The sequence below is a fragment of the Leopardus geoffroyi genome, chromosome B1, assembly GCF_018350155.1.
Source record: "Leopardus geoffroyi isolate Oge1 chromosome B1, O.geoffroyi_Oge1_pat1.0, whole genome shotgun sequence".
NCBI lineage: Eukaryota > Metazoa > Chordata > Mammalia > Carnivora > Felidae > Leopardus > Leopardus geoffroyi.
This window is the reverse complement of record NC_059327.1, coordinates 59,857,036-59,970,431: the sequence shown is the minus strand read 5'-3', so window position 1 is coordinate 59,970,431 and position 113,396 is coordinate 59,857,036. Positions and strand designations below refer to the sequence as shown.

The 113,396-nt window shown below is 35.9% G+C and overlaps 1 protein-coding gene and 1 non-coding gene across 11 annotated transcripts; both read right to left on the bottom strand.

Moving 5' to 3' along the window:
• Positions 1-3,665: 3,665 nt before the first annotated feature.
• Positions 3,666-3,767, bottom strand: LOC123596604. Its single transcript, XR_006711766.1, has one exon. It is a non-coding gene; the product is annotated as a U6 spliceosomal RNA (small nuclear RNA).
• A 1,043-nt stretch (positions 3,768-4,810) lies between these two features.
• On the bottom strand, positions 4,811-112,662 carry DDX60 (DExD/H-box helicase 60). Of its 10 annotated transcripts, none has more exons than XM_045463609.1 (39): positions 112,341-112,504; positions 109,917-110,038; positions 108,991-109,100; positions 108,789-108,858; positions 107,690-107,879; positions 106,286-106,627; positions 104,166-104,282; positions 101,461-101,622; positions 98,815-98,976; positions 91,443-91,584; positions 90,327-90,482; positions 87,153-87,258; positions 86,091-86,206; positions 84,440-84,600; positions 80,067-80,319; positions 78,336-78,502; positions 77,628-77,786; positions 75,697-75,846; positions 73,063-73,182; positions 71,575-71,670; positions 69,851-69,966; positions 68,656-68,786; positions 68,460-68,569; positions 62,042-62,146; positions 61,350-61,478; positions 59,952-60,076; positions 55,495-55,653; positions 52,922-53,069; positions 50,599-50,751; positions 48,093-48,197; positions 42,810-43,010; positions 37,490-37,594; positions 37,045-37,186; positions 35,308-35,429; positions 27,894-28,041; positions 26,436-26,578; positions 21,873-22,024; positions 8,760-8,822; positions 4,811-5,546 (listed from the first exon to the last, which is right to left on the bottom strand). In XM_045463609.1, the coding sequence occupies exons 3-39, from the start codon at positions 108,992-108,994 to the stop codon at positions 5,447-5,449; spliced, it is 5,130 nt and encodes a 1,709-aa protein (XP_045319565.1). In that variant the 5' UTR covers positions 108,995-109,100; positions 109,917-110,038; positions 112,341-112,504; the 3' UTR covers positions 4,811-5,446. The 10 variants fall into 10 exon arrangements, 8 of the variants coding, with proteins under 8 accessions (XP_045319565.1, XP_045319557.1, XP_045319571.1 ...); XR_006708758.1 differs by lacking the exon at positions 109,917-110,038 and adding an exon at positions 18,795-18,934 and having other exon boundaries at positions 5,508-5,546; positions 112,341-112,662; XM_045463601.1 differs by lacking the exon at positions 109,917-110,038 and having other exon boundaries at positions 112,341-112,662.
• Positions 112,663-113,396: the final 734 nt, after the last annotated feature.

Genomic DNA, 113,396 nt, shown 5'->3' with positions numbered 1-113,396 from the left:
AAAAAATGAAATATGGCCTTTTGTAGCAACGTGGATGGAACTGGAGAGTGTGATGCTAAGTGAAATAAGCCATACAGAGAAAGACAGATACCAAATGGTTTCACTCTTATGTGGAGCCTGAGAAACTTAACAGGAACCCATGGGGGAGGGGGAGGAAAAAAGAAAAAAATAAAAAAATGAAAAAAAAATAAAAAAAAAAGAGGTTAGAGTGGGAGAGAGCCAAAGCATAAGAGACTCTTACAAACTGAGAATAAACTGAGGGCTGATGGGGGGTGGGAGGGAGGGGAGGGTGGGTGATGGGTATTGAGGAGGGCACCTTTTGGGATGAGCACTGGGTGTTGTATGGAAACCAATTTGACAATAAATTTCATATATTAAAAAAAAATAAAATTAAATTAAATTAAATTAAATATATTTGACAAATTTTCAAAAAAAAAAAAAAAAAAAAAACAAATTACACTGGGTTTCTCATCTGAAACCATGAAGGCCAGAAGTGGCACACTTTTCAAGAACTGACAATTTTAAAAACCTGCCAATCATAAATTCTACCTCTAGTGAAGATATTTTTTAGAAATGAGGAGAAAATAAAAACTGTCCACTGAAGCAAAATTAAGAAAATTTTCACTAGCAAATCTATCCTTCAAGAATAGGTAAAGGAAGAGGCACCTGGGTGGCTCAGTCGGTTAAGTGTCTGACTTTGGCTCAGGTCATGATCTCACAGTTCATGCGTTCAAATCCCACATCAGGCTCTGTGCTCTCCGCACAGAGCTTGAAGCCTCCTTTGAGTTCTGTGTCTCCCTCTCTCTCTGCCCCTCTGCATGCTCATGCATGTTCTCTCTCAAAAATAAATAAACATTAAAAAAATTAGAAAAAGAAAAGAATGGTAAAGAAAGTCCTTTAAACAGAAAGGAAAGGTTTATAAAAGAAAGCCTGCACCTTCAAAAAGGAAAAAAATAAAATCAGAATGGGTAAAAATAGAGTTAAATATAATTCTTCTCATGAGATTCTTACATCATATTTAATGATTAAAACAGAAATTTTAACGTTCTGATGTGGTGCTCGATGTATGTAGACAAACATCTAAGATAGCTATATTCAAAAAGGAGGAAGACTAAAGGGATCTAAGTAAAAGTAGCATAGTAAAACTTGATACCAGTAGACTGTGATAAGTCATCCACGTATATTGCAACCACTAAGAAAACTGTGCAAAGTGATATACTCAAAACCACTATAAGTAAATCAATATGGAATCCAAAGATTTTTAGGTAATTCACAGGAAGGCAAAAAAAAAAAAAAAAAAAAAAAAAAAAAGAGAGAGAGAGAGAAAAACAGAACAAGAAACAGAGGAAATATAAATATTAATAGCAGCTTTACTTCTAATAGCCAAAAGCTGGAAACAACCCAAATGTCCTTCAGTGGGTTAAATGGTTAAACAAACTGGTACAACCAACCATACTATGGAATACTATTCAGCAATAAAAAGGAACACACTCTCGACACATGTAACAACCTGGATTAATCTCAAGGTAATTATGCTGAGTGAAAAAAGCCAATCTCAAAAGGTTACGTATTGTAAGATTCCACTTCTACAGGTCTTGAAATGACAAAAATTACGGAATTAGAGAACAGCTGGAGGTTGGTGGAGGTTACAGTTGGGGGCAGGAGTGTGGAATTAGATGGGACTCAGGGAGAAGCAGGAGGGATTTGAGAGGGGAGTAGTTTTGATTATAAAAGAGCAGGAAGATTCCTTTTGGTAACGGAAGCATTCTGTATCTCGCTGTAATGCTGGTCACACAAAACTACACATGCAACAAAACTGCTTAGAACTAAATACACAGGAATGAGTGCGTGTAAAACTGATGGAATCTGAATAATGGGTTATATTTATATCAGTTTCCTCATTTTGATATTGTACTATAATTAGGCAAAATGTTACCATTTGGGAAACTAGGTAAAGGCTGCATAGGATCTCTCTGTATTATTTCTTTTTTTATTGAGATATAATTGACACAATATATTAGTATACCTAAATGTTTTGGTATTTGTATATTTTGTGTATATTTGTATATTTGTGAATTGATCACCATAAATCTAGTTAACATCCATCACCATACATAATTACAAATTTCTTTCTTGTGATGAGAACTTTTAAGATTTACTCTCTTGGCAACTTTCAAATATACAATACAGCATTATTAACTATAATCGCCATGCTTTACATTAGATCCTATGATTTATTTTTTTTATGTTTATTTATTTTTGGAGAGACAGAGCGTGAGCAGGGGAGGAGCAGAGAGAGGGAGGCAGACACAGAGTCTGAAGCAAGCTCCAGGCTCCAAGCTGTCAGCACAGAGCCTGACGCGAGGATCAAACTCACAAACTGCAAGATCATGACCTGAGCTGAAGTCAGATGCCTAACCAACTGAGCCACCCAGGCACCCCTATCCTATAACTTACTTATTCTACAAGTGAAAGTTTGTAACTTTTTACCCCCTTTACCCATTTTACCCACCCCACCTCCCACTTCTGGTAACAACCAATCTCTTCACTGCTATGAGTTCAATTTTTGTTTTATTTTATAGATTCAACATATAAGTGAGATCATATGGTCTTTGTCTTTCTCTGACTTATTTGACTTAGCATAATGACTGACCTGAAGTTCCATCCGTGTTGTGGCCAATGACAAAATCTCATTCATTTTTATAGCTGAATAATATTCATATATATATATATATCTCACATTTTTACTTATCCATCCATCCATCAATGGACACTTAGATTCCATCCATGTCTTGGTTATTGTAAATAATGCTTCAGTGAACATCAGAGTGCATATACCTTTTTCAGTTAGCATTTTCATTTCTTTCAGATAAATGTTCAGAAATGAGATTCCTGGGTCATATGGTAGTTCTGTTTTTTATTTTGTGAGGGACTCCCATAGTATTTTCCACAGTGGCTGCACCATTCCCAAAATAGTGCACAAGGGTTCCTTATTCTCCACATCTGCCAACACTTGAATAACCATTTTCCCAGACAAGAGATACCTCTTGTAGTTTTGATTTGCATTTCCCTGCTGATAAGTGATGTTTAGCATCTTCTCATGTGTCTGTTGACCATCTGTATGTGTTCTTTGGATAAATGTCTATTCAGGTCATCTGCCCATTTTAATTGGATTATTTGGAGGGTTTTGGGTGTTGAGTTGCATGAATTCCTTATACATTTTGGATATTAACCCCTTATCTGATTTATCCTTTGCAAATATTTTTTCTTCATTGGCATGTTGCCTTTTTATTTTGTTGATGGTCTACATTGCTGTGCAGAAGCTTTTTAACTTTATATAGTCCCACCTGTTTATTTTGCTTTTGTTGCCTTTGCTTTTGGTGTCAAATCCAAAATATCATTGTCAATATCAATATTGTCAAGGAACTCGCCTAGTTTTCTCCAAGGATTTTTATGGATTCATCTTATTTTTATGTCTTTACTCCATTTTGAATTAATTTTTGTGTATGGTGTAAGATATTGGTCCAGTTTCATTCTTTTGCACGTGGCTGTCCATTTTTCCCAGCAACATTTTTATTGTAGAGATGTTCCCTTCACCATTGTCTATTCTTGGCTCCTTTGTCATAAATGAATTAACCATATATGCACACGTATATACATATATTTTTAATATGGAATAGTTCACAAATTTGCATGTCATCCTGGAGCATGTGCTAATCTTTTCTGTATCCTTCCTGTTTCAGTGTATGTGCTGCTGAAATGAGCATGGTATATTATTTCCAGCATTTGCATCTATAATTTTCTCAACATAAAAATTTTTACAAGTGGCTCTTCCAGAAGACCCTTTATAGACCTAATGCCAATATGATGTTTTCCTCTCATGGGAAAAAAATGGGAATAAATTACGGTGGTAATAATGATTCTCCAGTAAATCTTACCAGGATGTCTATACACAATTCTCAGAAAGAAAAATTTCACATTATCACAAAAAATGGAACATAAAATGTTTTCAGAGTTCCTATATAAATTCTCTCTTCAAAAGTTGTCCCATGCTACTTTTTAGAGTTATTGCTAAAAGTCAAAAAGGAAGCAAAGGAAGCTGACCATTAGACCTACCTTAAAGAGGTTAGGTATAACTTCCTCTTTTACTAGAATGCCAGTTTGTAGGAAATAATCTTATTCTATCCCTAAAACTTAGGGAGCCAGTTTGGTTCAGTCATGGAAAAAAAATCTTCATGTATTCATCAGACTTATGAAACCACAAGTGAGAGGTGGAAACCAACGTGACAATTTATTAATATTGTGTATCAGTGTTTCTAGGAGAGATCAGTAGTAGTCTACTGACCATTGAGTGGTCAATAGAAACGGCTTTGGTTTCTATGTATTTTGGTGTCCAGAAATTGTTACATTGCAAGTTTTAAATAATGTGAATGGGTCTAAACCAAGGAAGCTAGAGACCCCTAACATGGCACATGCAATAATGGGACATGTCCAGGTAACAGAGTATTCTTTTATCTCCAGACAAAATGAAGCACAGGTGTTTTTCTAAACCAATGTAATATATGTATAAATAATTTCATACAAAAGATCATCTTCAGTAAGACATCTGGATAGAAGGAGAGAACAGACCTTTTGCTCTGAGGATAAAATACTCAAGTTTAGGGTCTAAAATAGTTTCTAAAACTGTGATCTGAGGCTTAAGGCTAGGGAGTGAAAGTGATTATATGTGAACTATTTATTATATACAAAATGTAAATGTGTGTGCAAATAGTTTGAAAGATGCATAGACTTAACACAAAGAGACCAATGGTAAGTTGACTACACCCATTTTATTTCTTTGTGGTTTTTCAGTCATTTATATACAATTAAAATCAAGCCAAATCACAAGCCATGTGTTGTTTTAAAACATCACAGGATTCATGCCAGAACTCTCACTTATATTTTTTAAAAAAGTAGTTCAAGTTTACTACAAGCCACCATTTTAAAGACCATATATATAAGTCATATGATTACATTTAAGTTAATTAAAGAAAATATAGTTCAACTTCAGCATACTGTAGTCGCTTATTCTAGCCTTAACAGACTTTTATAAATTATGACATTGAGGCAAAAAATGTTGAGAACGTAATATTTGTTTAGGCCTCACAGAGTAAAAATTGTTCTTCAGTCACAAACAAAATCTACACATTTTCTCAATCAATCCACAAACTAGCTGAAACATAGGCATTATTATTCAACTATATAAAGAAGCCAAGATTCAAAGACATTAAATAACTTTTCCAAGGGTACTCATGAAAGACATGCCGGGTTTGATTATAATTATGACTCCAAATTGTTACTTCCACTTCATTATATATGTATTTATGACCAAAAATATGAGGATCACAAAATATGACTTGAAAAATGCCCACGGAAATATTTTAAGTGATCTGGATAGTCTTTGTTTTTAAACTTGGTTAAGTTTTTCAGAAAAGGTTTCACTCAATTGTTCAAATGCTAAGACCACATTGTCATCTTCATTTTCACATAGTTCACGCAAGGAAACACTGTAAATGGAAATACACAGCATTTTAGCGAGAGTCAGTACTATAAGAAGGACTTTCTCCATGTGGGAAGAATTAAGAAAATCCCATTACATGATGAAATCGTAGAAAAATATGAAGAATGATGATAAGAAACATGTTTATCTTAAAAAAAACTTGAGTGGAAAAAATAACAAAATAAAGATAACAAAACAGTTCCCGTACAGTTCCTCTTCACGTCAATTACCAAGAGGATTTTAAAGGCCAACAAATTTCATGTAAACCTATCCCTCTTCCCTTCAAAAGCAACAACACAAATTCCCTTCCTTTCTCCATACACCTCTTTAGAGGCTATTTTGTGATTTTTTTTTTTTTTTTTTTTTTTTTTGCTACCGTGTCCAATATATACTGAAACCCACAAGTAACTACCACTAAGAAGGGCAAAATATTACTTCCTTTACCTAGGTATCTAAGAAAATTAAAAAGAAAAAAACAGGGTGTAATAAACAGAATAATGGTCTTCCAGAGATATTTATGTTCTAATCCTCAGAAATCTAGGGCCATGTTAGTTTACATGGCAATGGAGAATTAAGGTTGCAGATGGAATTGAAGTTGCTGATCAGGTGACTTTGAGATGGAAAAATTATTCTGGATTTTCTGGGTTAGCCCATTATAGTCTCAAAAGTTCTTGTAAGCGGGAGAGGGAGGCAGGAGAGAGCTCATCTCAATGTAAGACTTTCCCCACCATTGCTGGCTTTGAAGAGGGAAGGGGACCATGATAAAAATAATGCCAGCAGCCTCTGGAGCCTGGAAAAGACAATAGAGCAGATTGTCCTAAAGCCTCCAGAAAGAAATGAGCTTTGCCAACATCTTGATTTTAACCCAGTTAGACCCATTTTGGATTTCAGGCTTCCAGAACTGTAAGATAATAAATTTGTGTTGGTTTAAACCACTAAATTTGTGGTAATTTGTTATAGCAGCAATAAGAAATGAATATGCAGGTGAAAAGAAAGGAGAGAGGAAATCCACAAATGAACCATGCAGCTGCAGTGATAAAGTACTGAACACAATCAGGATCTGACATTTTATCAACCTATTGTAATTCCTATTACCTTGGTTTCACTAGAGTTCCAGAATTTTTCCTAGTGTCTTCATTGACCTAATACAAACAATGACCAGATCTGTATCTGTAACACTGAATTTCCTCCTAGTTACAGACCTATAATTATGACACCGACCATTTCCTCTTGAATGATTTCCCACAGATATTATGTGACATATATAAATTCTAACTCACTATTTTTGGTTCTTAGTCCTCCTCCAACCTCATCCTCACCTCTATGTTTCTTATGTATCATTAACTAAAATAGAAACCTTGTTATCTTCACCAACTACATGGCCTTTACAGTTTCTTTGAATACTATCTCATAAATACTTCTCTAATCATCATTAGTTCTATTTCCTTAATTCAGACCCACACCCACTTTCACCTGCATGGCTGTTATAGCCTTTGAGTTTCTGCCACATACATAAGCCATACACATCTCTGTCACACATATAAACCATATGTCTACACATTATTCAAAATATTAAGCCCAGACTCCATAATATGAGAATTAAGACCCTTCTCAATGTATCCAAATTGTCTTTAAAGCTCCTTTAAGCAACTCAGCATCTTCCCCCATCCCTATCACAACTCCCATATTCCCCATGCCACTACAGTGAGATCGAAGCCAATACCTGACATATCAGGCCCTTTCTCATTTCTGTACTTTGAAAACACTATTTCCTCTGCCCACTTAATATACCTTAAGACTTAGTGAAAAAAATTACTTCATTTGAAAATCTTTCTCTGAATCCAAGGTCAAGTTAGTTGCCCCCTTATCTGTCACCCTAGCACTTATTACCTTTTTAATATCTACAAGTAAGTTTCCTCACACTACACTGTAAGATTATGTTTAAAGAAGGGATAGATTTAATGATTATCTGTATCTGATGTGCTTAAACATATTCCTCAAATCAGTAATGTTTCAATAGTTTTTAAAGAAAAAAAATGAATGATATTTCTAGGATCAGATTTTGAGACAGCTCCAAAGTCTCTGGAGTTTCTTGAGATGTTCTTGAATAACTATGAGCTACTCAAGAAATACACTACATAGAGATACTCAAGAAACTAGAGCAGTTCCCTCTGCTCTAGCATCCTCATAGTTTCATTCTCTGTATAAAACATCCAAACAGGTCTAACTAATCTTGTATCAAAAAAATAAAAAACAATGACCTAATTAGCAACAACTTCATGAAGATGAAGAGATTCATGGCAAATTACATGTATTCATATATGTGAAGAAATATAATTTTTAAAGCAAGTGATAGAAAAGGGAAAACCCATAAAGTATTAAGGTACATGCAGAACAGAGGCTTTAGGAAGATGTATATTTAACCAGGAAATACATGATGGGCTTAAGGATGGATCTTCTAATAGAGCCTTAGGATGGGGGTATCCATATAAAGTTTGGAATTGTTTGGGTCCCCACAGAGCTCTGTTAAAGATGAAAACAGGAAGCCAATATGAGAGATTAGTGTCAGATGAAGCCTGGGCAAAACACTGTATAAAGCAAGAGAATCCAGAATATGTAAATTGATATATAACCAGGGACCAATGGAGCCCTAAGGGGCCCTGTGAAGTATCATGTATCTGACAAACACTGGTTATGAAAACAGAATACTAGCATCTAGGAATTCCTGAGGTTTTGGAATATTGTTCTATTATGCAGTGCCTGAGGCTAGGGTTCTGGTCTGAATTAAACCTTACGTCAAATGGGCTTTGGAATTAATTCTATTATAGAACCAGTGCAACAGGGTGTTGAAGAGAAGCTCTGCAAATTGTTTGGGGAGTTGAAAGGCATGACATCGAAGAAGCTCAGTGTCACTTCTAAGTATAAGGTCAACAGGGGTGCCTGGGTGGCTCAGTCAGTTAAGGATCTGACTCTTGATTTCAGCTCAGATGGCGATCTCATGGTTCATGAGCCTGAGCCCTGCATGGGCTCTGCACTGACAATGCAAAGCCTGCTTGGGATTCTCTCTCTCCTTCTCTCTCTGCTCCTCCCCTACTCATGCTCAAGCACTCTCTCACTCAAATTAAATAAACTTAAAAAAAGTATGAGGTCAACAAACTCAATTTAATTACCATTAAAATTTTGGAAAATACGAAATCAATACTTAAAGTATATAACATACCTGATAGATCGAATGGTGAGTGCAAAATCTTTCAACAAATCATAAGCAGTTCCTTCATTCATCCTAAACAAAATATCATTTTGAAAATTAATAGTATAAAACATTAAAGAACTTATTTGATACTGAAATTTTGGCTTTGTCAATAAGAGATTACTTTCATCTGTCAAGACATGTTTATTAGAATGCCACAATCCTAAAGGATAATTCAATCAACAGGAGTGATAATTATGAATTCAAATATCACAAGTACAATACGCATAGGAGACTGACCATTTCAGGAGAAAACCAAAGTAGGAAAGTTAAGCTCAGAAGAGTGAATGGGGGCTGGAGAATCAAAAGGGAAAAATAAGACTATTTACTAATGTCACAACTACTTTTATTCATGACAATGAGTCATATTATTAAAAATATCTAAATATTTAAAAATATTTTTAAAAATGATCAGAAATACATCCGAGGGGGAAGAAGGCAGCAGGGTAGGAAGACCCGAAGCCTGCTGCATCCCATGAATACAACTAGATAACTATCAAAACATCCTAAATACACCAGAATCAACCTGAAGACTGACAAAACAAATTCCACAACTAAAGGTAGACAAGAGGCCACATCAAAAAAGGTAAGAAGCACAGAGACATGGTTTGGGAGAGAAACATACTGTGGCTGCTGCAATGGGGAGGGAGCCACAGGCATGGAGAAGGGCAAGAGACAGACTAGCACATAGGGGATTGTACAAGGAGATGTTTCCCCATACCAACTGACTTGGAAAAAGAGATGGTCCAAATTTCATGAGTTCTTACAACCAGCAGGGCCTAAATAAAGCCGGAAGTTTTATTTTATTTTATTTTTTGTTTAATATATGAAATTTATTGTCAAATTGGTTTCCATACAACACCCAGTGCTCATCCCAAAAGGTGCCCTCCTCAATACCCATCACCCACCCTCCCCTCCCTCCCACCCCCCATCAACCCTCAGTTTCTTCTCAGTTTGTAAGAGTCTCTTATGCTTTGGCTCTCTCCCACTCTAACCTCTTTTTTTTTTTCCTTCCCCTCCCCCATGGGTTTCTGTTAAGTTTCTCAGGATCCACATAAGAGTGAAACCATATGGTATCTGTCTTTCTCTGTATGGCTTATTTCACTTAGCATCACACTCTCCAGTTCCATCCATGTTGCTACAAAAGGCCATATTTCATTTTTTCTCATTGCCACGTAGTATTCCATTGTGTATATAAACCACAATTTCTTTATCCATTCATCAGTTGATGGACATTTAGGCTTTTTCCATAATTTGGCTATTGTTGAGAGTGCTGCTATAAACATTGGGGTACAAGTGCCCCTATGCATCAGTACTCCTGTATCCCTTGGATAAATTCCTAGCAGTGCTATTGCTGGGTCATAGGGTAGGTCTAGTTTTAATTTTCTGAGGAACCTCCACACTGCTTTCCAGAGCGGCTGCACCAATTTGCATTCCCACCAACAGTGCAAGAGGGTTCCCGTTTCTCCACATCCTCTCCAGCATCTATAGTCTCCTGATAGTCTCACACCATACCTGAGTGTGGTTTTGATTTGTATTTCCCTGATGAGGAGCGACGCTGAACATCTTTTCATGTGCCTGTTGGCCATCCGGATGTCTTCCTTAGTGAAGTGTCTATTCATGTTTTCTGCCCATTTCTTCACTGGGTTATTTGTTTTTCGGGTGTGGAGTTTGGTGAGCTCATTATAGATTTTGGATACTAGCCCTTTGTCCGATATGTCATTTGCAAATATCTTTTCCCATTTCGTTGGTTGCCTTTTAGTTTTGTTGGTTGTTTCCTTTGCTGTGCAGAAGCTTTTTATCTTCATAAGGTCCCAGTAATTCACTTTTGCTTTTAATTCCCTTGCCTTTGGGGATGTGTCAAGTAAGAGACTGCTACGGCTGAGGTCAGAGAGGTCTTTTCCTGCTTTCTCCTCGAGGGTTTTGATGGTTTCCTGTCTCACATTCAGGTCCTTTATCCATTTTGAGTTTATTTTTGTGAATGGTGTGAGAAAGTGGTCTAGTTTCAACCTTCTGCATGTTGCTGTCCAGTTCTCCCAGCACCATTTGTTAAAGAGACTGTCTTTTTTCCATTGGATGTTCTTTCCTGCTTTGTCAAAGATGAGTTGGCCATACGTTTGTGGGTCTAGTTCTGGGGTTTCTATTCTATTCCATTGGTCTATGTGTCTGTTTTTGTGCCAATACCATGCTGTCTTGATGATGACAGCTTTGTAGTAGAGCCTAAGTCTGGGATTGTGATGCCTCCTGCTTTGGTTTTCTTCTTCAAATTTACTTTGGCTATTCGGGGCCTTTTGTGGCTCCATATGAATTTTAGGATTGCTTGTTCTAGTTTCGAGAAGAATGTTGGTGCAATTTTGATTGGGATTGCATTGAATGTGTAGATAGCTTTGGGTAGTATTGACATTTTGACAATATTTATTCTTCCAATCCATGAGCAGGGAATGTCTTTCCATTTCTTTAAATCTTCTTCAATTTCCTTCATAAGCTTTCTATAGTTTTCAGCATACAGATCCTTTACATCCTTGGTTAGATTTATTCCTAGGTATTTTATGCTTCTTGGTGCAATTGTGAATGGGATCAGTTTCTTTGTCTTTCTGTTGCTTCATTGTTAGTGTATAAGAATGCAACTGATTTCTGTACATTGATTTTGTATCCTGCAACTTTGCTGAATTCATGTATCAGTTCTAGCAGACTTTTGGTGGAGTCTATCGGATTTTCCATGTATAATATCATGTCATCTGCAAAAAGCGAAAGCTTGACTTCATCTTTGCCAATTTTGATGCCTTTGATTTCCTTTTGTTGTCTGATTGCTGATGCTAGAACTTCCAGCACTATGTTAAACAACAGCGGTGAGAGTGGGCATCCCTGTCGTGTTCCTGATCTCAGGGAAAAAGCTCTCAGTTTTTCCCCGTTGAGGATGATGTTAGCTGTGGGCTTTTCATAAATGGCGTTTATGATCTTTAAGTATGTTCCTTCTATCCTGACTTTCTCAAGGGTTTTTATTAAGAAAGGGTGCTGGATTTTGTCAAAGGTCTTTTCTGCATCGATTGACAGGATCATATGGTTCTTCTCTTTTTTTTTGTTAATGTGATGTATCACGTTGATTGATTGGCGAATGTTGAACCAGCCCTGCATCCCAGGAATGACTCCCACTTGATCATGGTGAATAATTCTTTTTATATGCCGTTGAATTCGATTTGCTAGTATCTTATTCAGAATTTTTGCATCCATATTCATCAGGGATATTGGCCTGTAGTTCTCTTTTCTTACTGGGTCTTTGTCTGGTTTAGGAATCAAAGTAATACTGGCTTCATAGAATGAGTCTGGAAGTTTTCCTTCCCTTTCTATTTCTTGGAATAGCTTGAGAAGGATAGGTATTATCTCTGCTTTAAATGCCTGGTAGAATTCCCCTGGGAAGCCATCTGGTCCTGGACTCTTATTTGTTGGGAGATTTTTGATAACCGATTCAATTTCTTCGCTGGTTATGGGTCTGTTCAAGCTTTCTATTTCCTCCTGGTTGAGTTTTGGAAGAGTGTGGGTGTTGAGGAATTTGTCCATTTCTTCCAGGTTGTCCAATTTGTTGGCATATAATTTTTCATAGTATTCCCTGATAATTGTTTGTATCTCTGAGGGATTGGTTGTAATAATTCCATTTTCATTCAAGATTTTATCTATTTGGGTCATCTCCCTTTTCTTTTTGAGAAGCCTGGCTAGAGGTTTGTCAATTTTGTTTATTTTTTCAAAAAACCAACTCTTGGTTTCGTTGATCTGCTCTACAGTTTTTTTAGATTCTATATTGTTTATTTCTGCTCTGATTTTTATTATTTCTCTTCTTCTGCTGGGTTTAGGCTGCCTTTGCTGTTCTGCTTCTATTTCCTTTAGGTGTGCTGTTAGATTTTGTATTTGGGATTTTTCTTGTTTCTGAGATAGGCCTGGATTGCAATGTATTTTCCTCTCAGGACTGCCTTCGCTGCGTCCCCAAGCGTTTGGATTGTTGTATTTTCATTTTCGTTTGTTTCCATATATTTTTTAATTTCTTCTCTAATTGCCTGGTTGACCCACTCATTCTTTAGTAGGGTATTCTTTAACCTCCATGCTTTTGGAGGTTTTCCAGACTTTTTCCTGTGGTTGATTTCAAGCTTCATAGCATTGTGGTCTGAAAGTATGCATGGTATAATTTCAATTCTGGTAAACTTATGAAGGGCTGTTTTGTGACCCAGTATATGATCTATCTTGGAGAATGTTCCATGTGCACTCGAGAAGAAAGTATATTCTGTTGCTTTGGGATGCAGAGTTCTAAATATATCTGTCAAGTCCATCTGATCCAATGTCTCATTCAGGGCCCTTGTTTCTTTATTGATCGTGTGTCTAGATGATCTATTCATTTCTGTAAGTGGGGTGTTAAAGTCCCCTGCAATTACCACAGTCTTATCAATAAGGTTGCTTATGTTTGTGAGTAATTGTTTTATATATTTGGGGGCTCCAGTATTCGGCGCATAGACATTTATAATTGTTAGCTCTTCCTGGTGGATAGACCCTGTAACTATTATATAATGTCCTTCTTCATCTCTTGTTACAGCCTTTAATTTAAAGTCTAGTTTGTCTGATATAAGTATGGCTACTCCAGCTTTCTTTTGGCTTCCAGTAGCATGATAAATAGTTCTCCATCCCCTCACTCTCAATCTAAAGGTGTCCTCAGGTCTAAAATGAGTCTCTTGTAAACAGCAAATAGATGGGTCTTGCTTTTTTATCCATTCTGATACCCTATGTCTTTTGGTTGGCACATTTAATCCATTTACATTCAGTGTTATTATAGAAAGATACGGGTTTAGAGTCATTGTGATGTCTGTATGTTTTATGCTTGTAGTGAGGTCTCTGGTACTTTGTCTCACAGGATCCCCCTTAGGATCTCTTGTAGGTCTGGTTTAGTGGTGACAAATTCCTTCAGTTTTTGTTTATTTGGGAAGACCTTTATCTCTCCTTCTATTCTAAATGACAGACTTGCTGGATAAAGGATTCTCGGCTGCATATTTTTTCTGTCTAGCACACTGAAAATCTCGTGCCAATCCTTTCTGGCCTGCCAAGTTTCAAAAGAGAGATCAGTCACGAGTCTTATAGGTCTCCCTTTATATGTGAGGGCATGTTTATCCCTTGCTGCTTTCAGAATTTTCTCTTTATCCTTGTATTTTGCCAGTTTCACTATGATATGTCGTGCAGAGGATCGATTCAAGTTACGTTGAAGGGAGTTCTCTGTGCCTCTTGGATTTCAATGCCTTTTTCCTTCCCCAGTTCAGGGAAGTTCTCAGCTATTATTTCTTCAAGTACCCCTTCAGCACCTTTCTCTCTCTCTTCCTCCTCTGGGATACCAATTATGTGTATATTATTTCTTTTTAGTGTATCGCTTAGTTCTCTAATTTTCCCCTCATACTCCTGGATTTTTTTATCTCCTTTTTTTTCAGCTTCCTCTTTTTCCATAACTTTATCTTCTAGTTCACCTATTCTCTCCTCTGCCTCTTCAATCCGAGCTGTGGTGGTTTCCATTTTGTTTTGCATTTCATTTAAAACGTTTTTCAGCTCCTCGTGACTGTTCCTTAGTCCCTTGATCTCTGTAGCAAGAGATTCTCTGCTGTCCTCTATACTGTTTTCAAGCCCAGCGATTAATTTTATGACTATTATTCTAAATTCACTTTCTGTTATATTGTTTAAATCCTTTTTGATCAGCTCATTAGCTGTTGTTATTTCCTAGATATTCTTCTGAGGGGAATTCTTCCGCTTGGTCATTTTGGATAGTCCCTGGTGTGGTGAGGACCTGCAAGGCACTTCCCCTGTGCTGTGGTGTATAACTGGAGTTGGTGGGCGGGGCTGCAGTCAGACCTGATGTCTGCCTCCAGCCCACCACTGGGGCCACAATCAGACTGGTGTGTGCCTTCTTTTCCCCTCTCCTAGGGGCGGGATTCACTGTGGGGTGGCGTGGCCCGTCTGGGCTACTTGCACACTGCCAGGCTTGTGGTGCTGGGGATCTGGTGTATTAGCTGGGGTGGGTAGGCAAGGTGCACGGGGGCAGGAGGGGCAAGCCTGAAGTTTTAAAGGTCAGTAGGTGTGGCACAGATAGAGCCCAAAAGCATCAAGGCTGCTCTTGGAGAGAAGACAGGGTAAACAGCCCACAGATGCACAGCATGAAAATAACTACCTGAAGAGTGGCTGCGGCACACAGTGGGGAGGTTATTTGCTCTTCTCAGAGTATGTTTCAGAGAGGCAGTGTTCACAAGAGACCCATCTGGGAACAAAGAAACTGGCCAGCATAATTTCCTCCCCCATCCTTCAGCATACACACAGGGCCACCTGCAGGAACCAGCACCATGCTAACAGCTAACAATCGCTACCTAACTTGCTCACACCAAGCCTCATCCCCACACACACTCTGTTGGAACCACCCTTCCCAGTCATTCTTGCCTCAGTCCCAGTGCTGCAGGTACCCTCCCAAAGAAGACCAGCCCAAACCTGTGCCTATACCATGTCTACCAACATAGGAGCTCTTCTACATAAGGCCATTACCATAAAAAACAGAGGAAGTAGCTGAGTTTCCTAACATAGAGCAGGCACAGAGACTTAGACAAAATGAGAAGAGAGAGGAATTTGTCCCAAATTAAAGAACAGGACAAGGCCATGGCCTTGAAACAGATATAAGTAACATGTCTGATAGAGAATTTAAAGAAATGATCCTAAAGATACCCAATGGACTTAAGAATGGAAGACATGAGTGAGAACCTTAACACAGAGATAAGTTATAATATATCAGAGATAAAGGGCTCAATAAACAAAAACACAAACATGCATGATGGAATGAACAGCAGGATGGAAGAAGCAGAGGAACAAATTAATGACCTAGAAAACACAGTATTAGAAAGTAATCAAGCTGAACAAAAGAAAAAAAAAGAAGTATGCAAAACAAGAACAGACTTGGGGAACTCAGTGACTCTATCAAACATAAAAACATTCATATTATAGAAGTCCCTGGAGAAAGAAAAGGAGACAAATAATTTATTTAAAGAAATAATAGCTGAAAACCTCCCTAATCAGGGGAATGAAATAGATATCCAGACCCAAGAGGCACAAAGAACTCCCAACAAAATCAACAAAAGCAGATAAACACCAAGACACAACTAAAATGGCAAAATATAGTGATAAGGAAAACAATTTAAAAGCAGCAAAACAAAATAAGACAGTTACATACAAGGGAAATCCCATTAGGCTATCAGGGTCTTTTTCAGCAGAAACTTTCCAAGCAAGAAGGGAGTGGCATGATATATTCAAAATGCTGAATAGGAAAAATCTGTAGTCAAGGATACTCTATCCAGCAAGTCTATCATTCAAAATAGAAGAAGAAATAAAGAGTTTCCTAGACAAAAACTAAAGCAGTTCATGACCACTAAACCAGGCCTCCAAGAAATATTAAAGAGGATGCTAAGAAAAAATGAAACACCAAAATTGACAGTATGAAGGTGGGAAACACAAAATCAGTATAAATGAATCTTTTTTTGTAAAATACCAGCCAAAGAACTCACAAAATTAAAGTATGAAAATAAGACACCATGTACCTAAAACATGGAGAGGAGAGGAGTAAAGAATGAGTTCAAATTAACTGACCATCTACTTAAGATAGATGGCTATATTCAGAAGATATAACCTAATGGTAACCAAAAATCAAAACCACTAATTAATATGCAAATAATAAAGAGAAAGAAAGCCAAATATATCACTAAAGAAATCCATCAAATCATGAAAAAGAAAATGACAAGAAAGAACCAGAGAAAATTTTCAGAAAGAACCACAAAACAAGTAATAAAATATCAATAAATATATATCTATCAATAATTACACTGAATGTAAATGGACTAAATACTTGAATCAATGACACAGGGTGACAGAATGGATTTTTTTTTAGAAAAAGACTCATCTATACACTGCTTATAAGAGCATTTTTAGTCCTGAAGATACCTGCAGATTGAAAGTGAGAGGATGGACATTTATCATACAAATGAATATCAAAAGAAAGCCAGAGTAGCAATACTTACAATGAACAAACTCAACTTTAAAACAAAGACTGGGGGTGCCTGGGTGGCGCAGTCGGTTAAGCGTCCGACTTCAGCCAGGTCACGATCTCGCGGTCCGTGAGTTCGAGCCCCACGTCAGGCTCTGGGCTGATGGCTCAGAGCCTGGAGCCTGTTTACGATTCTGTGTCTCCCTCTCTCTGCCCCTCCCCTGTTCATGCTCTGTCTCTCTCTGTCCCAAAAATAAATAAACGTTGAAAAAAAACAAAGACTGTAACAAGAAGTAAAGCACCCAAATACATAAAACAGTTAATAATGAACATAAAGGAATTAATTGATAACCACACAATAAGAGTAGGGGGCATTAACACCCCCACTTACATCAATGGACAGATCAACTAAACAGAAAATTGGCAAGGAAATAATGGCTTTGAATTACGCACTGGATCAGCTGAACCTAACAGATATATCTAGAACATTCTATCCTAAAACATCAGAATACACATTCCTTTCAAGTACACATGGAACATTCTGGAGAATAGGTCATGTATTAGGCCATAAAACAAGCCTCAACTAATTCAAAAAAGATTAAATCGTACCATACATCTTTTCTGACCACAATGTTATGAAACTAGAAATAAACCACAAGAAAAAATTTGCAATGACCGCAAAGAGATGGAGGTTAAGTAACATACTACTACACACTGAATGTGTCAAATAGGAAATCAAAGAAGAAATAAAAAATACATGGAAACAAATGAAAATGAAAATACAAAGGTCTAAAACCTTTGGGATGCAGCGAAAGCAGTCCTAAGAGGGAAGTTTATAGAAAAACAGGCCTACTCAAGAAGAAAGAAAAATCTCAAATAAAAACACCAAAAAACAAAAAACTAATCTTCCACTCAAAGGAGTTAAAAAAAAAGAACAATAAGCAAAACCTAAAGCCAGCAGAAGGATGGATATAATAAAGATTAGAGCATAAATAAATGATATAGAAACTAAAAAAAAAAAAATAGGTTGATGAAATCAGAAGCTGGGTCTTTGAAAAAAATGAATAAAATTGATAAATCACTCTCCAGACTTATCAAAAAAAGGAGAAAGGACACAACTAATAAAATCACAAATGAGCGGGGAGAAATAAAAACCAACACTAACAAAAATACAAATAATTATAACAGTATATTATGAAAAACTATATGCCAGCAAATTAGACAACCTAGAGGAAATGAATAAATTCCTAGAAACATGAAACCTACCAAAACCAAAACAGGAAGAAACAGAAAATATGAGCAGACTGACTACCAGTAACAAAATTAAAGCAGTGATCAAAAAACTCCCAACAAACCAAAGTCCAATACCAGATGTCTTCACAGGCAAATTGTACCAAAAATTTAAAGAAGAGTTAAAACCTATTCATTTCAAACTATTCTAAAAAAATGCAAGAGTAAGGAAAACTCCTAAATTCACTCTATGAGGCCAGCATTACTGTCATACCAAAAACAAGTAGAGACACCACAAAAAAAAGGCCAATATCTCTAATTAATATGGATCAAAAAAAACTTCAACAACTACCAGCAAACTAAATCCAACAATACATTTAAAATAAATTTCATATTAAAAATAAATAAAATTTTAAGATTAAAAATAAATAAATAAATAAATAAATAAATAAATGTAAAAAAATATATAAAAAAAGCAATACATTAAAGAATTTTTCACCATGAAAAAAAAATAAAAAAATAAAAAAACATTAACCACAATCAAGTGGGATTTATTCCTGAGTTGCAAGTGTGGTTCAATATTTATAAATCAACCATATGACATATCACATCAATAAGAGAAAGAATAAGAACCATATGATCATTTCAATAGACACACAAAAAAAGAATTTGACAAAGTACAACATCCATTCATAATAAAAACCCTGAACAAAGTAGGTTTAGAGGGAACGTACCTCAACATAATAAAGTCTATTTAGGAAAAACCCACAGCTAACATCCTCAAAAGGGAAAAACTGAGAGCTTGTCCTTTATGGTCAGGAACAAGACAGAATGTCCACTTTCACTGCTGTTATTCAATATAGTCCTGGAAGTCCTATCCACAGCAATCAGACAACGAAAATAAACAAAAGGCATACAAATTGGTATGGAAGGAGTAAAACTTTCACTATTTGTAGATCGTATGACACTATATATAGAAAACCAGAAAGATTCCACTAAAAAACAGCTAGAGCTGATAAATGAATTCAGTAAAATCACCGTACAGAAATCTGTTGCATTTCTATACACAGGGAGGAAGCAGCAGAAAGAGAAATTAATAAATCAACCCCATTTAGAATTGCACCAGAAAACAATAAGATACCTAGAAATAAACATAACCAAAGAGGTAAAAGACCTGTATTCTGAAAACTATAAAATGTTAATGAAAGAAATTGAAGATGACACAAAGAAGTGGAAAGACATTCCATACTTGTGGATTGGAAAAACACATATTGTTAAAATGTCTTTACTACCCAAAGTAAGCTAAACATTTAAAGAAATCCCTATCAAAATACTACCAGCATTTTAACAGAGTTAGAACAGACAATCCTAAAATTAGTATGGAACCATGAGAGACCCTGAATAGCCAAAGCAAACTTGAAAAAGAAAAGCAAAACTAGAGGCATCATAATTCCAGACTTCAGGTTATATTACAAAGCTGTGGTAATCAACACAGTATGGTACTGGTACAAAAGTAGATCAATAGAACAGAATAGAAATCCCATCAATAAATCCACAATTATATGATCAATTAGTCTTCAACAAAGCAGGAAAGAATATCCAATGGAAAAACAATGGTCTCCTCAACAAATGGATAACAAATGATGTTGGGAAAACTAGACAGCAATATGCAGAAGAACGAAACTGGAAAACTTTCTTACACCATATACAAAAGTAAATTCAAGATGGATTAAAGACCTAAATGTGAGACCTGAAACCATAAAAATCCCAGAAGAGAACACAAGCAATAACTTCTTTGACATTGGCCATAGCAACTTTTTTCTAGATAGGTCCCCTGAGGCAAGGGAAACAAAAACAAACATAAATCATTAGGACTACATCAAAAATAAGTAGCTTCAGGGTGTCTGGATGGCTCAGTCAGTAGAGTGTGAAACTTTTGATCTCACGGTCATGAGATCAAGCCCCACACTGGACATGAAGCCTACTTAAAAAAAAAAAAGTAGTTTTTGCACAGTGAAGGAATCAACAAAACTAAAAGGCAACCTATAAAATGGGAGAAGATATTTACAGATGACATATCCCATAATGGATTGTATCCAAAATATATAAAGAACTTACAAATATCAACGCACACACACACACACACACACACACACACATCCAATTAAAAATGGCAGAAGACATAACGGACATTTCTCCAAGGAGGACATACAGATGGCCAAAAGACAAACGAGGAGATGCTCATCATCCCTTGCCATCAGGGAAATGCAAATCAAAACTACAACGGGATATAACCTCACACCTGTCAGAAGGGCTACAATCAAAAGCACAAAAAACAAGTGTTATCAACGATGTGAAAAAAAGGGAAGCTTCTCACACTGTTGGTGGGAGCATGAACTGATGCAGCCACTGTGGAAAACTGTATGGAAGCTCCTCAAAACGTTAAAAGTAGAACTACCCTGCAATGCAGCAACTGCTTTACTGGGTATTTATCCAAAGTATACAAAAACACTAATTCAAAGGGATACATGCACTCTTATGTTTATAGCAGTATTATTTACAATAGCCAAGATATGGAAACAGCCCAGGTGTCCATCAATTGATGAATGGATAAAGAAGTGGTTTATATATATATAATGGAACATTATTCAGCCATAAAAAAGAATTAAAAATGCCATTTGTGATGACATGGGTGGAGCTCAAGAGTAGAATACTAAGTGAAATAAGTCATCCAGAGAAAGACAAATACCACATGATTTTACTCATCTGAGTAATTTAATAACAAAACAAATAAGCATAGGGAAAAAGAGAGATAGAGGCAAATAAAGAAGCAGACTCTTAACTATAGAGAACAAGCAGATGTTATCAGAGGGGGTGGGGGTGCAGGGATGGGTGAAATAAGTGATGGGATTAAGGAGTGCACCTGTTGTGATAAGCACCAAGTGATCAAAATAAAAACTTTAAAAATATAATAAAATACATCTGCATGAGTGATCTATGAAATATAAAAAAGTTGATCAACATTTCTCAAGTGTCTGGAGTTTTAAATACTTTAATTCAATAAACACTGTTCAGAATTTTATATAAAATGCCTATTGAATTACTGACTGGTAATTACTGACTGGTAATTACTGACAGAATGCTCCTCCCACATCCACCTGCTCAATGTCTGGGCCAATTTTTCTTCTCCCAGGTAAATCCAAGATGGTTTACCCCTCCTTACTGTTTTTGAAAATGTATTCCCTGCCAAAGAGCTATCACAACTGTCATATGCTCAGTCCTCAGATATGTGAGTTACATACCTTTTTATATACTTCTCTCAGATAATGGTGAGCATGGCACTCTTTGTTATTATTTTTCAGTTTTAAAATATCTCATGATGAATACAATAGGATAGTAATAAATAAAAACACATCTGTGAGTATGCACAAATATTTATATCTGTAGTGTACATCCTTAGGTCAAGTGAGTCAGCCTAAGTCCCAAAGGTATGTGGGTAAACCACAAAAATAATACAGAGTTTGTTATTCCCTCTTGCCATTAATCTACAGGAAAAAAATTCCAGTATATTTAGCATGATTAACCTATACTTAAAATTGTAAAAGGCTTTGCCTAAAATTCATTAGGTTCATCCGTTAGATAGCAACGCAAAGATGGATACATAAATAGAACTAAAGGTAGAGGTAGAAATGAAAGAGAAAGATGTAGACACAGACATGAATGCAGACATGGAGACAGAAATAAAGGTAGAAGTAGAAATGATTAAAGAGCAAGAGAGAGTGGGGGGATAGGTGAAGATAGATAAAACATACCTGTTGTCCTGGACTAGTCCTGTCAAGGAACCATGTTTATAGAAATCAAGTGCATAAGCATTAAGTGGCATTCTTCTTCCTTGGTTATCAAATATCTTTGACCACAGCACAGGAGCCTGAGTGTAATTGATACCAATTGTGCGCAGAATGACCTAAAGAAATACAACTTTTACTGTTATTTATGTATAAAGGAAGTTAATGCTTTCTTATATTGTGCTTTGTAGTTCTTTTCCTTAATCAACATTTTTCAAGCATACTCTTCATGGTGAAGGAAGAGGGTGTCTTTCATACACACTGGTTTGTTGCTGTCCTAAGTACACCTAGATAATAGTACCTATGAACACTGTTAACCTCACAGCATACTCTTGGCAATTTCAACCTTCTAACCAGTAGAATAATAACAAGACTCACTAGGAAATAAAAGCTAATTAAAAATTTTTTTCATTATCCTAATTTGTACAGGAGATACCTTGTAAAGAGAGTATCAGAGAACTGGTGCCTTGTGTAAGAGAAGAGTTCAATTGAACAACTCTAACAATTGTTAGAACACAATTACCAGAATAAAAAGGAAAGGGAGAAAGATGTAGAGGGATAAGAGAAGAAGGAGGAGAAGGAAAAGGAGAAGGAGAATGAGGAGAAAGAGAAGGAAAAGAAGGAGGAGGGGGAGGAGGAGGAGGAAGAAAGAAGGAAAGAAAGAAAGAAAGAAAGAAAGAAAGAAAGAAAGAAAGAAGACGACAACGAGGAGGAGGAGCAGGAGGGGAGGAAGGAGATGAAGAAGGAAAAATAAAGAAGAAGGAGGAGGAGGAGAGGGAGGAAGAGGAAGAAGATAGGAGAAGGAGAAGAAACAGAAGAAAGGGAATGAAGAGAAGGAAGAGGAGGAGGTGGAGGGAAAGGAGGAGGAGAAGGAAGAAAAAGAAGAGGAAGAAGAGGAAGAAGAAGGAGGAGGAGGAGGAGGAGAAGGGGAGGAGGAGGACGAGGAGGAGAAGTAAGAGAAAGAGGAAGAGAATGAGGAAGGGGAGGAGAAGGAGGAAGGGGAGGAAGAGGAGGGTGAGGAGGAGGGTGAGGAGGAGGAGGAAGAAAAGGAGACAGAGGAGGAGGAAGTAAACAAGCCAATAGCTTTTGATGTCTGCTCATTTTTTGAAAACTGTATGGGGTTAACAGGAAATCTAATATATTAATCAGTAAAACTACTTTCTAAAATAATATGGTAGTAGCTTGGGAAGCTCTTTTATTATTAAGAGTTTTGGAATATTCTTGGGGCACCTGGGTGGCTCAGTCGGTTAAGCATCAGATTCTTGATTTTAGCCCAGGTCATGATCTCATGGTTCATGAGTTTGAGTCCGCCATCGGGCTCTGTGGTGATGGTTCAGAGCCTGTTTGGGATTCTCTCTTACCCTCTCTCTCAGCCTTCCCCCAACTTGCTCTCTCTCTCTCTCTCCCAAAATAAATAAATAATTAAAAAAAAGAGTTCTTGGATATTCTTATTCCATTATGATCCAGAAGACAGTTTTGCCTGCAAAAATCCAGAAGATTTACATTCAAGGGAAAATGCTGGACATGTATACCAGAAATTTGCAGCAGCCCTGTTTGTAACAGTAAAGACTAGAAAAAAACAAACAGTTTTTAATAGGAAAATAGGTCAATGGGTTTTTTATATTCACACTCTGAAATATTATGAAGTAATAAAAATAAAATTGAGTTTCACATGACAATATGAATGAAACTTAGGGGCAACAGCATTGAGTGCAAAAAAGAAAACAAAACAGCAAAAAACAGCATCCTGGAAACTATGGAAACTTTTCATAAAATCAAAAGCAGCAAATATAAAAAGTGATTTTACAATATTATATTTTTAAAAGGAGCATTAAAAACACAAAATTTTGGATAATTGCCACCGGGGGAAAGGGGAGAAGCAAGGGAATAAAATAGAAGAGGAGCACGTAGATCCTGAGTCCATGGGTGTTCATTTTAGTTTTATGCTTTATACCTTACCTCTATGTTATTTAAAGACATTGCGCATAAATATTTAGTATTAAACTAAAATCTAACAAACAATAAAAGTTAAATATGCTTGAGAGGTTATAACTTACACTAGGAAAGTAAATTTTCATAAAGTGAGTTGGGGAAGGCAAAGGGCATATTGCCATCATGGAATACTCTGGAAATATCCATCAGTTCAAGATGCTACAAAATAGAAGAAATAAAACTGGCCTCCTCTCTCTAGTACACCACCAGGAACAACAACGAGTCTGAATTAGTTCATGTTCTGTACCTTAAAGATCTCTTCTAATTGACGGTGACTGTGTGGCAATAAGACACAGACATTATACCCTATTATAACTGTATTCATGCCCTCCAAAACCCCAAGGAAAATTTTGCATATGGCAAGGAAACAGAAGTTAATGGTACATACTGACCGTAAGTTAAATTAATCATAAAATAGAGAAAAGGGAAAATTATGTCTTGTTAAAATGTCTGGTTTTCAATGTTATTAGCTATAAACTTCTTACGGAAGTAATTAATTGTTTATGATTCTAGAAATAAAATACAGGGAAAAAAAGCTTCATAAAATCTTATAAGCTAAAGTTCAATCCTCTATTATTTCCATGCCAGAATTTCACATTCCTCCACAATCTGTAAGACACCACTCACATGAGGGTAAAGCCCTATAGCACTAGCCTCAAAGAGCTTCACATAATATCAAGAGCAGTAGTTTCTAATTCATTTTTGAACTATATACCTTTTCGGTAAAAAAAAAAAAAAAAAAAAATCCTTTCCCATCTCTTCTTTCATTAATGTTTTTCTCTCATCTTATAAAACAGAAAGTCTCCTCAAACTTACTATGGTACATTTCCTTGGGGTTTGAAAACGTACAGACTACCAACAAAGAGCAATACGGCTTTCTTATCAAGAAAATGGATGACTTTACAGACTAAGTTAAAAATACTTTTTTTCTTTTAAATTAGGTTGTTTCCAACTATTTGAATTCAACAAAATTAAAGTGGATCTAATTAAGCTATTCATTAAGAGCACATACAAAACATATTTGTGATAATAGATTGCTAGGTGATTTGGCACAAACTCGGAAGGAATTAGAAGAATTGTATACCACTGTTATAACAAAAGTTGCTCCATTCTGAGCTACTTATCTATTTGAATAAGGTTTCTCAGAATTCAAATTAAGTTTTAATTCTGGAACTCTGTCTCATTCTAAAAATAAGTAAATATTCATCCTCAGTTGTATGGACTAATTTTAAAAGAAATAGCTTCGTCCATCCCATTCGTATATACATTTCTAATACAATGTTAATTTTATTCTTAGCAATGCTTCTCAAAATTTGCATTATATTTAAGTTTCTGTAATAAACAGGAAATAACCATTAAACTGAAATTGCATACTATTTAAGCGAAGAAATGTGTCAGGTAGGGTGACTTCATGTTTAAAAATATATTACATTAAGGTAAAATTATGTAGGGGGAGGTACAATCTAAATACAAGAGAAAAGAACTATGCCATATTTGAGATTGTTAAAAATTTCATTCTTGACCGCTTTTAGCTTTATAATTATGGTTATTCAAATGCTTCAGTATTCATATTCTTTTTTATGTATTAAAATGATATGATGGCTTTATTTTAATTTAGCAATGTTTATCTAAAGCTGGAAATTATATCATCAGAAATTATTTGAATTTATGATTAAAATGCATGTGTCGACTTAAAATGCACAAGGGTCTATTTAGGTTTTCAAAATTCTTTTAAGTGATACTGGACTATTTTACATAATAGGGGACTATCTGATTTTGGACTAGGATGGAGTTTTGACACTAGCGTTAAACCATAATATCAAATGTAACAAAAGTTTTTTTCTTCTCAAACCTTGTGTTAAAATATCAATTAAATTTCTACGAGTTTATTCCAACACTCAATAGGTTTTCCAGCATATTCCCAAGGTGTCTAGTTCTTTACACTCCATTTTGGACACTAGTGATCCTGAATATATATGGCATTGACAGCATCTATAACAATACTGGGAAAGCTTGAAGATAATTTTATATGCTCTTTTCATGGCAAACTTGCACCAATCTATAAAGAGAGAAGGGAAGTGGTATTACTGGGAATTCTGCGCAATGGAGCAGGGTCCCTCAGGCCAACATTGAAAAGCTGAAATCATACGGGCCTCAAGAGTGACATTTCCTGGATAATTCTGATCATACACCTGAAGTTTTTTTTCAATTTGAGAAATTTGAATCCTTTCTAAATAGCCTAGAAGTGTAAGTCCAATTCTTTCTCCTTTTTAAAAACATTTTTAAATGTTTGTTTATTTTTGAGACAGAGAGAGAGAGAAAGTGCAGGGGAGGGGCACAGACAGAAGGAGACACAGAATCTGAAGCAGGCTCCAGGCCCTGAGCTATCAGCACAGAGCCCGATGTGGGGCTCAAACTCACGCACTGGAAGATCATGACCTGAGCTGAAGTCAGATGCTTAACCGACCGAGCCACCCAGGTGCTCCAATCCAACTCTTTCTGAAGGATGTTTTATTTATAAACCCCATTTCCACTTACATGGTTTGGAGTATTTGGCTGAAACAAATCACCATCAGAGTTTCCAGAGAGGCAAGCAAATGGAGAAATAGCTACTCTTCCTTCCTTGCAGTTCATCAAGTGAGACACAAGTTGGGAATCCTCACATTCTTTTCCTGTGAAATCTTGCCATAACAGGTTGGGATAGATTAATTTTTAAAAATCAGACAAACTGTTGAGCTTTATGCACCTATGCTAGACCATGCTGCATATGGAGTCCTTCAACTTTCCAGGACCGACATCAGACTGAGATACATCACATAAAGTGAGTGGTACATCTAACATAAAGTGAACAGCACAGAATTCATTCAATAAATGTTAGCTATCAATACAATTATCAATGTAACATTTTGCATACTTCAGTTCCTTGACCACCAAGTAATAAAAGACTACATTTAAATTGCATAATCTTTTAACATAGAATTACTGTTATTACCTTGGTGCTTTTTCCTACTGAACTCAGATCTGGCCTCAGAATCCTTCCAAGACTGGGTGTTCCAAGACACCACGATTAGTAGGTTTGAGAATGGCATGTGAGAAGAAATATTCTTTCCATTCTTACTCTTAAAAAGCACCAGATTATGCATTCAGTGTTCACTCTAATTTGCAATGAAGGCAGAATATTCATGCATTCCTATTTTGTCTCCTCTGGGATGCTTACAATGCTTCACTGTTGTCTGCTTTTGTTCATGCTGCTCCCACTTTAATAGGGCCCAGGAAGCTATGGGCCCTGCTTCCTTAACTTTTTCCCAGTTGAGGAGTTAGGGTATAGTGAAACCAGGAAATTACTACTCATGGCTCAACTCTTTTCCTTTATCCCAGTTTTTCCTGTTTACTTTCCCCTAGAAGATTTCTATCCAATAGCTTATGAAAAATAACAGCAAAGATTAATGTGTATACTATGTGCTTAGCACTGCTTTAAGGTATTCACATATATTAACTGAATTACTTAAAGATCACCCAGACTAGGTAGGTAATGTTATTTTCTTTTTTATATATTTTTTGAGAAAATGGAGGCATGAATATGAACTCATTTGCCCCAGGTCTCACTGCTAATAGCAGCAGAGCCAGAGTTTGCACCCAGGCAATCTGCCAAGAGTCTATGTTCATGAACACTACACATATTTCCTCTCAAGAAAACAAGTGACAGAATAGTCTCTTGTTTCTCTTCATCTTACAGATGTCCTTAATGCATGTGCCAGGCTTGCCCCAAAAGCAACCTTTAATCAAGATGGGTTTACAAATGACTCTATTTAATTTTATTCTCCATTACCCTTCTGACTTCTAATAATCAAGAGCTTCTTTCTTTGGAAAGTAGAAAGAATCCCCTTATTTTAAGGCAGACTGATATTTCCCAGGCTCTACCCTTCCTCTGGGAAAAATATTCTTAGAAAAATTACTTTTTCTTTCTAATCCACAATGGGGCTAGGATATACTTACTTATTTTTGACAACGGGAGTTGATATTCCTGTTTCATATCAGCCAATTTAGAAACACTTAGTAGGAAGGAGGCGAAGTCTTTTGTAACGTTCATGTTATACTCATGTAAAGCATCATTAAAATCCTCGGGAAGATCCTCAAGGAACACCTAAGTCAGCAAGAAGATCATTAAGAACACCTAAAGGCCAACTATTTTTCAGAAAGATCTATGTATCTTTCTCAAAAACTGAAACTCTGGAAGAATGGCAAAGAACACCGCAATATAATTCTGTAGTTACCTATTTATTCAACAATGTAACTGCTTCATTCCTTCATCTGTGAAAGTAAGGTAAAGTTCATTTTTTGTTTCTATATGCATTTATAGAAATCAATACCCTCGCTCTCAAAAATTTGCTTTCACACTACTTAATCGACACCCTCTTTTTAAAAATTTTTTAAGTTTTTATTTAAATTCTAGTTAGCTAACATAAAGTGTTATATTAGTTTCAGGTGTGCAATTTAGTAATTCAACTCTTTTGTAAAACACCGGGTGTTCATCACAAGTGCAGTCCCTAGTCCCCATCATCTATTGCACCCATCCCTCCACACACCTGCCCTCTGGTAACCATCAGTGTGTTCTGTATAGTTTGAAGTCTGTTTCTTGGTTTGTCTCGCTCTCTTTCCTCCCTTTGACACTTCTTTTACATTACACTTCTGAATATTTCAAAGAATCTAGTAACATGTTTCGAGAGCAAACAACAATAAAAAGTAGTACACTTGCATGCCTGGAATAACTCTCACTTGGTTGGGAAGGTTTTCAAAACCTCACCGGATTCATTCTGTCAATATTTTGTTAATTATTCTTGCACCTATATTCATAAAAGAGATGCATCTATAGTTTTCCTTGTTATAATGTCCTTGTAGGGTTTTGGTATGAATTTTAGGTTTTTCTCCCAAAAAGAGTTTGTATCCTCTAGAAGAGTTTGTGAAAAATTGGTGGTATTCATTGAATGTTTGAAAGAATTCTCCAATGAAATCATCTGGGCCTGTTTTTGTTTGTTCATTTGTTTTGTTTTCATGGAGATTTTTAAAAACAATTGATCACATTTCTTTGATACCAGACACTGAGGACTTTTTATATCTTCGTTGGTTAGTTTGGGAAAGTTGCATTTTCTAGGAATTTTCCCTTTTTGTACAAATAGCCAGATGTCTTGGCATAAATCATTCATAATATCCCCCTTTTGTTCTTTTTGATGACCAAAGTAAGATCTGTAGTAATGTCCCGTTTTCCTTCCTGATATTTGTAAAATTTACCTTAAGTTAGATTTTCTATTTCATTTGTTTGGTTTCCCAGCTTCTTAAGTTGAAAATTAAATCATTGATTTTTTTTCAGCTTCTATTCTTTCCTACAATATGATTATAAGGCTATAAATTTCCCTACAATCACTGAATGAATTGCATCTTGTATGTGTATGCTTCTTTCACTATTTAATTAAAATATTTTATAATTTCCATTTTATTTTTGTCCTATATGTATTTTTCTTATTTTAATTTTTTAATTTTCTTTTTTAAGGAATTTAATTTATGCCCAAGATGTATTTTATCATAGTAAACATTACAAGTACAAATTTTTTTTTTTAAATCAAATAGTGTTAAAAGGCTTACAACTACATCAGGCCTCTGTATTATACCCATGCTTTCAGTCTCAGAACCATGTTAACTCTTTTGCTATTTCTTCTGATGTCCTACATGTATTTGAAAATGAATCTGTTAATTTTCAGACAATTAAGGTGTTTCTGATTCTTCTGGTATTGATCTGGCATTTTCTGACGTGGCATTTACTTTCAAACTTTCTTGGACTATATAGCTAAGATGTGATTTGTATAAACAGCATATAATTGTGGGGTTTTTTTTCCTTAATACAATCTAAAAATGTTAGTATTTTACATGATGCATTTAGCACATATATATTCAATGTAGTTACTTACACAGTTGAGTTTATATATACTATTTTAGTATTTGGTTTCTATCTTGACTATATATTATATATTATTTTCTCTGTTCTTGTCTTTTTTTATCAGTTTTTCTTCTATCATCATTTATTTGTGCATTATTTTGCTAATCTTTACCCCCAGAGATTACAAAATACATCTTTAATTTACACGACTCTTATTACTGCAAGAACCTTAAAATATTCAAATATATTTACTCTTCCCAACACCTGCATTATAAATGTCATGCATTTTAGTTATGTATATATATTATAAATTTACTATAATACATTACAAATATTTTTAGGTACAGTAGGTATTATCTACCCACACATTATCCTTTCTAGTGTACTTCATGCCCTGTTATATTTTCAAGTTTCCCAAGTTTAGATTTTTTGTTTGCCTAAGGCATATATTTCTTTTAGCACATACACAAAAACTATTAGAACTGATAAGCAATATTAGCAAAGTTGCAGGATACAAAATCAACATAAAAAATCTGTGTTTCTGTACATTAAGTATTTGAAAAGGAAATTAGGACAATCTCATTTACAATAGCATCAAAGGAATAAAATATTTAGGAATAAGCTTAACCAAGGAGGTGAAAGGTCTCTACACTAAAAGCTATAAAACACTGAAAGAAATTATAGGGGACACAAATAATGGAAAGGCATGCCATGTTCATAAATTGAAAGAATAATTACTATTAAGATGACAAAACTATCCAAAGTAACCTACAGATTCATTATATTTCTTACCAAAATCCTATGGCATTTTTTACAGAAATAGAAAAATAATCCCAAAATTGATACAGAATCACAAAACACCCTGAATAGTCAAAATGACCTTGAGGGGAAAATAAAACAAAGCTAGAGGCATCACCATTCCTAATTTCAGAATATATATCAAAGCCACAGTATCAAAACAGTATGGTACCAGCATAATGAAAGACATATAGACTAATGGAACAGAATAGAGTCCAGAAATAAATCCATGTATATGGTCAGCAGCTCTTTGACAAGGGTGCCAAGAACACACAGTGGGGAAAGGATAGTTTCTTCAGGCAAAATTTGATATACACATATAAAAGAATGAAACTGACCCTTACCATACACTGTACATAAAAATAAACTCAAGTGGATTAAAGGCTTAAAGAAGACCTGAAACTATAAAATTCATAGAAGAAAATATAAGGACATGGGTCTTGGAATTTTTTGTTTGTTTGTTTTGTTTTTTATGACACAAGAAGCATAGGCAACAAAAATGAAAATAAACAAGTAGGACTATATCAAAATAGAAAGCTTCTGTACAGCAAATAATAATAATAATAATAAAGCAAAAAGAAATTTCCAGAATGAGAGAAAATATTTCTAAGCCATCTATCCGATAAGGGGATAATATCCAAAATATATAAGAATATTCTATAACTTAAGAGCAAAAAAAAAAAGGGGGGGTAAAGGACATGAATAGACACTTCCCCAAAGAAAACATGCAAATGGCCACCATATATATTAAGTCACTCCACTTTTAATGATGGGTATTATCAAAAAATCAAAAGATAAGTGTTGAGGGGAATATAGAAAAGTTAGAATTCCTATACACTCTTGGTTGCAATGTAAAGCGGTACAGCCACTATGGAAAAAATGTGAAGGTTTCTTCAAAAATTAAAAATAGAACCATATGATTCAGTAATCCCATTTTGAAGTATATATCCAAAATAATTGAAATAAAGATCTTGAAGAGATGTATGTACCCCCATGTTCACTGCAACATTATTCACAATAGGCAAGATATGGAAACAACCCAATGTCCATCAACCGATGAGTGGGTAAGATAATATGGAATATACCTACAGTAGAATATTATTCCATCTTAAAAAGGGAGGAAATCTGGGGCACCTGGGCGGCTCAGTCAGTTAAACATCCAACTCTTGATTTCGACTCAGGTCATGATCTTATGGTTTGTGAAATTGAGCCCCATGTCAGGCTCTGTGCTGAGAGCACAAAGCCTACTTGGGCTCCCTCTCTCTGCCCCTCCCCTGCTCTCTCTCTCAAAATAAATAAAAAACATTAAAAAAAAAAAAAAGAAGGAAAATTTTCTATTTGCAATAACATGGATGAACCTAGAGGATATTATGCCAAGTAAAATAAGCCAGTTGTAGAAGGACAAATACTTCATGATTTCACGTATTTGGAAATCATACCTTATAAATTTTTATATTCCATTTATATCTTAAATAGTCAAACTCACAGAAGCAGAGAACAGAACGGTGATTGCAAGGGCCTAAAGAAATGGGGAATTGTTTTTCATTGGATATGACATTTCTGTTATACAAGATAAGTAAATTCTAGAGATCTGCTGTACAACAAACTACCTATAGTTAACAATACAATACTGTGCACTTTAAAATACAAGAGGATAAACATCATGTTAAGTGTTCCTACCAAAAAAACAAACAAACAAACAAAAAACACCCCACACACTAGGAAGTTTGGGGATGTGATGAATATATTTAGTACTTTGGTTATAGTGATGATATCATGGGTATATGCCTATGTCCAAACACATTAAGATGTATACATTAATCGTGTGCAATTCTTTGTATATCAATTATACTTCAATAACAATAAAGCTAAAAAAATAAAGTAGATATATGCATATCTTCCTGATATGTTATTAATTCAATCACAATATATTTACCCTATTTTAAACTATATTTAAAATATATGCAAAATATATGTACATATTTCTGTATGAAAATAGAGTAGGATGAAATTTTTGCCCATCATCTTCTAGCTTCCATTATTTTGGTTAAAAAGTCGGCCTTCAATCTTATTATTGCTTTTTTTCAAGGAAATGTCTATTTCAGCTCTAGCCAGTTTATGATTTTCTCTCTTTTTTTGACTTTGAGTAGTTTTTGTTTAATATTTCTTTATATTTACCCTTCTTGAATTTGACTTATAAACTTTTGAAACTATGGAGTGCTATCTTTTATCAGTTTTGGAAAACTCCAAGTTATTAGTTTTGAATACTCTTCTGCCATTTTTCTCCCTCCTCTTCTTAGGGCACTCCCATTACATAACATTAAACATTTTGAATGTGATCCATAATTCTCTTATGCTATCTGCCTTTATTTTAATTTTTTCTCTTTGTTACCATTTGGATACTTTCTATTGAGCTGTCAGCTCACTGATTCTTTCTTCTGATATATATATATATATATTCTGATCAGATATATTTTTCAATTCTTAAGTCTCCATTTAATTATCTGAGAAAGGGTGCCTGGGTGGCTCAGTTGGTTAAGCATCCAGCTCTTGACTTCAGCTCGGGTCATGATCTCACAGTTGTGAGATCGAGTTCGGCATCAGACTCTACACAGAGCATGAAGCCTGCTTGGGATTCTCTCTCTTCCTCTCTCTCTGCCCCTCCCCAGCTCATGCACTCTCTAAATAAATAAATAAATAAACATTAAAAAATTATCAGATAAAATTCTAATTATATGGTGAAAATCTCCATCTTTCTGAATTTTGTGTATCACTTCTCCTATTTTCTTTAACATATTAACCATACTTATATGCTTTGTCTCTTAACTCAAGTATCTGAATCATCTGTGTGTACTACTATTGCCTGCTTTTCTTCCTGCCATCTGGTCATATGTTCTTGCTTATTCACTTTTTTAGTTTTGCAGCTTTTTTTTTTCACCAGAAATTGTTTATAAAAGGACCTGGTAGGCTGATGTCATCTTCCACCAGAGTGAGTTCTCCCCTTTTTGTATTTGGTTAAATGAGTGAAGATGTGATCACTTTGATCCAAGTAGAGATTAAAGTGGTATTGTTGGTATTGCTAATATTGTTTTCCAGTTTTATTAAGTTTCAGTCTATATCCATTTTATCTCTGTTCCTGAGTCATGACCCTCTTGGAACTTTGAGTATGAGACTGGTGGGCCTAGTTTTCTCAGTCCTAAGACTGCCAAAGATTTACCTCTTTCCTACAGAACTTCCTAACCCTTTATATCCTTCAGCTCTAAAAGCTTTCAAAATGTTTTGAGGGGGATACAAGGCTATGAATAAATGCAGAACCTTCCTTTTTGTGGGTTTTCTTTAATAAATTCCATAAGACTGCAAAAAAATTTTGTGTAGTAACCCAACATTTCATGCAGATCTGGGACTCAGTATAAACATCCTCAGTACACTCACAGAAATACTATGTCTCTCAAGTTTTTGTCACTTTAGCCCCATGTGATCACTAAAAGCTTTCATAATTTTTTTTAATCTCACAGAAGAGGCTCTGTATATGCTAAGAACATTTTCAAACCATGTACAGAATCAACAAATTCTTTGGGAGAAAAACCATGGTTAGAGATTCCTATCACACCTTGAATAAGTTCTTGCCGTTGTATAATTTTAGCCAATCATTGTTTCCACAGCTCTCTGTTGCAATACAAATGATGACCATTTACTATACCCTACCTGGAAGTGCACAAATTTCCAATAAACTTTAAGAAAAGCGAGAGAGAGTGACAGTGAGAGAGAGAGGAGGTCTTCATGCAAAACCTTCTTTTATTGTGTATTTTTATGATGTCTTTGTGAGAATTTAGATATTGACTTTCCCAAGTTTAATATAAATCATTTAAACAAAACGAGCAATACTTCAAACATATACATGTGATGAAAAAAATGTGAAGATGATAGATCAATAACTAAAGATGTGTTCACTGATCAAGACAACATTGTGTGAGGCCTAAGATTTGTATTTGTGGAATTAGACAATATAGATTAACTCATCTCTTTTTGTTCCTTGTCACCTTTTACTAAGATTATGTAGTATAACCGGACTATCCCACTTTCTCAGATTCTTATAGAGTAAATTGGTAATAGTATTTGATGTTGATTTAAAAATAGCAAATCATGATCAAAGAATATTTTGCAAATAAAATCGGCAGTTTTTTGTTTCTATTCTGTATGAGTCAAGGAATGATTTCTTCAATGACTATTCTAATATTTTTTTCAATGAGGACATTAGAGTTCACAACATATATTTCCTACCATAGCCCTATCTCAACATAAAAAGACCGTATGAGAACTACAGATTCAATGATAGGGACTTTTCTTTAAGTTCATTAAAGTTCCTTCAATGTATAATTATCTACATGGTTTCTTTAGCTGCTGAATGCTGTAATTTGATACAATCATACAAGCAAATGGAAAACATGAAAAAAACTCTTGATCTTACTTTTCTTAAGGCAATTGATCTTTTGATAGGTTTACAAGGAGAAGCTTATGAATTTGAGGTTAAATGTAACAGTCATTACAGAAAGAAAAATTATTATTCCACAAAACAAATGAAACCTATGTTGATAAAAATCCTACTGCTGCTGAATCACTTATGATAGGCTCTATTTAATTATACTAATTATTTAATGTTATCAGAAGCATACATTTTACCTTTGATTGATAAAACTTGAGAGTGGTATCTTGGAACTTCGCTGGAAGCAGTCTTCTTCCAAATAGATTTGCCAATACTAACACTAGCTTTTCCATAACATCTTGAGAAAAATGTTTTGAGCCTATATAAAACAAAGTGTCTTGTTACAAATGTAAAAACCGGTATCAATCCAATTTTTAACATTTAAATTGTATGTTCTATTGCATTTCATTTCATGAAAACTGAAAATTTGTGACAAATATAGCAACCAAGGAATGACTCCGTCTGCTGACAGTTTACATCTGTGCCTTCTTTTTCACTCTTGCTACTCCCACTCTAATTCATACCCTAGCCATTCCAACCACAAATTGCCTCATCTCCTTACCTGGATTCTACTCCCCAAATTCAGGCTATGATCAGTTTTCCTGAAGCATTTTATGATCATGTCTCTCACCTATTCAAAAATCTCTGATTGTATCTAATGCCTCATAAACAAAATCCAATCTCCTTAGTCTAGCATTTAAGGCTTCCCAAAGTACAGCCCACAAATCACCTCCCAGCTTTACCTCCCTGCCTTACCTTCTCGCCACTCATGCTAAGATACCATCAACTTGACTTACGTTCTATTCTTCACAACACATGAGCACTATACAGTAGTGATTAAAAAGGTGCTACATTTAATAACTTGGGCTCCAGAGTCAGACTCTTCCTATTTCAATCTTGGCTCTGACACTTAGTAATTTGTGTGACCATGGCAATTTATTTAACTTCTCTGTGTCTGAGTTTCCTCATTTACAAAATAGTGATAGCCATATTATGTGCCTCATAAAGTTATCAAATTTTCTATCTCCATGTTTATAATAGCATACACCCTCATACCCCACCCCACCCACACACACATAGCAATAAACACAACTGTATTTCCGCTTGCAGGAAATTATTTCTCTAGCAGAGCTTTTGAGGGGACAGAATTTCCTGAGTATCCTTGTTTCACAGAACAATGCATGGTCAGAGCATAGTAACTAAACCTACTGCATAAAGTAAACTGTTGTTATCAATTCATGATAGAAGATAAAGAAACGCTCTGAAAGGCACTGCATTTGCCAGGCATTAGGAACTATAACAAATGTAAGCACAAAAAGGGAAATATTTCTTTTAGGGACACTGTTTAAAGGTCCATGGTTTAATTATAAAAATCAAAAAGGTTTTAATAAAAAATGTGTTAAGTGGAGTATTAGGTGGACATTAAAATGGAATTCACAAAAAATTTACATGATATTGGCAAAAATATATTTTGGGGAAAGCAAGATTCTAGATTATGCAATTAAAGTAATATCAGTTATTTAAATATACTATATAGTTACAGTCTAAGAAAATATGATTGGAAGAAAATATACAGAAACACTGATGGTGAATTTCCTATTTAACATAATGCTTTCCTATATCCTTTTTCTATGATGAGCATGTGTAACATTTAATTAGAAAAAATATTTATTAAAAAACCATACACTATTTAATAAGTTCTGAATCCTGGAGTCCAGAAATCACTAAAGTTCATAAGAAATTGACATTTTAAAATAGGTGTCACAAAATATGGCTGTCTTCCATACAATTAGTAGGTATATAAAACTTCATTTTATCTAGTTTGGCATCTCTAAATTATCTAAATATTTGTAGAAAAAAATACTCCTCAAGTGTTGGCTTCATATAGTCTCTGTTACTATTTTTAGATTATATACCCAAAACATCAAGCTTACCTTTCCTAGTTGGCTGACAAAGATTACGGAAAAGGCCTTTTACAAGAAAACTGACAAACACAAGATTAGAAGGCTCATGATAATGCAAATGTGATACAAGTCCAGCAAACCCCATCAGTTTACCTTCTTGATCTAAATAGCCCTAAAGAACAAAAATAATTTATTAGTTTGAGTCAACTCACCACAGACATGAATTAATAACGAACTGATTGTCAGTTTAAAATAGTACTTAATGCCAATGTGAGAGAGATTGGTAATCATTACTTCACCAAGTTTTGGTAATTATATCAAGTGTAAGAAATATTAGTCAATGGATAGGACCTTCTAAAGACTATAACTAATTTGGCATGATAAAAATTAAAGATAGTTCCATTCCTTTTCAAAAAAATAAAACAAACAAAAACAAAAACAAAAACAAAAAAACAAAAACAAAGGACAGCCATACCTGTTTCATAAGAAACTGCAAAGAAAACAAGAAGTAAAGTTTTAACATCTCCGTGACTCTGGGTTGTTTGAAGGACAACAATGAATGCTTTAGCACTGACAGCACCTTGAAAGAATAATTTACACCATGTTAGTTCTATGAAATTCATTTGTAAATAATAATATGGGTATATTGTAATTCAATTTTTTTCCTGTATATTAGGATGTTTTGACATCTTAAAAAAACTTCACTGGCTGATGAGAGACTGCTCCTCCCAGTGCTGGCTAATTTCTAAACATAATAACAATTTGCCTAAAAGCATGCCTATCATAGGCAAACCAACCAATCCCAAGCATATACCCCTAACTACTTCCTTCAGTGACTCGCATCCACAGAGTCAAAATTTCTTGTATCCTAAATCATCCCAGGGCCAGGTACCAGGCCACAAGAGGCCACCTGTACCGCCCACACAAAGGTCACTAGAATTATTCAAACCAGCCAATGCTAAACTGCTTATCCTGCCCTGTCTTGCTTTTCCTATAGAAACTCTAGTAAAAGCAGGCACCCAAACCTTCCCTCTGCTCTTATCCTCTGCCTCCTGACCAGCCTGCTGTCTTTTGTACAGAGTCCTGCATAGAGTGCCGTGGTTCCTGTCGTTAACACTTACAGTACTTTATTTTCCTGAGCTCCACCTCTGACTCCTCTTGTGGCTGCACCTGACTGACCATCACACAAAAGGATACAAAACAACAGGATAGGTATTACCCAAGACTCAGTCACATTTCATATTGTTTGCTTTGCCATCTTCTGGCATGGTACATCCTTCTTTTAACAACCAGAACGTATCAAACAGAATCATCAGAAATGAAACGTATTGCCAAATAATCTGACAATAAATGTGAATCCAGTTTAAGAGTTTACAGCTCTTGGTTTGTTCTGCGAGAAAACAAGATATACTGTGGCACATCCTGCAGTACTGTTGCAAAAATAATGGAACTATCTTGATTAGAACCGAAGTAGTAAAAAGATTGCTTGGTTTCCAATATAAAACAGCATTGAGGTAGCAGTTCAGATATCTTTTATGTGCCCACTAAAATGTCTATGAGGTTCCAACAAAAGGAAAAGCTCCCAACATCACCAAAATTTAAGCCTGGCCACCATTAAGCCTGAGAGCTTATAGAACCTAGGAAGAATCTGCAATCATTTTAAGGCCAGTGGATTCTGTGAAAAGAAGGGGGGGAGGGGAACGTAGAGAGGAGAGAAAGAAGGGAGAAAGGAAGGGAGGTATAGTGGACATCACCTTTACTCTAGGACGATTCTTTCTCAGGGTGCCAAAAATGCCCTTCCTGCTACCTCTTCTCTCTGTTGCTCTACATTTAGAATTAGATGGCAATAGCAAGAAAACAGCAGACGACTAAGAGGGTGAGCAATTCATGGTGGTTCACTGTAATCTTAGAGATGTAGACACATAACTAAAGTCTGATTAGGACAGTAAGGACTCTGACAGCAATGCATAATGTAGTTTGTAGTGGTGAATGACATCCACGTGATCAATGTGGCAGCGAGACTGGCAGGAATAGATCAATAAACTTTCAGTCCAGAAAAGATACATAAGTTAAAAATCTACTAACTACTGACATTTGGGCCAAAAGCCATTCGTCTAGCTTCAGATTTAAAAGGGTACTTGGGGGTGCGTGGGTGGCTGAGTCGGTGAAGCAGCCAACTCTTGATTTCGGTTCAGGTCATGATCTCACAGTGGTGAGATCAAGCCCCACATTGGGCTCTGTGCTGGGCATGGAGCCTGCTTAAGATTCTCTTCTCCCCCTTCTTCTGCCCCTCCCCTGCCAACACTCTAAATAAATAAATAAATAAATGATAAATAGGTATTTGAATAGCAATTAGGTGGTGAGAGAGAAGCCAGAGTAAAATCATGTACTTTATTCCTTGGCAATCCATAAGATTTATTTCTTTTTTCTTTTCCTGAAATTTATTGTCAAATTGGTTTCCATACAACACCCAGTGCTCATCCCAACAGGTGCCCTCCTCAATGCCCATCACCCACTTTCCCCTCCCTCCCACCCCCCGTCAACCCTCAGTTTGGTCTCAGTTTTTAAGAGTCTCTTATGGTTTGCCTCCTTCCCTAACTTTTTTTTTCCCTTCCCCTCCCCCATGGTCTTCTGTTAAGTTTCTCAGGATCCACATAAGAGTGAAAACATATGGTATCTGTCTTTCTCTGTATGACTTATTTCACTTAGCATAACACTCTCCAGTTCCAACCACGTTGCTACAAAAGGCTATATTTCATTCCTTCTCATTGCCAAGTAGTATTCCATTGTACATATAAACCACAGTTTCCTTTATCCATTCATCAGCTGATGGACATTTAGGCTCTTTCCATGAGATTGAAACAAACATACCTGCGTTCAAAAGTGACAAAAACCCACAATAGATCAACTCTTTATAAGAAAATTGATCATCTTTCTAAAATGATTGTCATGCTAACAATACTTATTAAATGTGTGCACAAGCTGAGGTGCCTGGGTGGCTCAGGCAGTTAAGCCTCTGACTTTGGCTCAGGTCATGATGTCACAGCTCATGGGTTCAAGCCCCACATTGGGCTCTGTGCTGACAGCTCAGAGCCTGGAGCCTGCTTCGGATTCTGTGTCTCCCTCTGTCTCTACCCCTCCCCTGCTCATGCTCTGTCTCTCAAAAATAAATAAGCATTAAAAATAAATAAATAAATGTCTGCACAGAAATTAAGACAAACGTCTTTAGCCACAGGGTAAATGAGAAAATTTCAATGAGAAATATAGAGAAAACAAATAAAAACATGAGAGAGAGAGAGAAAGAGAGAGAGAGAGATTTGATGCTATATAAAAAGAGATATATGCTATATATAAATGAATAAGGATCACAGTGGAGCAGACAGGAGATACATTTACAATTTAGAAGGCGTGGTAACAGTAGTCTTCACTGAGAGTAATGTTAGAACAAAAACTTGAATAAGGTAAAGCAGGGAGACTATGCACGCAAAGTCATGGTCCTCAGACTGTAATGTGCCTGAAGTATCTATGGAGCAGTAGTGGGCTCGTGTGGGGGGGAAGAGAAGGGTGAGGTCAACAAGAAAATCAGGGACCAGGTTCTGTAGAACCATCAGGAAAACACTAGTTCTTACTCTTAAACAAAACCAAACAACAACAAAAAGGTACCATAAAGAAAAAAAAGGTCGACCTATAAAAATTGTTTTCTTCATGCAGCAACAAAATTTTTTGAAAAATTATTTGGCATCCTCGGATGTCCTAAGACAAGACCTCTACAAGACAAGGCACAACAGCATAAGGTAAGTGGACAATTATAAACTGACATTTAAAAAAATAATATTTTATTAAGATGTGAAAGAGTTCACATAAGAAATAGTGAAGAATTTCAGGAGAACTAAAATTCCATAGCAGACTTAATATCCACATGTGTATTACTAAAGAGCAGAACTGAAACTCTGGAGAGCAGCATTATCAATGTGAAAGATAAATTTCACATGATTTATCATAATGAAGAAAAACATAGCATTAGAGAACCAAAAAAGGATTTTTGATTTAAAAATTAAACCTTTTCCTGAAAAAGTTGAACAAATTAAAACAGAAGCAAATATCAAAGATCTAATTTAAGAAACCTCTTTTGCATTCCAAAACTATTTGAGCATTGCACAATGCAAATACATTTAGCAATACTGAATTGCACACTTAAAAATGGTTAAGATGATACATTTTATGTTATTTGTATTTTACCACAATTTAAAAAATCTGAACATGAAGGGGAGCCTGGGTTGCTCAGTCAATTAAACGTCCGACTCTTGTTTTCGGCTCAGGTCATGATTTTGGGGTTCGTGAGTTTGTGCCCCTCATTAGGCTCCATGCTGACAATGCAGAGCCTGCTTGGGATTCTGTCTCCCTCTCTCTCTCTGCCCATCCCCTGTTTGCTCTCTATCCTTCTTTCTCAAAATAAATAGATAAACACTAAAATTGTTTTTTAAATCTGAACATAAAGTTTCAAAGCTCTTAACATTTAATAACAAAAACATCAATTTAAAAACTGATTCACAGAACAGAAAATCCTGAGGAAAAGAATTTGAAACATAAGGATTTTTTTTTAATATTCATATAATTACATAGACAGAAAAAAAAATCAAACTAACTACAAGAAAACAGGAATTAGCATGGCTCCACTAGGGGAGACTAAAAAAATCTACTCCTCTGTAACAGTAAATGCCAGAAGAAAAGAAGCTATCTTAGTTTGATGTGATGAGTAAAGAGAATATTCTAAGAATTTTATGTCCACATTTGAGCCTTTTATGTATAAAGATTAGATAGATCTTCTCAAATATGCCAAGGCAAAGAAAATAAACCAATTCAATACACTTTCTAAAAAATATTTTTAAAAGCTTACTAAAAATGTGTTTTTCTTTCCTACACAGAAGTAACAATTAAGAATGCAGAAATGGGGAAGTTTTGGTCTAAAATGATATGTGCCTGCTTTGTAAGACCATCAACAACACAAGAGCCAACTCATCACAGAAGTCCTAAAAGAACCCTCACATTGACAAACACATTGACAAACACTGATTTCATTGGGCATATACAAAAACAGGGAAGAATGGGTGTCTTTAACAATGCATCTTCATAAGGATGAAAATCAAATTGGTTTAATTATGAATTTTAAACCTCTCATTGTGGGACTGGACTTAAAATATTTACCTGAGCAAATAAACTTCAGGAAAAGTTTACAACCATATTCTGAAGTCCAATTAAATATATCAGTATTTGAAACCAAATGCATACCTATGCCAAAATACCAAAATGATAATATCACTCACTGTCTTTGGATGATAAAACCTTTTCCTTCTTTCAACCTTTTGCATTATCTAAATATTCTTTGATGACTTTGGGTTACTACTTTTTTTACAAAAAAAAAAAAAACTTTTATTATGAAATAATAACAACGAATCCTGTTCCTTTTGAAAACCAGACTCTAACTCACATCTTTTAAAATCTATAGCCAGCACGCTTAGTCCTGTAGGATAATGCTGATCACACATGAAAAAGGTAATCTTTAATTCCATATGTCCATCCAGCCATGAATTCTATAATTGATAGAGGAGACAAATAAAACTAATTATTATTCTCCCATTCCACTCCTAACCTTATACTATTTAAGACACTGCAAAACATAAAAAAACTGATGAAACAGAAGAGTTACTGCTGCAGACTTCTAATCAAGAGCAAACCCAATCACAGCGCAGCTAGTAATGAAGACAATACCTCTCAGAAAATGTCAAGCACGGTACCTTTGCCTTGGCATCTTCTGGGTCATCTCCCTTGGAAGCCAGCAGCATGAGTCGCAGGACCAGAGTTATGCTGAGAGGAAACTGTCCTCTCAGTTCAGGTACATTGGATTTAATGAGTTTTCCTATTTTGGGCAATGGAATATCAAAGAAATATACATCTCCCATCACGTCTTGACCTCGTCTTCCAGCACGTCCAGACATCTGGAAACAAAATTACAAAGTAAAACCTCCCTGAAAGATGGCAGAGTAGGAGGAGGACCCTGACCTTGTCTCATCTCTTAAACACAGCTAGATCAACATCAAATCATCTGAACACCTAGGAAATCAATCTGAGGATTAAGAGATCAATCTCCATAATTTGAGGGAGAGAACATGGCAGGTACGCAACGTGGAGAAGTGAATTGGGGGACAGAAAAGCCGCTGTGCCCCAGAGAGGAGGAAGCCCTTTTCACAGACGAGAAAAAGAGAAGGAGACAGAGAGCAGAGAGTATCAGGTTCACAAAAGAAAATCACTACCCCTGAAAAGTAGCCAGAGAGAAAGAGTGGGGGAAAAAAGGAGTGAAAACATACACACAGGAGTGCACAAGAAAATTGTTCCCCAAAACCACTGACAGGGAAAAAGGAGAGGGTTTCAATACCACCGTTTTTTTTATAAACAGCAGAGTAGAGAGTCTGAAGTTCTGGAGGTCGGCACCTGCTGGTGCTCCAGCGAGGAAGCAGGGGGGAGCCCAGGGAGAAGGGAGAAAGTGATTTCCTTATATGGAGTGCATTTGGTAGAGGTGATACAGCCTCTCCATGGGCAAAAGATCTGGTGGGCGCCACTGAGCTGCCCCATGGCCTGTATAGGAACAAAGACTCTGGCTGAGGACAGCAAACCCTGGCATCAGCTGTGTGTTGTGATTTACCATAAACTTCAAGCTGCTGCTGCTGTGTGGTTATGCAACTGTTTAATGGGGTAAGCCAGGCCTGGCCATAGCACAGCGAGACCCTCTCCTACAGTATAAGCGTAGGTTGAGCCCCAGAAGTCTCTGAAGTGTATGATTTTGAAACACAGCCACAGCTGAGACAAAACAGAGGAGAGCTATACCACCTGACAGGTGGACAGCTCAGACACAGACAGGGTGAAGGTAGGGATCTGACAGAAGCTGGAGACACAGGAGGAATGATTATTTCTGTGTCTGGGAGGGTGTGAACTTCCCACTCCAGAGACTAGAGAATGGGGCAAAGCCATTTTCACAAATAGCCCACCAGCACTGATTGACTTCAGTGAGCTAAAACTGTGCCACTGGGTAGAGAATGGAGGTGTTATACCAAGCCCCACCCCCGCACCCTCCAGGCACATCTCCATTTAGGCAAATCCGCCTAAGAATTAGAGCAGCAGGCCCTTCCCCAAGAAGACCAATAATGATCCAATAAAAAGATGTATGGTATAAGAATGGATAAAAATAAAGAAGACCCATCTATATGCTGCCTACAGGAGACTCATTTTAGACTAAAGACATTGGCAGATTGAAAGTGAGGGTATAGAGAACCATATATCAGGCTAATGGATGCCAAAATAAAGCTAGAGTAGCCATACTTATATCAGACAAACTAAATTTTAAAACAGACTGTAACAAGAGATGAAGAAGGGTATTATATCATAATTAAGGGGTCTATACACCAAGAAGATCTAACAATTGTAAATTCTGTGCTCCCAACATGAAAGTACCCAAATATACCAATCAATTAATCACAAACATAAAGAAACACACTGACAATAATATGATAACAGTAGGGAACTTTAACACCCCACTTACAGCAATAGACAGATTACCTAGGCAGAAGATCAACAAGGAAACAATGGCTTTGGATGATTCACTGAACCAGATGGATTTAACAGATATATTCAGAGCATTCCATCCTAAAACAGAATACAAATTCTTTTCGAGTGCACATGGAACATTCTCCAGAATAGATCACATACTAGGTCACAAATCAGCCTCAACAATTACAAAAAAACTGAGATCATACCATGCATATTTTCAGACCACAACGCTTTGAAACTGGAAGTCAACCACAAGAAAAAATTTGGGAAGACCACAAATACCTGGAGATTAAAGAACATCCAACTAAACAATGAATGGGTTAACCAGAAAATTAAAGAGGAAATTATAAAGTACATGGAAGCAAATGAAAATAAAACCATGACAGTCTAAAAACTTTGGGATACAGCAAAGGCATTCCTGTGAGGGAAGTATACTGCAATATGGGTCTACCACAAGAAGTAAGAAGGTCTCAAACACACAACCTAAACTTACATCTAACGGAGCTAGAAAAGGAACAGCAAATAAAGCAATAAAGCGTAAAGTTAGCAGAAGAATGGAAATAATAAAGACTAGAGCAAAAATAAATGATATGGAAACAAACAAAAAGAACACCCAGTAAAACAGACCAATGAAACTAAGAGCTAATTCTTGAAAAGAATTAGTAAAACTGACAAGCCCCTAGCTAGACTTATCAGAAAGAAGAGAGAAAGGACTCAAATAAATAAAATCATAAATGAAAGGTGAGAGATCACAATCAACACCACAGAAATACAAACAATGATAAGAGAATACTATGAAAAAATTATATGCCAACAAACTGGGCAATCTAGAAGAAATGGATAAATTCCTAGAAACATACAAACTACAAAATCTGAAACAGAAAGAAATAGAACAGACCCATAACAGCAAAGAAATTGAAATAGCAATCAAAAAATCCAAACAAAAGTCTAGGGCCAGATGGCTTCCCTGGGGAATTCTACCAGCAGACATTTAAAGCAGAGTTAATACCTATTTTTCTCAAACTGTTCCAAAAAATTGAAATGGAAGGAAAACTTCCACACTCATTCTATGAGGCCAGTATTAACTCGATTCCAAAAACCAGACAAAAACCCCACTGAAAAGGAGAATTATAAGCCAATATCCCTGGTGAAAATGGATGCAGAAATTCTCAGCAAGATGCTAGCAAATCAAATCCAACAGGACACAAAAAGAATTATTCACCACGGTCAAGTGGGATTTATTTCTGGGCTGCAGGCGTGGTTCAATATTTGCAAATCAATCAATATGATACACCACATTAATAAAAGAAAGGATAAGAACCATATGATCCTTTCAATAGATGTAGAAAAAACATTTGACAAAATACTGCATCCATTCTTTTTTTTCTTTTTTTACAGCATCCATTCTTGATAAATACACTTAACAAAGTAGGTATAGATATAACATATATCAACATCATAAACGACATAAATGAAAGACCCATGCGTAATATCCTCAATGGGGAAAAACTGAGAGCCTTTCTCCTATAGTCAGGAACAAGACAAGGATGTCCACTCTCACCATTACAATTTAACATAGTATTGGAAGTCTTAGCCTCAGCAATCAGACAACAAAAAGAAATAAAAGGCATCCAAATTGGCAGGGAAGAAGTCAAACTTTCACTATTTGCAGATGACATGATACTCTATGTAGAAAGCTGAAAGTCTCCACCAAAAAACTGGTATAACTAATACGTGAATTCAGCAAAGTCACAGGATATAAAACCAACATACAGAATTATTTTGCATTTCTATACACCAATAACAAAGCAACAGAAAAATAAATCAAGGAATTTATCCCATTTGCAATTACACCAAAAACAATGAGATACCTAGGAATAAACCCAACCAAAGAGGTAAAAGATCTATACTCTGAAAACTATACAACACTTATGAAAGACATTGAAGAGGATATAAAGAAATGGGAAAGCATTCCAGGCTTATGGACTGGAAAAACATTGTTAAAATGTTTTTATGCAGTCTACATATTTAATCCAATCCCCATCAAAATATTGCCAGCATTTTTCACAGAGCTAGAACAATCCTAAAATTTGTATGGAACCACAAATGACCCTGAATAGCCAAAGCAATCCTGAAAAAGAAAACCAAAACTGAAGGCATCACAAATCTGGATTTTAAGCTATCTTATAAAGCTGTAGTCATTAAGACAATATGATCATTAACTCCATTTTACAATGTAGAAATAAGGACATGGGGAGTAGAAGAAACTTGTCTATAGTTAAACACCAGAAAGTGAAAGGTCCTGAATTCACCCCTGGTAATTTGATTCCCAAGTTCAATTTCTGAAATATTATAACACCCTTGCTCCAGAACCCTAACTCTGTGATTCCCAAAGATGATGTGGGAGAGGAGAGCTCATGCAGACACGGGAGCAGGAGAAGAAATCAGGAGAACGGGGGTAGAGGTTGGTAAAGTGGTGGGAAGTAACAGGGGTATTATATTGGGTAGGAACAAAGCCTATAAGGGAATAGAAAGTAAGTGCTTAGAGGGGAAAAACTTGAATGTTGGCTGATATATCTAAATTTGATGCCACTGGCAGAAAGAATCATCAAATGTTCCTGAGTATGGAAGCCTATAAAGACAAACTATACTGTGTGCGGGGCATAGGAGAGTAAGGAGAATCGAAAATCTAGAGAACTGTTTTAATAATACAAAGCCAAGTGCCTGGGTGGCTCAGTCAGTTAAGCATCTGACTCTTGATTTCAGCTCAGTTTGTGATCTCATGGTTTGTGATATTGAGCCCTGCGTCACTCTATGGAGCCCTGTGTCAGGCTCTGCACTATAGCGAGGAGCCTGCTTGGGATTCTCTCTCCCCTCTCTCTCTGTCCCTTCCCCACTCTTTCTCTCTCTCAAAATAAATAAATAAACATTTAAAAAGTAATAATACAAGGCCAAGAATATATGATGAGAGATAGTGAAAGCAGAAATTGCAAGGCAAAAATCAAATACCACTACATGTAGGAGAATAATGAAATGGGCTTGGTAAAAGATTGTGTATTGGGAGAAAAAAAGAGAGAAGTGTTAGCTCCAGAGGCAAAATCATATGCACAGGAAATGAATGAGTAAATGTTTATCCGGCACCTTTGATGTGTATCTTTTGTAGAAATTACTTCATTTAATTTTTACAAATGCTATGGGATAATAATTATTACCCCTATTTTGGAGATAGGAAAAAAGGATCAGGTGGGTCAGATGTCTCACCTAAGGTCACATATCTGGTTAGTGATGGCCACACCATTCCAAGCTCACATGCTTTCCCCTATACCACAGCTAAAAATGACAGTCAGGCATGAATGAATGTCAAGGTGTGCTAGCACACAAATTGCAATAGGTTTGTAAACTAACAGCTCACATTTTTTACTATTTTATGGTCCTATTTTCATGATGCAATAGTGAGTGTATGCATATTGAAATACCTGTCTGTAATTTAAAGCATCCAGGTAGACTGAATTTTGAGCAAAAACCACAGATTTACAAGGCATGTTGATGCCTAAAGCAAGTGTCCCAGTAGCTGTCACCACCTAGAGAGAGAAAAAAAATTATGTCGTAAAATAGCATTTCACTAGAATGCCATATAGTTACTGAAACTCTTTGAAGTTCAGCTGAACCACAGTTGGAAAATGGTATTTTCCCAAGTGAACCAAGTGGCTACAGATACTAGCCACATTGGCAATCTTGTTATTTCACAAACACATCCAGTACATTCTCAGCCCAGGACCATACCAGTCAGTGCTCTGCACGTAATATTCTTCTCCCAAATATTCACCTGGCTTGTTCAGTTCTATGCCCAAATGTCAAAGAGGAATTTCTGGTCTACCACACCCAAAATAACCACCCACACTATCCTACATTATTTCTCCTCATAGCATTAATGACTACTAGTATAATAGTAAGAGTATTTGTTTATTTCTCCTATACCAGACTCCAAGCCCTATTCACCATTGTATCTCCACGCTGAGAAGAATAAATGACAGGTGTTCAGTAACTATTTCTTTTTTTTTTTTATTTTTTTTTATTTTTTTTTTTTATTTTTGGGACAGAGAGAGACAGAGCATGAACGGGGGAGGGGCAGAGAGAGAGGGAGACACAGAATCGGAAATAGGCTCCAGGCTCTGAGCCATCAGCCCAGAGCCTGATGCGGGGCTCGAACTCACAGACCGCGAGATCGTGACCTGGCTGAAGTCGGACGCTTAACCGACTGCGCCACCCAGGCGCCCCAGTAACTATTTCTTAATAATAACTAAAAAGGGAATTTCCTTATGACACAGTAATAATACTTTTATAAACCCACTTCTGGGCAATTACCTACTTCATCCACTATAACTTATTTATGAAGTTTATTTCTTTGGAAAGAACATATTTTATCATACTACTAAAACAAAGTTTCATTTTTCCCTCTGAATTGCCTTGATAACTGACCAAACAAAGGGGTAGGATAAACTTTAAAGTTTCTTAAATGATCAACTTTTGCTCATTTTCTCATATAATGTTGGGTATTTTAAATGGCTTTCTTTCTCTCTTTACATTGACTGTCATATATGCTACGGTTTATTTTTAATATTTAAGTATTTGGAATAATTTTCTCTATTCTGTAACTGAATACATCTGTGACAATGAAAAACATATTTATTAAGAATTTTTCTAAAGTTCTTCAATTAAAAAAAGTGGGCAGAGTAAAAACATTAAATTTATGCTATAACTAGAAAAAAACACCTTTTTAAAAATGTGTTCTTTATAACAAAGCTATCACTATTTCCATAGTGTCTTTTCTACAGTGATCCAATTATTCATTTCTTAAAATAATAGTAATTAAGACACTACCACTTAACATATAGTATTTTAGACACAAGACATACTGATCAAAATAAGTGTGCCTATTTTCCTGAATTTATAATCCTGGAGAAAATTTTGTGTCCAGTTATTGGCTTTTAAAGCAAATAAATAGCTTATTATTAGTTAAGAGAGAAATTAAGCAAAGTTGTTAATGACATAGTTTTGTTTTTATCCAGATTAAAAAAATTACCCTTTAATTTTTCTCAACATCTAGTTCAAGATTAAAAGATACTCCTTACAGTAGTACTCTCTCACTCTCTCCTCTCAACCCTCCTCCTCTTGCTCTGTCTCCCTCCCTCTCTCTCACTCTGTGTCTCTGTATCTCTGTGTCTCTGTCTTTCTCTCTCACACACACACAAATGTAATATCCATCATACAAAAATTTTAATATGGATAATTTTTAAAACTCACAGGCTATTTTTAAATATTACTCAAGATGTAAACAAAGAAATTATATAAATCCTCCTTGTGGATTTATCCAGATTATCCCCATGCACCCTCATGGAACATACTAAGTAAAACATAATAAGGGTTGGTTTTCAAGCTATTTAAAGTAATCTTCCTCTTGTCCATTATTAGTGATAGGAGAGAGAGCATTTAGGAGTGACTCATTTAGGAATGATTCATTGCCAAGTTATGCAATGGGGCACTGAGGAAGCAATGCATTCTTGCTCTTATTTCAGCTATTAAATTGCAAAAAGATTTGGTCAAAATCCTATCATAAGCGTCCTCCAAGCCCAGGAAAGAATGTCTGTAGCCAAAATTATATGAACAGCTGACAAAATTCCCTAGATATTATAAATGAAACACAAAGGGGTTGTTCCAAGATCATAATAGGTATGCTTCATTACAGAAATATTTAGAAAAGTATCTGTTTAGAGAATATTTTAATCTCTTGAAAAAGAGAAAAGCTAAATGATAAACTTCAAACCTCCTCCGTCAATTAAATGAGATGGAAGAATATGCAGTGACATTATGGGCTATTTAAAAAAAGATATAATTAGATGAGAAAAAAGTGGTCCATTTTTCATGGACATTCACTTTCCTACACACATAGCTTCACTTTTTGGAATGAAAACATTTACCTACCCTAATAAATCCTTTCCTAAAAAGAATCTCAACTAACTGTTTTTCTTTGAAGTTTAAAGAGCTGTGATGATATCCAATACCCCTTCTTGCCAAAGCCTTCAGTTGTTCACCTTTTCTTGTGGATTTTACTCGATCAAACACCATCTGCAAAGTCTGAAAGAAGCAAGAGTGTTAGGGATTTTGATCACTTCTTATCTAAGTTTAATTTAAATGAAAATAAAATAGTTAAATGAAAATAACAGTCATACTATGCAGTCGTTTGACAAAACGAAGCAAGTGCTTGAAATGGACTCTACGTGAGTACAAACAACATTTTATGGCAGCAGCAGTAACTATACGAAATATTCCAAAATCTTGAACAGACGGTCTCTCACTTTCTCACCCCACTACTCAGGTGAAAAGTCCTGACGACACAGTAGATAAAACACCCAGAGGAAGTGTGAGTGCATGACCTGAGGGAGCCTTGCAAGCTCTCCCCAGGGAGAAAGAGAAACTTCTCCAGAATGGCTGGGCAAGTTCCTCACCCCATATGGTGGGGGAGTGCTTACTTCTCACTGCAAATCCATCACAAATGGCCTTAAAAATGTCAATTCCCTAAGAAGGAAATCCACTTGTGTAGAGGTATATGTACAAAGATAAATACTGCTTATGAAAGGGAGAAAAAGAAAAACAAAAAACAAAAAAAAAACAAAAACAACCTAAGTGTCCAAAAGCCAAAGACACTTCAGTTGTATAGTCATCCATGCAATGGAATATTGAGAAGGAATTCAAATGATGATGTAAATTCATGGTTATTAAAAAAAAGAGAGAGACCATGAAGTTTACAAAAAAAAAAAGAAAAAAAAAGGTATATAATAGAACTGTGTGTGTAGGTGCCTGGGTGGCTCAGCCAGTTAAGCATCCACAACTCTTGGTTTTGACTCAGGTCACGATCTCATGGTTTCATGGGTACAAGCCCCACGTTGGGCTCTGCACTGACAGTGCGCAGCCTGCTTGGGATTCTCTCTCTCCCCCTCTCACTGCTCCTCCCCACTCACCCTGTCTCTGTCTCTCTCAAAATAAATAAACTTTAAAAGAAAAAAAAAGACCTGTGTGTGTGTGTGTAGTGTGCGTGCGTGTGTGTAGTCACAAATGAAAGGTTCATCCAGAAGATAAGTGATTACCTCTGATTGATAGCATTGCTTTGTTATATTAATTTGTATTTTCAAATTCATCTACCTTAAGCATGAATTATTTGCATTAAAAAAGGGTTTTTTGTTAATATATATTTTTATTATTTTTTTATTTTTATTTTTTTTTAATATGTGAAATTTATTGTCAAATTGGTTTCCATACAACACCCAGTGCTCATCCCAAAAGATGCCCTCTTCAATACCCATCACCCACCCTCCTCTCCCTCCCACCCCCCATCAACCCTCAGTTTGTTCTCAGTTTTTAAGAGTCTCTTATGCTTTGGCTCTCTCCCACTCTAACCTCTTTTTTTTTTCCTTCCCCTCCACCCATGGGTTTCTGTTAAGTTTCTCAGGATCCATATAAGAGTGAAAACATATGGTATCTGTCTTTCTCTGTATGGCTTATTTCACTTAGCATCACACTCTCCAGTTCCATCCACGTAGCTACAAAGGGCCATATTTCATTCTTTCTGATTGCCACATAGTACTCCATTGTGTATATAAACCACAATTTCTTTATCCATTCATTAGTTGATGGACATTTAGGCTCTTTCCACAATTTGGCTATTGTTGAGAGTGCTGCTATAAACATTGGGGTACAAGTGCCCCTATGCATCAGTACTCCTGTATCCCTTGGGTCAATTCCCAGCAGTAGCACTTGTACCCCAATGTTTATAAAAAAAGTTTTAATGAAAAAATTGACATACCACTTTTAGATATAACAATGTCTTTTCAGTGGTATGTTTTAACTACAATATACAAAGCTTCTGATTTTGACAAATTCTGTGTACTTTATTTACAGAGCATTGAACCATATGTACCCAAATATTCAAATGAAGCATGTGGGACTGAAGTCTAGAATTCAGGCTGCGAAAACCCTTTTTGTGAAAGAAAAAATAATAAAAGGGCAGACCCTCTCAGGGGCTAATTGTTAACAAACAAGAAATAATCTATGAATCCTGATCTTATCCTTTTTAGACATGCTCTGCAAAGCCCTCAAGAGTTATGTGTAACTGGAAGTTCACACGCAGAGATTTCTATTCTCGTAGACATTGCATTTAGTTATTGTATTCAATACTGTCTATAACTGAGAAATAACAGCTGATGAGCAAAATCATTTCCTGGAGGAGCATTTCATTCTAAGAGCTGACCTCTGTGTCTATTGCTTTTTGGTTAGCATAGGTACACTCCTGAGGGATTTCCAGGTTCTTCTCTAAAGTCCTGAGTAGATTAGTATGTTCAGCTTCATGTATTAGTCTTTGATCCATTTTTCTGGGATTTTTCTGGCTTTTCTCATCTCTGTGCATAAAAATAAATTTTAAGCAATGAATAGTCAGATTTGCTTACCATAGTGAGCCCATGACTTCCCAGACCCCCTCATCACCCAGACAGTCACTCCTATATACATCTGTACTGTTTTGACTCAAACTGCCTCCTCTAATGCACTTCCTCATTAGCTTCTGGGCCTTGTGATCCCATAGCAAAAAAATTTCCCTGTACACCCATATTTTCCCTGAATGTTCCCTTACCTTCTTGCTGCAAGTAGCCTTCTTACCACATCCAGTTCTCCCCAGAGGACTTTGATTCCTCTTGCTAAATTGGTGATCACTTTCTCTTTCTCATCTTTCATTACTCTAGGCTTGGAGGTAACGTGGGCATACCCCTTGCTTCACATTGCCAATTTCAGGTCATTCTCCTCTCCTTCTTGTGGTAGAGGCTACAAGCTCTCTGAGTTTGGTTGGTAAGGAAGGGCTCTCAGTTACACTGTTCCCTGGAGAATTGTTCTCAACTGACAAGAGCTTCCTGGACAAGAGCTTACAACCTCTCCTCAGAGTGAGGAAGTTGCCCACAGCCAGTAATTGACTGACGTGAAGTACAAAAATCAGCCACCTTGACCCAAGTTGGGCAATTTTGTGATGCTCTCAGATCTCCCTGTTGGATCAGGCTCAGGCAATGTTGCAGCAAGACCCATATCTATGCATATTTTCTTCACTTTCCCTTTTTATGCTTCCTTCACTTTCTTACAGGGCCCTCATGAGCTCAACCTTTCACTAAATCACTTACACCGATACCCTCCTTTCAGGGTGCGCTACTAGGGAATCTTGCCTAAGATATGGCCGCATAAACCTCTGCCATGTCATCAGACTGTATTATCCATTACCTCTCAATGTAACAGCCTTTTACAGATACCCAGATCACTTACCCTTTCTTTGATTTTTTTTTTCAGTTTTCCCCTTAACTGTGAATATAAGACAACTCCAAATATGAGAAGATGAGCTCACGTGTAACCCATCACTAAGAGGTCTCACCTCCAGCTAACATAACCCTTAACTCAAGGATATAACTATGGAAAGGCCTGGCCCTAGTGTTTGCAGAGCATGAGGCAGAGTACTAGTGGAGGCCCACATATTGTGGTTTAAATATTTATAAGTTTTAAATCAAGGTAACAAACTATCAAATAAAATATATTCTCTTCTCCTACCTTGACAAATATAAGTCCATAACAATGCAGAATTTAAAAGGGTGAGAATGAGCTCCAGGTGGCCAAGTCCCCTAAGATCCACTGACCCCTAATATTATTGGAATAGATACAAAGAGAGGAGGACCAGAGTAGTACCCTCCAAAACACAAGGACCAAGGCAGAGGTCCCCTCTCACTCTCCGTATAATGATGGTGCTGAACAAAGTGTTAAAACATTCTTTGTATTTTTATAGTGTGAATTGTTGGTCACTAATCCAATTTGAAATGATGTCTCCTAGTGCCCTGAAGAAAAGTTGTCTAAAGATCAGTACTAAAAAGGCTTATACTTCCTACACTGTCTCTGGGCTCTTCACCTTCCATTACTTCCGAGGAAATAATACAACAGACAGAAAGGATAGAGGCAGAAAGTTCAGCAGCGAATTATAGCTTGCCCTAGAATTTGAGAACTCTGAATCAGAGAAGCTCTAAAATCTGTGTCAGCTTTGAAGAAGTATCTGCGTTTGATTGCTCAGACTTATTTAAAAATATTTATGAAATGACTTACCTGTCAAGCAACATGCTGAGCACTAGAGATAAAAAGAGGGAAATACTAATAATGTAGGAAAAAGAAAGACAAGTGAAAATAACAGCAATACACTATAATTGATCTACTAATTATTAAAAGTGTAGCAAGAACACAGAAAAAAAACAGTACTAAATTCAACTGGAGAATTAGGGAAAGATTCAGAGACGAGATAGCAAAATTATGAGTGTAAGCTTTGGGGGCAATCACAAAGGAGTGCAATTAGGCAGATGGGTCAGATCATGGAAAAACACAGATGCAGAAGAACAGGTCATGTAAGGAGAACCATACATACTGAATATTGCTGGCGGGGAGTGGTAGAAAGTAAAGCTGAAAAAGTTAGGGCAAAACCTAAAACCTGTTGGCATACCAACAACAGTCAAAAAATTTAGACTTGATGAGAGATGATTATGTCAGGTACATAATCCACCTATGCTCATAGGCTGTGGTCCTACCTCTCGGAAGTCCTAAATGAGACTCATCTACGCAACTGAGGAATACATATATAAATATTATGGCCACTTATCTTCACCTGATTCTCCCACCCAAATTTACACAATTGGCAAATAAGTCCAAGCAATAATTAGAACTTCTTTGTTGCACGTTCAAAGTATGTGTCCGACTGGACTTATGAAGTATTTTAACCTTTTTAGCCACTAATTTGTTTAGTTAAATACTTACATTGTCTTTTGTTTCTCGATGGATTTTTTAACTTTTCGAAGTTTGTTGGTCACATCATGGGCTTCTTTATCAGCTTTGAGAGACCTTTTTTCCGCTTGCTTTTGCTCCAGGGAAGTTCTCACACTTAAAGCCCTCTCTTCTACATCTCCTAAGTTAAATCTACAAACAAATGAAAAGACTCCTTGCCTTGAAAACAATATCATATCAAGATTCAAATAAATTTGCACCTACTGTTAACATCCTGACGTATACTTGTCAAGTTTTTAATTCCACTAATCTTTAGGTCTACCTCCTAAACAGAATCAAAGGCCCTTAGCATTCTGTAAATATATGTAAGTTCAGATTTCACAAATCTTCTGTGAATTTTAGAGACTCCTTTATTTTTCTCTTTGTTTTTTTCCCCAGTTTTATTGAAGTAAAATTGGCATGTAACATTGTATAAGTTTAAGGTGTTCAGTAGGATGATTTCATACACGTAGATATCACAAAGTAATTACCATAATAAGGTTTGGTAACACATCCATCACTCCACATAGTTACTTTTTGTGTGTTAGTGTGGTGAGAAGATTTAAGATCTACTCGTTTAGCTATTCTAAAGTACACAATACAGTATTGTTAGCTATAGTCACCATGTTGTACATTAGATTCCCAGAACTTAATCATATTATAAAAGTTAATTTATACCCTTTGACCAACATCTCTTCATTTCTCTCACCCACTGTGTGCCCCCAGTCCGTGGCAACCACCAATCTACTCTGTTTGTATGGGTTCAGCTTTTTTAGATTCTATATATACAGTGAGATCATACAGTATAACTTTGCTCTTAGGCAGTAATGGAGATAATCTTGGGCTCTCACCCTAACCTTCTGGATTGTAGTTACTTCTTTCCAGAAACCAGATAAACCTCAGGTGTTGCTGGCCTTTACAATCCAGAAATGTTTCCAGGCTCTGGACTTTATACCTTTTGAAACGTAAATACCTAGGGACCTAGTGGTCCAGACTTCCTGCTACTGTAGGACTTAAACTAGCAACCTAGTGCAGGTTGTGACTATTTGGCCCTTTCAGACCTGATATATTAACTAGGAAAATAGGTAAAAGATCAAATTCACATGGTATGTGAAGAGTAATATGTTTCTAGGGGAAGTAAAATTAAAAAAAAATCCTTATCTTTACATCACATGCATTTCCCTGAGTCAGGAAGCCCGGACCTTTGATAAGAAGACTGAAATGTCCATGGAAGTTTTAATCTCCTCTCAATATTTTATTGGCAAAATGCTGCGGCTGGCAGTAGCCAATAGCCATCATTACTATACTAACCACAGCTTCTTACAGCAAATCATAAGTTGGCTCTAATCAATAAAGCTTTCTAAATGTGAGGCAAAGAGTTTCTGTAAAGTCTTTAAAGAGCTAGCATGAAGAAAAAATCTTGTTAGCTATTGAAAAGTAAATAAATTGGCATACTGGTGAAGTAAAGATTTAAAAAAAGGCAGTCTATACCACATGGCAGGAAATTTTATACAGTAGACAATGAAGCAATAAAGTTAGTAAACACTTAGACCTGCTATTTTCAGACACTACTCTAACTGTCTTATATATATTTACTCATTTTGTATTCACAATGATCCTATGAGGAAAGCACTGTTACTATCCCGGTTTCACTACTGAAAAAATGGACACATAAGTGATCTGCCCAAGACTCCACACTTGTATGTGGCTGAGTCTGGCCTCCAAGTCCATGTTCTTAACTATGCAATCATGTTGTTTCTCTTTTATATTAATGCAACTTACATGATCTAGGTGAACATCTGTATGAAATGACATCATTTTCATCACAGTACTTCACTGTTAAAAATCTAAATCACTTGGAAATAATTTTTTCCTCTCAAATCTCTCTGATAACCTATTTGAAATGAATGTGCTCATGACTGGACTTCAGCCAATAATACTGTGTAGTGCTACACTTAAGACTTTCATAATTTATTTGTATTTAATTCTCACCCCAACCCTATGCATTACTATTTTTCTCACCTTATTTTGCAAATGAGGAAACTAAGTTTGAAAGTCATCAGGTAGCTGTTTCGAAGTGCCATACTAATTGACAACAGAGGTAGGATCCAGACTTGAGCCTGACTGTGAAATGCATGTTTTTAAGCACACTGATACTGTCATTAACATTAAACATGCTTCACACTCTTTTTTTTCTAGAGACCAGACTGGAGACGTTGATAGGTACAACTATTATTTGAAAAGCTCTCAGACGCACAGATTGAGCCCTAAAGTATCCTGATTTGTTGATGATCTGGAGTTACTTATGAGTAAATTAAACTGCATAAGACCAAGGATTTTCATAGTACATTTTCTAAAGAGCCCAAAATTCCATAGACATGCCAAGATTCAATTCCTCAAGCAAAATTAAATCCATGATATTTTTGTGAAATATTTTCCTTTTTTTTTAAACATTGATGGATTTTAATGAATCAAAATTAAACAGAATTATTTAACAAAAAATAGCATAGGCAAAGTTAATGGACAGGTGCTAGACTCAGAGAAGATAACTGCCAAATTAGTAACTGACAATGAACTAATTAGAATTCCTGAAAATAGTACTCTGGTTTCTCTTCAGATCGTATAAATCTTTTGCCTTTTAGAATTCCTGAAAATAGTAAAAAAAAAAAAAAAAAAAAAAAAAAAAGCTACGAAACCCAAAAGAAAAATTACTTGAATAGCACATGAGCAAAAACTTGAAAGACTGCTTACTTGAAAGAAATGCTCAAAGTCAATCCCGATCAGAGTAATGCAAATTACAACAGTAGCAAGACATGATTTTACACAATCAGAATGACAACAATTAAAAAAACCGATCCCACAAGCTTGTGAGGATAGGTCACGATAGAACCTCATGAACTACTGATGGGACATAAGCTAAGAAACCACATTAGGGGTAAGTCAACTTACCCCATTAGTTTGTCCACACTACAAAATATGGTGATTGTGCTCCTAGGTATAGGTTCCAAAGAAGCTTTTACAGGTGCATAAAACACTATATATTCTATTATACACTGCCCTTTGTTTTTTTTAATTGTGGTACAATTAATATACAAGATTATATTAGTTTCAGATGGGCAACAAAATGATTCAATATTTGCATATATTATGAAATGATTGCAATAATTCTAGTTAATATCTGTTACCATACATAGTTACAGAATCTGTTCACTTGTGATAAGAACTTTTAACAACTAATCTCTTAGCAACCTTCATATATGCAATACAATATTCTTAATATAGTAGCTATGCTGTACATTACATCTCCATGATTTATTTATTTTATATGTGGAAGTAAGTCTTGACTCCCTTCACACATTAGGTGAAAATATTTTACTTTTTAAATATTTTAAGCATGTATGTGTACATGAACAATAAATATAGTTATTTTTGGATTTCTATTTTACAGTTAGGCTTCCAGAAATATCCCAGATGCACAGAATTGTGTTTGTTTCTAACTGAAATCTATAGCCACACTCTAAAGTAAAGTAGGTGAGCTGTGTAACTTCTTAGTAGTTTGAAAATTTATTTTCCTTGTTCCAATAACAAAGGTCAAAGGAACCACTGTACTGTAATCTCCAAAAGTCCCAAACACAACAACACATTTAATTATCATTATTATTTTAAATATATATCACCAGTAATGATTAATTACTATGTCTATTTAGGTGTAAATAATTTCATTAAACTTTGCCACTTAAGCGAGAATATGTTGCCTTATTTACTATTTATTTATTTATTTATTTATTTATTTATTTATATCTGTGGCTTCTTTAAAGCTTCCATGGCTTAAAATAGTCTGAAATTATCTAAAGTAAATAAAGCATTCTTTCTGATCGCAAACTATGTGATCCAAATTAATATCCAATTAATAAATATATTTTCATATAATTTATACTTCACCAAAACTGGATGATTACATTCAATTTTAAGCTCTTTCATGCTACAGCACATAAAATTTAGCAAGATAGCAGTGTCTCAAAGTTACAGTTCCCATAATCATAAATTAAAAACAATAAAATACCTCATGAATAAAGATGCTAACATATAGTAAGGATACTTTAATTTTATATGGGATACTTGTGTGCATAAACATTCAATTTATTTCGCAAAGAACCTCATTATTTACTGGAAATGTATAAGACCGAAATAAAAATATAATAGTTTACAATAAAAATATAACAAAAAAAGGAGTAGAAAACTATTTAAAGATGGCAATTTGTAATAACACAAGTAAAAAATTTTTTCAAGAACTGAATTAGAAAGATGCTAAATATGCATTCTGCTAACAAATGAGCACCAAAAACAGTAATCAATTGCTTATTACAACAGTGGATTTTGTAACTTTCCTCACCTCAAAAGAATAAGCCTGATACAAATTATAAAAAAAAAAATTAAATTAGATGACTTACAAAAAAAATAATGCCGGCAACTTTTCCATTTTCCTTAGCTTCTCAACGAGCAGTGGAAACATTTTTACTGTGTTTCCTGAACTAAATAATGAATCAGGACTAAGATTCCTCAGAACCATTTTGGCCTGTAGCAATGAATAAAAAATTGTATTAGTTTTAAACGCTGCATAATAAAAAAAGGAATTACTACTTTTGGCTAAAATATTTTCATGGTCATCTAATCTATGTTTCTGAGCTTTTTAAAATAAAATATAATAACAAAGTAAGTATAAAAATATAAAATTTTGTAAAGAAACCATCAAAGAAATATGTAAATCAATGCACTAAAAGAACAACGACAAAAAGAGGAATATATATATATACATGCACACATATATGCAATTTAACATGCAATTATTTAAGTCGACACAAATCAGTCAGAAAGAGGTTGTTGAGTAAATGCTGCTGGTTATACTGTGGCTGAAGGTAGGGTAAATCAGTTTCTCTCCATGTCATGTATAAAAATCACTTTCAAATACATTCTGAATGTTTTTAAATGACAAAATAAATGGAAGGAAATGGAAGTTAATTATGTTTCTGAATGGGAGATGATCTAACTCAAAACATAATGTAAAAAACTCACATGGGAAAAGTCTAATATATGTCACTCCCCAAAAATCAAAAACCACAATGTGTGACAATAAGACAAACTTCAAAATATAAAAACCATCATCAACTCACTTAATATAAATATGTAAAACTTACATGATCCCAAGTTAAGGTTTTAATATACAAATAGTTCCTACAAGTTGAAATAAAAATCATGAAAGAAAAAAATTACAATTGGAATGCCTGGGTGGTTCAGTCAGTTAAGCATCCAACTCTTGATTCTGGCTCAGGTCATGATCTCACAGTTCGTGAGATCAAGCCACCCATCAGGCTCTGTGCTGACAGCATGGAGCCTCCTTGGTATTCTCCTCCTGTCTCTCTGCTCCTCTCTCTCTCTCTCTCTGTCTCTCTCAAAATAAATAAACTTAAAAAAAAATCCCAAGACAGCAGAAGATAGAGGAGTAAAGAATCTTCTCATTTACTGTCACTGTGATTTCAATCTCACTGATGTCATCAAGAACACTGACTCTGTGGATAGTGACCCCTCTGTTCTTATCTATTATAACACCAAACAGGAATTCCTGGCTTCTGGTACATGTTTTAGAAAGCACCAAGTATTAAACAAAGACCAATTTCCTTTTCCTCTTTCTATTCTATCTCCGAATCACTAGACTTCCAGTTCAACTTACAATCCTAAAATGAAAATTAAAGACTAAAATAATAACAATAATAGTAGTGGTGATAATGACACCAAGGTAACTCAAGAAAACAAGGAACATATTGTTTTGCCAAAAAACATGTGAAAATTACCTCCTCAGCATGGCCATTTTTAATCCAACTTGTTAATTCTGCCTTTAAGCTCTCTTCGTATTTTCTAGCATCCAACTTTTTAATGACTATTTTATTCTTACAATGAATGGATTTCTCTGGATCCAACTCCTTGAAAAGAAATGCCACAAAGTTAAATAAAATCATGCAAGAAAATCCAAAGATGTTTCTCAATTATACATTTCACTAAAAGAATTACAAGCTTCTTGAGAGTATAAACTATTAAATGTCTTTTTATCCCCCCAAAGTTTCCAGTACATAAACCTAATAGGACACATGAACTCTTCAAAGGAAAGAATGCAGAGCAAAACCAAGTAGAAGATGAAAACAGACAGCAATTAGGGCATAAAGAGAGAAGGGGAGCACAATGAAAGAAGATGAAGGAATATGAATCCAAGATGTGAAAGGAGACTAAGATATTGTAGCATCCCAGAAATTGAAAGAAGAAATATTTTCAAGAATTCAATGGCATTGCACCCCTGTTAAAGTAACACACACAATATTAGGAAGAAGAATGTCTGAGAAGGGGCAGTTGTATTTTGGAGAGTGTGTGTATGATTTTAAAAGATTAGATGCACATGATCAGAAAGGGTGAGAATTTGTCTTTATGAACAGCAATGTTACCATCCACTGTAATAAAATTAATTCAGATTAATTCTGTAATTATTACTTACTTGGGCCCTGGGCCAGCTTTCCCAGAATTGAAACATGGTATCATAAAGCTGGATGGTTTCTCGAGGGGAAAGGGTAAGGTCAGAAGGAAATCCATACTTTTCAATCTACATTTAAAATAAAATTAACAATTTTAATATTCTTTTATTTTATCTTATGTTCTGTCCTTTGCCTCATGAACCTGGGTAAAACCTCCGAACATGAGAGACCCTATTTTGCAACTAAAACTTTATTCTGTTTTTGAAACAGTAACTACAACGGACTATTGAACTGGGCAAAGGAATAGGACTGAAAACAGGACTGTTGCATGTGCATTCTTGATAAAAACTAGACACTCTGAAAAAGATATTTTCCTAGTAACTGACATAATGTACTCAGAAAACGAATAAATTATAAAATGTCATCACATCTTCCAATCATAATTTTTGGAAAACAACTTGTGTAAGTTTCCTGATAGGGAAAGATACGATAAAATAGGCAGAGAGGGAATGACTAGGACCTGAGGTACCAGGGTAGGAAAAAACACATATTTTGGAACAATACTAGGAGGGTCTGACCACAGCCAACCCCCCTCAGAGGTAAGTGTCCTCTTAAGAATGTAATAAACACCACCCACTCCCCCTCAGGTTTCCCTCAGGAATTTGACAAAAGACCTAACTAAAAATAAGTAGTAAACCATAAAATGCATAACCCAAAAGGAATGATATGGCCATAGACCACCCCTCATACAATGGAAATGAGCCAATCACGAAGGGACAAGCCAGCACCTAGACTTATCAAGCCAATGAGGGTAGGACCTGAGAAGGAACTATGGGTAAGGGAAGGGAGGGCCGACCCGAACCCTATAAAACAAGGACTCTAGCCTATAGTTCGCAGGCATTCACTTTCAAATGTCCCCTCTCTGTAGAGAGCTTTCCTACTGTTCCTCCTTTCTGATCTTATACTCTAATAAACTTTTGCCTGCTGCTCATTTTGTGTCCACCTCTTCATTCTTCGAAGCCACAAGACAAGGAACCTGGGGAGTTGAAGCAAAAAATCCTGCAACACCAGGCCTTGCTAATAAAGACCTCTGGCATTTACTTTTCAATGGGACAAAATTTGGGTTGCTACCCAAATCTGTGCTTCCCAGTTTGCAATTCTAAGACCCAAATAAATACTTTTGTTTCAGTTCAGTTCTTCCTCTTTTTTTCAGTCAGCAGCCTCAGAGTCACTATCATGAACGCAAAGACTTTCAAAACAGCACTAAACTAAAAAGTTCAAATGATGGTCAGTACTACATGCAAACAAAATACTAACCAAGAGTGTGCTTGATTTAGCAAAATTGGGGAAAAAAATAAAAGCTCCAAAAAGTGGGTTTATTGTTTCCCAAACCTTTTAATTGGGCTAATTCTCTATAGATGCTTCCACATTTCAAATCAAGAGTACTGGGAAGCTAAAAAATTGGTGGACTATTTAGACAAGAAAACACAACCGGTACCCTGCAGGTTGAAATTGATTCAATTAGTAACATGATTCTTTGCTTTAGAGTACCAACCCAGGCTAAAGGGGACAAGTCTTACTTGCTTAAGTTCTAAGATAAGAACTTGGTCAACTTTAACACGAAGACTTTCAGATCACCTTCAGGACAATCAAGAAAGCTTCTTCCCCAGCTCAGTCCCTTGGTTCTGCTTTAAGCCTTTTGGATAATGCAAAGCATTAATTTTTCCACAAGTATTTTAAAGCATAAATCAAAAATTCCTGTTTCTGAAAAAGCTTGCATTGTAGTATTTTCTGCTGGTGTCAGCCACTATTGCTAAAAAAATTGCCGGTCAAACCATGATCCCTGAAATGCCAGTAGGTATTCTTTAAAGGAAAGGGGAGTGTCTTTTCACGGGTGTTCTATTAAATAGGCTTCTAGAAGGTTTGCCATTGGAAATGTCAAATCTCAAAGAAGGGACAATCATATACAGATTTCTCCAAACTTATGTGACGATAGGGCATTTGTTTTAGTAAATAGCTGTTAAGTTTTAAAAGCTAGGTTTGGAAATTCTGGGTAATAAAGCCATGCCAAACACACACATTTGGAAAACAACAACAACAACAACAACAACAACTGGTAGAATGGAAAGTACAGTAGAGTTTGAATTAGAAGATTTAGTTTCAATTCTACTTAAAAAGGCCAGTTTAGTTCTTCATCCATAATATAGGAATTAAAATATCTGTACTTCTGCCTGATAGAGTGGTAAAATCAAATAAGATACACATATCGGCATGATTTTTAAACTTTTAAAACTAGTAGATACGTAAGTCCTGAAGATCTAATGCACAGTATAGTCATTATAGATAACAATACTGTATTATAAACATGAAACAGGCTAAGAGACTAGATCTTAATTACTGCCACCACAAAATAACATCTTAATTATGTGACCTGACAGGGGTGTTAGCTAAAGCTACAAGGGCAATCATACTGCAACATATAAATGTGTCCAATCAGCATGTTGTATACCTTAAGCTTTCACAATGGTACATGTCAAATATATTTGTTAAAAAATCAATTACTCTTGAATTAAGCTTGTGAAAAAACTGTAGGATGCAAATCATTCCATGGAATTATCATTTAGCATCTCTCAGTTGGACTATTAAAAGCTAGCTAGGTAGTAACGACTGCATTATGTCAACATAGTAACTGAATATGTTATTTTGGAATGTTAGCATTTTGTTCTTTTATTAACACTACTTGAAGGTGGTGGGGCACCTGAATGGCTCATTTGGTTTAAGCATTGGACTTTTGATTTTAGCTCAGGCATGATCTCACCGTTTGGTTTATGGGATCGAGCCCTGTGTCAGGCTCTATGCTGACAGCACAAAGCCTGCTTGGGATTCTCTCTCCCCCCTTTCTCTCTGCTCCTTTCCTGCTCTCTCTCTCTCTCTGTCTCAAAATAAATAAACTTAAAAAAAATACTACTTGAAAATGGCAACTTTTTGCCTACTAAAATACATATATGTAAAATAAATTCAAAATGTGTCACAATTTTTAAGATATAAATCTTATTTCTGTCACTAGAATGTTTATGATTTCTTAAGTCTCTTATTTAACCTTTGTACAGAGCGTGGCTTTCTTCATTTCCAAAATGGACAATAATTCTGCCTATGCCATAGATTTGTTGTAAGAATTAAGTTAGATTACGTAATAGGTCTAGTGAAATACTTGGCACGTGGTTGATGCCTCAACTGTCAATGATCAACTTATAAGTCTTAATTTTTTAAAACTAGCTTAATAGCTCTGTGGCTAGAAGCTGGGAATTCAATTCAATTTTTCTCCACTACACAGTGAAAGAACTGGCAAAACCTGAGCCAGCCTAGACACAGAAGGAAGAAAACTAAAGGGTCACAGATTTGTCCCATCCTTCCTTTGTAAATACAATAGTATTATACCATGATGTTATTTTTGCAAACTACATTGTCCCTAATGCCACAGGTGATGGTAGGCATTGATCTGTATTGAGCAAAAAGAGGCAACAGTTCTTTCAAGGACTTCCTGGCGCTGACAGCTCTCCAGGAGTGAGCAGCTGTTCCTGTGTGACATGGTAATTGGTGGCAAAGGCCAAGCTCTGCTTTTTGCCAGAAATAAACCTCACATGGATGGAAGGGCAATCCTTCACCTCAGTTGGATTAAGGCCAGTTTACTCATCCTGTTCCACCCCTTCCCTTCTGAAATGATTTCTATGATAGAGCTGTAGGGGCGACAATCAAGGTGGATGGCTCTTCTCTTTATGTTGCCGCAATTTATTATGCTTTTTCTCACCACTCAGTTCTTTCATATTAATCTGAAGTTTACTATACAAGATCAGGAATTCTTTACTTGTTTGGAAAAATCTACCTGTTTTTCATTGATGCTCCTTTAAGGAAACATACTATAAAACATATGCTGCACACACAGCTGTCAACACACATTTAATAATGCTCGGGCCTTTGAGTACACCCTCCATGACTGCTACAAAAGTCCCGAAGTCAAGAAGACTCATACAACAGCATGACCTTTGCAGAAGTCACACAGGGTCAGAGCACACTGTAGCAGTTCTGTTGCTTTCCAGTTACTCCATTAATAGCTACTGAGAATAGAGGAAAAGCACTTGGACCAAAATGCCATTCTTGCTAGGTACTCCAAATCACTGTGCTCATTGCTACTTAAAGATAACCTGCCTTGAACCATCCTGCACAAAATAAATAATTTTTTAAATACTATGCTGTTATAAAAATGCCAAGTGATGACAGGGAAAGAAAAAAGGAGACAGAGAGAAAGAGAAAAGGAGAGAGAGGCAGAGACAGAAAAAGAAGTCTATTATTTATGTGTGGGTTATCATCCATATTCTAAGTCTGGGGTGTGAGTTAAGTCACAGGAATTTTGTCCATAGTTCAGTTTTATTTAGAGTTTGGATTGGGCCATTGCCACACAAAAGAGAAACTTTTGTAATAAAATTTATAAGAAAATTACCAGGATTAGGATTCATTCAGTTGCTTTTAGAAGCCATTGCAATATTGCCCAAAAGCTATAGTGATTCTCATGCATTCACTCATTCAAGGATTTATTCAACAGATTACTCAGAATACTGTGATGACAGGGCAAACTCTGTACTCTATCTTGATTGCAACCTGCCCCCAACACTTATTCATGGTGCAAGAACGAGTTAGCTGAATTACCTATGCCTCACCTTCCTCATTTGTAAATGGGAATATTAACAAGACATCCATCCTAAAACTATTGTGATGTTTCCAAGACACAAAATATGGACAATTATTAGAACACAAATTCAATGCTCAATTTAGGTTGGCTGTCTTTATGTACCATACATTTATTAAGCACCTTTTATATACAGTTTGTTAAGAACTCATAAGGACACAAAATTTGTCTTCAAGGAGTTATTCTAGTAAGATAAAGGACACATGTATAGAAGTAACTTTAGCAGTAAGCTGATCATGACTGTTGTCATACAAGAAATACAGACAAGATGCTATAGAAGTAGAAGATTACATCCAGCTAAGAAGGTCACAGAAGGACTCTGAAGATGTTTCACATTAGAAGTGTCATAAAAGATGAACAGGATCTGGACAACTGGCATTTAGCATCTAGAGTGAAACACTCCAGGAACAATATAAATTATGAGGTAAAATATAAATCTTATCTCCAGGTAAGATACATCAGATTTTGGGGTGAGGTCAGAGAAGCCATAGGAAGCCAAGCTAAGGAGCTGTGCATTCAGTAACTTCCAAAGGAAACTCATTAAAGCTTGGCAAGATCATAATTATGTTTTAGGAGGCTTAACTGACAACTTGGATTTTGGAAGGAAGACAGATTTTGGAAGGAAGACAAACTACTAATTATCACTCTGAGAGGCAATTAAGCTTGAATGGGGCCATTCCTAAGAATAGAATGAGAAAGGAAGAGAATTATGAAAGGAAAATTAAGAAATCTTCCTCCACAGACACCCCAATACCCCAAATGATGTCCCCAAACCTCTACTTTATTAATTTGCTACCAAAAAAATCATGTTGTGACTGGTATGTGAGCAAAACATCCTTTCCTTATTTAACCTAACTCAGTGATCAGATTCTCACGTATACTAGGAACTGTCCACATATAGTTGTACAGTAAGAGTCAGTGTCGCAGAAGTGGATGGAGAGACATGCATGTTGAGAAGAAGGAAAATGAACAAAGAAAATCTCTAAGAATAAATAAAATTAACCAAAAAACTTCAGGTTAAAATTTTTCATCATTTTCAAGCGTTGTGAATCCAGACACCACTGAGGGTTCATTGAAGACTACAAAGTTATTTTTGTTACTTTTAAAAAAACTAAGGTTAGAAATATTATTCAACCCTGAGAAAGGAGGATATCCTGCTGTTTGAAACAACATGATGCACCTTGATCACATTATAAGTTATACAGAGATAAGTCAGAGAAAGACAAGTAACTGAGTGGTATCACTTACATGTGGAATCTGAAAAAGTCAAACTCGTAAAAAACACAGTAAAATGATGGTTATCGGGGGATGAATGGTAGGGTGGGTGGTAAGATCAGTGTTGTTTAATGGTACAAACTTGCAACGAGTAAATAAGACATAGAAATTTAATGTACAATATAATAAATATGGATAATAATATTGTACTATAATTATGTAATTTGATACAGGTGCTAAATATTGTTATAACAATTATTTTACAATATATAAGTACATCAAAATAACATGTTATACACCTTAAATTTATGCTACATGTCAAATATATACAATAAACAAAGTAAAAAAGAAAACTAAGGTAAAATGATATAAAGTATGTAGTCTATAATTCTGATAAGAATCATGTAGGCAGGTTTTCAATTATTATATATATACAAGTAATTTATATTACTCATAACAGATATGGCTAAAGTATTACTTACATGATCTGTTGTTAGTGCAGCACATGGGTGAAAATGATCAAAATAGATGTCATCATGTGTTATTGAACATATATGCTTCTCTAAATCATTGTATCTCTCTCCATAGAGCACTAACAATGAAGAACGAGAATTTCCAAATCAATGGACACATAAGGACTGGACTGATTTTAGAGCAAAAGAAAAATTCCAAACATACCAAGTCTAACTTTATATGATTCCTTCATTCGAAAGTGATATTTGTGAGAACTGGCACAATAGCCAGCATTTCTATTTTTTCCCATTGTACTGTCTTCTTGTTTCCAGTAGCGTTTTACTAATTGTAGCCACCTTAAAAGATAAATTTACATATCATGTAAGCAGTAATATAGTAGTACTTCTTGTGACACTAAATATTTTAAATAAAGAAAATCTCATATGCTGGGGTGCCTGAGTGGCTCAGTCGGTTAAGCGTCAGACTTCGGCTCAGGTCATGATCTCACAGTTTGTGAGTTCGAGCCCCGCGTTGGGCTCTGTGCTGATAGCTCAGAGCCTGGAGCCTGCTTTGGATTCTGGGTCTCCCCTTCTCTCTGCCCCTCCCATGCTCATAATCTTTCTCTGTTTCTCAATAATAAATAAACATTTTTAAAATTTTCATATGCCTTAAAAATTGTACTTAAAGGAATAGGCCCTGGAGGTATACTACCTGAGACTGAATCCCAGCCTCCTTACTGCTATCTGTGGTTCTTGGTTGAATCACTGACACTCTCTGTGCCTCATTTTCCACATTTTCACATTCCACAAAAATGGAAATAATAACAGTAGTATTAGAAGTACTATTTAATAGTAGTAATCACAAGTAGTAAATCATAAGGGTTGTTGGGTATTCGAAATAAATTAATATTTGCAAAGCACTTAGAACACTGCCCAGCACATAGTAGTCTTTGCTATAATGGTTATTATTAGTAGGCAAAAATCTAGCCCAATGACAAAATGATATGGGCCTTTCAATTATTAAGTCTTTGCTATCTTTCCAAACATCTAGAAAGTGGGCCAAGATAAGAAATCTCAGGGTCTGGGGCAGAGTGTGTCATTATACTATTTTATTTTTTATGTCTTGCTAAAGGACTAAAACAAAGAACACAGATCTATCACTTACAGTGAACTTTTTTTAGGGATATGAAAGAAATTTTCTACTCAATTGCAGATCTGCCTGGGACATTCCTCGATTTTCTTTTATTAAGTGTGGCCTTTCTCAGCACCTGCTAGGAGGTGCTATTGATGCTCTGTTCCTTAAATAGTCGGAGATAGGTTAATAAACTCACCAGAATGTTATGAAACTCATCAGAACCCATATAGAAAGTATAAAATTTTAAATACAAAAGCATTTATATAAATTGGAACATAAGGCCTACTCAGTAAGATGTTCAGGGTTACTTATGGTAGCTGAAAGAGCCAAAAAGGGACATCGGATCATGACAAGGAGATGCTCCCAGACTTCTGCTCCAATTTCTCCACCAAGACAATGGACCTATTAAAGCAAAAAAAATCTCCTTTGAAAAGCTTACTTAAAAATAGCAAATTAAAACAGGACGTAAGAGCTTGGATCATCATACACACTTTCCTGTTACCTTTAACTGCCCATACGAAGTTTTTATAAATATCCCCAAATCCAGATAATAGAAAAATTTGACATGTATTTTCTTGGTTTTTTAAAATATTTATTTACTTACTTTTGAGAGAGAGGGAGAAAGAAAGAAAGAGAGAGAGAGGTAGGGAGGAGGAGAGAAAGAGAGGGAGAGACAGAGAGAGAGAGAGAGAGAGAGAGAGAGAGAGAGAGAATTCCAATCAGGCTCCACACTGTTAGTGCCATCAGCACAGAGTACAACAGGGGGCTCCATCCCACAAAATGTGAGATCATGACCAGAGCCGAAATCAAGAGTCTGACGTTTAACCAACTGAGCTACCCACGCACCCCTACACAAATTTTCTTTAATCCTCATAATCAACCCATCAATAATTCCTCTTTCTCTTACTTCTGGAAATTTCTTTCAAATCTACGCATTTCTTTGCACGTCTACTGCCAGCCAAGTCATCATCACATCTCAGTGCACTACCACAATATCCTCCTGACTATTATCCTAGCTTCCCTTAATGCCCCCAGCATTCTTCATATCATTAGCCAGAATGATAGGTCTAAAAGAAAAATTCGATCAGGCCATGTCTCTAATTAAATTTCTTCAGTATCTTCCTTTACACATGGAACAAGATACTAATTCCTATTATAAAAATGTAAATATCTTCTATTTGCCCCTGTAAATCTCCATTGTTTTCTATCCTGCTCTCGTTGGCCAAAAAAAATGACCTATAGAGATTGCTTTAAAAGAACTCCAATATTCTCAGGTTCCACTGGACTCGGCCAATGGACAGCCTTGGCAAGGGATCAGAAGAAGGGAGGAGAATGAGCATGAGGTCTTTATTCCACTGGATCCTTTCCTTAATGGTTACCTACCTATGTCCCTCAACTAAGATAAGTACTCACAGTGTGGCTAGCTCAATCAGAATCTCCTTCTGAGTCTAAGTAACTGCTTCTTTGCCTTGCCCCTTAAAGCACAGGGGTAAGTTACTGGCCTAGGTTACTGTATTAATCTTTATAGTTTCCCTCACACACATTTTTGGAAAACTCTCTTCTTGAATTGTTGTGTTTTTACTGTGCCATTTGTTTCCTGTTGGGTCCATGACTGATAAAATAACTTACATAACTGTCATTATTATTAGAGACCAAAATTCTTTGCTTTAGAGATCAAAGTTTGGATTTTGAAATCTCTGTCCAGGAAAACTTATGCCATGGTGGTTAATTGTGCTCCCCTGAAACAGTAGTCACCAATAGCAGGTATCTTTGCCACACAGAGTTCCGCAGCATATACTAATAACCCCTATTGAATCACAACAGGAAAACAGAGCCAAAAGACATATGATTCACTGGGGAAACCATTTAAAAGGCAGCACCTCCCCCACCCCCGCCACCACCAAACCTGAACTCTACACAAAGGGACAGATGTCTTGAAGCACCAAATATCTTCATTATGACACTTATGCACACTAGGAAATCAACCTAGAGAAATAATACCAAACCTACCTCATCAAATATAACATATCTGATCCTTTTCACCCATGCTTGGCGATGAGGAGATAACAGCAGAATTTCAAAGCAGGCAGGCACTGTAATAAGTACCTAAAAATAACATTGCATAAACAAACATTTTGAGTACTTACTATGTGCAGACTTTGTTATAAGAATATAAAGATAGAGTTATAACTCCTAAATGTACCTGCTAATAACTAGGATATAGTATTACTTTTGAGAATGTTTCTTTAAAATTGTGATATATTAGGTTGAACCTTATGAAACTATAATTCTTATGCATCAAAGTGGCAAATATCAGTTTGAAGTTTAAAATTCTTATGTATAAGCATTCAAAGCAATACAAACAGAGTTAATCATCACAGGTTTATTTCCTCAAAATCGGACCCTGAGATAGTTTTGTTTGAAGAATTTCTATTTTCAAACATGGGGAGAAGGAGGATTGGGCTGAGGAAGGAGCTAACCTTCAAAACAAGCCTGAAGAAACCCTGGCCAACCTGGCTCAGAATTCTGGAGTGAATACTGGTTGTCAGAAATAGTCCACATCAGGCCAAAATGTCCCGGTGTTCATACTCTAGCCTAACTCAGCCACAGGACACAGATTGTGGAGGCAGAACTGGAGGAACTGACAGCTAGTATTTGTCTTGACCACCCTCGCCACATTTGGGCAGCAAAACTGTCCTTGAGAGGCAATCTGGGTAGCATATCTTCATGCCTGCTCTGCTGTGTTCTACGATCATCTTTTCACTTTTTGTTCAGTCTTACTTGTTTATTTATGAATTCGTTAAGGAGGAAAACTATCTATGATTTACTTAGTGTCAGGTATTCTATAAATAACACAACATTTTTGAAATTATGATGAGTATCCTACTCATCAAGAACAGTAAGAGTTTCCTAATTAGCAAGACAAAGTAATTCTTGTTAGAAATCGGTGTTTGTGAATTTTTAATAACATTGGATTCTTCAGATCATTTTGAATCCATTTATAAATCAAGATGATGCAGTAAACAATAACTGAAATATGAAATCAAAATTTAAGCATCCTCAGAGAAAGACAAGTGCTAGTTCTCACTCTTTGGAATATAACAATATTAAATTTTCTGTGAAGTCATTCATCTCTTGTAAATTCAAAAAAAAAATAGGGGCGCCTGGGTGGCGCAGTCGGTTAAGCGTCCGACTTCAGCCAGGTCACGATCTCACGGTCCGTGAGTTCGAGCCCCGCGTCAGGCTCCGGGCTGATGGCTCATGATGGCTCAGAGCCTGGAGCCTGTTTCCGATTCTGTGTCTCCCTCTCTCTCTCTGACCCTCCCCCGTTCATGCTCTGTCTCTCTCTGTCCCAAAAATAAATAAACGTTGAAAAAAAAAATTAAAAAAAAAAAATTTCCACAAGGCTTTGTGCAGATGTGGAATCTCTAGTATAAGAAACATATATTAGTACTATTAAGTAATTTAATAACAAGTGCATTAATTAATATATCCTACCTGACAGTTTAGGGCATCATGACGATAATCCCTTGTAAAAACACCACATAGAGCTTCACCATTTGGCAGATTTTTGGTAAAACGACTCTGAACAGTTGCTGCCACTTGATTAACAAGGGCCTGATTGATAAAGGATTGATAAAGGAAGAGATTCAATAATCACATAATAAAGCACAGGTGAAACCTCAGAGAACAACAGGAACAGTCTAAAAATATGTATGACTACAAGTACAGAAGCTTAACAGCCCCTTTCTTATACCCATCTACTCTAAATACACTCACATATTCTCTTTGAGATATTTGACTAAGCATGTGAACCTCATTGATAAACCTCAACTTAAAGTAAAATGGGAAAAAAATGGCTTAATCAGAAAAAACAGGAAATGTTGCTCACACATAAGAAAGAAAATAGCTGAATACCTTTGACAAAGGCTTAGAAAGAAGCTGTGAGTCTACTATAAAAGAAAGATCAAGTGAAGGATAGTCAGATTTGTAGTTCTCATATTTGGGGACTTCCTTCAGATACCTAAAGTTTAAATATAGATACCTGAATACTTTGGATCAAGTAGGTAGCCTGGCTAGTGGAACTGAGTATGTGGAAATCTATGAACATCTATTTCACACTTATGCACACACCACCCCCCCACCAAATCCACACAGATTAAAACATAAAGGTTAAAACATACACATAAAGACACTAAAAGTGAACATTTTCATATATTTTCATATATCTGGGCACACACATGGAAATACTAAATGAAAACATTGATAAGCCTGACTACACAAAGATATGAACAGATTATTATCATTTATATGACCCAATATAGTAAAAAGCCAAAATAAAAGTATATTTATTATAACATATAAAGAATAATATACTTAGTATACAAAACTCTAACAACTCAATAAAAAGAAAAGCCCACTTCTTCCTTAAAAATCAAAACATGGGCAAATGCATCCACAAGTAGTTCATGAATAAAGAAATGTCAATGCCCAGGGGTGCCTGGGTGGCTCAGTTGGTTGAACGTCCAATTTCTGCTCAGGTCATGATCTCACAGTTCGTGAGCTCGAGCCCCACATCGGGCTCTGTGCTGACAGCTCAGAGCCTAGAGCCTGCTTGGGATTCTCTGTCTCCCTCTCTCTCTGCCCCTCCCCTGCTCGCACTCTGTCTCTCTCTCTGTCTCTCTGTCAAAAATAAGTAAACATTAAAAAAAATTACAAAAACAAAATGTCAATGTCCAAAAAAAAAATCACATAAAGATACCCAAAGGACTAGTGATCACAGAAACGCAAATTGAAATCTGGGAGAAGTTTTCACCTGTCAGTATCGCAGAAACTTTATTTTTTTGGCAGAAACTTTTCAAGTGATAATAGAAATGTTGGAGAAGAAAAGAGACTATACACTGCCATACGTGCCGGTGGAAATAAAAATGGATTTAAACTTTTAAGAGAGTAATTTGGCAATATGTACAGTGTTGACTTACTAAAATTCCATCTCTGGTTAGCTTAATTTTTCTTGATAAATATTATTAATTCCTGCAATGAGCACTTAATGTTTTAATAGCCATGAAAAACCAAAAAGCTACAATAAAAAATAAAGTGCCAATTTCAACGAACCGTATTGATCAATCTCGTTCTCAGGCTGACCACAAGTCACTAAACTTTACACATTTTCCTAGAAACTGAAATGGAATTTGAATTCATTTTAATCTATAGAATTAAAGTTATCTCAACTAAATTTGCCTTTCCTAAGAGTAATCACATTACAAGCAAAGGGTCATGAATGAGGAGATGCAAACATACTTTCCATAAATCAAACTTTCTCCTAAACGACAAAGATCATACTTTCTGTTTTTAAGCTCAACATTAGGCAGTAATAGACATAAAAGAAAAATGGCAAAACAATCTGGCTTGAGAAACAGGCCAGTTACAAATGCCCAACAGCAGATTAGATCAATCTCATGAATTCTGGAAAGGCAGTATTAGATTCCTAAGAGACTCAACATTGCCCAGCAAAGTGTGGGTGCTTCTCTCAATTCAAATATAATGCTGAATGACAAAATCCCAAGACCAGACTTTTTCCTCACAATGGCTCTAAGAAAAGTGTTATTTTGGCCTCTGAAACTGGCAGGGGAAAATGCGGGTCAAAAAACAAAGTGAAAGTTCTGGAAACAGAGAATAAATTGGTGGGTACCAGAGGGTAGGGGTAAGAGGGGATGGATGAAATGAGTGAAGGTGGACAAAAGGTATGAACTTCCAGTTTTGAAATAAGTAGTAGATATGTAATGTAGAGCATGGTGACTATGTTTAACAATACTGTACTGCATAGCTGAATGTTACTAAGAGTATATATAGATCTTAAAAGCTCTCATCACTAAAAGAGTTTGTAGCTATATGAGGTGATGGCGTTAACTAAGCTCACCGTGGCAATCATTTCACAATATACACACATACCGAATTATGTTTGGTACACCTTAAATAACAAAATAATGTTATATGCCAATTATAGATTAAGAAGACTGGAAAATAAATAAATAACAAAAAGTGAAATAGATTCACCGCGTGACTAGATGCATTATCTTAAAAGAGGAGGATCAGGAATGAAAGAGAAACTTCAAGTCACGTGAGCGCTACCTTTGTTGGTGCAACATACACGACCACCACTTCATTGCTCTCCTTCAGCACTTTCTCCATGCAGTAGTAGGAAGCATAGGTTTTGCCCGAGGACGTTGGGGCAACAATCACTGCTGACTCATTATTATCCACAACATCGAGGAGTTCACGCTGCAGGGTTCAGAACACCATTCATGTGGACAACAGGAACAGCATGTTACCAAAACAAATATATGAATACACTTCCAATATTTTTCTGAACTTCAAATGGAATAACTGGGAGTTGAAAACACATGAAGAAACATAACAGGAAAGTCTGAAGAACTCGCGGCATTCTCTCAGAAGAGAGAATTGTTACGCTTTTGAGCATCCGGAGGTAGGTTTGTGTGTGAAAAATGGAGACTGAGACTGAAGAAAGTATCTTGTCATTGGGAAGATTTTTTTTTTTCTAAGTATTTGTCATTGACTAAATACAGCTCTTCTCCAAAGGCTTTGAGAAATGAAGCTCTAAGAACTAACCAGTATGTATTTTTTATGATGGTGAAAAGGTAGCTGAGGAGAAAAAAATCAACCATTCATAATTTTACCAGTTACCTTTTACTTTGTATATAGAAGAATACCAGATCCCTCCTTTGGAGGGCATGTGAAATTTCATCCCCTCAGTTTATGCTTTTATTCATCAAAATGATGAATAATCAAAAAATCATATGATTTGGCAGAAGATGGAAAAACATCCCAAACCTCACTCAGTCCGCACATTCTTCATCTAGGTCCACTCTGGGCCACACCTCAAAGTGTACATCAAAAGAACTGAAATGTGCAGGGGATTAATGGAGAGCATCTGGCTGCTTTGTGTCCTGCACTAAAGTAAGGAACTAGTCCTCTCATTACTGAAAAGGAGGAGGGAGTTTTTTTAAGATATCCCACCATCATCAATATAAGATAAAGTCATATTCTGTTTTTTTAATATGATTATTTATTGTCAAATTGGTTTCCATACAACACCCAGTGCCCATCCCAACAAGTGCCCTCCGCAATGCCCATCACCCACTTTCCCCTCCCGCCCCACCCCCCATCAACCCTCAGTTTGTTCTCAGTATTTAAGAGTCTCTTATGGTTTGCCTCCTTCCCTCTCTGTAACATTTTTTTTTTCCCCTTCCCTTCCCCCACCGTCTTCTGTTAAGTTTCTCAGGATCCACATAAGGGTGAAAACATATGGTATCTGTCTTTCTCTGTATGACTTATTTCACTTAGCATAACACTCTCCAGTTCCACCCATGTTGCTACAAAAGGCCATATTTCGTTCTTTCTCACTGCCAAGCAGTATTCCATTGTATATATAAACCACAACTTCTTAAGATAAAGTCATATTCTGAACTGGAAGTCTGTTTGATTGAACCTATGAAATTGCACTTTTATAGGTAAACATGTTCAATTTATCAGCAATTTTTTTAGTCCAATCTATGCAGAACCACACCATTTAATTCTAAGTTTTATATCCATCAATTTTACATTTATTTATAGAAGAATCACTACTATGGTAACATGTGTAGCATGTAAATATCTAAACAATTGCTGTACTATTTAAACTACCAAAATTGTGCACATTTACATGTGAAATCCTATTGACACAGGGAAAACACAGAGATTGCTCCGCAATGATACAACTGGACGACACACAGACAACTTTAAAAATATATATGTGAATTCATCAAAGTACCTCCTAGGCAATGGTCAATATACAAAAAAACGAATGAAAAGAAAATTTCACTTTAAGTGAAAAAGAATTTACCAATAACATTTTCAATGACGAAATAATTTTAAATGACAGGACTCAATATTAAGTTCATGCCAAATATAAGATGTAAAGCCACAATAATGAAAAGTTTCTGAGATAACATTTAATAATAAAATACAAATAAAATAAAATTTTTGTTTCATTCAATTATTACCTGCCACGTGTCAGGAATAAAATCCTGAACTCTGGGATCTGGATCTTTTCTCTCATCTCGTATCAAATAATGGCCCATGTATTGTAGTTGAAACCGAACTGGTCCCATGCCAACTGAATATTTATCCATTTTCTTCTCCTCTATGTCATCTCCTACAACCTATATTAATTCAAAAGTCCATTTGGAAAGTGATTTTAAACTATAACATTGTTTAAATAATTAAAATATTTATTACTGAGCACTTTTTATGAGAAAAGTATTTTACCACATTTTCAGTTTTGTAATATTTATTGAACAAGTTCTTTACCACCTAAATCATTATCTTAACTGTGAGTATATTGATAAACATCAAGATTTTCAAATATCCATTATGGTATTTATAGCTACAATCTAATATATTTAAAGACAATTAAATAATTACTATATAGTTTTTAAACTGTTTGCTAGAATTAAACACAGGATTAGTTTTAAGGCTTTGCAGAAATTACCTGGCAGTTAGTCTGTTTGTCCAGACAAGCATTTGTATCAATTTTCTAATTCTAGATTATCTCAAGTACAGGCAGCTGAATCACTAGTAAATGACTTTGAACTTGGAGGAAATACTGTCAGTATAAAAAAAAAAAATCTAGAAGAGGTGACTTAATTTGCAAGATACTTTATGTATACCCAATAATTATTCTATTAAAATGGAGCTATTCTGAAAATTACCTGGGTTGGATATAAAGACCTTGTCAATTCATCAAATCCTAAGTACTTCAGACATCTGGCTATGAGTTGCTGATCTGCCTCCTGCAAAAGTTCTGGGTATCTTTCCATCAAGGAGTGGATCCTTTTCATCATTTGAACAGCTATACTTAAATCTTTTGTGCTTTCACCTTAGCAAACAATAAACAACATACAAAGATCATCAAAAGTAATGTTTGATTATCCAAGATTAGTCATCCAGGCTATCAATCTGACCTAGTTAAATTCACTATCTTAACATTAACAAAGGTTTTGGAATAAAGAGGACTAGGAAAAATGTAATAAAAGTGCAGCTATACCCACTTCATCATCTCCATGGGTAACCGGGAAATAGCTGTGCAAGTAACAGAGACAAAGAAAAATCTTATAGTTCATGATAGAAAGAAGATTGTTAAAGTTCAAGGTTGTATAAGAGTTCTGGGGAACAACAAATCTTTTCTCCACCTATTATTTTCATGTGTGCTCTACCGTGGTCAAAGAAAAATATTTAGATGACTTTAAAGATCTGGTTAAAAACTTTGCAACATTTATTGAATTCTACTATTGACCACAGATAACTATTTGGTGTAATCATTGGAGGGTGTCAATTCAATCGGTCTGTTACAACTGCCAGATACAGACTTTGCTAATTCTTCTTCATTTCTTTATAGTTATAAATATCTTTTTTATTCCTCCACACTTCTAATCTTTCCATAGTTACCATGTTAGGGCTGTTTTTAATTTCGCCCTTTCTCCAATAAGCTTATATCTTAGCTATCTAACAAATATTACCAAACACCCACTCAATACTGTAAGAGACTACAAAACAAATTCAATACAGAATTCTTCCCCTCAGGAGAGTAAGCCACTGAATTCTGATCTTTCTTAGTAGCAATCAACTGCAAATTCTGATATAACATGTTGTTTAGGGAGAAATATATAAGCCAAATCTTATGCTTCTCACTGTGACAGAATCCACAATGAAAGGCTGACTATGTTAAAGGAGATTGAAGTTAGCAGAACAAGAGTAGAAGGGAAAAAAAAAAAAAGAACCTGGTAACCATGTGTTAAATGGATTCAAGTGTGGAGATGCTCAAACCAGACAGATCACGTAGGTTTACTAGGAAGAATTGTCAGTTTGGAGCTATTATGGCACATGATCATTCACCTGTTATCAATTTATATGTCTCTACCCAGTTTTATTTCTCCTCTATCTTCCTCTTCTTGTCTCTTCTTTTTTATTCTACCACATTCTACAGAAATTGCAAAGTAGAGCACATGCAAGCAATAGCAACATTTGGAAGAATTCAAACATGCTCAGCAAACATAATCCTTAGTTTTACCTAGCAAGAAAATGTTTGCACTTCAGATATCAAAGATGAGCGACAGATTCTCCCAGGGAGCCTCACCGTCGTTGTCGGTTCCCTTGACTATGCGCACAATTTTGGAAGTAGTTATTCTTAAGCCTATCTTTGACTGATTTGATTTGAATTTGTTTAGGAATGTGCTGTATATTTGCTACTTAGACTCTCTCTGAGATTTCACTGCTCACTGATAAAAGAAGTAATAAGACTTAGAGGAATTTTGTAAGGATAAAATCACATAATGCATCTAAGGCTTCTAACACAAATTTCCAGTTAATAAATGACATCCATTATCATTACCTTATTTTATTAATTCTCCAGTTATCAAAGCAAAAAATATAGAGTCACATACCTTTACCGCGACACTGTTCTTTCCACGCTTTCAAGCAGGCAGTTAACGCGACCATTTCAACTCGAAATTTCACAGAGTTACTTTTACATGATTTTAAAAAATCTTCCAGGTTCTTTATTCCAGAGTTTAAGTTCTCTTTCATTTCCTCTTCAATGGAAAATGACAGAGCATTCCATTTTTCCTCCTCTTTTTGTTCTTCCTTAGCAAATAACCTCTTCTTATTCTCTCTAGTAATTATTTCAGCCTTGGTCTCCTGACCAAAAAGGAAAACAAAAAAACAAAAAACATACCATAAAAGAAGTTGAAAATATCCCAAGATTAAATTTCACATATGAGAGAATATTTTTAAGTCTATATTGATTATTTTGACAAGCATCCCATTCTTGAATAGGAACAACTTTAATTTCAGTATCTGTTTCCTTTTTTTCCTAGTATCTGTTTCTTAAAGCCTCTGTTAATTGAAAATTTATGACAAATTTAAGACTAAAAAGCCTCTCCACAAATAATTTTGCAGGTTTCAAGTGGTGTAGATCAGAAACATCAGGCCATTGTTTTTTCATGTCTCCTGCATTTGTTCCTGCTGCTCTCCCTGTAATGGATTAAATACAATATGGACCCACTTTACTATACTTTCACCAACCCAATTTATTAATCTGCAAAAAACAAATTGGAGAATTGTAGGGGCACCTGGGTGGCTCAGTCGGTTAAGCATCCGACTTCAGCTCAGATCATGATGATCTAAGGGTTCATGAGTTTCAGCCCCGCGTCGGGCTCTGTGCTGACAGCTGAGAGCCTGGAGCCTGGTTCAGATTATGTGTCTCCCTCTCTCTGCCCCTTCCCTGCTCTTGTGTTCTCTCTCTCTCTCTTCTCTCTCTCAAAAATAAAGAAATATTTTTAAAAATTCAAATTGGAGAATGTATTGACAAGAAAATTCTGATAAACCTCCCACTACTCAGGTTAGTCATGAAACTAATATCTAAACTTTGCCTATAATAAAGTCGATATTAGTTGCCACACTTCTCAATACTTAATTCTAATCAATATTATTTGAGGTGTCCCAATGTTTTCATCTACCAAGTGGGTTAACTCAGCATGGTTCTTTCTCAATGAGAGTGACCTTTGGCCCTTTGCCATACACAATGCTTATTATATCTTGAATATGCAGACTTACTGAACAGTTGCTACAAAAGCATATTTACACAATGTTGAGGGTGTTTAGTCCCAATGAGAGAATTTATTTAATTACTAATGACATAAAAGAAAAAAAATGGGATTTTTTTCCAGTCTTCATATCTTATAGTATGTAATAAGAATTTTTGCAAACTCTCTACTTTATAACATCTCTCAAAAAAACAAAACAAAAAACACAGAACCTTCTTGCTAGCCCTAAATGAGAGAGAAAAAGTTGTAATTGGATGATCTCACTAACAATAAAATTGGCTATGAAAATAAAAAGGAGGTTGTCAACACAAGGAGAAACACAATGACCACTTATCTGGGCTTGAAGAGGCTGCTTTTTGACTATTAAAGCAAAAGTCCCTATTTCTGCTTGAACTTCTTAAATAATTTCAGCTTTACTGAGGTATTATGAAACAATAAAATTGTAAAATATTTAAAGTGTACATCATGGTGATTTAATATATGTATACACTGTAGAAGAACTTCCCCCATTGGGAATTATCTCACATATTTACATTTTAAGGGGGGTGAGAACATTTAAAATCTACTGTCTTAGCAAATTTCATTGATGCATTACAGTGTTATCAACTACAGTCACTGTATTTTACATTAGCTTCTCAGACATTATTCATCGTACAGCTAAAAGTTTGTATCCTTTTACCAACCTCTATTGTTCCCAGCCAGTCTGTGGCAACCATTTTTCTATTCTCTGCTTCTAATGAATTTAACTTTTTTTTTTTTTTATTTCACATATAAGTGATGATATGCAGTATCTGTCTTTCTCTGTCTGGCTTACTTCACTCAGCATCGCCAGGTTTATCCATGTTGTCATAAATGTCAAGAATTCCTTCTTATGGCTGAACAATCTTCTTTTGTGTATGTACATATCACATCCTCTTTATCTAATCATCCATTGACGAATGTTTACACTGTTTCCATATCTTGGCTATTGTAAATAATGCTGCCATGAACATGGATGTGCAGATAACTCTTCTACAGTCTGTTTTCATTTCCTATGATATATACCCAGAAGTGGATTGGTACTTCCTATGTAGTTCTATTTTTAATTTAGTAACCTCCATATTTTTTTCATAGTAGCTGTACCATTTACATTTCCACACACAGTACATAAGAGTTCTCCCTTCTCCAAATCCTTGCCAACACTTGTTACCTCCTTTTTCATGACAGCCATTCCGATAGGTCTGAGATGACATCTCGTTGTGGTTTTGACTTGCATTTCCCTGACGATGTACCTTTTGGCTATTCATAGATCTTCTTTGAAAAAAAATTCTTTTCAGTACTCAGCCCATTTTTAATCAGATTGTTTGTTTTGCTATTAATATGTTCTTTAGATATTTTAGATATTAACCCCTTATTAGAGATAGATTTTGCAAATATCTTCTCATAGAGCAGACTGCCTTTTCATTTCAGTGATGGTTTCCTTTGGCATACAGAAGCTTTTAGTTTGATGTAACCTCAGTTATTTATTTTTGCTTTTGTTCCCTTTGCTTTTGATGTCAAATACAAAAAAAAAAAAATCATTGATAAGAACAATGCCAAGGCACTTACCCCATTTTCTCCTAGGAGTTTCATGGTTTTAGGTCTTTTATTCAAGTCTTTATTTTCAGTTGATTTTTGTGCATGTTATATGGTAGGAGTCTACTTTCATTCTTTTGCAGGCAGATGTCCAATTTTCCCAGCACTATTTATTAAACTGTCTTTCCCCCATTAAATATTCTTGCCTCCTTTTTCTTGAAACAACCATATATGTGTGGGTTTCTTTCTGGGCTCTCTATTCTGTTCTATTGATCTATGTGTCTGTTTTTGTGTCAATATCATGCTGTTTTGTAGTATATCTTGTGTATATATTGTGATACTTCCAGTTTTGTTCTTTTTTCAAAATTACTTTGACTATTTGCGGTCTTTTATGGTTCCATATAAATTTTAGGATTATTTGTTCTAGTTCTGTGAAAAATGTTGTTGGTAGTTTGATAGGGAATGCATTAAATCTGTATATTGTTTTGAGTAGTATGGACATTTCGACAATAATTCTTCTAATAGAAGAGCATGGAGTATCTTTCCATTTTTTTGTCGCTTTCAATTTCTTTAATTGATGTTTTATAGTTTTCAGAGCACAGGTGTTTTACTTCCTTGGTAAAATTTATGTCTAGATATTTTGATGCAATTATAAATGAAATATTAATATTAGTATTAGTATTAGTGTGCATTCAGCCATTCTATGTCTTTTGATTGGAGAATTTAGGCCATTTATATTTAAATTAACTGTTAATAGGTATTGACTTACTATTGCCACTAATTTTTTTCTGACTTTATTCTTCTCTTTTTCTCTTCCTTTGTGATTTGATAGTTTTCTCTAGAACAATGCTTATAGTCCTATTTCCCTGTTTTTAAAGTATGCAAATCAGCCTCTTTCGGAGAAAGATAGGGAATGAGCAGTTTGGTATGCTACCTCTGTGCTGAGCCCAGGGGAGATAGCCAGGCTAGTCTTGTGGGTCTTGTGGATGCAAGCTTTGTTGGCATTTCAAAGCTAGATGTTTTAGGGAGGCTCATTCCTCAGGTGGAACTAAAATGTTGGGGTGCTAGACCCAAAATTTTGGTCCCAATCCTTTCCTCCTGAAGGAAAAACTGAAGACTTGTGAGTTCTCTCCCAACTGTGTGTCTGCACCAGTGGTGGAGTTTTTGGCGACAATGTGTCTCAGCCTCTTCTACCTGTTTCATTGTGGGTTTTTTCTCATTTGTTCAATGTGTAGGAGTTCTTTCTCTAGTTTCTGGATTGTCTTCATGGAGAATTCTTCTGTATGTCTCTGTAAATTCATTATGTCTATAGGAGGAGGTGACTTCAGGAAATTCCTATATTGTCATCATAGACCAGAACTCCCAAAGAACTATATTTTTAATTTTACTTCAACATTTCTAAATCCAAGCCTTTAGTAACTTAATATCTTATATTCTTTTCCAAATACATATATATATTTTATTATGCACAGTGGATCATATATAACCTTTTATATGGAGGTTAGACTTTCTTAGCAAATAAATAATAAATAATCCAACGATCATATATAAAAAGAAAAAGCATAGCATGGAAAGAAACTACCAAAGGAATTGAACAAATATCAACTTAAGAAAAGGAAAAAAAAGGTTTTAAATGTGATAGAATTAATAGAACCTACATGTGCCTTTTTGTTCTTGGGTACACTGAAATTACTCTTTGGCTTGACAGCTTGAGTTACAACAACTTTTGGAGAGACTGATTCTAATGAGCTCCCATAAAATCGTTGAAAAACATGATACTTCTGCACAGACCTAAGAAAACGAGGATCTCTAGATTTTTCTGAAAAAGAAAAGACTTGAAATGTAAAACTATTATTTTTTTTCAATAACATTCTCACTAATTCTTCATACCATCCCATGCACACATGTACTTTTTAGTTAGGAATAGTAATTTAGTCTGATTTACTTTTGTTAAAGAGGGAATCTTAAGTCAGGCTAAATCCTGTCTATGGAATAATTCTTTACTTTATTTAAAGGACAGAAGTGACAAAACACTCTTTCACTGTCTACTTCCCAAAGCAAATATTAGGATGCTACAAAGAATGACAGATTCTAGGTATTACCTCTGTTATGTGCCCTGTGAATGAGTTTAAGAAGAAGGTAGGGGCAAAATCTAGAATATATCCATCTTAGACATTCTGGCTTCTGGCATCACTTGATAGGAAAATCCTTACTCCAACCATAGCTGCAGAGCCAACAGCTTAGCAACTGAAGAATACTTTCACTATGGAAAAATCCAATGACACAGGAAATCCCAACAATCAAGGTATGACTTGCTCCCACACCCAAAACAAACTACAATTTAGACAATAATTCAGCTGGTTAATTTTTCTGTGTCTATATCTACATATATCAAATTAAGCCACTTTGAAGGATATTAATGATTAATCTAAAAGACCCCCCCACATCTTTCAGGATCTGAGTAGCCATTTATAAACGCAGACTGACAAGTATTTCATATGAGTGAGCTTACTATGCACACTCCTCAATTCTTCTGTAAGTTTTGTCAACTTGAAGAAGGGTGGAGGTTAAGCATCAGGATAGACAAAAGTGAGATGAAGACAAGGGAACCAATGAGACAAGATCCCTAATTCGATCTCTATGGATCTACTGTTAGTGATTTCATGGGCCTCTTTTTGCAGTTCTAACCGTCCTCAGCAGGAAGGTACATAAAATGCTAGAACTTGGTACATGTAATCAACTGGGTGATGTAAAAGCAGCTGAAATTGCTTGAAAGACTATGGCCTTGGTGTTTTGAACTTCAAGGAATACACAGGCATTTTAACTATAAATCATATTTCTTTAAAACAGCTTCTAATTTTTATGGGGACAAATGCAGGATTGGTTCACTTCCTAGGACATCTGCATACCTGTGTACCTATGACTATCAGTAAACGAAGTGGGACTTCTTCATTACCATCTTTACTGTCATACATCTAAATACCTTGTAGACTATCATTATTCAAGAAATATAACTTATAGGGTGCCTGGGTAGCTCAGTCAGTTAAGTGTCTGACTCTTGATTTCAGCTCAGGTCATGATCTCACACTTGTGAAATCGAACCCTGAGTCTGCTTAAGATTCTCTCTCTGCCTCTCACTCTGTCTTTCTCCCAGTTGCATGCACATGCATATGAGCTCTCTCTCAAAAAAAATTAAAGAAAAAAAAAGAAGTATAACTGTGGCTCCTAACCTGGTAATTTTTCATTACAAAATAAAAAGCAGAGACTGAAATTGATTTTAATTTATTTCACCAGAGTCACAGTACTCACCATCAAATTGACACTTTGTCCTGTCATAATCATCACTAAGTGGTCTGTGAGAATGCCAATGCACAAGTTCATCAAATTCCTTTTGTTTAACCAGTGAAGTTACAACAGGATCATCGCTATGATACAAAAAGAAATATATGCATATTTTAAATTTCATGCTTCTAAACAGAACACAGAACAGATTTCATTTTTTTAGATTTCATTTTTTAATATTTTTAAAAAATCACAGCCATCTTTCCTCTTTCTGTAAGATGATGTGGGTGTTAGAATCCAAAAAGCAGTTTATTAGGTGCCTAAGAACCCAGAATCTAGCCAACATGTCTAACAGTACCATCAACATCAACAAATATTCATTATTGATCCATTAATTAAAAATATCCAGCTGGAGTACTTTTTTAAAAATGTTTATTTATTTATTTTGAGAGAGAAAAAGAGAGCTGCACATGTGCACATGCATTGGCAGGGGAAGGCAGAGAGAGGGAGATAAAGAATCCCAAGCAGACTCTGCACAGCCCACATAGCCAGTTGCAAGGCTTGATCTCACCAACTGTGAGATCATGATCCAAGCCAAAGTCAGGAGTCAAACACTTCACCGACTGGGCCACCCAGGCAACCCCAGCTGGAGTAATTTTACTCTAAGATTAAAACCATGTTGATTTGGAGGCATCTGGGTGGCTCAGTGTGACCGACTTCAGCTCAGGTCATGATCTCGTGGTTAGTGAGTTCAAGCCCTGCGTTGGGCTCTGTGCTGACGGCACAGAGCCTGGACTCTGCTTCGGATCCTCTGACTCCCTCTTTCTCTGCCCCTTCCCTGTTCATGCTCTGTCTCTCTTTCTCTCTCAAAAAGAAATAAACATTAAAAAAATTTTTTTAAACCATGTTGATTTTAACCTAGTTAAGATCAAAGACACTGATAAATTTGCTATTAAACTCATTCGGTATTACAAACACATATTGCATCTAATATATTCCATTTAATCTGTTGCACTTCATAGAATTGCGACATTTGTTGTAAATCATTTGTCCACCCAATCATTTATTGAGACATTTTTGTTCTTATACCTCTTTAAGAAAGGCAAATCTTTCAAAATGTCACCAACAAACTTATCAACCAATTCACATGACATTGGAATAAAACCCAAGTTAGGAATATTTTCCTTGGAAGTATCTGTAAAGAAGTAAAAAAAAAAAAAAATTAAAACATTGTAAAATGTGAAACTTTCATACAGGAATATTATACATCATTTTGTAAAGTTTTACATTAAAAACCATTTTTCATTGATTTTATTTACATTTATCAATTCCAGACCTTCCCATACAGCTATTACCCACATTAAAACATTTTGGAACATAGCAGAGTATAACGAAATAGGCAGCATTTAGGCACATAGGTAAGTAGAAAAATACCTGTGTCCTCTTTATTCCTTTTATTTTCCCCCATTATAAGGAATTTGAATATGGAACTCTTACTCAGATATCTACCCTATAAATACTTTTAAGAAAATGAAATAAAAAAGAAGCTAGGGGAAATGAAATTTGGTATCATTACAGTATTTTCTTACATGCTCTTTGATATCCATGTATAGATATATATGTGTATATGTATTTCTATATATACACATAAACATAACACACATATATCCTATATATAATATTTGGCTAATAAATGCTTTTTTATTACTATCTGGTTCATAATTGTAGGTAAGCTGCTATCGCTGTGCCTGTTAATCCCTTGGTGTTCACTGTTCTGTGTTTGCCTGACATCTTCCTCCTCCAAGTCTCTGCCAGAGCACTTTTCTTCTTACAGCCATGTGAAGAAGGCCAGAAGTGCTGAGTCTCCACTGCCCCAGAGATAACCCTCAGCCAAAAACATGACAAGAATTTCACAGTAAATGCCCCAGTCTCTGCAGGTGAGACATCTCTGAGGTGGTTTGTACACCATTCTAAGATTCTCAGTGAAATCTACCTGTAGTTACCCACAGTGGAAACCAGTAGCCTGTCCTACATTGGTTTTGTTCTCTTCCCGATCTTACCTAACCACTTCCTTATTTGCTCTTCCTGGGATCAATAAATTACTTGCACTCAATAGTCTGTGTCTGGTGAGGGGTGCCTGGGTAGCTCAGTTGGTTGAGCGTCTGACTTCAGCTCAGGTCATGATCCCACAGTTCATGGGTTTGAGCCCTGCTTTGGGCTCTCTGCTGACAGCTCAGATCCTGGAGCCTTCTTTGGACTCTTTGTCTCCTGCTCTCTCTGCCCCTTCCCCACACGCCTCTGTTTCTCTCTCTCTCGAAAATAATAAACACTTAAAATTTTTTTTTTAAATTTTAAGTCTTGGGGCACCTGGGTGGCTTGGTCAGTTAAGCATCCGACTTCAGCTCAGGTCATGATCTCACGGTCCGTGAGTTCGAGCCCCGCATCAGGCTCTGTGCTGACAGCTCAGAGCCTGGAGCCTGTTTCAGATTCTGTGTCTCCCTCTGTCTCTGCCCCTCCCCGTTCATGCTCTGTCTCTCTCTGTCTCAAAAATAAATAAACGTTAAAAAAAAAATTTTTTTTAATAAATAAATAAATTTTAAGTCTTGGTGAAACTCATCTGGATATAAAAGTATATATATTCTTCCCCCATATTTGGAAATATATCAACACATCCCAAATTCCCATTAGCTTTCCTTCTCATATTCCTTAGGGGGACATTTATTCTTCCTGAAATTCAATCGTATGGAAACATCTTCTGTGATGCTATGATGATGGATAAATTAGTTTTTGTATTTCTTACAATGGTGAATTATTTCTTCATTCTTAAATGATATTTTAAGAATTATATGTAATTTCACTATATTCTGATTTCTATCATTGTTATAGGGTAGTGTATCATAGACTAATTTTTGTACTTTAACTCTTGTTAAGGTATTTATTTTTTTGTATTCTACAGCGTTACTATATTGTATCCAGTGTGTGTTTTTATCTGAGTGTATATGTGCTTATGTTTAATTTAGCCCACTTGGGATTCATCATACATCCTTATATGTGCAATTCTTGTCTTTCATCAATCCAGGCAATACCCAACCACGATCTCCTCAAATATTGTCTAACCCACATTGGTTCATTCTTTCCTTGTGAATCTCCAAATGAATGAAAGGCTTGACTTCTTCATTATATCTTCTTTTTCGACATATCTTTTTTTATTGTTTCATCTCTTATTTCTTTTTTTTTCTTAAGTTCTTTCCAGCTTTATTGAGATGTAACTGACATATAATATTGTATAAGCTTAAGGTATATAACATGGTCATCTCTATTTTGAAGTGTAATTCTTTTGATCTATTTCTAGTTCACACATTCTCTTTAGCAATATCCAATCAGCTTTTTAACCTATCCATTGACAGTATTTTCATTTCTACAACTTTGGTTACTTTATTTCTCATGTTTCAAATTTCGTATTTTATTTTTTTAAGCATTTTAAGTATGTATATAGTATATTCTACTTTTGATAATTACAAAATTATTCTAGTTCCATACCTTATTGTTTCTCTTAGCAGTTTATTTCCTCTGTTGTTTTACAAATTTGTATTTGTACTCAGATTTGTCAGAGTATGAGTAAAACATGTATCCTGTAAAACCAGGCCTTATGATGTTTTTCCCCTACAGAGAATGTACCAGATTCTTCTGATCACCTTAATTATCTGGCTTAGTGTTATCTTGACCCTACTTACAAGGTAATTGAAACCCCAGATTCTTGGGAAGATGGACTTATAATTAAAAATTATCAGAGTAATTCATTTTGAATTACCCAGAGATCAGCTTCTCCCTTTATTTTTGACTCCTGGAATTTCCCTTCTATTTTTTTGAGTTTAGCTGTGATAATACAAAAAGATGTTTGGTGTGTCTGACCAGCATTTCAATTGTTTCCTGAAAGAGATTTTTCACCTGATTTATACCGCCATATTGATAGAAATGAAACTCACATATAACTGGCATTTTTTTTTAACTGGCAACAATTAGTTACGAGCAAAACATATGTATATATACATATACACACACACACACACACACAAAACATATATATATATATACAAAACATATATATATATATATATATATATATATATATATATATAAAACCCCAATGATACAGTGAGAGGTAACTTATTATTAAAATGCATAGTGCCAGAAAATAATTTAGACCTGTAGCATTTTCAGAGACTTGAACTGTCATTTCAAATTAATTTATAGATTTATTACCTTTGATTGGTGATGGACTCTTTTCAAGAAAAGAAAGTTTTGTTGTTCTCAGAGGAAATGGCTTTCCAACAGAAAACTTTCTGACCAACTTTGACACAGTATTCCAGAGATGTTCATAATCCTTCATAATGACATCTCCCAAATTCAAATGTAGGCCTATATAATATTTAAAAGTACTAAACATTAAAAGTCATTCCTATATATAGAGAAGCACACATTTTTACTAAATTCATAGAGTTCTGAAATATTTCTCAAACAGTGAAATTTTCAGTGAGTTCCACACGATACCTAAATGAATATGGTCCCTAATGTGACTATAGATTTTCAAATTATCTTGTTTTCCTTTTTGATAGCTAAGTATTAAGATTAAAACTGTCTTAGCTAACAATAACTGTGGATATCAGTTTTATAAGGTTAAAAAAGGTTATGCCACATATAACTTCTACAACCAATAAAACTGAACAAAGCTCATTTTTCAGAGATGAGAAAATTTGTAGAGGGTTGCTAAACTTAAATGCAGTTAACTCATTCCAATGTTTGCTATGTGTAGGAACCAAATTCTAGAGGTCAAATAAGTTTCAATAGTGTACAATGGGCTATAGCTCTCTTAAAACATGTTTTTTTTTCCCTTTTGGCTATTAAGAAACAGCAGAAAATTTATTCTAAGAAAATAATTCAAAGAAAGAAAAATTTTAATTTTTTATTTTTTTTCCAAATATATAAATCAGCTTTATCTTTGGGAAAAAATTAAAATTCCCTAAATATCTCACAGTAATAGGTTGATTATATTAATTAAAGTAAATATTTTTTAAATGTTATGCATATATTTAAATGAAAAATTCAACTGTTAAAATGATCCAGAAATGCTAAATACCCAAACACATATTTTTTCTAAGAATACTTGTGGAGCATAGTAAGTTAAAATTTTTAAAAATATAACATTCACTCTGATTGCAACTAAATAAAACTTATATACATGTATAAACAAAGATTGGGAGGAAAATAATTGTTATGTTATATGTTGGACATATAGGAAAATTATTTTGAAATTTTAAGTTCTTTAAAATGTTTATCTCTGGGTGAAACTACAGTTATTATAATATATTAAGGTGGTACCTTCAACATTTTCATTTTCATAGTAAAAAGCAATATTCTTCAACAAAAGCTCATCACTTAAGTCGCAAAGGTGAATTAAATTCAGATTCCAAAATTCAAAAATGTTTATATTACTCAGGATGAAATATTCACACCACTTTTTCTGAAAATTAGAAATAAAACCAAGTCACTGACAATTGCTATACTAGCAATAAACTATTATACGACTTCAAACACATCAATAATCCAATGAAAGGCAAGTTGGCAAGGTTCCTCCAATTCTTATTAATGTAAGACCTTTTGAGCTGGATAATGATGAATGCTTTATATCTAAAAAGACTGGATCATAAAATAAAACCAAACTGACCAAAAAATTAATTCATCATTGTTCCTTATTCTGAATCACAGAAACCTGTGTTGGACTCAATACAATTTTTTTTTCTCACACTAATGCACAGATATAGTTCCAATGCTACAGAAATACTTCTGCTTTCAAATGCGCCTCTGTTCTTTACTGAGGTTTTAATGTTTTCCGGTTTTACTTCAGGTCAAAAGAGGATTTAAAATATGGCATTTGTTCAGGGGAAGATGCTGAATCCTCAAACTCAAAGATTCCGCTCCATCTACTTTGGTGTGCTCTTGTGGAGTTTATGACAGTGAGGTTATCTTCATGTCTAATACAGGCAGAATGTCTTCACTGGCCACACTTAGTTCAGAGCTGAGTAGACATGAGTAGACAACCTCAGCGAGTAAAAGCCTAGTCATCTTTTCAGCCAATGATAGCGTTTGGGGAATAAAGTTCAGTAGGGGGAAAACCGAGTGTTCTCTGCTCCACAATCCCTCAATGATAAAACCAAACACTTTCCGAACATGAACAATTTATTTATCTATGTTGATGTGGAAACTGACCCCAGAAGTATCCAATAGAAACGTAACATGGGCAAGCAGCATATATCTCATTCTAAATTTTCTAGAAGTCACATTTAAAAAAAAAAGCAAAATTAATTTATTGATCTAACATGACATATCCAAAATGTTATCATTTCAATGTGTAATCCATGTAAAAATATCAACAGAATAGTTTATGTGTTTTTCACACTAAATTCTTTTGAAATCTGGTGTTTCTTTTAAACTTAGAGCACACCTCAATTCAGACTACCCACATTTCAAATGCTCAATATCCACTTGTGGCTATGGGCTACTGCTTTGAAAACCTAGTTTTGACCAAATAAGTTAGGGAGACTGCCCAAGGTTCATGAGAAATCATAAATATCAAAGTAGGAGCCTCCTGCTTATAGTGTAATTTAAACAATAATAAAATACTAAAAAGACCTCCACAGAGCCATAGAGCAGTGGTTCTCAAACTTCAGCATAAGCCTCACATGGAAAGATTTTCAGATAAAACACAGATTACTAGGCATCATCCCCAGAGATTGATTCAGTAGGTTTGGGGTAGAGCCTAAGAATTTGCATTTCTAAGAAGTTCCCAGGTGATGTTGATGCTGTTGGTCAAGGGAACCATACTTGGAAAACCACTGTCATGTAAGGTTCTCTCCACCTAATCCTTTCACAAAATACTACTAAGAACACAGTAACGTGTGAAAATAGTATAGCAAATATTCCTCATTTTATACACTTCCTACAAGAGGTGCCTCCATGTGGTCTCCACGTGTCAAGATGTGAGTAAACATTAAACTCTCCCTTCAGTTTGCTTAGCTGCTTTCTCCAGAGGCCTCAGAACATGCCCTTCTTTGTGAACATTTCAGAGGCTACCTGAATTTACACTTCCAGTCACTGGGTGCTACCAAAATGAAGCATGGAGAATAGAAAGGAACAGAGGGATGCTTGACTGTGGGATAATCAGTTGTTTCCCCACATTAAGAGAGCAGAGGATGGTGGGAAGGGCACAGATTTGGAGGCTGGAGAGAAATGAAGTTAGCTCCAACTTGATCACTCAGTTGTGCTCATGGGCCACTTAACCTTTCTGAGCCCAAGTTTTTCATTTGTAAAATGAAGATATAAGAGTAGTAGTATTATATGTTAATAGGCTAGGTAAAGTACACACATAAATCCGGTGCAAAATAACTGGCAGCTATTCCTATTTTGCCCAGAAGTCCATGCCATCCTAATTAAAGAATGATGGTTTCTATCAGCTACGACCACAATGTCCTGAAGAGCCATCTTAGAACATTCCACAATTTAGACAGACTTTGTAATATCCTTTCACCTAATGACCATTGTCCATAAAAAAAAAAATTGTTTATAAAACTCTATAAATGAGGGGCACCTGGGTGGCTCAGTCGGATAAGTATCCAACACTTGATTTCGGCTCAGGCCATGATATCACAGTCCTTGAGATCGAGTTCCCTGTGGGGCTGTGCGCTGACAGCGTGGAGCCTTCTTGGGATTCTCTCTCTCTGTCTCTCCCTGTCTCTCTCTGTCTCTCTCTCTCTCTCAAAATAAATACGTAAACATTTAAAACTTACCTAGAGAAAAATTCCCCAATGGGATTTGGGATATAGGAAAATATTTTTCTCCCCAAAGCATCAGCAGAACCACATGATATTGTGTTCACCACAACACAAAACCTTGTAACACTTCTGTTAGAACAGTTGTAAATGCCCATAAATACAAACCTAGATAAACAATCATGAATATTTGTTTCTTAACTTTAATTGTTGATCCTACATCCCTATTATGCTATTTCAATCAATATAATCTAAGCACTACAAAGTAAAATCCAATTCAATTACTTCCTAGTCACACTCAGATCAATTCCCTTCATGAGTCGCCGCTGCATCTCCCATGCCAGACTTTGACAGGAGTGTTACCTAAGTATCATCCTCATTTCAGTTAAAAAAAAAAAAAAAAAAAAAAGTGCCTACCACTCAGTATGGCTGTCTCCAGTTATACCTCACTCTTTAGTATTCTATACAGGCAATAGTCCCAGATCTCTTGTATAGAGATTAAATGGTCAAATGGCCATGGATTGGCCTCTAGTTGGTTCCATGAGTTCCTAGTCTACTGAAATATAGTCTTCAAATTTAGAGGGTTTTTTTCCATGTCATTTCCCACTTAAATCCCCTCATCTGGCTTCTGAGAACTCTGTGAAGAATCACACGTTCTCCTTCCCTCTCGATCAACTACCATGACTCATTTAGAGCCTACAGGAACTTTCAGATGCCTTCCCTCAGTTGGCATAGGGAAGATTTCCCACACTTTCATGCCTAGACAACACACTGCATTTTCCAGACAAGTTCCCTGGCATACATAGCCACAGGTATCCTAGGTGAGGCTAGCTTTCTCCCAGTATCTTTCCTGGGAACTAAATCAGTTTCTTTGTATACACAGACCCCTGAAACTTTAGGAAGATTCTATCATGCCCTTCCCACCCCGCTTATGGTGATTCTATTCATTTATTCCCCAACTCTCTCCCCCTCCCCAACTCATGGACACTTTATGAGGGAGATGTAGTGGGGGCAGAAGATGGTAATTGTCTTTTTCAATAATATTTGTTATACATAGACCAACAGTTATTATTTTTCCCCAATCCCTAAAGAATCCCTAACTACATTCCAGAGTTATATCAACCTGTATACAAGGAAGCTGGGGTCTTCATCCACCAACTCCTCATCTGTCATTGGTGGAAGGCATGAGAAACATTAATACCCCAGCATTTCAGATCAAGAAAACAAAACCTTCAGGCAGAGAGTTGCACTTATAGTAAGACAGAAAAATAGGTAAGTGGGAGACATAGATAAGGAAACAACAATAGCGTCTGCCACACTCCCTGATGAATACTTCCTCACTCCCACCTGTTGACCCATGCCTTTAACTTTGTCTAATGATCATTCACAATTCTTTATTGATCATATCAGGACCTCCAGTTCTACAGCCCCTCTACTTTCTCCTTATCCAACAGAGTCCATTTGGTTTGTCTCCAGGAAACTTTGTTTCCTAGTCTATCGTTCTTACTACCCTCTTGCAAAGATACTAAAGTCTCTTTTCCTTTTTTATTTTCCATCAAACCGTATAGATCCACTAATAGCATTTTTGTGCCTAAATTATCTTGTCCCTTTTTTCCATGCCATCCAATTAGTTGCCTTCCTTGTGCCTATGGCCATGTTGTTGCGACTACAGAAAAGCAAAATCATACAATAATACGAAGTGATGCCACTATAATTGTTTTGTCAAAAACTTCAAATAAGCATTCAAAAGTGCTAGGCAGGACAGAATGGTATGTCTGTTTCTCAGTATAGTTTACTCCCCTAAGTTCCCCAATAAATATTTCCAAAATATTTCCTGGTTCTAAACTTCTGGGCTTGCTTCCTTGCCACAACATTCAGCATATGACTTTGTCTCCTACTTCACAAAGAAAATTGAACCAGCACATAGGAACAAAGTTATCCTACAACTTCTATCACAGCCAGCACTGTTCTTTCTTTATTGTCTCCTATAAAAATGGCAATACTGCTCCCTCTGTATAAGAATATACTCTAGATCCTATCCCCTCTCACCTTACTTTCCTTGTATTTTCATCCTATTCTCTTAATTTTATGATCAGCATTTAAACATGCTCTGTCTTTGCCATTTTAAAAACATTCCTAATAGACCCACTTTCCTATCCCATTTTATCCTGTGTCACTTTCCTTAATCTCAACCTGTTACATATAAACTTATTTTCACCTTTATTTTCTCCTTTCCACTCACCACTGAACTCTCTCTACCATAGATTTTTGCTCCTAGGCTCTCCATTAATATGTCTCTTAATTAAAATCAACAGTGAGTCCTATGTCATTAAACCCAAAGTAGTATTTTTGGTCCTCAAACAACATAGCATTTGGTACTATTAACCACAACAACCTTTTGAAAATCCCAGTTCCTTTGACCTTCACAACAATCTATTGTCTTAGCTTTCTGCTCTATTCATCTAAGCAGCTCCTTCTCAGTGTCTTTTGCTAGTGTCAATCTATCCCTAACCATTTAATATTGGAGTATCTCAGGTCTCTGTCCTAGGCCCTCTTGTCTTTCCTAAAGTAAGTTTATCCACCGCCATGGCATTAATTAACATCCATAGGCTAGTGATTCCCAATTCTTTACCACCAACTTATTCCACTCCACTAAGCTCCAAACGAGTATTTCAAATTGTCTACTAGATATCTCCATTTGGATATTTCACTGGCATCGTAAACTCAATATTCCCAAAACTGAATTCATAATCTTTCTTCGCAATTATACTTCATACAATGATATTGTCCCCACAAATGCTCTAGCCAGAGATCTAGAGTCATTTGACTCCTCCCTTTTCCTCATGCCCACACTAAACTTAAGTTTATACTTTAAATAATTCTTGAAATTGCCTACTGCTATTCATCCCTACTTACCATTTCCTTAGTCCCTAATATCATTAGCACATATATCAACTGAGGTAACAATCACCCAAATGGTTTCCCCAAATCCATTTTTACCTCTACAATGAACTCTCTGCATTGCAAGCCAAAGAAATTTTTTTAATGTTTTGTTTTGTTTTGTTTTGTTTTGTTTTGTGACAGAGAGAGAGCATGAGCAGGGGAAGGGCGGAGAGAGGGAGACACAGAATCAGAAGCAGGCTCCAGGCTCTGAGGTTTCAGCACAGCGTCCCACGCAGGGCTCTAACTCACGGGCTGTGAGATCATGCCCTGAGCTGAAGTCAGACGCCTAACCGACTGAGCCACCCAGGCGCCCAGAAGAAATTTTTTTTTAATGAAAGTGCCATTCATCTCCTTGCAATCATTCAGTTGGTTCTCATTGTGCTTATGATCAAGTTAAATCTCCACATTCTCTTCACAGGACCTATACAGACCTATATGATTTGTCTCTTACCCATCTCTTCAGCTTTATCACTTTCTCTTTCTATTCTAGTTCTACAAGTTGTATTCCAGTTCCTTGATCATGCCATTGTCAGGATGATCCCGCATGCTGTTTCATCTCCTAGAATCCAGTGTCCTTCCTCTCACCAACTTGCCAATCCCTACTCATCCTTCAATATTTGCATTACTTTACATCTCTTCAATTCTTGGAAGAAGCCATCCTTTTCTAACTGAACTGAGACTTTTTATCATCAGACTCTAAAGTATCCTGTAATTCCTCCTTAATATTAATTTTAAAAAATCAGTATCTGTCTTCCTGCAAAATGTAGCTCTATGAAAGTGGTAGGATGAGATGGGTAAATATAGTCTTATTTTTCTCACTGTATCCCCAGTGATTCACACAATGCATATACATTAGATAAATATTTTGGGGCTAGCTTACTAATTGATTGGTTCTAAAATATTTTTCTTGAATATTTTGACTAAAAGTGTCAAGATTCTCTAAAATTTTCCATTTAGGGGCGCCTGGGTGGCTCAGTTGGTTGAATGTCCAACTTTGGCTCAGGTTATGATCTCACGGTTTGCGAGTTTGAGCCCCACATTGGGCTCTGTGCTGACAGCTCAGAGCCTGGAGCTGCTTTGGATTCTGTGTCTTCCTCTCTCTCTGCCCCTCCCTTGCTTGCAGTCTGTCTCTCTCTCAAAAATAAATAAACATTAAAAATTTTTTTTTTTTAATTTTCCATTTAAATTGATCCACTAATCCCACTTCTGGGCATGAAGTCTAAGTCAACATCCCCAAATCAAAGGAAAAGGCTTACACTCAAAAACCAGGAGAATAGCAGCAGCATTTATAACAATTAAAACCCTCTTAATATTCCACAATATAAGAATGGGTGAGTAAACCATGGTACATCCATTACAAAAATAGTGGCCACTAAAAAATTATGCTAACCAAGAGTATGAAAGAAAACTTCTAAAAATATGTGAGAAGAAAATGTCATATATGAATATGAATATATATATTCATTCCAATGTCTCAATAACAAAAAATGACAGAAAGACTTATTCATTTAAAATTAAGAGAATAAACCAAAATATTAATAGTTATTGACTTGAATAGTGGGTACCTGGGTAAGTTTTTCTTTTGTTTTTGCTATTTTCCTACAGTCTACAAATATTCTGTAAGTAATATCTGTAATGGACAAAAATAACTATTACATTTATATCTTTAATTCCTCTCAAGAGCAGAATACAATGGTTACCAATCTCACATAATTAATAACACAAAAACCTGATCTTTGCAGAAATTGGAAGAAGGAAAATAGAGAGTTTTTTCCTTAGACTGGATATAGAGCATGCTGTTTGTTATGATTACCAAACAGAGTTGTTGAAATTAGCAAGAAAATGACTTGGGCCATTAAACCTTTAAAGTCCCCAAAGGGCTGCCATTATTCCCTTTTAAATCTGTTTTGAAGGTGACTGTGGTTTCTTTATATCAGACAATTGAAACAAAAAATAAACAAACTAATACAGAGCATATTTACCATTTTCAAGAAAGTCTGAATGTTCTTAGCCCAATGGGAAGTGATGAATCTAGCACAGGCCCTTTGAGAAAGAGGTGAGTGGAGTAGAAAAACCACACTGAGACAATGCAGTTTACACAAATCTTCCATTTCTTGCATCATGTTTAAGCAAGTACTTTCCACCTGAATAAAATAAAGAAGGCAAAATAGAGACCACCAGGCTATGAATTGCATGTAGTACCACAACAGTCAGCAGCCACATTTTCCTGTGTAGGAATCACACTTTATTACATTCTTAATTCTACGTTTTTGAGTTTTTTTCTTCATACATAAATTTGAATGCATATAAAATACAGAATTCAGGTAAGGGGACAGGGAACTGCCAGCTCAAGAGCAGTTTACATAAAGCATTCTTAAGTATTTTTAGTTAAGCCTAACTTTAGGTGAGCTGGTCCAGCATCTAAAGAAGCCATGATCCCACAGGGCTTTGCACTGATGGAGCCATACTTTAAATGCCCTATTCTGTCTAAAGCATCATACTTTAAATTTTTTTCATCTTTTTATTTATTTTTGAGAGAGAGAGACAGAGCGAGCGAGGAGGGGCAGAGAGAGAGAGGGAGACACAGAATCTGAAGCAGGCTCCAAGCTCTGAACTCTCAGCACAGAGCCTGATGTGGGGCTCCAACCCTCAAACCATGAGATCACGACCTCAGCCGAAGTTGGATGCTCAACTGACTGAGCCACCCAGGTGCCCCTAAAGCATCAACTTTAAATTTTTTTTCAATGTTTATTTATTTTTGAGACAGAGAGAGACAGAGCGTGAGCAGGGGAGGGGCAGAGAGAGGGAGACACAGAATCTGAAACAGGCTCCAGACTCTGAGTTATCACCACAGAGCCCAACACGAGGCTCGAACCCACAAACCGTGAGATCATGACCTGAGCTGAAGTTGGACGCTTAACCGACTAGCCACTCAGGAGCCACTAAAGCACCATACTTTAAAAGTTATACTGAAGGGGCACCTGGGTGGCGCAGTCAGTTAAGCCTCCGACTTCAGCCAGGTCACGATCTCACAGTCCGTGAGTTCGAGCCCCGCGTCAGGCTCTGGGCTGATGGCTCAGAGCCTGGAGCCTGTTTCCGATTCTGTGTCTCCCTCTCTCTCTGCCCCTCCCCCGTTCATACTCTGTCTCTCTCTGTCCCAAAAATAAATAAACGTTGAAAAAAAAAATTTTTTAAAGTTACACTGAACATTACCATAGTGAATAAACTAGGACACATCTAGAAAACTTACCCAATTAGAAAAAGTGTGAAGAAATGGGCATATTTAACATAATGGGACAAGGGTCTCCAAGCCATCTTCAAATGTTTGCAGGGTTGTCAGTAAAGCAAAATTAAGACTTATTTCAGAATGCCCCCAGAAGGCCAAGTAGTCTAATAGTTAAAGAAGTTCCAGAGATACACTCAGTCTGGTATCATTTTTGTGATAATAATTTAAAATGTCGTGCCTAATCATGTAAAAAACATTTTACTAAAAATGTATTCAAGTAGATATTGGAAAACCAAATATAAAGGATGTTGGGTAAAATGCTGTAAGTCCTGTTCATTTCTCTGAGAGTGTACAAAAATGCTACAAAATGTTTCATTTTTCTTTAATAAAAACTTTCAAGCAAGAATGCCCTCGCAGTCAGGTTGTATATAAAATAATGTGTGTACACACATGTGTGTGTACATGTGCATATGTACACATATATATATAAGGAGGACTATTTCTGGAGAGCAAATCCATACTGGCCAGCAGATTCTTAAGGGACTCTATCAACCATAAAGAAGTTTAACACCTTCGGTGGGGTGGGGGGGGGCGCACCTGGGTGGCTCAGTCCATTAAGCCTCCAACTTCGGCTCAGGTCATGATCTCACAGTTAGTGAGATTGAGCCCCTCATTGGGCTCTGTGCTGACAGCTCAGAGCCTGGAGCCTGCTTCAGATTCTGTGTCTCCCTCTCTCTCTGTCTATCCCCCACTTGCACCCTCTCTCTCTCTCCCTCTCTCAAAAATAAACATTAAAAAAAACAGTTTTTAATAAATTAAAGTAAAATTTTAAAAAAGTTTAAGACCTTTAGTACTTCTCTAGCAAGGACGGCACTAAGACACTACAATGAGGATGTTCTTTCTAAAGACAGTTTGGTATTATGGAATTTGAACAAAACAGACATGGGTTCAATTCACACTGCTATTTAATTGAGGAATGTTTCCTGGACTATCTGAACCTCAGGTGTTCCCATATGTGAAGTGGGAATAACAATACCTCCCTTAAAATGCAGTTGTGAGTATATAAAGGCACAAGGCATAGAGCCCAGAACATGATAATGTAAGCTCTCACCATGTGCTAATTTCCTTTCTTATTCCTCCTTCTTCTGGATGATTGGACAAATGTGACTTGAATGGGTACTAAGAAGTACAAAAATCTGTATAGTAAAACACTAGATCATATAACAATATAATAGATATTTCCTGTAAACAAATTCCAGTTTTCCCCTCTTGGGAGGAAATTTATACGAATAAACTAGGGAAATAAATAAAATACCAAAAGGAAGAAAAGGCAGATAGAAATCAATAAAATTTCAAAAGTGGACAGCAATGACGTTTCACAGGAAAGTTATAATAATCACACCTCTTGGATGTCAGTGTTCTGATCAGAGATAGTCTTGTTCCTGTTTTCTAAAAAGTGATGGTACATTCTCAAAGACAACGAGCATGAAGTAACGCAAAGAACACGCCGAATGTCAGATCCTTCTGGCCAGAGTTGCTTAAGCAGAGAAATAGTTTCACATGCCTGTCACAGAAGAAAACTGTAAACATCATGACATCTAAAAAAATATTTTTATTCAAGTGATCTTACCAGAAAAAATCATACAAAGATAGATATAGGGATTACATAAAACTATAAATATTTGTTAAAAACAATAAATAAAATTTTAAGATGAGAGTGCTCATATCTGTAATATACAGAGAAGTATTAAAAACTGAAAGACAAAAAAAAAGTGATATAATCCTTTTAGAAAGACAATTGATAAGACCTAAGTAAGCAACATATACACTTACCTTTTGACACATCAATTCCATTTTTAAAATCTACTCTGAAGGTATACCTCTAATAATACAAAATTGCACATACATATCATTAGTCATTACAGCATTTATATTTGTATAAATAAAAATATATAAAACATATCTAAATATAAATAAATATAAATTCCAGAGTAGGAAATTGGTTAAATAAATTACAGTATATCCACACAAGGGAGTGTTATGCAGCTATATAACATAATGAGACAGATTTTTAAAATCTCTTTAAAATGATTTCTAGAACATGCTAAATCTGCAAAGAAAGTCACTAAAGAATATCTACATTATGTGATCCTTTATTTAAGAAAGAAGAGGATATAAGAAAATACACACGTCTGCTTTTTTGTGCAAAAATTAATTACTTAATTAATTAATTTTTAAAAGGAAAGAAAAGAAAGAACACCAGAAGGATAAACCTGAAACTAAAGAGACAAGTTACCTACAGAAGTATTTGGGAGTGTGGTGAACAGTAGAAAATGGGATCAGAGTAGCAGGGATAAGAGTAAAGTGTCACTTTTTAGAGTATATCCTTTTGTATATCTCTGATTCTTAGAATCATAAGTATATTTCATATACCTTTCACATACCCTCCAAAATAAACAGGTTAATTTTTAAAAATCTGGATATGGTTGGGGTACCTGGGTGGCTCAGTTGGTTGAGTGTCCAACTTTGGCTCAGGTCACGATCTCACAGTTTGTGAGTTCAAGCCCCACGTCTGGTTCTGTGCTGACAGCTCAGAGCCTGGAGCCTGCTTCGGATTCTGTGTCTCCCTCTCTCTCTCTCTGCCCCTCCCCTGCTGTGCTCTCTCTCTCTCAAAAATAAATAAACATTATTTTTTTTTTACTTTAAAGATCTGAATATGGGTGGGAGGGACCCAAAATGAAATACAAATATTAACCAACAAACCTACCTGCATTAATAATGAATAACATAACCAAACTGAATGGGGTGAGCAAGAAAAGAACTAACCTAAAAAATTTTGGAAAGCAGTATTTTAACATATTTTATGACTAAGGCTAAAAAGAACTGCACATAAATCCCGTAATCCACCTAGTGAATATGTTTCTCACATGATATGGTTAGCAATTCTAAAACTATATGTATATATTAGAATTGATGAAAAATAAGTAAATATAATGTATGTAATGAGAGAGCTGAATTTCTCACAGTTGGAGAAAGAAATTACAAATAAAGAAATGGGAGGGGTAAAATGAAGGATGTGAAGTTGAACTGGAGTAAAAGTCATTGGTGTGAAAGCATGATATTTAAGATAGATGATAGATACATGATAGATAGATACATAGATACATAGATAGATTTTAAAAAAATAGATGTGTATGCATGGCTTAGCATATATACATATATTTCCTAGCTGTGTCTGCTGAAAAGTCCTTATAGTAATGACATCCCAGTGGAAATGAACAAACATTAATTCCCAGATCTTGGCTTCTAAATTCTACTTTCCAATAAAAGCAACCAGAACTGCTTAGAGAAGTAGTTGATTTCAAGGCTGGGATAGAAAAAATACAAGATAAGAATGGTACATCTTATGGTTTCAAAAAGTGTAAAACAGTGCTCAGATGAGTTTGAAGATAAATATACATCCATGTAGCCATCACCACCATGTATATCATCATCAAGGTCATGAAAGACATCAAGGTCATGAAAGATAAGGAAACACTGAGAAACTACTACAGATTGGAGGAGACTAGATAGAAATAACTAAATGGATGTGGAGCCCTAGACAGAATCTTGGAACAGAAAAAGGACATTCATGGAAAAGTAAGTGAACCTCAAATAATGTCTGAAGCTTAGTTAATAGTATTACACTGATGTTAATTTCCTGGTTTTGAAAAATGCACCATGGTTACATAAGATGCTAACATTAGGGAAAGCTGAGTGAGAAGTCTATGGGAACTCAGTACTATTTTTGCAACTTTTTTTTTATAACAAGGGGCGCCTGGGTGGCGCAGTCGGTTAAGCGTCCGACTTCAGCCAGGTCACGATCTCGCGGTCCGTGAGTTCGAGCCCCGCATCAGGCTCTGGGCTGATGGCTCAGAGCCTGGAGCCTGTTTCCGATTCTGTGTTTCCCTCTCTCTCTGCCCCTCCCCCGTTCATGCTCTGTCTCTCTCTGTCCCAAAAATAAATAAACGTTGAAAAAAAAAATTAAAAAAAATAATAAATAAATAAATAAATAAAAATATAACTAAAAAATTAGTTCAAATAAAAAGTTTTTAAAAGTTTCAGTACCTCGTCCATCATATTTTTCCATTTTAAATTTCCAAAAAGAGATTCTAGTGCTAAAATTCTACATTCTTGCAATTGTTTAATCAGGATTTTATAAGCATCCTCAATCTTCTTTTTATTCTGTAAAAGAAAAGCAAGTCACATAAATTGTCATAAATAAAATATCTAATCACTTTCCAACTACAGAAAATCATATATTGAAGATATAATTGTGAAAATATATTTCCAAGTTAAAAAAATTACACTAATGTAATTACAGATCATCAACAATACTTTTAAAGTCTGTCAAGCAGCACTATGTTGTCTTTGCTGAATTAATATTTGTCTGGGAACTTAGTGCATTTTGTTTTTTAAAAAATTTTGTAAAAAGTATAATTAGCATAACATAAAATTCACATAAAGGGGACAATTCAATGGCTTTTGGTAAAGTTACAGAGTTGTGTAACCATCACCATAATCTAATTTTAGAACATTTCCAACATCTCAAAAAAAAAAAAAAAGTGCGCCCATTTAATACATTATATTTTATTGTGAAAATTTTCAAACATACACGTAAATAAGCAATAGCATAATCTCCCCTCAGGTACCTATCATCCAGCCATTATCATCATACACTGTTTTTATTATTTATATTTTAGTTAGTTAATATACAGTGTAATACTGGCTTCAGAATTCAGTGATTCATCACTTATTACACTGAATTTTTATTTGCATTTCATATAGTCCTCAAATAGATAAGTGAAACAACCTCTTTAAAATGAGTACTCACTAACCTAGGAAACATATTATTGTACTAGAAATAAAACCTAAAATTTAAAAAAAATCTTCTTTTTCAATTTTTTTAATGTTTATTTATTTTTGAGAGAGAGAGAGAGACAGAGTGCGAGCAGGGGAGGGACAGAGAGAAGGAGACACAGAATCCGAAGTAGGCTCCAGGCTCTGAGCTATCAGCACAGAGCTCGGCGGGGCTCAAACTCATGAGTTTTGAGATCATGACCTGAACTGAAGTCAGTCACCCAACTGCTGAGCCAGCCAGGGACCTTTAAAAAAATCTTCTTAAGGACGGACTGGGAAGGATGTTTGTAGAGCACTCTTCAAGCTCAGATTCAGAAACTGTTTTCACAGAATGAAATGAGATCAATTGATTACAGTTCCTCTTCCCAATATAAAAATCAACTCCAGGGCTGATCCTACCCACAGCAGGCAACTAGAGTTGGAAATAGTTTAATGACTGGGATTCTAACTATAGCAAAACAAACTATCTTATCAGATTTCATGACAACCATCTGGATGTTTCCAAATACCAGAAGGAGTATGACAGTGTTGTCAAAGAGTAAAAAATGTTAATTGACTCACAAATTATTTTGATGAAATACAGAATTAATATCTCCATATGAGGATTCACTATAAGTAGTGAAAATTAACCAGAAACTAGATTCATTTATAAAATTAGTATTTTTAACTCCCCAAATTTCAATGTAGTAATTGTCAAATATACCAATGCAGCAAAATAATAAGATCAAGCAAAGGATTAAAATCTAAATACTCTGAAAATTCTATTAATGCCTTAATATTATGAAATAAGCATTTTGCTTATTTCCCATCCTCATCACCCTTCTCCATTGTTTTCTCATTAAAACTACCGTATTAACAAGTATTTCACCAGTATGTCTTAGCAACAGAGGCATGAGTTTTTACCTCCAAATGAGTGCATTTCTGACCTTCATTAACTTGGAGGCAGTATACCACACAGTAGTTACGCACATAAGGGCTAAAGTCAGACTGCTCCTTTTCAATCCATGCTTTATTATTCATTTACTATTGATAATGAGCAAATTACTTACTCAGGTATCTATTTCCTCATCTGCAAAACACAGATGATACTTACACCTAACTAAAGGGCTGTTGACAAGATTTAAAAAATGACTCATGAGAAGTACCAATCATTGTTGTTATTACAAGTTCTGAACATATGATTGCATTTGTATTATCATTATTGTTAATTTTCTATACCTCTCTGTGAAACCTATGATAATTTCCATAGAAGTGGTAGAAATAAAAGTCCAGTAACTTGGAAAATTCTGTAAAAGTCTAGAAGAAATTTATATTTAGATATCAATTACCTCTTTGAAAAAAGTTTGGTTCGTGTACGTGCTTGGCATAAGGTACGCATAAAGTCGAAGAATATTGGATGTTTGCCCTGAGGAAAGCACAACATTGACCTTGATTGACCAAGACTGAATAATTAAAAAGTTGAAAAGGTGCGTTTGCAGATGGTTCAGGCCTTCATCTGCAACCATCAGGTAATATGGGTAACTGTCTTCTAAGAAACTTTTCCATCCTTGTGATAAGCATCCAGAAAATTCTGTTTGAACATCAATGGTGGTATTATGCTGAAGATGAAGAATAAAAGCAGTTCTCAAAGGAAGAAGTTCAGGGAAGCTGAAATATGCATACTCAGCATCCTGTAAGAATGGGATAAAGTATATTTTTTTTGAAATTACCATTTAGTTGGTTTACACGTATCATTAAAGTCATTAGAAGAAAAGGTTCCGATACAGTTTTGTTCTGCGTTATAGTCAGACCTTGACTGTCATTTCACAAATACATGCCATAAATCACAGTTTGGATTTAAATACAGGCGTCCCCATTAAGCAAGCACATAATGCTCAGGGTTTATCATACTTTCCCTTCGTAGTCTAATTCTTTTCCTCTCCAATTTCACTTCAAAAAGAAAAAGGAGAGAAAAAATATGCAAAAGCAAATGGCGGATATAAATTATCCAGAACAGGAAGCTGAGGTGAACCACTTGGAGAGGACGATCCCAATCTAGTGTGATTGTCCTGAAGCAGCAGAGGTTTTTCTCAACAGATCAAAATTAGTGCAGTAAACTGGACTGGAAACATTAGGTTAGAATACCGGCTCTGTATTCAAAACATCTCTTGCAAGAAGTCAGCAATGTTTAAAAATCTAACAATAGTGTTGACTGCAAAATGACTGAACAGACACATTCCAAAACCCTTAAGGGTAATACCTTGGTTACCTTCAGGGATAGGATAAGGAAAGGGAGGTAGTGGTTATACTTCTGTATTTGATACTGTTAGTATTTTATTAATTATATTCATAATCAGAAAAGGAAGACCAAATACCTTCCCTCAGAGGTATTTACTATGGAACAAAGAATAAATGAAGTAGTATCAATGAGTTTGACATTTTTCCAGGCTCAAAGAAACTGACTACAGAGTTCTGAAAACAGAAGCGCTTCTCCGAGTTGGAAAAGTTGAATCCAACTGAGTTTCTGTAGAGACTGCTCATCCTCCTTCAGCGTGTGTGTCTTTATATAAAGTTTAATGGTTGCAAATAAAATATAACCTTAAATGTGGTAACTTCTGAATACGGGGACTATGGGTATTTTTTCTGTTCTTCCCTTTAAACTATGAATTCTTATAGATGTATTTAACGTGTTAATAAGAAAAAAATATAAAATAGTAAGGAATTTTAGGTTTAGGTCTTAAATCACATGTTACCTTGAAGAAAACTATGGCAAATTGTCCTCCTTTACTGATAAGATCCATAAGATAGCATTCAATTACATAAAAGAAGTGGAGCTGCTGCCCCTGCTTTAATGATTTCTCACATATGCATGTAGCAAGTAATGAATCGCCATCAATCAGAAAAAATTCAGATTCAACAAAATCATTGAATAAACTGGAATGCCTAAAATGAAAGCAGTTAAAACAAAAATTACACATTGATTAAATAAGGCCCCCAAAGACAGTAGCATTGTCATTATTCTCCCATTATCACTATCATCAGTAGGTGAATTTGCCAAGGAATTATTTTATGTCTGTCTCTACGCTAAGACTTTTCAAATATATCCATATGTATGACTATCCCTCATAGGAAGAAGGTGGGATCATTCCCATTCTATAGACATAGAAAAAGAGGCTCAAAGAGACAGAGCAAATTATGTAAAACCACATGGCAGAATCTGGATTGGAATCGGGAATTTAACACCTCTATTCTGAATATAGACCTGTGTTAAATTTCCTTCCTGTTTAATCAATACTATTTCTTTATAAGACAATAGGTTCATTGATAGCTGTGTACAAGCAATGCAAGAGAAAACTGTTTCCATTCACTATCAAACAGCTCTCAAAGTTCTATGTTAAACAATCATATATGTATTTATATATGCATGTGCATATATAATTGTATATATAATATACTATAATATATATATTGAGATAGATACACATTACTTTCATGTCAAATAGATTTACAGGAAATATGGTATCCAAATGTACACCTCTTTTTTAATTTATTTATTTAAATTCAAGTTAACATACAGTGTAGTATTGGTTTCAGAAGTAGAACCCCATGATTCATCTCTTACATAGGACACCTGGTGCTCCTAAAAGTGCCCTCCTTAATGCCCATTAATGCCTTAATCCCTCCATTTAGCCCATCCCCCCACCAGCAACCCTCAGTTTGTTCTCTGTATTTAAGAATCTCTTGTCATTTGCCTCCCTGTCTCTTTTTATCTTATTTTTCTCTCCCTTCCCCTATGTTCATTTGTTTTGTGTCTTAAACTCCACACAGTGAAATCTTTATTACAATACTCACTTGACTTTTGGCAATGCACTCATAATTAACTGTGACATTTTTTCTAAAAACATCATGTGTTCTTCTAAACCTAAAAAATAAATTATTTACTTATTATTTGAAAAAGAAGAAATAACAATAAAGTTATTTTAATTCTATTAAATCCATGTAGCTTGAAGAATCATTATTTTGTAATTTATAAATATTTTAAATTGAAAATTACCCATTCTTGCCGCTCTCTGGACCTCAAACCTGAACTGGAAAACATTAAATATAGCAAATTTCCTTTACTTTGGTACCTCTAAGTGGCAGCTATTAATGAAAATGACAGACCTACAAAGAAAGAAGAAAAATTAGAAATTCATTTATTCCATCAAGAAATAGTATTAAATGACAACTGTGTGTTAAGCAAAACATCAGGCAATGGGAATATATGAACAAAGGGCAACATGCTGTTAGTTCTCACGGAGCTTAAAATCCATCAGGAAAGACAAATATTAATCAGATAATCATATGGACAATGGAAAATTTAAACTGTGACAAAGAGGATAAAGGAAGCATCCCTAATGAAGTAATGTTTGAGTTGATTTCTGAAGGATGAAACAAAATTTAATTAAATACAGGGATGGGGGGAGTAGCATTCCAGGCAGAAAAGACTGTGTACAAAAAATACCAGAAAATACCATGTACAAAAGTCTTGTGTGATGAATGAGTGTGGGTGGTTCTAGATCCAGAACAGAAGTCAACAAGGTTGGAATGGAGAGAGTGAGGGAAGAGTTAGCTGTACTAGAGGGTTACAGAAATATAAGAGCAGGCAGAGCCTTTGAGGGCATGTTTTCATCCTAAAATCCACTGACGGACTTTAAGCACGTAGTGTTATGAGCAGCTTTACATTTTGAAAGATTACTCTGGCTGCAGTAGAGAGAATAGATAAGATGGGATTAAAGTTCCTGTTAGTAAAGCAGAGAGAAAACCACAGTTCAGAAGGGTAATGAGAGTAGTTTGATGCAATACAGTTTGATGGTAGTTTGGGACCCCTATGGATATTAAATATTTGAAAGGTTAGTTTAACATAATTTTGTAATGGATCTGATACGGATGGAGAAGAGGGAAGAGTGATGGTTGTCAAGGATGATTTTAAGATTCTACCTGATGCAACAGGATGGAGGACGAGGCCATTCCCTGGGCAGGAAACCTTGGAACAAGCCTACATTTCAGGGAAGGATCATGAGTTCATTTGTGGTCACTCTGAGTTTGACTTGAGTTTAAGACTGTAGGACATGTCACGTGAGTAATTAAATATGTAGGTCTAGAGGTCAAACCCAAGGTCTGGGCTAGACCTGAATATGTGAGTAACTTGAATATTATTGTAAATAAGGCCACTGAGGTAGAAGAACTTTCTTGGACAGATAGACACAGTATCATGAAAGAAGAAGAAAGGACTGAAAATACAGTTTTGCAGATCACTAATATTTAATAAATGCCAACAGAGAAGAGGAAGAGTCTGCAAAGGTAATTGAGAAAGAACTGTCAAAGAGGCAGAAGAAAATGCACTTGAGCATTCTGTTACAAAAAACAAATATTGAGACATTCTTCACATATGCCATATAGTGTGTTAGGGCAGTGGAACTTGATAGATAGATGATAGACAGATAATAGATAGATTAGATAGATGGATAGATAGATAGATATTCATATTATATGACATTAAAGAACATATAATGATGAGGCACACATTGATATTAAATATTAGGGGCGCCTGGGTGGCTTAGTCGGTTGAGTGTCCAGCTTCGGCTCAGGTCACGATCTCGCTGTTCCCGAGTTAGAGCCCTGCGTCGGGCTCTGTGCTGACAGCTCAGAGCCTGGAGCCTGCTTTGGATTCTGTGTCTCCCTCTCTCTCTGCCCCTCCCTCACTAGTTCTCTGTCTCTGTCTCTCTCTCTCTCTCAAAAATAAACATTAAAAAAAAAAAAAGAAATACTCCACCAAAAATTTTGACCTGAATTTGATCAAAACTCTAGTAGCAACAATTAATTAATGAGACATTTATAAGATAGAAGAACCTGTTAAATGATACCAGGAAGATTAGAATCTCTACAAGGCCAAAAAAAAAAAAAAAAAAAAAAAAGGAAAGGGAAGGGAAGGGAAGGGAAGGGACTCCAATTTATTAACAAATTACAAGAGGATGAAAGAGACTACAACAAGCCTAAAGACATATTATCCAATCACAGTAGTGCCAAAACCTTATCTGGGCTCTGATTTAAACAATCTTTAAAAGAAAAAAGAGAAGGGATGGGAAAAAAGAGAAATCATAGATTATTAGAGACAGCCCAATTCAGAAAATAAGGCCCAGGGAATGATGGAACCTCTTGATGGAAAGAGTCAATTTCCTGAAACACTGGAGAAAAGCTGACCAGCAATGGACAGAATTCTAGATGCCCTCCAAGACTCCAGCCACCCTGGTGCACTGCCCTGTATAATATCCTCTCCTTGGGTGTGGGCAGGACCGGAAGATTGAATGGGATAGTCTCTCCCATGATTAGGTCACATTACGTAAGACTCCAACATTCCAGGGGACAGATTCTCCTGATAGCTTTGAAGACATAAGCCACAATGCTTTAAGAGGACCACCTGGCCAGGAGCTGAGGGTGGAATCTAAAGGCTGAGAATAACCCACAGCCAACAGCCAACAAGAAAACAGGGAACCTCACAATCCCACACCTGCAAGGAATTGGATTCTTCCAACAACTGGAAAGAACCTGGACAAGATGGCAGCTCCAGTAGGCACCTTCATTTTAGTCTGGTGAGATGCTGAGTAAAAGCATTCAGTTACTCTGTGTCTAGACTTCTGATTCACAGAAATTTATAAAATAATACATTTTTATTGACTTAACCTCCCAAATTTGCGGTAATTTGTTATGCAGCAATAGAAAACAAATACATGCCCCTTGACCATTTTTACATTCTTTTAACTGTTATATAAGAAATAAATGATTATTGCATGAAGCCACTGAAATGTAGGGGTAGGTAGGAATCGCCTGTAAGTTATTCGAATGCAGATTCTGATTCTGCAAGTTTGTAGTTGCGCCCCAATTGTGCGTGGGGTGGGGATGCTAGCTGCCTGCCGCTACCGATGTCTAGGTCATATTGGTTATGCTCAGATCTGCCCTCCCTTAGTTTCCCTAAGGCCCCAGATCCCAGCATTCTTTCTTTGAAGAGGTCCCCTTAAAAGCCTGAACGCTCGCCCCTCTCCTTCGGATTCCAGACCCCGCGCTCCCCACCTGCGTCCCTTTCTTCTGCCTCTCCCCACGCCTTGCTTCCCGGCGCCAACGGGAGACCCGTCCGCCATCATTTTCGGGGGGCGCAGCGGGGCGCGTCCGGAGCCGCTCCCGGGCCACGCCCCGCCTGGACCAGAGAGCTGGAACCGCGAGCGAAATCTCCACTCCGGGTTTCTCCCTGCAGTGACCCCGGTCGCCTCGGAGCCCGCTCCGCACGCCTCCGCCCCCACCCCGGTTCGCTCCCCGGAGCACCTTCCCCTGCTCCCGCCAACCTCCACCCCGGCGTCCGCACCGGACCTGTGGCGTCGGTGGAGCAGCTGCCGGGCACCTGCAGGGAAGGAAGCGACCGACAGGGGCTCAGAGCGCGGAGTCCTGAGTGGCAACTCGAGGGGGCGCCTGAACCTTGGCTTCTGACCTGCCGAGCCGCCTCGGCCAGTCTTTTGTACCCGGAAAGGAAGTTTTGGTTTCGTTTCTCACATCGGGCACGTTTGAGTTTCGTTTTCCTTTATCACGAAATAGGTCCGACGGGTTTCAGAAGAGTGAGTCTGAACATCCTTCCCTTCAGTGGGGACCTTAAGACATAGCAGAAACGGTAACCTGGGCTTCTGAATTCGAACAGGAAACAGAGGGTAGTGAGGCTGAGAGATCTGGGACAGCTGGGAGGTAAAAATCAAGGAGGGGCAGAGTTTAGAAATAGATCAAGTAGAACACTGTGGAATCTGAAGTTCCACCGTGGGTCTTGCTGCTCCCCTTTGATTCAAAAACAGAAACAGCAATCAGACAACAAAAGGAAATCAAAGGCATCAAAATTGGCAAAGATGAAATCAAGCTTTCGCTTTTTGCAGATGACATGATATTATACATGGAAAATCCGATAGACTCCACCAAAAGTCTGCTAGAATTGATACATGAATTCAGCAAAGTTGCAGGATACAAAATCAATGTACAGAAATCAGTTGCATTCTTATACACTAACAATGAAGCAACAGAAAGACAAATAAAGAAACTGATCCCATTTACAATTGCACCAAGAAGCATAAAATACCTAGGAATAAATCTAACCAAAGATGTAAAGGATCTGTATGCTGAAAACTATAGAAAGCTTATGAAGGAAATTGAAGAAGATTTAAAGAAATGGAAAGACATTCCCTGCTCATGGATTGGAAGAATAAATATTGTCAAAATGTCAATACTACCCAAAGCTATCTACACATTCAATGCAATCCCAATCAAAATTGCACCAGCATTCTTCTCGAAACTAGAACAAGCAATCCTAAAATTCATATGGAACCACAAAAGGCCCCGAATAGCCAAAGGAGTTTTGAAGAAGAAGACCAAAGCAGGAGGCATCAC

Excerpts from the sequence above, each read along its gene's own strand:
- DDX60 (XM_045463601.1), bottom strand. Across the intron at positions 62,147-68,459 it reads CTGCACTAACAACAGATCAT|ATTGAAAAGTATGGATTTCC; the intron begins GTAAGTAATACT and ends TTTTAAATGTAG. Across the intron at positions 48,198-50,598 it reads TTAGGAAAGGATTTATTAGG|GTGGTGACAGCTACTGGGAC; the intron begins GTAGGTAAATGT and ends TTCTCTCTCTAG.